The sequence below is a fragment of the Abramis brama genome (genome assembly GCF_963993115.1).
Source record: "Abramis brama genome assembly, chromosome: 23".
NCBI lineage: Eukaryota > Metazoa > Chordata > Actinopteri > Cypriniformes > Leuciscidae > Abramis > Abramis brama.
Window position 1 is genome coordinate 12,492,441 of NC_139985.1, and position 107,690 is coordinate 12,600,130.

A 107,690-nucleotide genomic window follows, 5' to 3' on the forward strand; every position below is an offset into this window, starting at 1 on the left:
TGCCTTCACTAATGCTGGTCACTGGGGCGTGAAGAGCAATCACATGAGCTACGTTGTGCTGAACCTTTGTGGTCTCACAGACTGGAATTCAAAGTTCAGTCAGAAAGACAAAACTCAACCTACGGCTGGCATTGGCTAAAAAAGATTCTGTGGGGAATGAGTTAATGTTTAAATCCTTCCAAAATAATTAACTTGAAACATTTCAAATTCATTTCATAATTAGGAAAAGACTGCGCTTTCGCTTTTTGCCCAGCTGCATGAGGAAGCAAAAGAAGAGGCAGGGGAAAACATGAGATAAAGTGTCGAGGGACAGTGGCAATTAATGATGATGGGATTGCTTGTGAAAGCCTCCCATGCTCCTCATCTCAGTGGGGTTAAGCAGGGCTGTAACTGTGACAACGACGGCTGTTGAGGGAATTGAGCATAAACTTGTACACTTTCCTTCTCTCTTCACCTTGTTTTCTGTCTTTTCCTGTCTCTCTTTCTCTCTCTTTAAACTTTAATGTCAAGCAATGTTTGACTCATTCCATTTGGCCTCTGGTTTCATCACATATATTATGAAAGGCATGTGATTCAGAGAGAAACAGAGCTGACTCAAAAAAGCTGCTTACGTGTCTGGGAGTGGGATGGAATTTGCAATGCGTCTCGCTCAATATAACCGTACAGCAGTGGCTCATGAAAGCATCTGAATATGATATAAACAGGACCAGTTTTGCGGGATTTATTGCATTTATTGCAAGTCTGTTATATTCTCAGTAAAACAAAGTAATCATATTGATATATAATATAACACTATACTGATTATACTTTCACAAGGTCTGCAGCTTTACAAAAACAATCATGAGGTTGTTCTGTATTGTATTGAGTATTAAACAAATACATGCACATTTCTAATGCCTTGTAAAATAATGAAGTAAGAAACTGTGGTTGACTCGTCCAAGAGTCTGACAAAGAGAATAACCCACGCCTGCAGTTTCTTAACAGTCATGTGCTTGCTCTTCTATATAATGGCAGAGAGAGAACACATTGTTTGACTTTTCAACTCCGTGTTGAGTTCATTTATCACTTTCTGCAAGAAACAGAAACAAGGAGATGCCTCTGGCTAAGAGTGCTTGTGATTTCAAGGAAAACCTTACCGCATACACCACACCAATTATCTTGATCTCAGAAAGCCTTTTGAAACAGCTCATCTTGATCACAGGGCTTTTGTAACATCTGGGTTTAAGGGAGTCCCTTTCTGTTTTAGAAAGTTGTGGAAATTCTATCATTGTCTCTTTTTTTCTTTTGCTATTGAAGCAAATGGAAATATAAAAAGCATATTTTCTTTATTCTTTCTCTCCCATTCACCACTATAGAGTGCAACAGTTGGGTTCCAAAAAAAAAAAAAAACCATTCATTTTCTCCATAGGGAAATGTTTAACAATAAACTTATGAACCACTAAAAAACAGGCGATCGTGCCAAAATAACAGTTAATAAATGGATTCCGGTCCTTGATTATGATTGGTTGAGTCACATTGGAGGCCATTGTAAATTACTCAACAAACATACACCCGTGACCGCATTACTTCAGTATTACTGTGTACCTTGGCAAACAATCCACGTCTGAAGAACTATTGCTTGGTGGAAGAAAAGTATTTTTTATCAATACCATTACATTTTTGTGTCTGAGTGTTTATTTTATGAAACCTTGCCAGGTAACTGTTTTATAAAAGCAAAGCCCTGAGAAGCTGTGGTTTACAGTGAATTTAGAACAGCTAAGGGGGTTTTAGGCCCTCTTCTTCACGTGGTGACTAACAATGTCACTTCGCTGTTTTAAATTCACTGTAAACCACAGCTTCTTGGAGCTTATTGCTTCATTTGAGCGAATTTACAGAATGATGTAATTGACGTCAGTCTCTGCACTCTCAAAATACTTAAATAATACATTGTTTATATCTATAGCTATCTATTGACTATATATACAAGACTTCTGCTTCTGAGAACACTGGAAAGTGAAAATGATCAATGGAAAAGAATGCAGGCCTTTTTATCAGAATACATGGGAATAAATGTAATTAGTCAGCATATTTTGTCATTTATTCAAATAAAATGGAAATCGATTGTATATTCAGAAAACATCTAAAAAGGGTACAGCTAACAGAAACCTACAGAAATAGGTCATAGCACAGAAAATGAATGACACTATTAAAATGACTCAGTGAGCACAGTTATGACTTTCCGCTGTTTTCGCCCCCTGTCTGATATACTAAATAAAGTCCAAAACCTCTCTGGAGAGTTTCGGTTATTTCACACACAAATCACTTCAGCATTAATGTGGAAGGGACTCGATTTTATGTTGAAAAAGTTTGAGAAAACTGCTGAGGCAAGCGATGTGTCGTCTGCTGGAAGATTAAGTAATCTTTCGGCTTAAATTTCCTCTAAATAGAGACTTTCTATGTAGCAGAATGGGAAGTTAATCAATTAGGTAATTTTGTGTCACAATTCTTATATGTGATACTACATAGCGAGCAAATTTGTCCCAGAGCACCTGTTAGCTTGGCCTTTGCATTCAATCAAACTGCCTGCCACACATTCAGCTGAAGCCTCAATTTACCAGTGTATTTTTATAGCAGGACCGTATTAGACAAGTCTAGGTTCCAAATAATTGGAATTCATTTATTCTAATTGCCCAGTTGCACAATGTTCAAGACATGGTTAATTTGATAAAAGTTAGATGCCAAGTGTGAAACATGCATATAGTGTCTTATAGCATGTGTTCAGTTTATTCTTGTTTATTGGTTTAGTGCAGTACTTCAGCTGCTTGAAACCACAATCTACCTCAGTGACTAAGCAAATTATAACACAACCTCAGTCTGTTTGCTAGTTCAGCAGGTTCACTCAAAACACCTTCTTAATCATAATACTTATAGGACTATATCAGTAATTCATTGCATGCAACTTTATATAAATCTATTACATTGTTTAGCAGTGTTAGCCTACTGGTTCTAGGCTGATAAAACAAAAGGCGCCATTATCACAATCCTGCCATCAGAAGATGAAGACTACATGAACTGACACTGAAATATAGTGTCCTTTAAGTTAGATGACATCTGCAAAGTGCAACTAACTAACTGTAAATGCTACTATCAGACTACTAGGAAACAGATAACAGACAGGCCGTTCTAAAATAAATGATGGTTGTTTCCCCCTCTCTCTCTCACACACACACACACCCACCACATGTTGAGCACCAGTTTCTACCCACTCACAAGATTACTGTGCAAATGGCACCAGCTCTTGGCACGCATAAATGGACTAAGCCACAGAGAGCAGATAAAAAAACAGTGCCATTTACAGTTAGTGCAGGCAACACATACAGAGAAAATGGTCGTCAATCATTATCAGCGTGAGTTGAATGTCTGATAAACAGCACAACAAATCAAACAAGTTTTAAACACGTCACCTCACAAACAAGAGGTATTTCTTTGAACTAAAAGATCTCATATCTGATGCAGAGATGCGCTATAAGAATTATTGTGGACTACCTACATGTGCATTTGTTGGAGGTTTTGACATTGTTTTAATTCTCTCCATGATGATGTTTTTAATCATGTTGCATATTTAACTGATCAACCGTGTAGCGTGTACATCATGCAATCCACTATTAGCCGGATGGTACGGCAGCAACTCTACTTCCAACAGTCTTACAGGCTGTGTACAACTATGTTTAGATCTGACACTTAAGAGTTTGATCTATCACTGTGTCAGCTAGCTTGGGTTACAAGCTAAAGAGCCATGATCATTCAAACTGCATGTACTCCCTCAAATTTATTTACTTATTTGGTTGAATTCAATTAAGTTTTTATTGTGATTATTGTAGGTAAAACTGTTTTTTTTAATCATCTACTCAATGTCATGCAACTCAAAAATACAAAGTTGCTTAAAACCATATTTTTAAGAATAAAAACCCTAGGCCACAAGTGAGCCAGGGTCCCTGTTTAAAACAAATTATGCCCATGATTACAAGCCAAGACTGTAACCTTAATGCTCAACAGCAAGTGCTCAAGAGAGAAGTGGGGTCTACACGAGAGAGAGAGAGAGAGACTCAAAGCCCAGTCCAGACGGAAGTATTCAATTTATTCAGGTCTCAGAACAGCTGTTGCCAAAATAGCTTAGTGATTAAGAGACCAAAGGCTTAAAAGGACAAAATCTTCCAGAGCAGCCAGACCTGGTGGTTACAGTCAACAGACGGCTGGACGGTAACACGCAATATAAACATTTGAGACTGAGGTCATTAGTAATGAACCTGTGAGCATTGTTCATTTCAGTCAGCACTCTCTTGATGTTTCACAAGATATTCAACATTAATCCAATTTCAGTCTAAGAGGACATGTCAGTTAAAATGTCTCATATACATACATGTGTGTATGTTTGTATCTTTGAATTCCATGTTTTGTAGGCCTACTGTCTGTTTAGTTTAATGTGTCTGTAATAATTTTTTCTTGTCACAATAAAACATTTCTTATCTTTTTAAGTTATACTGTTTGACATGCAAATTAGCTAATTATGCTAATTATGCTTACGTTAGGTCCTATTCAAGAATTATTCCAAAGAAAACCAGACGGGAAAGTATAACTATATTATTACACCACGATAATTAGACAAAACTGTTGATTAAAAAAGCAAGAAGAAAAAAAAGTTGCTATATTTCGGAAAGAAACTCTTTCATTCTTTGTTGGTCCATTAATGAGCCATTTAGAGGTCAATACAGTCAATACACACACAATACACATTTAAGCTTTGAAATCGGATAGGGCTTTTGGGCCCAACTACACAGAGAATGCTTAACTGCTGGAAATGAAAAGACTTGCCACTTTGCACTTGTGATCTAGAAAGATAGGGTGGAGATCTGTTTACAGAGGGCCACAGAGGAAACTTAAGCGGAATAAAGAGGATCCCTGAATACACACTGCAAAAAAACGTTAAAGAGTTTAAGAGAATCAAATGACTTAACCATTGGAGCTGACATTATAAATGCACTTTCGTTTTTTTTCTCCCACAAAGCCATTTAAAGCCACTTTAAGCCATTTGGGGGAAAAAAAGAAGGAAAAAAACAGAAGCACAAAGCCATTCGATGTGCCATTAAAAAGCTCTGAGTAACTTGTTTATGTGAGAGACCGCTCACGGCTGAGGAATTCAGACTTTCACAATCTTTCAAAAACACTGCGGATGATCCAGAGTGAGGCTTGAAAAAAGAAGTGACCTGCTGACTGCATTCTTTCTATCTCTCTTTAAAGCGCACATGATGGTTTCATTAAAATAATTTGCAAGAGTGTCACAATCTTCAAGACAGTGCCTTTTAGCATTAAAATATAGCTTAATAATCAGAAATGAACATCATGAAATATCAGATTTTTTGTTCCTCTTTGAGCTCAAGTTGCCCAATACTCTTCTAAGAAATTACGGCTCTGTGATGTATAATTGTTATGGTGATGGGAGAGTATTTTGATTTTGAAGAGAAGTTTAATGAGAATCGCCCCCTTCCCCTCACAAATCCACTCCCTTAGTCTGGATCTATTGTTAGTGATTACTTCAGGTGTGAGTTTCTTTATGTTTACCTTTCAGCATATGCTAATCTTGATTATAACATCCAGCCCAGGCTCATTGAAAAAAAACATGCCTCAAGATTTTTTTCCAAACTTCAAAAACGTTAATGCAATTCATTGCCGATTCCAAGTGAAATGACCACTGGTGGCAGTAATACACCAACAACTTTAACTTTCACGCAAATGAATTAATAAATACTTGCACAATATGTTATGAACTCAAAATGTGTTTACCATAGTGTAGGATTTGTAAACTAATACAGTTTGACGTTTGCGTTACATAACCATCTCCATTTGACTTTTCTGATGTAGTAAACTTGATCAGTAGCTCAGCATAGTAGGCTCACTATTGGCCGACGCTGGTCATGTGTGTGATGCGTGTGACGTACAACACAGACGCGCTGCGCTAAAACACTATGTGAACTAACTCGAGGCCCAGAGAGAAGGAAATGAATAGTGGAATAAAGTCGTTATTTTTGTTTGTTTTTGCGCACAAAAAGTATTCTCATCGCTTGATAAACTTAAGATTGAGCCACTGTAGTCACTTGGACTATATTAACGATCTCTTTAATAACTTTTCTGAGCCAGCAAGTTTCAATCCCTTAGAAGCCATGGAGGAGTGATCCAGCTCTCAGATTTAATCAAAAATATCTTATTTTGTGTTCCGAAGATGAACGAAGGTCTTACGGGGTTGGAACAACATGAGGATGAGTAATTACTGACAGAATTTTCATTTTTGGGTGAACTAATCCTTTAAGCAAGTTTTTTCAACTCAACTCAAGATTCAACACATTTTTTTCAAGTCCGTTTAATATAATTTAAGTTGAAATGACTTAAACATCCAAGTTGATTGTACTTAAAATTTTAAGTCAGCAACTTTTCTTTACAGTGAAGTTTATTGGCATATGTTTTTCAAAATGTCACATTTTAACTCAATGTGTTGCTTCTTTTTTCTTTGTTATTATTTGCGAAATTTATTAGCACTTTCTAAATGAAAATCGTTTGTACACAAATTTTTGTTCTACATTAACTTTTAAATGCACTCATTGGACATTTCATTATTAAACTGACGTGATGAATACAACAACCAAGGTGATAAAATGTTGCCAGATTGACGTTAATCTGTTTTGGGAAAAACTGTTGGATAAAACAGTTACAAAGTGAAGTTCAAGTCTCTTTAAAGTGTTTCTGTTATAGTATTGCTGTTAACATGATTAGCCAATTAGTTGAGGAAGTGGTGGAGCCCTGTCCTCTAGAGAGACATCTGTGAGTTTACAGCTTAACCCACTCGATGACACCGCTAATCCAATTAGACATTGATATACAGGTCTGTCCCTTTTCGTAAACTAGGCTAATTCAGCGACGTGTCTGCGATTGACTGTATTTGTGTCTACGTGTGTGAAAGACTGATGCAGGGCCAATTCGAATAAGTCAGCATGTCTCTTATCAAAATCATCTGCGACATAAAGAGAACAAATGTGTCCTTTTTGCCCAAAGGCTGTCATCAGCTGGTGGAAGCTGCAGGGAGGAAATTCATGACTTCCTGATCACTTTGGACCAGCGCTTCCATGGCGGTAAACCACCATTAGTGTCCATCAAGATGAGACAGAGCCTTTGTGAGGACATTGCTTGTTCCCATGGTGACAATATGTCTCAATCCAGAATGTGTGACATCTGTGTAGACACAGACAGGAAGGAGATTTCTTGGAAATAGAGTCATATTCATCCACACAATTCCCTCTCTGTCAACATGGAGAGAAACTGTGCTACGCTTTTAGCTTTTAGATGGTGATATATTAAAATGTTATAACTCAGCTGTGGCTGTTAAACCAGAGGATTTCATTCAAAGAAATCCCCTGAATATCTCTCTGACTATTTAGCTCATTTTGAACGATTGCATCGGGTGTCTTGAGGACAACAGAGGTGCAAGATTGACCGATAAAACGCACTGTGCAGCAGAAATGTTTCCATTTTAAGGAGTGGTTGGTCTCCCACTCAGGCCTCTGATGGTGGAACAGCCCAGGAAACCTCTTTCCACCCACACACACACACATGCATGAAACCTCTGACTCAACTTGAAACCATGAGCTCTGTGGAGGCATCCATGCTGACTGACTGGTGCACTCTGCCTCAGGTTACAGCGTTTGTCGCTGCAGTCTGCTTTCTGTAGGTCACCTGAGAAAGATAATCATGCAGTTTCCTAAATAACCAGTACTCCAGCAATAATACAGGCTGAAATCGAATAAAGGTTATGTCTAACACAAATTGCAGTTGCTGAACTTAATAGGTTGGGATTTTTTTGTATAATATTATTAGCTCACTGAACATGCCTTCCTTGAGGAAATTTGAATTGCTCACAGGTTTAAATTAGTTTAATTTAAGTTATATTTTTAATTTAAGTTGACACATGCATCCTAAAATAGACACAAATTAGACCAAAACAACAATATGGACAGTATGGATAGTCACTGTAAAAAAAATAAAAAATTTTGTTTGTTTAACTTAAAAAAGTAAGTTACCTGGTTGCCTTAAAACTTTGAAATTAAAAATTTGAGTTAATACAATGGAGATTGATTTAATAAATCGAAACTCGAAATATTGTTATCTGAACCACATTATCTAAGTTGATTTGACTAAAGATATAAAGTTTTGATAAATCATGATCATTATTAAGTTCATATTGAAATGTCTGACTTTTGGTATCTGCAAATCTGAGCACAGTTTGAGACATCTCTGAGACCTGAGGTAAAAGAAACATTTAGTCTTAATTTGTTCTCCATTTAATATTATTGATGTGTAGGAGAAACAATATATAGCCTATTTGCTGGGTTCCTATTTAGTATTTTGCTCTATATCTTACACCTGGCTGCATGTCACCCTGTCCCTGACAAACACTTGATGTGCAACACAAACATTGGTATTGAGTCATACACAGCAGGGGTGAGGCATTAATCTTCACAACAGTAAAAATGACAGACTTAACGTATAGCCTATAGCACGGTTTTCGCTGGCTTGGTTTAATGTATATTTACAAGATCTATCTATCACATTGTTTTGTACATTTTCCCTCGCCGTTGAATTTCAATCGTAGGATAGCCTATTGATGGCAGACTACAATGTGTACAAAAAATATTCGCTGCTTTTAGACACTGTTGAGATATTATGGTCAAATCTGAGGTGTTTACAGTGTAAAACTGACTAACCATTTCCATTAAATGCCACGCTTTACGTTTGAAATCCAGCCCTAGCAAACTTCAACAGTAGTGCCTACTATTGCGAAGCTCTGTACTAGATGTCGTCAGACCCGATGGGCGGAGCCAACATGTCGCAATCTTACTAAGAACAGCATCATCGAGTCAGGCTGGTGTAACACACCGAGCATATTAGACGTGCCCAGCCAAATTGAGACTTTACAGTCGGACGGTCAGGCTGAGGGGCCACGTCTGATTTGTGATCTCATTACTAAAGGGACCTTTACTTATGCAGCAACAAAATAGGAACTAAAGGACTAATTATTCAATTTCTACGCTGTCATCGACTCGGACGTGTTCTCTAGTTCAACTTTCTTCAGGCAATTCCTTGTTTGTCGTATCGCAAAACTTCCAGTAAAGTACGTTTAACTGCGGCTTATCAAGTTTTATTTGTCCGATACCCATCGTGAATTATCTTATACTTCATCCGACCAAAGGACTTTTAGTGAAAACTTACATCCAAGGAAATATTGTCCATTCAGGACGCGTTCATTCAGCGGGAATAAGGAACAAAGACATTCGTGCCAACAACTGAAGAGCTCTTGGTGTTGCCGCCAGACTCACAAGTATCAATTTGCTCAACTTCAAGGATAAAGAAGAAAGATTACGAATGAAAAGAGGCTAAATGCACGAATATCTGCAAAACACATTGAAACCGGAGACTCTTTACAAATCAACTACTGTATAAGGCACGCGCGTCCTTTTAAACCAACTCATATTTATTCTGTATTCACCGGAGACAACATTATCTCTCTTATGCCGAGACTTGACTACAGTTGACAGTTTCCCAGTGTTCATTTCATTATATTTTATGTTTTTCCCCGGTGGAAATGTTCTCTGACAAGTAGACACAACTAAGTGCGCCTAGTTTTCATTGTTCTGTTTTGGAGAGGAGCGGGTCCTTTGTCTAAAGCAGCGAGGTAAGTCAGACTTCAAGCGTCACCTTAACTTCTTGAAATCACTACTTCATACTTTCCAACCAAGGTCCCTTACGATTAATGTCAATTATTGATCTACTTTCCCATTTAAACGAGTATTGAGAAACATTTTGGTGGTTAAACTTTACATAGCGTTGCAGGTTGCGCATATTGTTGTTTGAACTCTGTCAGCTTGCACTTCGCATTCTATTCACTGAGCATTTTTGAGCATATTCTGTTAATAGTAATAATTTACAGGCTACTTTTCTTGACTGTGAGTTGTGGCGCAGTGGTTCACGCATATACTGAGAACTGCTTGATCAGGAGATTTGGGTTCGAATCCGACATTATCGGAATCGAGTTCTGAAACCTCGTACCCGCATATGATTAGCTACTCAATGTAGTCTTAAAATTTATGACGAGAAAATTCTACTAATAGGCTATTTATTTGAATAGAAAAGTTAGTTAAAAATAGTGAAGTGGAAGAAACTGGGATACGTCATTCTATGACGTACGCTTGAATGTGTAATAACTTAAACACTTTGAATGACTCACAGGCGCCAAACAGAATTTCGAAAGGAACTTGAGTCAGTATGATCAAGCAACACTGCTTATCACATAGCCATTCAATAGTTATAAATTACCTCCTTTCATTACACAACATTACTGAACCACCCATTCTTGTTTAGTTAGTTAGTGTGAGTTATTATCCCACAGCTACTGAGTGTTCAAGTGTGGTGCAATAATCAAATGTACTAATTTGATCCATTTTCATGTCACCTTTGTGCATTGTGCTCTCTGCATTCTTCATCCAATCAGCATTTATGGTATGTTAGGTTATACTGTCACAAGGTCATGAACTTACGTTCACTTGTTTTTGTCACAGATGAGTATAAACCTGTCAACACCTACACCTCCACTCCGACTGAAGCGAGTAGACTTTGAGGACTCTCACAACACTGACACCTTCAAATGCAAGCGCCGCAGACTCAGCCAGCCTCCTTCCCCGGGTCTCGCACCCTGTCTTCGCCCCCTGTCCCAGACCCTCGAGCAGCCGGGGTCCGAGAAGCACCACGTCTCGCGCATCGGACCCTACATCCTGTTGGAGGCCACAGAAGGAGCGCAGACATTTAGAGCTGTTCATCAGGTCACAGAACAGGAGTACACATGCAAAGTGAGCATAGATTCTTCATGATAGTGGATTTGAAATATTTTATATTAATATAAGTTCTGGAACTTTTATAAAATGAAGGATCGATAATCATTTTGTTTTGGTATGTTCCCTTCAGGTGTTTTCCATAAAGAAGTATCACGAGTTCATCGCGCCCTACACTCGTCTGCTTCCGCACAGCAACATCTGCAAGATTTCAGAGCTGGTGCTCGGGGAGAACAACATGTACATATTCTTCGAGCGTAACTATGGAGACATGCACTCGTACGTGCGCACCTGTAAGAGGCTGCAGGAGGATGAGGCAGTGCGCCTGTTCGGACAGATGGCAGCCGCGGTCACGCACTGTCACGAGAACGGCGTCATTTTAAGAGACCTTAAACTGCGCAAGTTTGTGTTCACCGATCCACAGAGGTCAGTAACTCAATTACATTTTTTAAATTGCTAGTTAGTCAAGTCATATCAGCTCTTGATAGTAGGGATGCATGATATTCGATGACAAAAAGCAAATATAATCTTTTTCCCCGGACATTATTCAATCTAAACTGGCCAATAATTAATCGTGGGTGCTCATTTTCACTATTTTTTTTTATTAGCCTACCTTTTGTTGTCATCTGACACCAACAAAGTACTCATAATTTAATAATATTATTTATTGTAATCTTTAGCAAATCTCAAAATGAATATCCGTTTTATATACTGTATATTATAATGATGTAATGCCTAAAGTAGTATGTAGTATTTCAAATGATTTTTATTTATTTTTTTGAAATTTATTTGAACATTATAGACCTTTATATTGGTCATTTATCAGTCATGGCATGAAAATAATCCACTTAATATCGGTGCATTCTAACTTGACAAAGTTGTTAAATTTTAAATATATACTATTCAGAAATAAACAGATGTTAATATTTTTTTTAAAATTTACTATTAAAAAAATAAAGTAAAATAATTATAAAATGTATAATATATTGTTACAATGTATAACTAAATTAAAATATAATATTTTAATATATATATATATTTATATCTGTACTAGTTCCAAACTGTGCATAGGTTTTACCTTATCTTGCTCATCTGTCAAATATTTTCTATTCATTAACGTAGGACCTGGTTATCAGGTGACTGATAGATGTTCTTTTGTTTCCTCAGAACAAAGCTTGTCTTGCAAAACCTGGAGGACTCCTGTCTTCTTAACGGGAACGATGATTCGCTGACGGACAAACATGGCTGCCCGGCCTACGTGGGCCCGGAGATCTTAAACTCGAGGCACTCGTACTCAGGGAAGGCTGCCGACGTATGGAGCCTTGGCGTTGTTCTCTACACCATGCTAGTAGGACGTTACCCTTTTCAGGACGTGGAACCCACAGCACTGTTCAGCAAAATTCGCAGGGGTGCGTTTACCATCCCGGAGACTCTTTCACCCAGGGCTAAGTCACTGGTCTACTGCATGCTGAGGAAATCTCCCTCAGAGAGGCTTGAGGCTGGAGATATACTTCTCCACCCGTGGCTCCACTGTAACAACAACGTATCCCTCAGCCAGTACTCCAGCACCAGACACTCGACGGATCAGGTGGTCCCCGATTTCGAACCGAATGAGACTGGAGACCATTAATGAGCATTCTTCATTCTGTTTACCCACAATCAGGGGGAGTGGACTCTATGAAGAGCGAGATTTTACCTCATAAGGTATGCAGAGCTCAAGGGCATCGGATGGAACAGATTCCATAAACTGTGGTTTACAGCAGTGAGAAACTGCTGAGGTGTTCGGGACAGGCCAGAGACTGACCTCGTAGTCTTTACAAACAGAAGTGACTGTTTCTTACCTCCTGAAAATATCCATTTGTGGTGATCTCTTCAAGAAAATTACACACCGAGTGCAAAGTGCTGCTGCTAAAAACTCTTTCCTAGCAGACGTTCGTTCACAGCACAGTAAATCACGAGGCTCGTGCACACAATTTTAACATCAGTATTGTCTAATCAGTGCATGGATTTCCCATTGTACAACCATGTTGTGTAAATTAAAGTACCTCTAACTTAATTCCTGGTATACTTGATGCACACTTCGTGCCTTTATGTACTGTTTACATATTTTTGCAGTGGAAAACACAGATTTGACTATTTAAAGTGCCTTTTTTTCCAGTAAAACAGCTGATGTTGTTAGATTTGGACTTTGAAGTACCAAAGATTCGAGTTTCCTCTGAGCGCATGTATCTGCAACGGGTTAGCACAAGTGCTCATGTTTCCTTTTCATGTGAAGAATTCAAAAGGGTTCTGTTTTCTGCGATTCTCTTTTGTAAATGTCTGTTAAACTATGTATTTGTGCTGTAGAGCAGGTTTGACCCTGAAGGGAAGTGGAGCACGTCATGCGCCACAGGAAACGTCCATATAATGGTTAAGAGGTGTGCCTGTCAAGCTAAACAAAGGCTTTACATATGTTATCGTTTGTGATGCCTGCATGCAATGCTTTGACCCTTTTTTTTTTTTCTCGTTAAAATACTTGTCATTTTGTAGATATCTTTTTGTTACTAGAAAAGAGAAGTGGACACTACATGTGTTGTTGTTTCAAGGGGTGACGAACCCACAAACAAGTATTTTGTTGTTGCCAGTACAAATAAAATGAAAAATGATACTGTATTGCTTTGCTGCTAGTTAATGATTCATTACTAGATGTGACTAGACTAGAACTGTACAGCAGTACTTTTGGAGCCCAGCAAGGTTTTTTTCAATAAAAGAATCAGTGCACATTAAGTCAGTAGATATTTATTTGACACAGCATTTTGGAAATAACGCAAATGCTCTTTAAAAGGAAATTTATACAAATGTTTTAAGCTGCCAAGAAGGACATGTTAATGCATTAATCTGCATCCAGTTGGGCTCATCCTGGTACTTTTGTAGGACTATACTCTAAAAACATTTGTAGAAATAATGTATGCAGTTAACAGCAAAAGTGATCTTGCATCTCTCTCTGTTCTTATACTGGCTCAACTCTGTAATATATCAAAGTGTTTGAAATTACAAACATAGATGGGTCACAGTCAAATCTAAAATGGAAAAGGAATTCAGAAATATTGTGACTTCACCACATATGGCCAGATATTCAAGAGGCCCTCCAACACAACAGTGGATAATACGAACTACAGAGCTCATCACGAGGAGGTATTATTCAAGCCACTGTAGATGAAACTGATCAAACAAATTCTTTCAACATCAAGCTGTTCGCTGTCAAACGGGATGCAATAACGTTCAGTGACACCCACTCTTATAGGTCATAATATCTACCGTAATATCTTTCCACAAAATCATTTTAGATCAACAAAATAAACAGCAAAGAATATGAAGAGAATTTTTGCCTCTATGGTCTAATGTATTGTCAGACAACGTAAAATCATTCACCACAAGCAGGTCTTCACGAAAGAAAGTGAAACTGCAATGTTCACTTCACATTATACACCTCACAAAAGTTGCGAAATCCAAATAAAAACTAGCAACAAAAAATAAAAAGCTTTATAAAAATTTTACTTTTAGCTTTTGGGCCGAAACTAAAAAGGGAAGTTGATCAGTAGGTCAACATTAATAAATCTACTGGGCAACGTTTGTGCTGTTAGGCAAAAAAAAGTTACAGGAAAATGTATTAAGTCATAAAAACAAACATGAATATTTAGTTCTATTATCATTTATAGAAAAAAAGTTATGAGTTATGAGCATGTGTAGGCCTAAAAAAATATGGAAACTGGATTTAAATATTTAAATGTGAACTATGACTTACAATCTCTTCATTTTATTTCACTTAATGCTCAAAATGCTAGCAGAGTAAAGATGATGAGATGTTGAAATATGCCACCTAGTGGAAATACTGTGACATGTATGGAGACATAAAAACCACTGGAAATATTGAACAGGGTTGGAAAAAGAGAGGGAGAATAAAACCTGCACAATTCAACAGACAAATAAACAAAAAAGACCTCTTTGGAGATAAAAAAAAACAAGACAGTAAAAATATCCCAACATACATCACACTGGTTCCCTCAAAGTCCGGTGTCAGAGTGAATGCAATGAAGTAAAGGAAAATGTTAAAGTGCGATAAACAGCACTTGAAAATCTCTGGATTACAACATCTCTCCATTCCTAAGAAATGACCAACAATATAAAATTGAACACATAAGAAACAGAAAAGAATAACAGGCATAAAAACTCAGGCAAGAGATTGTGGTCTTCAGAGGACAGGGATGAGGGCTTCACCAGGCACACAGTGCACCATACCTGAGGAAAAATCAATCAATCTATCACTAATGAAATGAAAGGCTGGTAATATCAGAGTAATACTGTCTTTAGATACACTGCAATGTTACTTTTGGCTTTTAACCATTCACTAGCAAACACACTGAAACCACGTGGTGTATTTGCAGTCATTTGGCAGTCAAATCATAATGAAGATAAAGCAAGAGTGTGGGTGTTCGTGATGCAGTACTTCCTGGAGAAGTGATAAACAAATAATAATGTTCCTCACCTCTCTTCATCCATGTTCCCCTCTTCCTCTTCCTCATAGCTGCCCTCATCCAATTCCAGATCCAATTCGGTGCCGATGCCAGAGTCTCGTGGAGCCATGAAAAGACTAAAGGACAAATACACAGAAGTCAAAGGTCATTGAAATGTTTTCAGGTTGGACCTGCTGAGCCTGAGATTCATAAGATATTTAATAAAATTAGAATAATAGCACAAAATGTATTGTGTGTATATATATATATATATATATATATACACACTATCATTTAAAAGGTATGTAAGATGTTTTTGAAATAAATCTCTTATGCTCGCTAAGGCTGCATTCATTCGATCAAAAATACAGTAAAAACTGTAATAATGAGAGAAATGATTACAAATTAAAATAACTGTTTTCTATTTTTAAAATGTAATTTATTCCAGTGATGGACAAGCAGAATTTTCCAGTGTTTAGCGTCACATGATCCTTCAGAAATCATTCTAAATATGCTGATTTGGTGCTCAAGAACTATTTCTTATTATCATCAATATTGAAAACAGTTATGCTGCTTATTTTTGTGGAAACCATGATACATTTTGTCAGGATTCTTTGATAAATAGAAAGTTTATTTGAAATTGATTTTTTGTAACATTATAAATGTCTTACTGTCACTTTAATGTGTCCTTGCTGAATAAAAGTATTAATTTATTCACAAAAAATAAAATAAAAAATCTGATACCTTTTTCATACATTAATGCTGAATTGCTTTATCTCTGACATAAAGACCCTCACCTGACAGAACGGCATGTGAAGAACACAATCCTCTTCAGTCTTTTGTTATAAAAGAAGTAGTTGAAGGACCACAGGTTGCCTTCTTCCCCATATGGGTCTGAATCCAGGTCAGGATTGTAACTGTCACAGAATCCAATCAGAACTTGAATGAACATGCATCACAACTGAATGATGTTATTATTCAAACAAACACCACTACATGGGTTTTGAAAGCAGTATATCTACCTGTATATGTCACATTCAGCAAGGCTGATCTCCTTGTCCAGCGCTTCCCATAACTGAGGCTGTAGGTGACTGTACGCCTCGCCCGCAGCAGCAGACAAACTGCTGTTCACTGCATTAAACACCTGCGCAAAAATTAACCATTTAATGAACCTTGTTTTCATCGTGTTGAACATGACTGATTTAAATTGATAAATCATGACTGATTTAAATTGATATGTATACACTGCCCGGCCAAAAAAAAAGTCACTGTTTGGATTTAAATCCTTAAATGGTTAGTTAAAAAATTAAAATTCTGTCAGTAATTACTCACACTCATGTTGTTCCAACCCTGTAAGACTTTCGTTCATCTTCAGAACACAAATTAAGATATTTTTGATGAAATCTGAGAGCTGGCTCACTCATAAGACAGCTAGGTAATCGATATCTGCCATCCCAGAAAAGTTAGTAAAGACATCGTTAAAATAGTCCAAGTGACTACAGTGGCTCAACCTTAGGTTTATCAAGCGATGACAATACTTTTTGTGCGCAAAAATAACTAAAATAAGACTTTATTCAACTATTCATTTTCTGACCTCTGAGTGAGTTCACGTAGTGTAACAGAGCAGCGCTTCTGGGTTGTACATCAGAATGCAGGCTCACTATTGGCCAGCATCACACACGACCAGCGTCGGCCAATAGTGAGCCTACGTTCTGACGTACAACACAGAAGCGCTGCTCTGTTACACTACGTGAACTCACTCAGAGGCCCACACAGAAGAAAACGAATAGTTGAATAAAGTCGTTATTTTTGTTTTGTTTTTAGTACAAAAAGTATTCTCGTCACTTGATAAACCTAAGGTTGAGCCACTGTAGTCAACTGGACTATTTTAACAATGTCTTTACTAACTTTTATGGGATGGCAGATATCGATTACATAGAAGCCTATGAAGGAGTGAGCCAGCTCTCCGATTTCATCAAAAATGAGGGTGAGTAATTACTGACAGAATTTTCATTTTTGGGTGAACTAACTCTTTAAGAGTCTATTGGCGCTTTTCCACTAAAGAGTACCAGCTCGCCTCAGCTTGGCTCGACTCGGCTCTGTTTGGTTTTCCACTGTGTAAAATTTGTACCTGTACCTGCTTCCAGGTACTTTTTTTCGTACCACCTCCGGCGAGGTTCTAAGCGAGCGGAGGCGATACTAAAATGTGACGTGAAAACACGGCAGACTGCTGATTGGTCAGAGAGAATCGTCACTATTCACTGCGTCATCATTGCACACGCTAGACGGAGTATCCTGAATAAAAAAACAGCAAAAACATCCAAAAACAGCATACACTCAATTTCCTCCATTGTCCTGTGTGTGTGGGTAGCAGGTGTGTCTTGCGCGTCTCGCGTAAAAGATTAAGTCACGGCAGTTTCCTGCGGCGTCGCCATGACGACCAGGTACTATTGTGGAGGTACTATCTGCAATGGAAAACGGAGCGAAAAGCGAGCCGAGGCGAGCTGGTACTGGTAATGGAAAAGCGCCATATGATTGGATCATATTTGCACTGATTATTATGTTTCTAGCATTTAATGTGTGTGGCAACAGTTCTTCTAACCCAAATTGATAGAATGTGTAGCTTTTAATTTCTTAAACAACCATGTAGGAAGACACATTATGGCCATATATCACGATGACAATGTCAAGATTCATCAGGCTCAAATTGTTAAAGAATGGATGGGAGGGAGCATGAAGAATCATTTTCACACATGAATTGGCCAGACCTTGAATTCATTGAAAGTCTTTGGGATGTGATGGAGTGGACTTTACAGAGTACCTGTCTCTTGAATTGACAATACAAGATCTTGACCAAAAATGTATGCACCTCTTGATGGAAATAAATAAATAAATTCCTAAAACAAATTTCTACAAGGTTGTTTAAGAAAGGAAAAGCAACACAGTCCATTAATTAGGCTTAGAAGAACTGTTGCCAAAAACATAACATGTTAGAAAAATAATAATGACCGCAATAATGATCCAGTTGTAGACTCTTAAGCATTTGCCTATTTAAATCCAAACAGCGAATTTTCTTGACTGGGGATATATGTTAATAATAATAGTAATACCTGCCACCCTACAAAGATAAGGCAGATGTATATGTGTGTGTGTGTGTGTGTGTGTGTGTGTATTATATATATATATATATATATATATATATATATATATATATACATATCTGCCTTATCTTTGTAGGGTGGCAGGTATTACTATTATTATTTGATCATGTCAAAATTACCCAATTAACACTGGGCTCCTTGCTGAAATCATGGCCTTTGGTGCGGCTGAAGTCATAGTCTGGCCGGAAGGATTCATTGAGTGTGGCGATCAAGTAAAAGAGAGTCTTTCTGCTGCACTTGTCCGAGAGAGGACCCTCCCCATCATCCAAACTCTGACTCAGTCTGAAAGCACAACATATTTCGATCAACACGCAATGACCTTCTGGAAGATATTTGTACAGTGTATAACTGAGAGGGTTGATGACTGTGAAATGCTTATCGATACATCTGGAAAAGACTTGGACTTACTTGTTGGGGCTGATTCCAGAGCTCTGCGGAGGAGACAGAGCCTCCAGCACGTGTGGCTGCCCCTCCTGACAAAACTGCTTAAACATCTGCTTGTCGTCACCAGCCATCTTACAGGAGTAGCTCTCAATACTGTAAACACATCACAACAGTGACAGACTTCAATCATAAAATAATGCAAAAACAGATAGGACACGTACGTCTGCCAGATGTCTGTTAAAGATCACTTCATCTGGAAAGCATCTGCTGTTTACTAACATCTGATAGACGTCTTTAAGATGTCAGTTCTACATACATTCTAAATCACAAACATCTTAAAGACATTTTCTATGCGTATATTTGTCAGGAAACGTCCTATAGATGTATTGCAGATGAGCAAACACTCTAAACAATACATCTTCTAGATAAACAAGCACATCAAATAGACGTTTCTCCGTGATGCACGTGTGCTATCAGGTAAGTTACCAGAACAGAGTGAATAACATGTTCTTTACTCAGTTCCTCTTTATGTGATCTGACAGTGTTCAGATAGGCAAATGTTTTTCGAAAGGATGTCACTTTTCTTAGTTTGAACTTATAAAAGCGAGTTTTCAGCACTTACCGTCCAATTATCTTACTGTCTCCCGTTTCAATAGTGAGCAGACTGTTCATGGCCTCAAAACTTGAGTTTTCCAGGAGCTTCATGGTTTATTCAACTATAATATATATATATTATAATATATATATGTATATAGACGGAACTGCAACAACTCTTTACTAACACTAGATGTCAGTCTCTTTCATAAACAACCATCGACCAGTTATTGTGCCGTTAAACCAAACCTAAACAATGATTAGCACGTTAGTTTGGAGAATATACGGCACAAACCGAAAATTATTAATAAGAAACAACTAGCCAATACTGGATTAAAACCGAATAACCTCAACTTCGATGTCCCCTACAGAAGCACCTTTAAAAATCTCTCAATTTCGAGAAAAAACAGCTCTCTATTAACGGTTACCTTCAAATGTAAAAAAACAAAACACACACAGACAAAATCAAGCCTCCCTTGCAGATTCTTACGATCTCGTAAATAATCTTCGCCTGTTGCTTAATGGACTTCTATGTCTAATAAATATCTCTTCCTTTTTACTGTGAAATTTCCAATACCTGCCATTAAACAAGCTAAAATTTAGAGGGAAATTATGCATCCCAGCTATTGAATCAGAACTTGAGGAGAATTCCAAGGCTTATAAAAGCCTTAATCCTCGGGTTATGGTTGTCTATTTGCGTGGAAGAATAACAACAGCAGAGGACGAGGGTTCGTGTTGCAGTTTTCGGTCGCAGTAATACGCAGTTACTTGTCTATTTCCTGTTTTTTTTTTTGTTTTTTTTTTGGTGGGGGGAGGGGGGTATGGGGTCAGGATGTCATAGTGATACAAGTGCTACATGTTTACCGCCACCTAATGGCTTGGAGTTTAATATCGTTTCCCCTTTTCTCAGAATCATACTGAGGAAATGCATACAGTGGGTCCACAAATATCGTTAAAAAAAAACCTGTGGAATGAGCTGAAATAGAGTCCACCAGCATGGACCTCAGAATCTGAAGGATCTGGAGACACTCAGTGTGGAGGAATGGCCTCAGATCTCTTGCCCTGTTTTTCAACCTTTTGCAGTATATGAGAAGATCAAGAGCTGTTATCTTGGCAAAGGGAGGCTGCACATGCACATTATTACATTAATTATTACACAATATTAAATGAAGGGGTGTCAATAATTGAGGAATAAATATTTCAGAAAAAAAGTTTATTTTAAAACTTTTTAAGACTTTAATCAAAGGTTAGGTTCTAGTGATTTTTTTCTAGGAGAGAAAGTACTAGTAGAAATTGTAAAACCAAATTTTCAGTCAGTTTTGCTCATATTTACCAAGGGTGCCAATATTTGTGGAGTCCACTGTAAGATACAGAGGCTTCCAATGATAAAACATCAGTAAGTGTATTATTATTATTATTATAAGTTTGACAGCTTTTTGACTTTATTTAGTTGACAATGGTTAAACTTTTTCATTTCTAAATTCTTATGCAAAGGATTGATGTCAGTAATGTAAAACAGCTTACAAAGGCATTTCCATTTTGTGAATGTAAAACCTACTAAAAAACTTTCATTTTTAGGATATATGCCAGTTTTCTTATATGTACAGACAGATATATAGGCTACAATAATGTATGTGGGGTTATATTGCATTATTTTAGAATGAATGGATTTAAAATATTGTTACAGCACAAATGTCTAAGAAAACATCCTGAGATTTAAATGCTGCTCAATAGAGAATTTGAGGGGTTTTTTTTTACTTCAAAACCAGGGGCCCGTTCTTTGTACGAGCTTTGTACGGTCTTTGCTTATTACATCCGAGATCAAATGACACATCCAAGATGATATCATCGTGCGAATCATGATCTGGCTAACTCGGTTCGAACATACTTGCCGGATATGATTAGTATCGCTGGATTGAGTTATCTGAGATAATTGCGCGTTCATGCTCTGGTTAAAAGGGGATATGTATCGATACATTGATCAGCAACGCTGCTATTGGCTGCTCATCGTGGCCAAAGAGCGCGCTCAGTTTTTCTCCTCAGCAGAGCATGAACTAATAGTCGAAGTTTATTCGGAATTTTAATGTTTAATCAAAACGCCAGGGAACACCTCAAAGTCTGCAAAAGCCAGGAGAGAGGGCTGGCAAAAAGTAGCAGACAGTTTAAATCCGTTAGAAGTGGCCATGTTAGATGTTTTTATCACTTATTAGCCTATATTTTTGTATTTTAATAATTGCATAATTACTTTGTTCATTGTAATGTCAGAGTCACCACACTAGAACATGGGAACAAACAAAAGTGAAGTACAAAAATATTCTACATAATGGTAGGCTAATTTTTAGTTATATTATAGTCTCTTTTATAAAAGACACTGTTAAATAAATGGTATTTGTTTATAAAAGCAACCAAGAGAAAGGCTGAGAAAAAAATAGAAAAGATCTTAGTAGCCTACACTGTAAAATAATTTTTGCTGCATTAAATTAAGGCCGTATAGTCATTTCAACTGTCAAATCTTGAGTAATGATGAATTGCTTTGACTTGTGAAAGTGAAAACTGATAAACTGTTAATGTAAAAATATTTTGCCATGAGTTATTGATCACATTTTCCCCCAGTGTAGTTCATTGTAATGACATTGTGTTTTCCTCTTTTGTGCACTTTTACATAATACACCAACACTTGTATCTGTTCCCAAGAAAGTGGTGGCTGAAATATGTGCAGTAAGTGGACATTTTCTAACTTTCCAAAGGAAAGAAAGTATAAGACTTTGTAATGTCCATTTGTTTCCAGTGAATAAACCCTCTCAGATAACTGTCATATGGAGGAACTAGCCTACCTGCAAATGCATAAATAACTTGACTTAATTTATACTTGTATGCTTTATGGCTGCAATATAAGTTGCATGATTCCACATCTACAGAAAGGCCTACAGAAGAGTCTGCACAGACAGAGGACACATAGGCCTACAGGTGGGCAGTGTATAGCCAACTTTTCCTTTTTATTTGTTGCATGAGGCATGTGTCTAATATCTCTTGTTGCAGGCACTTGACCCCTGGCTTTTCTTTACAAAGAACTATTGAAATAAAACTCAAGGAACTAAGCATATTTGTCTTTTATTAAACATTTAATGAAAAGTGTTTTTTTTTTTGTTGTTGTTTTTTTGGCAATGTTGTGTAATATGGCACATGCAACAATGCCACAGGCCCTGTCAGGTGTGCAACCCTCAGACTTTTCAGACACTGAAATCTTCCCTTTAGTTAGCCAAAGTTCATTTAATTGTGTGCCCTTGTCCTGGCTAGAGCTTCATTGTAACTGGTTTGGGTCAGGGAATGGGGTCATAAAACACCTGTCTGCAGGAACATGTCATAATCACCTATGAAAAAATGCAGTTCTGTTAGGATCAGCATAGTGTATGTAATAGCCTACAGTGAGCTTGATATTTAATTGTGGAACTTTCCTTACCACTTTCAAATAATGTGCATGAATGTGAATCTCTGAAAATTCTTAAGTCATGCTCCTTGCCATTTTGCTTTCACATTTGTGATATGGAAGATTTTAGTCAACTGCCTTTTTTTATTTGATATAATATTATTAATCTGGAATATTAAGAATCACAATAGTAACTGGGCTACACATTTACATTGTGAATCCCCTTTCTGTTCACATAATCATTGAGGCCTTGATGGCAGTCTATGGTAGCCTATAGTCTATGGTACCAATCACGTTAGTGAAGCCTGAGTGACACATAGCCTACTGTAATCGGCATGGTCATGATTGCATGATCTTCATAAAAAAATTATGATAGCCTTAAAAAAACTGCTTTACAGCATTGGGTCTTAATTAGTTGGAAATGCCACAAAAAAAACAAAACTTTTTTTTAAAACCTAAAAGCGCCAGGTAAACTCCGAATGACACGACACAGACACCACTTTCCATCAAGTTCGCGCATCTCCAATAGTGTAAAGGAAAGAGCCGCAAATAATCTTAGGGCAATGCAAACAGTTTGTGCTGTAGTTAAAGCCCGACTCCGACAAGTCGAAAATAAATGTGCGTTTCCAACAAATTAATAATGTAAACGACAATCTCACGATTCACGAGAAAAAACTTCCCGTATCAGCTCCGCTTATAAAGGCGCGATCTAATCCTGTTAACATGAAATAAGCCTGCTCCTGAGCAGGTTTAAGATTGCGCACCTGTTGCTATGACAGCAAGTCCAGGATGAGCTTTGAAGAACCAAACAATCCAAGATCATGCCAAATCGCCAACAATCAAATCCTGAGTTAGCGACGTACGAAGAACGGGCCCCTGATATTACCTTTCACAACAAATGCAGCATCCCAACCACTCAAACAATAGCACATTCCCAAAAAGTAAGTATTTAGAAAAATACTAAAGTAACCAATACATAACAATGCTTTGTAAATGCTGTTAAAAAACTAACACACTAATAAGGTTTTCATAGACATTTTATTTACAATGTTTTTGAAGAGGTGCAACTTAGGTGATACTGCAGTACAGATTACATGATGTTTTCATCCCAGCCCCTTACTACATGATGTTGGTAAACTAAGGTGAATAAAACTAAGAGAAGACATGGGTCAAGACATTTTCAAAGAAAAGAAAATATACAGGTCAAAAAAGATGAGCAAAGCTTAAGGATTTTCCCTGAGAACACAGCTTTGTCATGTTTACATGTTGCATTCAGAAGTCTGAGTAACTGCTCAAATGTTTTGATAATCTTTTTTACCAGGTGAAAAGGTGTAGATGGTTCCCAAGGGAATTCCATGTAGCATAACATTTATAATAGAATTTTTTCCACCCAAATGAAAAATGGGGGAACATTTCTGTGACCTCCAGCTCAGTCAAAACATTAAATAATAGGATCACAAAATGTTTTTCCTATAGCAGATCAAAGGTTAGTGAGATCACCAGTTAAAATAATGTCGATAATGACAGCCAAAGAACATTTCTTAACTCAGATTAATACATGCAACTCAAAATGAACACTGAGAAAGGTGTTGCCTTGCTGTGCCTCTCCAATACAAAAAAAATAAAATAAAAATTCTGGCATACACAGTACACAACTGAAACTTCCCGCCTCTGTAATGAATGATCACCAGTGCTATAACATGACCTCCAACACAATCATTATACCTGAGGCCGTCTTATGATGGCTTGCTCATACCTGCAACAACTACGTTTTTTTCTCCATTTTTGACAGCTTTAAGAAGTCAACTAAAGAAAAGAACTCTAAAGCACTATTGATGATGAAGAAATATTTACATTGACAAGAAAAATCTAAAAGGAACAATAAAACAAGATCTATCAGAGTTTGAAAATAAAAGATCTTATTTTAAAATAGTGTGGGTTGAATTATGTCTCAGTCCTTTTTTATTCATAGTGGCAGTGGCAAGTAAGTAAAGGGGTGACGTCGCTCATTTCTAGCTGTCAATCATCTCTGAGAGTTCCAAAAGAAGGTCATCCTCTCCCTTGCCCGAATCCAATTCCAAGTCATCCTCAAGCCGATCATCAGTGAATTCATCTAACAGGTCTTCAAAGTCATCCATCGATGAACTGGTAACAGCAGCTCGACCAGAAGTGGTGCTGGACCGCCGATTGCGCTGCACACTGGGTGTTCTGATCACAGGGCTACAAAGAAAAAAAAAAATAGTGTTAATTTGTATCGTTTCTGCACGACGATTTAATATAAATCAATTAAAAATGGTAGTCTTCCATCAGATGAAATAAGATCATTTCCCATACCTTTGGGGGACTGCAGCAGTTTCTGCTGATGTAGTACTGGCAGGCTCAAGGCAGCTCATAGGCACCATTTGAATATCCTCTGTGTTAGAGCAGGGCACCTGCTGAGTGTCGAACCGAACATCTGTCAGAGAGGTTGGTGAAGCCACCTGAAAGAGTACAAAAAAAACAAATGCTTAAACTACTCTTTTTTTTTTTAACCAGCAGTGACAAAAGAATTGCTTAAGTAAATAAACCTCACCTTAAGGCGCTTGTTGGGAATAAGCAGGGAGGGAGGTGATTGACAGGCGGCGTTGAGAGGTTTCACTTCAGCAACAGCAGAGTGAACTTTTGCAGCTTTCCTCCTCTGGGCCGGCTTCATTACTGATGGCTTCACGTTCACCTTGGGCTTCACTGAAACGCAGACAAATGCAGCAAAGTGAGTAGGCCATTTGGAAAAGGGAGTTACAGTTCCATTCCATTTCTAAATAAATACATACACACTTATTTTAGTTTATATTAGTACTATAGTAAACATTACTGGCTTCTCATATTTAAAACATTATCATCTCTATTATTTATCCTATTTTTGTAGGAGTAATATTGTACGTAAAAAAACTATCCAGCCAGTAAAGTACTTTAAAAATGGAAATCGAGTTATATGATCAAATAAAGAGATAATGAATCTAACTCCTACCCTTTTTCTCCACTGTTTGTATAGTTCCCTCAGCGAGCTGGACAGGAATGACCGGAGAACTGGAGGGCTTTGGTGTGTTTGACGATGGAGTACTATCTACAGACCGCCCGGGGGAGCTTTTCTGAGGTACTACAGCAGCAGGGAGCGGAGAGGTCTTGGGTTTGAGGGCGATCCTCTGCCTCACTGTGGTTTGAGGCTGGGCGGAGGATTCTGATGCTGGCGGAGAGGCAGCAGGTGATGCGTCTTTCTGGTTGGTGGAGGTGACTTGCTCCTCCTGTAGCTTGCGGAGTCTCTTCTCACGCATGATCTCCTCAAACGTCTTCACTTTAACAGGCACACTGGAGAGTTCGCCTTTTCCATTTGTCTGCGAGTTAAACAAAGGAAATTTATATATATATATATATATATATATATATATATATATATATATATATATATATATATATATATATATATATATAAAAAACAGGAAACAATATCCTCTTAGGCTTGTTGTCTTGGGTTGTTTTGGATTTGTCTTACCTCTGTAGCAGGTTCCAGTTTCTTATCAGATGTGTCTGGTTTTGTCTGACCAACAGTGGCAGCAGCAGCAGCTAAAAAAAATTACAATTAAAAAAAAAAAAAAATGTGAACACACTTCCTTGGCTGTTTTCCACACTTTTAAACCATTTCCTTGAAACAAACTACATGAATGTGTCTGACTTACTTGAAGCTTTATTAACACGCAGAATGCGCCTCTTCGGAGGTCCACTTGACTCTGCTTCACTAGAGGTTGGGGTCTTGTCATCTGCGTTCTCTTGAAGTTGTGCTTGCATCCTTGCAGCCTTCTCCCTGCGTATTTCCTCCAGTGTTTTAACTCGTACCTCCGCGGCTGCCACAGGGGTCTTGACTGCAGCTTCTGCAGAGCAAAGTCCTTCATTCCCCTCTGGACTTTTGGCAGTCGTGTTCGTTTCCTGGACTCTTTTCTCCTGCATTTTTTTCTTTTCGTGAAGGATCTCAGAGAAAGTCTTAACTGGGGGTCCACCAGCAGGTTTGACATTTTTCTTGGAAGGGTTCAGCGGCTCCTTCGGCACTTCTTTCACAACACGCACAACTTTACTTGAGTTGAGGCTTTTGGCTGCCTTCTCTTGCCGAATCTCCTCAAGGGTTTTTATACGGATGTCTCCGGATGGTTTTGGCTCGCTGTCGGTGCTGGGCAGGCCGGAGGTCAATCCAAGTCTTTCTCGCACTGGTTTCTGAGCTGAAAAGAGTTATTAACGTAAATTGTGAAGTAGTAGTAGTATTTGAGTTTATTTTTATATCAGCATCACTGGCTATTACATGGCAGATACAACATCATATAAGTATAATAATGAAAAAAAAGTACAAGTACAAAATGTGTACAATTCTATAAAATATTTGGTTACACTTTCTTTTAAGGTGTCATTGTTACAGTGCATTTATACATTTAAGTACTGAGCAATATTAATTAACTACATGTACTCACTATAGGGTTATGATTAGGGTTTGGTTTAGGGTTAGTTGCATGTAATTATGGATAATTTATAGTTATTACAATAGTAACTACATGTAACATATGTAACTGACACTGTAAAATAAAGTGTTACCAAAGATTCTTTAAATGTACTTGTGCTAAAAATTTTAAAATAAATTCTGGATCTATAAGTCCTTAAGTTTGTCCTGATAAAAAGCGCCGTCTCATAACATTAAAGATTGGGCAATCCAAAATAATGTGTTTTACAGACAAGTTGGTACTAAAGTATTGACATTTTTGTCCTTCACCCTTCAATAAATGCCAATGAGTCAGTCTAGTATGGCTTATCAGACACCTTGTAAATACAACTTAGTCGTGTCTTGATTTAAAAGGGTAGACATTTTCCCAATCACAGAATTTATTTCAAATAATTTGCTATTTTGACATTCTACCCATTCTGCTTGGCATTTCTCTAATATGGATTTGTTGATTAAGGGATTAATGTCCACGGGTGGGATTTACATAAATTGTAAAAGGGATACAAAATGCCTCTACAGCCACAGCTGGGACAATAAACTAGTCTCGTACCTTTCTGTGGTAGAACATCTGTGGAGGATTCAACAGTTGCACCGAGTCGTTCAGCAAGGCTTCGTTTCAAAGGTAGCTCTTCCTCCACAGGACCATCTTCAATTAAATGATAACATCTGTCAGTTTTTGGCATATGTAAAAAGGGACCACGGGTACATAAATGCATTACAATATCGAGGAAACAGTTTTCATAAACGTACCTCTTTTCAAAATTCTTTTCCCAAGTCTGTCTGAAATTTTTCTTTTTCCAGTTTCATTAACAAACGAATCTGCAACACAGATTTTAAAAGGGCTTAAATGTGAACAAATGGTTTGATGCTATGTAAACCAAAGTTCAAACACTTGGGCTGCTTACCATTCTTGGCATTGTTTACTTCCAGACGTGAAAGAGACTGAATGTTTTCCTTTTCAATAGCAGTTCCATTGTTTTGTGCAGAGCTCTGCATGGTGGACTGCCCTGCAAACAAACAAAAAGTGAAAATTAAGATCAGATGTCTGAACAACAGATCACTGGAAAGCAACAGATGTGAGGGTTTATTTACCAGCTTTCTTCAGATTGGCCATGAGTGCTTTCCTCAATCTGATCTCCTCCAGTGTCTGGATACCAAAGTTCAGCGAATCATCTGCACGACAGACCAATAATAAAATAAAGCGCTCAATACATAATAGAAAATATTAACAAAACATGGAAACCGTCTTCACCTTTATGTGTGATCAGTTTCCGGGGTGAGCCTCCGAGAGATTCATCTCCTTCCTCTGAGAATTGATCTGCAAACAATGAGCAATGTGTCAAGATCAGGGATGCCACATTCTGTTCTTGAAGGGCCACCTGCAGACCATAGCCCGATCCTAATTAAACACACCTGAACCAGCTAATCAAAGATTAATTAAGGGTTGGAACTAATGTGAGTGGGAAATATCAATTATGAGTTCTGAATAGGCTAATTTGAGATTCGCTCGCCTGAAATTTAGAAAAAAGCAGGCTAAAGTGAGGGGAGGAGTGAAAAAGTGCAGGCAAGATGGACAGATCTCTCTTCTCACAGTGAATCATACACCTACGAGATCAAAGGCGAATATCACGCGATTCACATTCATGCGGTGTTGCTATTAAAATTTATTGAAGTTCTGGTGCTTTTTTTAAGAAAAATAAATGACAAACAAGACACCCAAAGTACTTGTTATTATTCCCTTCGAAAGATGTGTTTATCAATAATTTTTGCTTTAGTACAAACATTTTTTAATATTTTTAGAAATAAGACAATCACATAACCCATAGAGATATCGCACCGTCAGAGTTTGGGAATATTCACACATAATTTATACACATAAAAACATGATAGTTTTAAAATAAAACATTTTAAAAGAGAACAATACATTAGAGATCGACCGATAATAACTGTTACCGATATTTTTCACAATATTTAAGCATTTTCCATAATCGGGTATATTGGATTCACCAATAAATGGCGCCATATTGTGGGCATTTTAAGAATTGCGTGCAAGGCCAGGATTAAAGCATTGCATCTGAGGGGAGATCAACAATGGTGTTCTAAGATAAAATACTGTACCTACTTTAAGTAAATAAACTTTAACACAACAGCCATTAATGCACAAATGAAATGTTACATAAATGCTTGATATGTAGTTTAAACTTGGCGCTAACAATAGAGACGAAGGATGTTTCTCAATATGCTTTCTTAAAGGAATAGTTTAAATAAAATTAAATTCTGTCATAATTTACTCACCCTCAAGTTGTTTAAAACTCGTATGAATTTCTTTCTTCTGCTGAACACAAAGGAAGATATTTTGAAGAATGTCGGTACCCAATTACATCAACTGTTTGGTTACGAATATTCTTAAAAATATCTTCTTTTGTGTTCAGCAGAAGAAAGAAATTTATACAGGTTTAAAACAACTTGAGGGTGAGTAAATGACGACAGAAATTTCATTTTTAAGTGAACTATTCCTTTAAGTGATCTTGTGTTCTCGCTCTACGTCGTCATCAACTGTCGAAGTTCAATTCCAGTATTCAAGAACGCAAGTACAGATGCATGAAAGTAACCGGATGTGTTCTTGACAGAGGATGCATCGAATGCAGACTTGAAAGAATCATTAGAAATCCCAAAAGACGATGCGGGTTGATGTACGGAAGCCTGTAAGCTTTAAACTTGTCGTTCTCATTTAAGAGATTCAAGCTGCAAGCTCACAAATACATGACGCCGCATAAACATTTGTCTGTTTGTTTTGCTTAATTTTAATAAAGTAATAACCTGAAGAAAGCCTGCAGTATTTTTATTGGCATATTAAAAAGAATCTTAACATTGACAAAGCATAGTTAACACATAGGCTACTCATTTTTCATAAATACTCATATCTATTTATGATTATTTATTTTTTTAAAAGACGTTAATGACAGTGAACTTTATTATTTTTTACCCTCTTTCAGAATCCTTTATTTATTGATGTAGATGTGCGTTTTGTTTTTGTATGCAAGGCGGGAGTGAAATTAAAGAAATTAGTATTGAAAAAAGTTTTAAAACAGTTGGTTCAGTTCAGTGCTGACAATGCGCCACGTTTACAAGTGGGGAAACTAGAAATTCCACATGATGCATGAGTGGTGTCACAGTGTGTCGATTATGAAACACCAAGGAAACACTGATCCATAATATCATATAATATAGGCCTATCTGCAATCTATCTAGAGATTGGTGAGAAGAATAGCCTGACTACATCAGACTTCGTACTTCCGCTCAATTTCATTTCGCTTCTGTACTCAGTCCGAGACAGCGTAATAGCTTTCCGTTTTCCTCCGGCCTGAAAACAGCCGGCCAATCAACGAACAGAGGGCGGGCTGAGAGCCGTGACGACGTAGACACTGATTGTACCGTGGATGCGTAGATTTACTTCACATAATCTGCAAAAGTCGTTCACAGCCATGTTCACTCCGGTATTTCGCTCGATGGTTTTGTTTTCGCATCATACATGTGTTTACAGTGGAAGTTAGATGCGGCTGAGCATGCGCATAACACACGCCATAACCAAATGTTATGTGATTGGCTTACGGGTAACCAATGATTTTAAACTTCAGACAAGCCCATAGGAACGTGTGCTTACCATCCTCATCATCATCATCCACGGGGTTGATGACCACAGGTGGATGGGTAGGGCTGGGGACATTCTCCTGGGTCTCAGTTCTAATGACCCCTCTAAGCTGTGGGTTAGTAGGGTTTGCAGTGGGCGCAGGGACTTGGTTGACTTGGTCCTCGTGTGGGTTCTCTTCTTTCTCCTTTGCTTGACCTGTAAAACAATGATAAAAAGCCCAATTTATTTATTCGAACTTTTGATTTTTTTATGAAAGATTATTAAAAAAACTGCAAAGACTGGCAAATACCTTTGTCGGGGGAAAAATAATTCCCATCAATGATGCGTGGCTTCTCATGATGAAAAGCACAGTGAGGTTTCTGGCAGCCAGCTGGCTGGTTCTCCCAATAGCATGCGATTACTTTGCGGTTTTTCTATAAAGGTAGTAACAGGGTGGATCATTTTTAAGGTCCCATTTAAGAAACAATGAAAGGATCTCAACATAAAGGGAGTATGGAGATGGTCACAAACCTTTATTTCCATATGGCGATACTTGCAGATGTTACGGAAGCACCTTTGCTCCTGCCACAGGCTGCAGACAGTCTCGCTACCCATGGCGGCCTCGCAGTGTCGAAAAGGACAGCTGTCACCCTACAAAGGCAAATTGAAGGACAACACATTACATTTTTATTAAATTAATATTTTAATATTTAACTTATATTATATATTACAATTAATTGTTAATTTAATATACAGTATACATTTTACATTTATTTATAGATCACTTTAAAAACATGCCAAGGAGCTGTACAAAGACATTAACACATTAAATACAATACACAAATTTAAAAAAATTAATGGATCAAAACATGGATGTACATTATCCCCCTTATTACACAGCTTCTTGCCACAAGTAAATAATTAGACACGAAATATTGATCTGAGTTGAAATATTTATTAGCTCTTTAAATGCAAAGCGTCCGCAGAGGGAGCAGTTGCTAGCGCAGCAAGTTCAAACTAGACGGACATTTAAGGGATACGGTACAGCCATACCACTTATTACACAGCATTTCGCCACATTAATTATGGGAAAAAGAGACATTTGAGATTAAACTCTTTTAAAATCGTACCTGTTTGTTATCCTATAAACCAACAGTGTACAAAACAATAGTCACATAATGGCAGCAGCTGCGATTGTAATGGCAGCAGCTGCGAAGAGAGAGCAAGGCCACGATACTGGATGGCATAATTAAATAACTGTACACAAAATATTGATTCAACTGAGATTCAATATTTTATTAGCTCACCAAAAGCAAAACTTCCACGAAGAAAAAACGTTCCTATCAAGCGTATATCGCTGCTGACTTCAGTAACCTGGTTGAGCCTGTTATCGTTTTTTGTTAGAGGAATAACATTACTGCTGAATGGCGCTATTCACTAATCAGAATCCAGTATTCCACAGAGCCGTGTAATAAGTTGTTATAATGACCTACATTATCAAAATTTGAACATGAGAAAAAAAAAATCTAACATTTCTGAGCAATTGCTAGCATAGTTTTCCAATTAAGTGTATGTTTACACAATAACGATGTACAAAAAAATGCTAACGTTTTTCCTTTACGACAACGTTGTCAAATCGATCCCGTTCACACGGATCCACGACAACGACTAAAAACGCTGCATTATGGATGCCAGACCAGTAGTTGGCGAAGTCACTTTGTAAACACTATGTGTTAATGGACTGAATACATGCATGCGCATGACGAAACCGTTTTCGCAAATTTGCATTCTCAAAAACTTGCACTTAGAAACCTGATTTCAAAAGCTTGCATTTTCAGGCCGCCAAACCGTCGTTGGCCTGCGAATGAATGGCCAAAACACATATAAAGTTTTCTTTTTTTTAAGTTGAAAACAGTGTCAGGTGAACAACCCCTAACAGTGACTCTACACTTCATTTTACCTTAGTACAGGTGGAATAGTAGAAGAAGTAGCAGTCATCTCCTCGCATGGTCATTCTGGCACAAGTTTGTACTCTTCCAGGTCAGGAGCTCTTCAATGATGCTGGGATCTCGTTCCGGATGTCTGCGACAGGGTCCACGTGAATCTCCCTATTTAGAGTGTTACAAGCCTATTCATGCTCCTGTTGATCCTTTCACATGTTTCACTTTCACATTCTGTCCTGAATGATGCAAAATGGTGGCCAATATTTAAATACCGATGAGAGAAAGCATTGCAAAAACTTTGTTCACCTGCAGTGGCTGAGACGTTCCCTGGTGATCTCAAGCGCTTCTTGAAGGGTCGCTCCGCACTGTGTTGATCCTGAAGGAATACTTGACTGATGAGTAAAGACTGAACAGGGGAAGAGGGGGCAACTTTTGCCTCTTAGAGACCTGTTCCCATCAGACTGCTGTGATAAAATTGGCAGATGGAGGAAAATGTCCGTTTCGTGGTTTTTTTTTTTTTCTCTCTCTCCAATATTGTTGTTAATTGAGTGGTGAGGGGGTTTGGGGGAATTTAAAAAAATCGTCAAGCTAGATGTTGTCAAAAAAGAAGAGCCGAGGGCAAAGATGGGACTGGATATCTTGGAAAGGAAAAAAAAGGTGGGATATCTTCTACGTCTCCTGAAGCCAGGTGGAAAATTTAAAGGGGGGGTAGACTGGAACTTTTTTTTTTCTCATTTAAAAAAATGCCCAATAGGGGAAAAACAAAAACCTATGGTGAGATAAAAAAAGATGAAAAAGCAGCAATCTTCAGGGAAGCCAATTCATTATCCAAATCCAGTTGTCCTCTGGAATGAAGGACAAGATCTTGCATAACCTACATTTCAAAAAGAAGACAAAAACACTCCCCATGTGCTGAATAATTGGTTATTTGAATAAGGACAGGGACACAATATATATTACATTGAAAATATTCTCATGGGAGACATGTTTTTGGATTCATAGAACATGTAATTGGACACAATAAACTGTGATAATGCATGTTACAAACAATTTTAAAAACGAAATTGTTTAAGTTACACATTTTGACTCTTGCCTTCGTTTTTCGACCACGTTAAACCACAATTGTCACGTTTTAAATTTGGTAATATACGAATTAATATTTCGCCGATTTTGCATCCGCACCTGTAAATTCAGAGTGCGTCTTACAAAATCAGCGTTTGTGAATATTACATATTTAAGCCACATTTTTTTCAGATAAATAATTAAACAAATATTATCAATATACTCGATCATAAGTTAAATTAAACGAAAGAACATCAGAAATTACACGTTCGTTACCATAAACACAGTTTTTAATCGTTCGATTACAATGTGGTAACGTTCACGTTTTGATTTAAATCCACAGTTCAAAAAATAGTTTTATCATTCGTCGTGTTAGGCCTTGGTGTCCTGTGTTTGCTATAACTCCTTTTACTAGGCTGTCAGATGAGAAACACCGATACAAACAACGTGTAAACAACAAGTAATTTGTATATTTTAACTTTACGTCCAAGAGCTGTGTAACGTTACGTGAAAATAACACAGTATTCTATTGGCTTTCGAATAGCATGTTGCTAACTTTAGGTAACATGTTGTTAAATTTAGAACAACTAACGTTACTACATTTAACTAAAGTAAATTAATCAATAAATAAAACGTTCAATCACAAATAAAGCGTTCACAATTACCAGTTTATACCGACTGGAATAAAGTATGATCGGTTTGGTGCATGTAGAGAGGTCGACGCTCCCGGACTGGAGTTATTCCTTTACGACTTCACAAGGGAACAAAATGGCGCCAGTCTGTACAGGCACGAAAGTGCTTGCGTCATTGTGACGGACATGCTCATTAAACGGACAGTTCACCCAAAAATGACACTGATATTATACTCAACCTCATGTTGTTCTAAACCCCTACGACTTTTAGTCCAATCGTTTTAAGCCAAAATGGGGGTCAACCTTGAACAAATTGCAACAGAATTGCAAATTGCAACTGTTTCTGGGGGACGAGTCTGAGGTAAGAACAGGAGACAATGGTAAGGAGGAGAATGCAGAAGACAAAAGGTAAGTAAAATAAAAAGTGAATCCCCAGAAACAGTCCCACAGACTCAGCCCCAAACCCCATCTCTGCAATAATAATTAATAAAGACTGGTTTCTAAGGTACTTCTTCCTGCCTCTATGTAGGCCTATGCTCATGGGTAGCCTAAATGGGTTCCATTCAGACCTTAACATTAAGTATTTTACTGTTATGTGTCAGCAAGATTCAACAAGACATTTTCACCTGGCTATACCCAATGTTTAGATCTGTTGTGGTATTTATGCAAATTTATGCATAATTAGATTATGCACCGTTTGTCTATGTTAACAAACAATTTAAAAAAACTTCTAATACATTTTTTGTTTGTCTTGATGTAAGTAATCCACTCAGTAATTTTCATGGTGATATAAAGGTTACAATTTCTACCCTATTCATGTAAGAAAAAGAATGAATAGCCGTATGAATAGGCTATATTTGGGTCTTTTTCGAAACTTTCCCTTAATGGGATTCTTCGTGGCTTTTTTTTTCTGTACTCAGGAAAATACCAAATGTGTCAGAAAGTTGTTAATCTTAATACAATACACAATACAGAGCAACTACACAACATGACCCTTAATTCTGCAAGATGTTCAGCTCAGATAACATTTGTTTATCACGTTATTCTAAGACATTCGAGCATTTGTGGTCTGTCTATTGGAAACTTGCAGACTTTTGCCCTCATCTAAACAGGAAGTACAAAAGTTAACCCTAAGTCTTTCTAAGGATTCCTAAGGATTTCTGGCTGCCCCACTTATTTTCACGTGACCTCAAATAAAGCATCAGGTCAGTTACTAGTTTTTATGCCAAAAATCATTAGGATATTAAATAAAGATCATGTTTCATGAAGATATTTTGTAAATTTCCTACCGTAAATATATAAAACATTTATTTTTGTGAGTGAATGCAGCACAATCGCGAACATAAATGGACAACTTTAAGGCCGATTTTCTCAATGTTTCAATTTTTTTGCACCCTCAGATTCCAGATGTTCAAATAGTTGTATCTCGGTCAAATATTGTTATATCCTAACAAACCATACATCAATGGAAAGCTTTCAGAAGATGTATAAAGCTCAGTTTCCAAAAATTGACCCATGTGACTGGTTTTGTGGTCCAGGGTCACAAATATGTAATTTTTCATTGGTGTAAAATTACCTCTGCCAATGATCAGAATAATTTCTTATCTTTATTTACATTGGACGGGTAAGTCCAAGGAGGCTTCCATGTCATTCCGCCATTTTGAAAAACTATAATTGCAGAGAGGGACAAAAAGCACTAGCCTACCTCAACAACTCTATGTATGTTCAGGCTACCCATGAACATACATAGAGGCAGGAAGAAGTACTTTAAACCAGCCTTTATTAATTATTATTGCAGAGATGGGGTTTGGGGCTGGGTCCGTGGGACTGTTTCTGGGGATTCACTTTTTATTTTACTTACCTTTTGTCTTCTGCATTCTCCTTACCATTGTCTCCTGTTCTTCCCTCAGACTCGTCACCCAGAAACAGTCCCACGGACCCAGCCCCAAGCCCCATCTCTTAAAAATTAATAAAGGCTGGTTTCTAAAGTAGGCTACTTCTTCCTGCCTTTATGTATTAATGCTTATGGGTAGCCTAAATGGGTTCCATTCAGACCTTAACATCAAGTATTTTACTGTTATGTGTCAGCAAGATTCAACAGCACATTTTCACCTGGCTATACCCAATGTTTAGATCTGTTGTGGTATTTATGCAAATTAGCACATACATAATTAGATTATGCACCGTTTGTCCATGTTAACAAACAATTTAAAAAAACTTGTAATACAATTTTTGTTTGTCTTGATGTAAGTAATCAACTCAGTAATTTTCATGGTGATATCTAAAGGTTAAATTTTTTACCCTATTCACGTAAGAAAAAGAATGAATAGGCGTATGAATAGGCTATATGACTGGACTACTAACTTACGTTAAGCCTTAGCCTACGTGAAAACTCTTTGGAGTCCTTCTCGAAAGTGCTCTGAAGCTTGAAAGACAAGTTAATCAGGTTGTAAAATCAAGTTTCTATCAATTGCAAGTCTTTGGTGAAAAGTCTTTTTCACTTTTTTAATAATTTTGTAAGAGTAATCTATGCTTTTATCACCTAGCCTATAGGCTTGACTATTGTAACTCTATGTAGCCTTCTTGTCTTCTTTAAATTGCCTTTAGATGGTCCAAAATTCACTGCGAGAGCTCGAGGGCTCGAAAGTGTGAGCATATTGCCCCTGTTTTACGGTCTTTACACTGGCTACCTGTGTGGTATAGAATTGATTTTAAAGTGTTCTATTGGTTTCTAAGTCTTTAAATGGTTTAGCACCCTGTTGATTAATCACCACCCAGTAAGAGCTCTTAGGTCTGTCAATCAGAGGCTTTTAGTTGTTCCTAAAACCAGACTAAAATCTAGTGGCGATTTGGCTTTTGCCATAGCCGCTCCTAAACTTTGGAACAGCTTGCCAGTTCAAATCAGAGCTGCACCCATAGATTTGTCCATCTGTGACTTTGTGACTGCCTGAATTTGGCGAAATTATTTACGACAGCGGTAATGGACAATTCCATTTCCATTTCCAATTCCAAAAAAGTTCATTATTGTTGCTTTAAACTCCCTTGCGGACCCCATTGAAAACGTTTTCAGGAGCCATAAAATAGCAATTGTGCGAGGAATAGCAGGAGACTTTTTAAAAAGTATATTTCTTTTGTGTCCAGCACAAGAAATGTGTACAGTTCGCATTTTGAAATGGAACTTCCACACTGCATCTGCATGGTGTCGATGTTATAGGAACACTCTGCATGAACCAGTGCCTGAAGCGCGTGTGAAAACACGGCAATCTTGATTGGCTACTGCAGTCAGGTTGGCTAGAATAGTCACTATACTGTGGGATTTTTATTTTTTGTTAAATTGAATAAAATAAAAAGAATAAAAGCAATATTTTGCATGGTTTATTTATAACTGACTCTAAACTGACACAGATCAGTCACAATATGGAATAGCCAAAAATACTCCAATACTATACAATACACAGACAATGTTGCTCACTTACTAATGTATAATTTTAATGACACCAACAATAAAATGTATAATAATTATGACAATAATAATAAGAAAAATAAAATAATTATATTCATATTTTCCAGTAAATACATGCAACAGTACATCTTTTGTTTCACATTACATGTGTAGAGGTAATTTGCTAAAACAGTTTTGTTTTAGATTTTTTTTTTACATCCAACAAAAATTAGTGAGCCACTTTTCTATGATAAAGGAGTTGCTTGACTATTGACTAAAATGCCTCACAGGTAAATTAGGCTCATTTTAAAGCAGACTTTTTAAGACACCATGAAATCAAGTTTGTTTTTGGTTTGTTTTTATGAAATATTGCAGTATTTATTATAAATGATTTATCTGTGCACAGTCATTATCTTTTAAAAATTCATGTGCCCTGTGCCCTCAATCCAAATAACTTCCCCTCTTGCAGCATCTCTTCTCTTCTTTGATGATACTGTGAAAGCGGGGCAACCTGTCACTCACATGAGATCACAGCAATAGCAAACCGCAACCATCCAACCATTCAATCAATTACAGATGGACAAAATCAATGTCGCCCTACATTTTTTTCTTGTTCGAGAAGCCATTTCACTCTGATATACATCACAATAGGGAAGAAACTACTATTGCAACTTCCGTTTCATGCCAACTTAAAAAAAAAAAAGTTAAGAAAATATTTAGTAACAATCACAACAATGCTCAACATGTATCCAGCAGGCTGTATCCTGCAATAAGCTAATAGAGATTTTAAAACTTGTGCTGAGTTGTCTTTCCATCCATGTTTTTACATTAAATCAGTAAGTTACTGCTAAGGCAATGCCACAGAGTTAGGAGACTTGCACTTCCTAATGTAATGAAAATGATAATCTGTGATGGTCGTGTTGCCCCAGAATGATTTAAAACGGCAGGGGTGCACCACGTGATATTTGTCATTCCTCCAGTACAGCTATAAAAGGAGTTAAGGGAATCCATTCTGTGATAAAGTCCATCTGATTTATTCGTACAGAACTGACTTCCCAGTGCTGTGAGAGAGCTGAGAGTTTTCACACATGTTGGCGGTGAAGAGCCCTTCCCAACTGTTGCAAAAGTGTTGTTGGGAGTGCTGGTGCTTGTAGCCATGGAAGCATACAATTCATCTTTTGCTCCTGTTGCAAATAAATACATATATTTCAGAATCTGATCATAAATAACCATAAAAAAAAAATATATATATTTATGAAAATCTCACCAAGTATTAACCATTTCTTCAGGTTGTTAACTAAAGGATAATTGCCTTGTCCACAGAAATTTCCAGAAAAGTCATCCAGGTCAAGAGCCCATACAAACGCACCTCCAAAGCTATGTTCCTGTAAGTATTTTATCTTAACAGTAGAAGGCAGTGCTGTTATTTGTCATGTAAAAATAATCTTTAAGTTTAGACATAACAGTATTACGTGACTTAATTGAAATTTACCTTAATGTCAAAGCTCCTCAGGTTGTCAAATCCCACCCAGTCACTGCCTTTAACAGAAAAAGGAACTTTCTGGTCTTCAATCCACTGTACTACGCCACCATTTAGGAAAAGACATATCTTGAAAAAAGAAAATATTCCTTAACTTGATATCACTGACAAGCATTTGCAAGCCGTTAGTTTCTGTCCAGAAATGATGTTTCCATTTACTTCAAAGTAAGACCACAGGCCCATCTCTTGTGTATAAGGTCCAGGAGAAGCAAAGTTATTGGCTGGAGCTCCAACTCCATTCTGAGAGGAGGTGAGGATGAAGGAACGTCCATATGTGGCAAAGCCCATCAACAACTTCTTGGCAGGAGCTCCCTGGAATCTCCAGTATTGCAGGGCAAAATCCTGCATGAAAGATGAAATTATGCAAACTACACAGTACCAAATTAAAGTTATTCACTGTCTTGAAACCCATGTGCTCAATGTCAATCACTGTGCTTACGGTGTTTGAGTCAATATTTTCCTCGTCATGGACAGCACTGTACAAAGGACTATGATGTCTCACAATGCCATCTTTCAACGTATGAAAATCAAATGTCTTGACACTAATAAAGTCCAAATACCTGTAAAAAAAAAATATTTCCACATTTTTAAACTGTTTTCAACTGCCATTTTTAAAATGATCATAAAAAAGGATTGACATGGAATGACATGTTGTTCTTACTTTGAGATCTCTTGAATTTTGTAGCTCCTTTCAATGACTTCTTTCTGTGCTGAAACAGTTGCTGTTAGAATCAGTCTCGCATCTTTGTGTGACTGGCTTTCAGCTAGAAATGCCTCTTGAAGTTCCTAAAGTTTCACAAAAGTTTTTTGGAAAGGGGTTTTATTTAGTCCTTTAGCAAGTTGTATTTTTTGGCTTGTTTTAAAGCATAAACCTCAATAAATTTGGTAAGATTTAAAAAAACCAATTGCCAATAAATTGCCCAATTATGGTTTGATTTCCATCCTTGTACACTATCGTTCAAAAGTTTTTTTTTTTTAAGATAATACTAATACTTTTATTTAGCAAGGATGTATTAAATTGATCAAAAGTGACAGTAAAGATCATTTATAATGTTACAAAAGATTTATATTTCAAATAAATTCTTTAAACTTTATATTCATCCAATAATTTTATTTCCAATAAAGTTATTTTAAATTGTAATAATATTTCACAATATTAGTTTTTACTGTATTTGATCAAATAAATGCAGCCTTGGTGAGCATAACAGACTTTTTTTTCTTCAAAATTCATTAAAAAAATTCTACAGACCCCAAATATTTGTACGGTAGCGTTAAATTTATGTACCACTAAAATTTCACACAGATAAGGTGTCTCTCTGACCTCTTATGATCCATTGGAAAACTCTTGCAACCCTATTTGAAAACATATTATTAGTTTTAACCTTGCACAGAAGAGTGAATTTCAACTTATCTTCCGGACGCGTCTCTGGAGTGCCCTTGTGTTCCCAGTCCAAATCCAGCCCATCAAAGTTATACTTCCTCAGAAATTCTATAGAAGACTTGATGAATGTCCGACGGTTTGTCCAGTTGGACAACATATTGGAGAATCTGGAGTGAACATGAAAATGTATGGCTGCTTATTTAACTGGTAATGTGGCTTACAAATATTTCAGATTAATTGCAAAATGGCTTTTTGAAGGAAAATGAAAAATGTTTTTGTTTTTAAAAAAAAGAACGTTTTTATAAGATATAAAAAAGGTATGTTACCAGTAGAGGGCAACTTTTACTCAGAAACACAGAAGGAACACTTACTGGCTTGAATCTTGGTCTCTGACAGACAGCAAGGTTTTCAACTTAGGATTTCTTTAGAAATGAAACAAACATTTTATGAGTCTTTGTCACGTAGCAGAACATTTGACAAATCAAATATAAATGAGACTAGAAACATGTAGCATAAGCTACAAACATACTTGTTCTTAAGTGCATTGAAGGTCGAATAAAGAGCCACATCATTCCACTCACTTGCAGCTAAGTTATTGGCATAGTTTATAATGGCAAATGCATAGATCAAATGAGTACACAAGTTCGGGTCCACATTCTCTGGAAGGTATCTAGCAGTTCCTGCTCTGTACTGAGACCAGTTTGTGAAGTAACACACCAGTCTTGAACAAGTTACTGAGAAAAAGAGTATAAAGATACAACCTATGTCAGCAGTGATTCTTTGGTGATGTAATTTCAATGAATAATGAATGAAAATCACCCTACCGAACTGAAAGAGCAAATTCAGGCCTGACAAAAATGGAATAAGATCATTAGTACATGCTTTTACATGAAATAAATATTTTAAGAAACATATTCAAGGACAAAAATACCTGTTAAATGCGTTATTCCCCTGTTCATTTTGTTGCTGCAACATGTCCCTTTAGTTTCGAGTGATGGGGAACTCCGCATGAAGTAAAGTGAGGGGTGGGGAGAAAGACGGGAAGGGCTACACACGTATAACATGACACTAAATGTCAGCTAAAAAAATTTCTGGCCTTTAAAAAAAAAAAACAGGATTTCTATCAGATTTGGCCAATCAAGATTTACTTGATTGTAGTAACAGACCAGTCAAGATTCATTTATTACACAGTTTTTTTCTTTGACAGACACAATACGCTTTAGTGTACCTCTCATGGTGGAATCATGGTGTGCATGTCCATTCCCTTGAGGATGTTCACAATAGATTGAAATGGAATGCAATTCAAAACGCTTGAGAATACAATGAAAACTTCAAGCTACTTTATTGACCTGAGATTGTGAGGAAAATGTGAATGCATAAATCTTATTTGAGCCTACATTTTATAGTACACTGTAAAAAAAAACCCTGTAGAAATTACAGTATTACTGGCAGCTGCTTGCCAGTAAATTACTGTAGATTTAAATTGATGTTATTACTGGCAACAGTTTGTTCAAAGTTAAATGAACATTAAACATTAACAAGTCTTTATCTTTACAGAATAAAACTATAAAATAACAGCCTCATGCAAAGCATTCTGGGAACCAAAATCTGAAGGAAAAAAAACAGAAAAAGGTTGATGAAGATTTCTGGTTCCCAGAATGTTTTGCATTAGGTTGTTATTTTATAGTTTTATTCTGTAAAGACAAAGACTTGTTAATGTTTAATGTTCATTTAACTTTGAACAAACTGTTGCCAGTAAATAACATCAATTTAAATCTACAGTAAGTTACTGGCAAATAGCTGCATAACTACAGCAAATTTTTTACAGTGTAGCCTAAATAAAAGTGTGCCAATAATTAAAGCTCTTCACATTCAAACACAAACCCCATAAATATGGTATATCTTATCTTGTCAGATACTTGTTACTGTACCTTATCTTAAAAAACAGATCCTAAGTGACCTATTTTCAATTTCACCTCAAGCTCTGTACCATTATTTCATTTACTGAAACTAGAAACTAGTGTAACTAAACTGCAGTATTGTTGCTTAAGTCACATAATGTGTCATCACAAACATGATATGTTTCAGGCCAGTGGAAATTTGCCATGTGGATATACAAAGATTTATCACATTATCCTCAACAGCCGTAGGATGAACTGACACATTGCTTCCGTAAGATCATATAAGAGCAATATGAGGCTAGATATCTATCAGCAACTTCTTGCTAATATTTATGATAGCACGTACTCAGTGGCGGGTGTAGACAAAGACAAGGGTCCAGACAGGGACAAGGGTCATACAGGTCCCAATGCTGTGATGAAATGAGCACAGCAATAAAATTAAGAACAAAATCACTTGAGCTAGCACGCCTTGACATCCCAGCAAGGAAATATGTTCTAAGAGCGTTTTGCGTTCATATTAAGTTATGAAATGCTATTTCTGAATGTTCTCCGGATGTTGAAAATGTCCAGTTATTTTGAAAAGTTTTAAAAACATTTTTTTCTTGGTTATGCGAACATTAAGAGAACATTCCAACTGATCATTTTGCAAATATTAAAGTTACTTTTGAATGTTCTCTGAAATGTTGGATGAAAACGATGTAATAACGTTGTTGTGCTAATGTTTAGAGAACATTATTAAAGACATAACTTTGAACAAATATTTTATTAACATTACTAGAAGAATGTTTGTTCATAACTTTGAGACATCCTTGCTATTCAAAGTTCTGAGAACGTTTCCTGTTAGCTGGGACAATATAAAAGTACTAATGCTAATATTAATAAAATAATAACTAATAAAATGTTGCTACCATATATGTTTTGATTGTTTGATATTGATTTAGTTTAGTCTTTATGTTCTGATTTCATCATACCTCCCTCTTTATTTTGACTTATATTTCATTCTGAAGCAGATATATTGACATATAAATATTTATTTCATTCATGGCAATTGTGCATTTTAATATAACAAGTACTGTCTTCTCAAACAGTGATTATCCAGCAATGGTCACACATGTTGTTGGTTCAAATTATACTTTCAGATTCAGATTTGTTCCATGCCTCCTGTTTTGTCCCAGGGTCCATAAATTTTAACAACCCTGTTAAGAAAAATGTATGCATGCAGCAAGTTATTTTTTTTGTATTATATTATTTACATGTTGTATTATTTATTAGTGTCATATCCACCATGATTTATAGGCCTATTACAGGCTACAGTACTCATGTAAAATGTTTGGTATTTTCATACAAACCTAATATTAAAGTCACCATCAAATCAAGATTGACCGTTCTTATTTTTTATATGAAATAATGCAGCATATATTATACATGATTTATCCTTGCACATCATCATTATTATTTTTTTGAATTCACATGCCCTTATAAACTTAAATCAAAATAACTTTCCCTCCCTCTTGCAGCAACATCTCTTCTGATGACTGTTTACTGGCGTGAGGGCGGGACATCCTGTCACTCACATGACATCACAGCAATAGCAAACCACAACCATCCAATCAATTCCCAATGGACAAAATCAAGCCCCGCCCTACTTTTTTCTTGTTTGAGAAGCAGTTTTTCACTTGGATATGCCATAATAGGGAAGAAAAGACTATCTCAACTTCCGTTTCATGTCAACTTTAAGGCCTGAAACATACTTTCCGCAAGCACGCGAACAGAGATGAGATGATGCCAATATGGAGGACTATTGACACAAATAAATAAATCATTACATTTTTGTCATTTATATTGAAATATAGCCTATTGACAAAGTTTTTCAGCAAGAATAAATAGCAGTTGACCTAGAAGAAAAAACTGACTGTAAATGGAGATATTTATTCAAATTTTCCACTGAGTTAGCTTCTCCTTGCTCCTGAGACTCAGTTTGCGCTCTGAGCTAACCCAGATTATTATTAAAGTGTTATATAAAATAAGGACACTGAAGAGGGAAGCTGGAAGAATCCGCTTGTTAAATCATGACATACTGAATACTGATTGCATTTCAAAGGCTCCACTCCAAGCCGTTTGTGAACACTATTAATTTATAGCACAAAGGTAAGCGTTTAAAAACCCGGACACCAATATTTTGCCAATGAAAAGATTTTGTATGTAAGGTTAGATCATGATTTTTCAGTAGTTCTTCCTGCACCGCACTTGTTATTGTTATCAGCCTTCATTTTTCATCAGGAATAAAAGACATTCTTTGTGCAACCAAATCCAGGTCTGTAAGATAAATGACACTGAATCCTGAATCGTGCGTTGATGCTGACAGTTTGACATGAGAAGAAAGCAACACAAAAGAGGAGAATTCTGACCTCATAGTTGCATCATGCAGTAGGGAATCAAAACAAGATAGAAGCCGGTAGACAAACGCTAATTGTGGTTATATTTAGATTTTAGAACCAGAGGAAAAGTAGAGTTCTTGGCAAAATATTATAGACATCAATAGTGTTCTTATATATGTCAGTCAATGGCATGAAAATACACAATACTATAATTTCTACAAATCTGGCTTCAGCTGAACATTCTACTAGATTCAAATGTGTTAAAATTAAATGGCTAAATCCATATTAAAATAGCAGACATATTAGCATTCATGCACATTTTACCACAGCAGTTCTAATTATTCATCTTATCTATGAAGCTTCACATAAATTGTGCTAAATAGGACAAAGGTTTTTTTTTTATTTCCACGTGTTATTCTCATTTAAGTCCATAGTTTACAGGAGATAGCCAACCATATCTTACACCATCCTAATAAAGCATCCCATATTAGGATGACATAGACAACACCCAACTCCTATAAAAACCTAAGGGTTTTGATGCCCGTCCTCACATTTTCCATTTTCTTGAGGTACCCAAGGTATGTAACCATCACGGAATTTCTTTATTGAGAATTCAACTTCAGGTTTATTTCTGCTATTAGTTTATTGTAATTAATTAAACTGATCTTGGTTTCTTATAGAAAATTGGCAATAAAATGGGGAAGCTTACACTTATAGCAGGTAAGAAATTATATACATACACTGCAAAGTGGAATTTAAAGTACAATTAATTATTTTATATTTGTCATTTACCTGATATTATTGCATATTCTATAGGTTTGGGCTTGGTGCTCTGCCATGTTGGTGAGTCATTGAGTGTTTATTAAATCACATTTTCATATTTATCTCTACATTTTAATGAAATATCTATATTTGATTGCAATGTTGAGAAGAGAGGTTATATCGCAAATGCATTTGAGTGTGTAAATGTCTAAGAGCTTCTTTGTGTATCCATAACCAGGCTTCTCCATGGAAATGGGCTGCTACTTCACCAACTGGTCCCAGTACAGACCTGGAATTGGAAAGTATACACCTGCAAATGTCGACCCTTTCCTTTGTACACACCTTTTCTATGCTTTCGCAATGATCAACCATGCCAACGAGCTTATCACATATGAGTGGAACGATGAGACTCTCTACAAAGCCTTCAATGAACTCAAGAACAGGTATGTATTAGTTGAAATATCACTTGTAACACTTTCAGATGCTGAAATTCTTGAATAATTTACAATGTTTTTTTGTGAGTTATTTTACAAAACAAATACCAAAAAAGTAAGAAATGAACACTGCAGAAACACTGAAAAAAAAAAAAAAAAAAAAAAAAAAAAAAAAAAAAAAATCTATATATATAATCCTAAAGTAGCCCATTATCCTCACAGAAATCCTACTCTTAAGACTCTCTTGGCTGTTGGTGGATGGAACTTTGGTTCATCACAGTAAGTATTCTGTTTTGTTTTGGGCTTTTTTTGTCATGTTATTATCACATTTGAGCAGCTGTTAAATAGTTAAACTGAAATGCATTTTAAAATTCATCTTAGGTTCTCCATCATGGTGTCCAATGCAGCAAACCGTCAGACGTTCATTCAGTCTTCTATCAAATTCCTGAGGACTTATGGGTTTGATGGTTTGGACTTGGACTGGGAATACCCTGGATCAAGAGGAAGTCCGCCTGAAGACAAACAAAGATTCACACTGCTGTGCAAGGTGTGTAATCCAGTATCTTTTTTTTAGCAAATTTTGCTTTTCATTTTCCTAACTTAAGCTCTTTTCATTTTTATTTATCTTTCTCTTTACAGGAACTTGTTGAGGCCTATGAGGCCGAGGGCAAAGCTACTGGCAGACCTCGACTGATGCTGTCTGCTGCTGTTCCAGCTGGTAAAGGCACAATTGATGCTGGATTTGAGATTGCTGAGGTTACCAAGTAAGTATGATGACACCCAATCATCCATCCAATTTCAAAACCGCTTGTCCTATGTAGGGTCACGGGCCATCGAATCAGCATTGCATGAGATGTTTTAGACCCCTCCTGATTTGTGTGATAATTTTTTTCCAGATACCTGGACTTCGTCAATGTGATGACTTACGACTTCCATGGAACCTGGGAAAGATTCACAGGACACAACAGCCCCCTGTACCAAGGCTCAAAGGATGAGGGAGACCTGGTCTACTTCAATACCGTAAGAACTGATTTACTGTGTCACAAAAAATGTGAAAACAAATAGGCGTAATGCATTTTTTTTCCTCCATTTTAACATGATAACTCTACTCCTCTTTCAGGATTACGCTATGCGCTATTGGAGGGACAACGGTACCCCTGTGGAGAAACTCAGAATGGGTTTCGCAACATACGGCCGCACATTCCGTCTGACATCTACAGATACTGAGGTTGGAGCCCCAGCTAGTGGACCTGCTTCAGCTGGATCCTACACTCGCGAGGCTGGATTCTGGTCTTACTATGAGGTGGGAGATTTGGAAAAGCCATTTTGGCCAAAATGGAAAACAAATGGAATATATTCATTCATATTCATAAGTGTCTTTTAAACAATCTCAACATCTAATACTGTCAATTAATATGCCAATGTCTTTATAGATCTGTGGCTTCCTAGAGGGAACACCAATCCAGTGGATTGAGGATCAGAAGGTGCCCTATGCCACAAAGAACAGCGAGTGGGTTGGATTTGACACCAAGGAGAGTTTCGAAACTAAGGTACTTTTGAGTTTTTACTGGAGTTGGATTTCGTTGTAACCGTTTGCCAGCAACTGACAAACAACTCACTTTTTTCCTCTTATTTTATAGGTCCGTTATCTAAAAGACAAGAAATTTGGTGGAGCCTTCGTGTGGGCGCTTGATCTGGATGACTTTGCTGGACAGTTCTGTAATCAGGGGAACCATCCTCTCATGGGCCATCTGCGCAATCTTCTGGATATCGGTAAATAAATAATTGGCAAGACTGGTTGTATTTGAAGAAAAGAAAACAATAAAAACTAATGCTTAATTAATATGCTTTTTCCAGAACTGCCTCCTATGCCTTCAACCACCACCCCCAAACCTGGACAAACAACCACAAAAACCACCACAACTACCACCACCACCACTCATGCTCCAGGACCAGGATTCTGTAACGGGAAGCCAGATGGACTTTATCCTCACCCTGAAGATTCCAACAAATATTATAACTGTGCTGGAGGCAATACTTACATAGATAACTGTGGCCCAGGCACCGTGTTTGATGACAGCTGTAAATGCTGTGTTTGGCCCAAGCATCGCTAATGTAGAACCTTCTGAAAAACATCTGCAAATTGTGAAACAGGATGCACACAAATGACAATAAACATCAACTGTTTTCATGTAATGGATGGATTACATCTTCATTCCATCTGGGTGTAGTTTGTAAGTTTAAGTACCTCTTTTTAAATGACACATTTCTAAATCTGGTTATTGTTCATTTTGTCCTTGCTTAGAACAAATGAATAAACTGACTTGTCATTTGAGGAGAACTCTATGGAAATTGCTTTTTTTTTTCTTTGTGACTGATGTAACACTGTTCCACAATCTCACTCATATAAAAAACAACACGCAAAATTAAACATTTATCAAAGCAAAACAGCAAATAAAAAATATAGACTACATAGGCCACTGGATGCATGGCAGGTAAAAAAAATCAATAAAACAAACAAACAAACAAACAAACAAACAAACAAACAATTCATCATCATTGATTCAGTCAGGATTTAGGGAGGTGTTGTTTGGATTCTTTTTCACCTATATCAGAGCAGGATCTTTATGAGTTTGTTCAACAGCTGAAGCGTTCCAGTTCACACAGATGTGGTTCCTATAAGACTGTTTGAGGAAGTTATTGAGACTTTAGGTCTAGTTCCATTGTCTATAGTGAAGAGCTCTCTTGTGTCTGGATGTGTTCCAGCATGTGACAGTTCAACCACTTCTGAAGAAGCCCTCATTAGATCCTGCAGTTGCTTATAACTATATACCAATATCAAAATGACCTTTTATTTCAAAATTAGTAGAAAAAGTTGTAGAAGAAACTCTTGGAGGTAATGATTGAAATCAATATTTGTGAGAAATTTCATTCAGGCTTCAGTAAAGAAACTACCCTTTTAAGAGTAACTAATGAATTACTGATGGTAGAGGATGCTAGATAGTGCTCTGTTTTAATATACCGTAGTTAGATTTGACTGCAGCTTTTGATACAGTTGGTCATTCAATCTTAAATTATACATTACATAGATGGGTGGGTGTTTCAGAGAGGGCATTGGACTGGTTTTATTCTTATTGGTTAAACAGAACATTTGTAGTGTCAGTTGGAGTTGATTTACCCTCCCATTCTAATGTGGTGTTCCGCAAGGCTCCCTGTTGGGACCAATTTTGTCTTTAATTAATATGTTACCTCTTGGATCCATAATCTGGAAACATCATATATATTTTCACTGCTTTGCAGATGATTTACAGTTATGTTTATCACTGCAATTCAATGATCTGACAAGCTTAGATGTCCTCCAAGAGTGCTTAGCATATATATGAAGAAAATTACAAGCCATTCAGTTTTATATATATATATTTCCAGTAGTGAGACTGAAGTTACCCTTATTGTTATCTATAAGTTAGCGTGCTTCAAAACAATGACAAAATTCACATTTAGAAGACCCAAAAATTAGGTTGATGTCAGAATCCAACATCAGGTTAATGTTAATCTCCAACGTTGGACAGATGTTGTATTGTGGTTGAAAATGAAAATCGGGTTGACGTCAGAAACCAACATCAGTCGGGTTCTGACATCAACCCGACTTTCATTTCCAACCAAAATCGGTTGTCAATCTGCCAAATGTTGACGTCAACCCGATGTCGGGTTCTGACATCATTCTGACGTTGGGTTCTGCCGTCAAACCGACTTTCAATTCCAACCAAAATCCAAGGTCTGGATGTTGACGTCAACCCGACTTTCATTTCCAACCAAAATGCAACGCCTGCAACCAAAATCATCCAATGACTGCTGTTACTACTTCTACTCAAGGACCTTGACAAAAATGTAGTGGAGTAAAAAGTATGATATTTGTCTTTCAAATGTAGTAAAGTTAAAGTAAAAAGTTTCCAGAAAAAATAATACTCAAGTAAATTATAGATACTCAAAAAGTGTACTTAAGTACAGTACTCAAGTAAATGTACTTTGTTGTCCACCTCTGGAAACAGTTAGATGTCTCAGAGATCTTCTAGTCATGTTGCTGTTCCAAGATCCAGAACAAAAGGTGACAGAACTTTTGCAGTGAAGGCTCCAATATTTTGGAATAGACTGCCAATGGATATAGATATGTGCAATCTGTGTCTGTCTTTAAGTCTCATTTAAAAACGTTTTGTGCAGACATGCTTTTATTACGTTGTGAAGTCTTTTTTTGTGTGTTTTGGATCCTTTGTTTTTTGTAGTATTTTGTATTTGTTGTATTATGTCTGCCAGATGTATTTTATAAATCTCTTCATGTATTTTTACCTTTTGTAAACCACAGTAAATAGCTTTAAAAGTGCTATATAAATAAAATGTATTATTATTATAAAACTGTCAAATATTGTTGAAATGATTACGATCAAAACTGTAATAATTCCCTAACATGTTCATTGTGTCTGCTTAACTTAATACATGGTTTACTAACCACATAACTTATATTATCTTAGCTGTATATTACTGTCATATGGACATTACTTTGACACCCTCATCTCTGACTGATAACAGAATAACTGATAACTGATAACTAATCCTGGCTGTAACACTGAAACATGCATTTTCTGTTAAGCTGCTTTGAAACAATATGTATTGCGAAAAGCGCTATTACAAATATACATGAATTCAATTGAATTAAACATTACAAAAATGGCAAAATAATAATTTAGCTCTGTGCTTTTGATGATTAATTTATTCTAATTAAATTACTTTGCTGTGGATTACAAGCATGAGTCAGTTCATTCATATTTTAGACTAAGTCTAATTAGCTAAGCACCTCAATTCATAACATCCATTTTCTGCTTTAGATTAAGCCTGATTAGATCATCACCTTATGATGGAAATATACTGGAAGGTGAAATGCTGCATTTCATTTCCATGTTCAGTGATGACATTTAAAGGGTTCAATATAAATTAACAACAGTTAGGGTAATATGATACCAGGGATTCAGGGAAGTGCAGAATGTATGGTCAATAAAAGCAGCAGATTATCAACGTACATTATCAAGAGTCTTGGATACCAGATAAATATCATGTATCCACATGAATAGGACAGGAACGGGAGATGTAAAAGGCAATAAATTTAATCTGACTAGAGAGCTTATTACTTTACACGTATAAGGCTCAGCTATAATCAGCCTATTTAGAAAACTAGGTTTATGACTTTTTTATGATATGAAGCACATCATTTTGGGTTTGTTGAATTTTAGTTTTTATTTTGTTCCTTTTCATGTTGCTTTTATTTTGAAGTTCTGTTTGTCTGTGTTGTAGAGTTGTTCAGTGAACTAGCAACTTTTTTTCATGTTTGAAGTATGGCTGATGGTAATGGACCTTTTTCACATTTCCGGGGTTTATCACACATATGTTTTTGAATTCCCATTTGCTCCAATAGCAAAAAAAAAAAAAAAAAAAAAAATCCAAATAGTGTTTCTAAGACTTTTCCAAATTAAGAAAAAATATTGAGCGATTGATACTGTGGTCAGAGAAGAGAAAGATGCCAAATTTGCTTTCACTCCCTCAGCCGTTGTTTTGATAGAAACACCCACACAGCAGTAGTTTTCTGAAATTTAATGGCAAAGTAATATAACACTTCCCTGGTAATCCAGAGTTCTCGCGAGAGCACAAGTTGAATTTGCTCAGCGAGTTACTCTGGCGTCGAGTAATGATGCTCATTAAATATGCCCTTGTATCCGAGCTGCACCAATCACATCGGGTTATCTGATATAGGCGGGCCAGAGGCGAGCTAAGCAGATGAAGACAGCGCTGTGATGTCGAAGTTATTAGTAAACATTGCAAGATGGCTATGGATGAACACCAGTTGTTTGAAACAGCTTTGGCCGCTACAATGAACGAGTTAGACTTGGCTTTTTATCTAAAACAGGAACAGAAGACGGTGCTCGAATCGTTCCTTTGCAAGAAGGACGTTTTTGCTGTTTTGCCGACCGTATAAGGCAAGAGTCTAATCTACCAGTTAGCTCCTCTGGTAGCTAAGCATATGGTGCTTGTTGTCATTGGTCGTAGTGTTATCCAATTGCGTGCAGTGAGATTTTCAAATGCATGCTTGGTGCTGCCCCTCAAGCTGGGCGATTTTCATTAGTCCATGCCAGACCATTAATCTTTTAGATTAATCTGGATAACACACACAAAAAACAAAAATATAAAAAAAACTTTCCTAGATTTACTATGTTAATAACTGTCTGTAAAAAGGGTCCATTGAAATAATATGTGAAAGTCTCTTTAAGTAATATTACCACAGACTTTCATTTGCTCAAGTCCAAAACAGCCTAACAAGGAAACCCAAGGATACTCCCTAGGAAACCCAAGGCACGAAACAGAAACAGAACAACTGTTCTTCTCCCCTGCTAAAGTTTGCTTCAATTTAGTATTTCAAGTAAAAAAAAAAAAAAAAAAACTTTGCTCAACCAATATTACATGTAACCAAGTTACATCCACCAGCTGGAGTGCCCTTTATTTCCACTTGAGGGCACTCCTCCTGTCGTCTTGGCTTTCCCATCATGAACTACACTTCCCATAACCCATTGCCTGGGCTCATTATTGTTTGATCACTTCCACCTGTGTTTCAATACCCTTGTTAACTCTGACATAAGCCATGTTTATTCAGTCACTCATTGCGAAGTCTTGTATTTTTCACATTGCATTTCTGAGGGCTCTCGCTTGTCTCCTTTGTTTTGGTTCTGACTAGTGATGGGAAAACAAGGCTTTCTGAAGCATTTGAGGCTTTCATCAAAGTGTGCCGAAAAACTGTTAATTACTTGAACCTTTTAACACAATGTGCAGACTTGTTTTCTGTACTATATCTAACAAATCACTGCAGAGCAGAAAAAGCATGTGACCAAACAAAGCTTTGGAAGTCTGTGACATACAAGAGTGGTATCAGTCTGGGATCAATACAGTTCTATCTAATCTGATCTAATCTCTTCTAAATTAATTTGTGCCAATGAGACCACAACACGTCACTCATGTCATGTGTAGCCTGGTCAATGGATTCACGTATTGATCAACTCAACTTGTGTGTCAGAGCAGTATGTGACATATTAAAACTTAAGAACATAGACAAACTAAATTGTCCGGCACATTCTTGTTTTGCCAAGTTGGATGCATTCCTGGGTCAACATATTGTGTTGATCCTGGAAAAACATGCCTGTCTAAAAAAATTCAATCCCAACCCTATCCCTGCCCCTAAACCTAACCTTATACCCATAACTTATTCCTAAAATCATAGGGAAATGATAGGAGAATAACACTGATGTAGAAGCACCGAACCCGGGTTGTAAGCCTAAACTTGACATAAACTGTAAACTTGTCCTTCAAATTTTTGGAATGTTGTTCCAGGATCAACAAGGATGTTGATCCAGGAACATGTTGCTCTTGGTGAAATCAGGTTCTGTGTTTACGCAGCATTTGAAACATAGGGCAAGTAGCTGGACCTGAGGGAATAGTAGACCCACTATTTATGCAGTATGACTCAAGTTCACTTCTCACTGTGGAATCAATGAATGAGCGATATCTTTTGTGGTTCCATTTTTAGTTTGTGATTTCACTTGTTTAATTAACTTCAAAGCATGAACATACTTCTGTGGCAGCTTCACATACTCTATAATCAAGCACACCAACTGCAAACATTACCAAAACTTTCCCAAAAATACCTGTCAGTATGTTATAAATAATTTATTACTATTTATAACAGAAAGGCAAACTTATAGCATGTTAAGTGTCATAAATAAACCAAGATTTGTAATTGTAATCATCTTATATGTGTCAGTGTAGAATTTCAAATGGAAAATGAATAATTAACTGACTTTTTCTTGCCCCAAATTGCAGATATTCTGTCTTGATTGTTGACAAAACGCATAAGTTTGTCCATTACATAATGAAAGTGATGATTAAACATCTGGCATGTCATGGAACACTGATTGAATAATGTGCTTTGTATTGATCCCGCATCATGTATTCTGTTTTGAATGCAAGACGATGTAATCAAATGTACCCAGAATCTCTTTTGATGGTTGCATGTTGTTTATTCATGAGGTTTATTTTTTTCCAGTTTAAAGTGCATTGTTACTCATGCTAGTCATATTAACAGATTTAGTTATTCAAAAAGAGGCAATAAAAACAAAACAAGCATTATAAAATACAGTCAAATGGAAAGATAAAGCACAAGAAATTATGCTCAGTCTACACTAATTTCCTTTATATGAAATAGCAGTCATGTTTAGTTTGGATTCATTCATGTGCTCAAGCAGTTTTGCAGTGTCCTGTTTCACTGTGCGTAGATGTTTTTTCACATTAGTGATCCCTTAGTGTTTAGGCCAGGCACAGCATTTACAGCTGTCATCAAACACGGTGCCTGGGCCACAGTTATCTGTGTAAGTATTGCCTCCAGCACAGTTATAATATTTGTTGGAATCTTCAGGGTGAGGATAGAGTCCATCTGGCTTCCCGTTACAGAATCCTGGTCCTGGAGCATGAGTGGTGGTGGTGGTTGTTGTGGTGGTTTTTGTGGTTGTTTTTCCAGGTTCAAGGGTGGTGGTTGGAGGCGGAGTAGGCATTTCTTAAAAAGATAAAATAAAGCTATGTTAGCATGAGCTATAGGGACATATCTTGCGTCACATATAGATCAAAGTTTGATTTTCTTATACATTTTAACCCTTCTGAAGGGATACTTCTAATACAACTTGGTAGGTGTCATTGCCCTCTTTGTCTGAGAATGCCAAGTTTGGTGGCGCCACCCCCTTCTGGCTAAAAGCTAAATGCTAATAATTTTCCAAAATTTTGGAAAATTCAAGGAATCAAAAAGATTCCTTGACTCACGTGATAACTAAAGAGTACAATTTTGTCAATTTTTACCAAGGTCAGTCGTAATACTTGTCTGCCATTTTGCATTTTACCACAGACTGCCTGAACAGCTTGGGGTGAACGTTTGTATTCAGAACGATTTGGCTATGGTAATAAAAGAATATCACCTCTTGACACGCAATGCTTATTAATGTCAGTTTCAACAGATTTTTCCTCCCCAATTTCATGTTTTGTAAGGACAAATTGTGAAAATTCCTACCAATATCCAGAAGATTGCGCAGATGGCCCATGAGAGGATGGTTCCCCTGATTACAGAACTGTCCAGCAAAGTCATCCAGATCAAGCGCCCACACGAAGGCTCCACCAAATTTCTTGTCTTTTAGATAACGGACCTATAAAATAAGAGGAAAAAAGTGAGTTGTTTGTCAGTTGCTGGCAAACGGTTACAACGAAATCCAACTCCAGTAAAAACTCAAAAGTACCTTAGTTTCGAAACTCTCCTTGGTGTCAAATCCAACCCACTCGCTGTTCTTTGTGGCATAGGGCACCTTCTGATCCTCAATCCACTGGATTGGTGTTCCCTCTATGAAGCCACAGATCTATAAAGACATTGACATATTAATTGACAGAATTAGATGTTGAGATTGTTCAAAAGACACTTGAATATGAATGAATATATCCATTTCCAAATCTCCCACCTCATAGTAAGACCAGAATCCAGCCTCGCGAGTGTAGGATCCAGCTGAAGCAGGTCCACTAGCTGGGGCTCCAACCTCAGTATCTGTAGATGTCAGACGGAATGTGCGGCCGTATGTTGCGAAACCCATTCTGAGTTTCTCCACAGGGGTACCGTTGTCCCTCCAATAGCGCATAGCGTAATCCTGAAAGAGGAGTAGAGTTATCATGTTAAAATGGAGGAAAAAAAATGCATTACGCCTATTTGTTTTCACATTTTTTGTGACACAGTAAATCAGTTCTTACGGTATTGAAGTAGACCAGGTCTCCCTCATCCTTTGAGCCTTGGTACAGGGGGCTGTTGTGTCCTGTGAATCTTTCCCAGGTTCCATGGAAGTCGTAAGTCATCACATTGACGAAGTCCAGGTATCTGGAAAAAAATTATCACACAAATCAGGAGGGGTCTAAAACATCTCATGCAATGCTGATTCGATGGCCCGTGACCCTACATAGGACAAGCGGTTTTGAAATTGGATGGATGATTGGGTGTCATCATACTTACTTGGTAACCTCAGCAATCTCAAATCCAGCATCAATTGTGCCTTTACCAGCTGGAACAGCAGCAGACAGCATCAGTCGAGGTCTGCCAGTAGCTTTGCCCTCGGCCTCATAGGCCTCAACAAGTTCCTGTAAAGAGAAAGATAAATAAAAATGAAAAGAGCTTAAGTTAGGAAAATGAAAAGCAAAATTTGCAAAAAAAAAGATACTGGATTACACACCTTGCACAGCAGTGTGAATCTTTGTTTGTCTTCAGGCGGACTTCCTCTTGATCCAGGGTATTCCCAGTCCAAGTCCAAACCATCAAACCCATAAGTCCTCAGGAATTTGATAGAAGACTGGATGAATTTCTGACGGTTTGCTGCATTGGACACCATGATGGAGAACCTAAGATGAATTTAAGGAATAATGTTTTTGCATTTTATTCGACCAATTTGACAAGATAAAGCAAAACTTCATCATTTTTACAGAATACTTACTGTGATGAACCAAAGTTCCATCCACCAACAGCCAAGAGAGTCTTAAGAGTAGGATTTCTGTGAGGATAATGGAGATATTTCAGAATTTAATAATATTTAGATCTTTTTATTTTTATTTTTTTTATGATGATTGTAAATGATTGTAAAATTTCAGCTTCTGAAAAGTGTTAAAAGTGATATTTCAACTAATACATACCTGTTCTTGAGTTCATTGAAGGCTTTGTAGAGAGTCTCATCGTTCCACTCATATGTGATAAGCTCGTTGGCATGGTTGATCATTGCGAAAGCATAGAAAAGGTGTGTACAAAGGAAAGGGTCGACATTTGCAGGTGTATACTTTCCAATTCCAGGTCTGTACTGGGACCAGTTGGTGAAGTAGCAGCCCATTTCCATGGAGAAGGCTGGTTATGGATACACAAAGAAGCTCATTTACGTTTACATTTACGTATATAAGTGATTAATAGTTCATTAAAATCGATTTAGAAGATCAATTTGATTACATAATGCAATAGATACTCAATGACTCACCAACATGGCAGAACACCAAGCCCAAACCTAGAATATGCAATGATATTGTGTAAATGACAAATATAAAATAACGAATAAAACTCATACAATGAATTTTGACATATTACCTGCTACAAGTGTAAGCTTCCCCATTTTTATGTCCGATTTTTCTGTAGGTAACAAAGAATAGTTTTAATAATTACATTTAAACTAATAGCAGAAATAAAGACATTAAGCTGTATGACATTCTGACATACCTGGAGTACCTCAAGCTAGAAAAATCTGAGGAAAAACTTCAGGACCCCTGGGTTTTTATAGCAATTGGCTGTTGTCTATAGGCCATATAGGATGATTTATCAGGATGGTCTAAGATATGGTATCGCTTGTAAACTATGGACTGAAATAAAATATGTAACTGAAATACCTTTGGCCTTTTCAGCACAATTTGTGTGAAGCTAAAATCATAGATAAGATGAAAAAATGGGACTGATGCAATAAAATTAATGCAACGAGTAGGTATGTCTGTTAAACTACTGTGGATTTAGCAGAAGATATTAACTTCTACATATTAAAGAAAATTCTGCTGAGTCATTATGCAAAATGTACAAGAGGAAATGTCAATGTATAATAAATTAAAAGGGAAATAACAATACATTTACATTTATAGAGACAATATATTTAGTAGATAATACATCAATTATTTCTATTATTATCCTAACAGATCACACTGTAAAAAAAAATTACATCCCCAAGTCAAAAATTTCAAGTGACCGATAACATCTAAATTTTTCAATTAGTCTGACGTATTATTTCTCATTGAGCCAATGTTAACAGACTATTGCAACAAGAATTTCACTTGGGCCAATTGAAAAATTTAGATGTTATCGGTCACTTGAAATTTTTGATTTGGGAGGGTTAGAAATTTTTTACAGTGCAAAACTGCTACTTTAGCAGTGATTTCAAATAGGTATAAATATTTGGTATCTAAATTAAAGGTTTCCGTGCGGTTTGCAAATCAAACTTTTATGGGGTCAGTATTAACAGAGGCTTATATAAGAAATTTATCTTTAAAATGATAATTTCTTATGTAAGACTGTGGTGCTATCAGAACCCCATAATAAACGGTTGTGGTGCTTTCAAGCTTATCGCTCCAAATTTGGTATAATAATTGGTATTCCCCTTTTGTTTTGGAAACCAAAACCAAACAACAGACATGAATTGTGCTTATCATTAAACTTTGGCAGTGTCAGATTTGTCCTAATTTTTGTGCATTAACGGTGTAGAATAATATAAAATTAAAAATATAAATATACCATATCAATACATAGTAAAAGGTTTATAATACGAGCTGCTGTGGAGATGTTGAAAGAGAAAATCAGTGTTGACTGCTTATATGATATATCTTATCACTGGTACATTGCCATGTGATGTACAGTAATCAGTGTGAAAAGATGAAAGAACATTTAGAAAAAACATTATGGAAGATCAAAAATATGGGACAAGAACAAATTATGACTGATTTCAAACTTTGAAATCTTATTCAGTTCAAAATGTAGGGTTAATAAGAATTTTTAAAAGAAATTAAGACTTTTATATTGCAAGGATGCATTAAATTGATCAAAAGTTAAAAACATTTTTAAACAATTTAAATCATTAGATAATCCAAAAAAAAATAATAATAATAATTATCAGTTTCCACAAAAACATTAAGGAGCATTTTCAATATTTCAATATTGTTGAAGGATCATGTGATAGAAGACTGGAGTAATGGCTGCTGAAACCTTTGCCATCACAAAAATAAATTACATTTTCAATTATATTACAATAGAAATTATTTCACAATATTACCGTTTGTGTATTTTTTAATAAATAAATTCTCTTTTGGTGAGCATAAGTGACTTTAAAAGACATATACTGACCTCAAACTTTTGAACAGCATAGTGTAAGTTTAAAATAAATATATGATTATGGTAACACTTTACAAAAGGTTTCATTTGTTAACACAAGTTAACTACATGAGTTAATATGAACATGAATTAACATGAATTAACATGAACTAAGAATGATCAATACTTCTACAGAATTTTTTTATGTTAATCTCAACATTTACTACTACATTTTTTAAGATTAAAAGTATCTGTTAACATTATTAATGCACTGTGAACTAACATGAACAGGAAAAATGTTTAATAACTAACATTAACAAAGGTTAATTAATGCAGTGCAAATATATGGCTCATTATTAGTTTACGTTAGTTAATGCATCACCCTTATTGTAAAGTATTACCATGATGATTAATCACACAATTATTTCACTAACATTGCAAATTAGCCTAAATGCATTGATAGCTTTAAATGCATGAATGAAATGAATAATCTTTATTAAACAATATATTTTGCCACTGAAATAATGATCAAAGACAACTTAACTGCATGAGCATTTCAGATAGTGTTATAAAGATATCTAATCTTGGGCCAAATCAAGTGTCATATATCTGCAGGTTTATTAGCTCAGCTGTCCTTATGCTTGTGTAACATTATCAGAACAGTCTTCATGACCTGGCAGGCATTTGTAATTGTATAACTATACTCTTCAAGTTACGTTGGTGAGCAGAATTATGTCAGAGGGCACTGTACATTACTGTACATTCAGGGGTGCAAACACATGTATGGTCAAAAAAGAGAGAGGTAATCGAAGCCCTCGTCCCACGGCAAATATCCAGATACTACATTGCCACCATTCCCAACCCACCCCTATAGGCACATAGAGTCAAATGAAATTTAGAAAAACTATCTTGCACTTCTTCTTCTTGCTTTACTGCTACTTCCTGAAAACAATTTCACCTGATGATTTGAATAGCTATTTTTGTAAAGAATTAATAATTCTAGGATGATTGGGGTAATTGTGTAGGGTAGGCCTAGTGCATCTGCATAGAAACTAATAAACAAAATACAAATATAAATACAATAAAACACAAATACACGAGAAATAAAGCAGTGCTTTATGTTTTTCAGGTAAATTAACTGTATTAAGTATTAATACAGTTTATCTTTTGACAAAACGTGATTTTTCTCTTTCTCTTTTGTTGTTTGATTAACTTTGGTCACACAAACAGCTGCAGGTATATTGGGTGCTGTCCCTTTAAGACGAATGCACGTATCTAATACCGGTAATGACACGCATCCGTTTTATTTTGACTGCGTTTACGGGGAAACTCGTTGAGACGGACACTGGCTTATTTTTTCGTGCACATGTCTGTTCAAACACAAATAGATAAGAAAGAAAAGGTGCACGTGCACGTGCTGTCTGCGACTGCGTGGCTCTGTGCGCCGACAGACCATCTACATTTGGATGTTAAACATAATATATATGTGGTTCGCAAATCTCTTTGCTAGTTTGTTTTGGTTCCGTGCGCCGGTTCCGCTTTTTGATTTCCGACAATGGCGAGCGAAAGAGAGAGAGTGTTGTTGCAGCTGGAGCTAATCGACGTTGAACAACAAATGCGCTTTTGCACCACCTACTGGTGAGGTTGACTAACAGCAGATGGAGAGTATGCTCGGCAATCTATTGCTTTTCCTGCAGTTCCTCGACGTCAATGTTGAATTTACTGTCGAATTTGAACCACTGAATTTGTGGAAGCGAATTTGCAAAGCGAAATAAAATGGACCGAAAATTGCCTGTTGAATATTATAGGTTGTATTTTAAAACAGTTTGAATATTTTGGAAGTGAAATATAAAAGGTGAATATGGATTATTGAATTTTTAATAATGAAAATGTGTTTGAAATGTTTTTAATTGAAATATTCACAGCTTAAATATACAACCATGTTGAATTTCAGCCCATAAAAATGCACGCCCTAAAAATACAATGCATTAAAATGCAAGCATGGTTAATGCAATGCCTATTTTTTTTCAAGTAGTGCAATTCAACAGGCTTTTTATTTCAAAAACATTTGACATTATTTTACTTCCATACAAGTCACCCAAACTGACGTGAAAAAAGCGGGAGGCGCCGAAAAGCGTGCTGTTTGCACCCCTGTACATTATATTCCTGTATACATTATGTATACTGTATGCAATGCAATACACAAATTGATAATGACCTATTCTCATCGATTATGATTATTAGTGGAGAAACTTAAATGGTCAAAAACTGGTTGAAGATGTGCTTGATGGATGGTGCACATAATATGAATTATGACACTTCTGTCCTTCCTGTCCTGTCTATAAAACTCCATATTTGTGAAACTTCACACTTTCATAAAGCTATTCATTCATAAGGTCTGTCACTATTTGACTTTCAGATGATCAGTTTAAGGAAGACTTAACAAGTCAGATTGCTATAAATATTTTATTGAAAGAAAGATGAAAGATGACGTTATTTTGCTGCACAAAAACAAGAGGAAACTGGACTGTATTGAACAGGACATTATGACTTGTTAAATTTGAGGAAAAATATGACTCCGTATGGCTATGCATTTTTTCCCCCCAAATCATGAGCATTGGATAGTTGGAAGAAGATGTACATCACAACAATAGGAACCTCCTGGACAGCTTTATTGAACAGGAAGAGCAGATCTGAACTTGAGCTCAAGGCCAATCACAACATTTACAGTTGTCAACAAAGACCAGACCGGGCTGGCATTTCTGCAGGTATGTGTTTCCACGGAAACAGTGGAAGTATGTGGTCTCGTCAGCAGGGTTGGGGTACAGGCCATCTGGTTTACCAACACAGAAAGAGGCGCTGGGGTCAGCGGTCGTGGTGGGACGTGGTGTAGTGGTGGGCTTGGGTGGGAAACCTTAGAAAAGACATTCAACATCACATTAAAACATATAACAGAAGACAGAATAAATGTAATGGTCTTTATAGTCTAAAGTTTTTACCTAGTGAGTTGCGCAAATGGTTGACAAGAGGGTAAGCTCCGTTGTAGCAGAAACGGCCAGAAAAATCGTCCAAATCCAAGGTCCACACTGAAGCTCCGGCCAAGTTTAAGGAGTTAAGGTACTGTACCTGTTAAAGCAAATATTAAGGAAAGTTTATCAGAAGTTTGGCAAACATTTCTCTGCCTTAAATTCTGGAAAACAGTAGTTGATTTACCTTAGCAGTAAAGCTTTCATGGTTGTCAAATCCGACCCAGGCCTTTCCTTGAACTGCATAGGGCACCATCTGCTCATCAATCCATTCAATAGTGACACTTGATTCCATGGGGCAAATCTGTGAACCAAACAACACTCATTCATTTTTCTCTTTCAAAGTTTACATAGATTAGGCCTATCACTGTGTGTTTTGAGTGGTAAATGACCAACTACCGAGAGCATAAAATATTTACAATTCAAGACACATTTAGAAACTAAACAGCAGTTACTTTTTCTATTTCTGCAACATCAGTGAAATTAGTTTAAAAAACAACAGCACAGTCGCTGAGTAACAAAGTTTTTGAACGAATTGGTTGAGAGAATGATTCAATGACTTACTCATAAATACAATCACTTGTTTTGTTCCAAAGTTAATGAGTGTTTTTAAACAAACTGAATGAATGATTCAATGACTCTTCTATAAAAACTATTTAGAATGGTCACTTGTCGCCACCTACTGGCATATCAATGCAACCTGCAGCAAGAGTCGCTAATTTAACCATTTGACTTTGATAGAATATATTATTTGTATGCAAAATAATATACAACATATTTAGTTCACAAATTGGTCATGATTTAAGTGCCACTTGATGTTTTCTGAAGTAAACCCAGTCGAGAACACTTGTTTTAAATCAAAGTTAAAAGTAGCGTGTTGAAACCTCATAATAGGACCAGAAGCCTTCTTCACGTGTGTAGGGTCCGGCATCAGCGGGGCCTTTGGCTGGGGCTCCGAGACCTGTTTGTGAGGTGGAAAGCAAGAATGTGCGTCCATATGTGGGGAAGCCAAGAAGCAGCCTGTCAGCGTGGGCTCCACTGCTGAGCCATGAAGCCACAGAGGAGTTCTAAGTAAGAGAGAAAGGGCTGTGCTAAGAGATCTCAGATTACATATGACGGATTGATGGATTTTGAATTTATGGGTTTTGAGCTTACGATATTGTGGTCAATGACGTTTGCACTGTCAATGGAGCTGCGGAAAAGGGGACTGTTGTGCCCTGTCAAGGAATCCCAGTGGCCATGGTAGTCATAAGACATGATGGTCAAAAAGTCCATCAAACTATAATGATAGAAAGAAGGAGAAAGTAAAAAAAAAACTTTCATGGATACACATTATTGTAGCTTGATGAAACTACCAAACATACCCTGAAATTTCAGCAACCTCATAAGCTTTATTAATAGTGGACTTGATGCCGGACACTTTGCATGAGAGCAACAGAGGAGTTTTCTTCGTGTCTATGGCCTCCTTTTCAATAGCGTCTCTCAGTTCCTGAGAATTTTCACACAACAGGAACATGGTCAGACTTAAAGTCATTTGCTTTATCAATGGAAATGAAAGTGCATCATATTGACATTCTAGTCTTCTGACCTTGAGGAGTGCAGTAAACCTCTGCTTGTCGTCTGGTGGGCTGCCATTGTGACCAGGGTACTGCCAGTCAATGTCAATACCGTCAAATTCATGGCGACGCAGGAACAACAATGCAGAACGGATGAAAGCCTCGCGGGTATCTGGTGTGGACACCACTCTAATGTATCTTAAGTGCAAAAAGAGACATGTTTAAGTATTTCTTGTTTAATGTTTTGGGTTGGCAGCTGGGGATTTATATACATTTTTATATTTTTACTTTATATTATAGTGTCATGTTATGTCACAGAAATATTGTGTCCCACTTACGGACTGACGCCATTGACCAATCCTCCAACAGACAGCAAGGTCTTCAATGCAGGATTTCTATTAGAAACAAATTCAAACAATATGAAATCGATCAGTTCAACTGTTCAATAGCAGTCTCAAAAATAGATCATGAATTCATTTGTGCAAATATGTTTTTTAATGCATTGTGTATATTGCTTACACTTTTTTCAGGTCATTCAGTGACTTGTACAGCACCTCATCATTCCATTCGACGGTCGTGATTTCATTTCTGTTGCTGATGCTTGCCAGAGCATAGACCACATGAGTGCAGAGGAACGGATCAATGTTGTCTGGCAAGAACTTCCCATTGCCAGGTCTGTACTGGGACCAGTTGGTCATGTAGCACACCAGCTTTGTAGAGGCCACTATCAGAAATGATGATATTATTAACAGCTCACAGCTTATTTTGTCATATTTTGTCTATACTCATCATCCAGGAATATTATTATAGATCCATATTATGGTTATAATTTTACTGGTTATATATTTTACAAAAATAAATTATTGAAGGTTCTTACCAATCTGCACTGTAAGCAAGATGCCCAGTCCTATGCAAAAGACAACACGATTACACATAAAAAATAAACTAACATACTTACAGTAAATACATATCTTTACTATGGAACATACCTGCTAAAAGAGTTAATTTGGCCATTTTGGTCTTGATCCAAACCAGTATTCTTCAGAAACAGAGCTGTAAAAATAATAAATGAAATTGCATTAGCAATTTCACCAGCATGCCAAGTTTTGCCATAGTCATGAAAAGTAGTGTGTGTGTATAAATATTATTTATAAAGAAAAGAATGAGACAAGCTGGTCTCTTTACCTGTGTCAGCTGCACTGAGAATGAGCAGTTTGGTGAAAATCTGTTCATGATCATGTATACTTATACATTATTAATAGTTCCAAAGTACAGGTGATAAGTGCTAACTTCACCACAATTGGGCAATAAAATTAATAATGAGTAATATAGCACGTTACGGTAAGGTGGTTTTATCTTTGAGGTTGTTATTGGCTAATAGACAGAATTAGTATCATAAAATGTAATCCCTCAATTACAGTCACATTACATAAACATGTGAATGTAAAGATGTGATCAATTTTGTTGAATAGGCAGAACATTATTATTAGAAAAAAAGCATGCTCATGTGTGCATGTTGGCTTACACAGAAATCTGTGCATGGTGATATAAGTTTTTATTCATATTTCATGGCATTGTGCTTTATGTATGATTAATATGACCCTGTTTCATAAACATGGTATAGTCTACCGTGTATGCATGTGTGCACTATCGCCAATCGCTAAAAACCGAACAAAGTTTCTTTAACAAATACAGTCAAAATGTTTTTTTATTGAAGAATATTTACAAGTGCTGCATTATTCACATTCAGTCCACAGTGGACAGGCTCAACCTTTACAACAACTGCGGTACATGGTAGTTCGAAGAGACAACATGGCATCACAACCTGAGTGACATTCAGAGTGAAACTACTAGCGTGTCATTCGACTCATGTAAGCGCACATACAGCCATTTCGGAAATTGTTCGTTGAGTTGTGAGTGACAAAGCCCTGATTCAACACAAGAGGGCAAACTACACAATGTGAAACAGCAATTATTTCAGAAATTAAGGAAATTATGAGAGAAAAGAAAGTCGTGGAATTGTGCATAGTGCACTCATAATGCAATTAAAAACCACTTGAAAGAGAAGTACAAAACTGATGCAAGGACAAGAGAACACTTTTGGATTCATAGTCCTAATATGACTTTTGAGTGATTCTACATTCAGAAAGTGTAACATTTACCCGACTGCTACTACGGTTTGGGACTAGAACCACTAAAGAGCTACTGATGAGGCTGCTATGTGTCACAGCTTTTGGCTAAAAGTGTTTTAAATTCCAGTGAGTGATCCATGAATTAATATACAGTTAAAATCCCATAAAGAAGGTGCTAGAGAAGCTGTAAAAAACGAATTAAGGAGCTCAAACTTTCAAGCAATCCTCAGACGCAGAAAATGGCAATATTTACAATAACGACTTGATGTGTGTTAAATAGAAAATTAAATAAATACATTAAATAGAAAATATATAATTACAAGAAATATCACCCTGTTGAACAGGCACTAATAAAAAGCAATGCAGGGGAGAGAAAATAAAGAAATGTATACAAAATTAAAACATAAAACATAAGATGCAACAACTTTAAAGAACTGTAGAATTACACGGAATGATTTTTAATACTGTTAGATTTGACCTGCGACACTGAAAGTGCATTTCAGTTTGTACTTTATTAGTTCATGCCACAGTATTGAAAGAATTTTTAGATTAGTCTTAAAAAAAATTATATTAACATGAAAAAAATCTATGATATGGCTTCATGTGTATCTCGCAGGCAGAGCTGGATTACGGACCAGGCAAGTGTCCTGGGACATCAGACTGTCAGGGGCCTCCAAACACTTTAAAAAGACCCGAGACCCACTATGACCCGAGACACTAGTACCCACAGAATCTAATGTTAGCCACGTGTTTTCTAATTCTTTAAGACAAATGGAACCTTGTCACTTAAAGTATGATCAGAATTCCACCATTAGTGGCAGCCTCCAAGAAGAAAACTACCGTATAATAAATTATGATATTATAGGATAATAATTAACTTGTTTGTCCATGAATGTTATCTTCAGTATTGATCAATGTCCAGCGTATCGCTCTTGTACCGTGTCAAGAAAGAAAGTAACAGCCCATGGACGTCATGTTTATGTAAGCCTTGAGAAAAAAGACAAAGCATAAAGGCAATAATAATAATGAGTGAGATAACAGAGCGATAACATTGGCAAAACAAGCCCACTTTAACAACCACACAAAAATCAGCTTCTGTTGTACCGCTGCATTCATGAAACCTTTCATCTAGAACACTGAGGGAAAGGCAGAAAGCTACAATCGTTCAACACAGATACAAAAGACTTAATAAAAATCGTGATCCGCTCTTGCTTCCGATTACATAGTCACAAAAAAATTAAAAGAACAAATAAAAAAGGTAAACACTCATTTGGATCATTTTGCAGTCCACATGCTGCCATGAAGTAGCAACAAAGTATTAAAAAAGGTTTTGTTCTATCCAGTATGGAATGTCACCAATACATCTATGTGTATTTACATCTACAAGGAAATCAACAAGTCAGAGCTGTTGTTGAATTTTAGAAACTACGACCAAATGCTGACATGACCACCAGTCAAGTTTGAGTTTCCATAAGGCAAGCGTCTAAAATGATAACACAATCAAAAAGTCTCCCACAACAACTCTCTTTGTATTCCACAATGACCTGTCATCCTTGTAAAAAAGCCTTTTTATACAAAAGAATCTTCCACCTCTCACATTTCCAAAACTTTGCACCACACGCAACCATTCTGACGTGAGGAAAACCTGCTCCATTCTCTGTGATATTAATAAGAAATGCCTTATCTTTGGCTAACATCACAGTCCTGACGAGCAAATGAGAACGAGTGCAGTGACCACAAGAACAGATGTGCAGAGCGGTCCTGAAGTGCCAGCGCTGTCCTGGACCATCATTCCAGTGCCTGTGGATCAAACACACTGACTTTCAGAAACATATTTAGTATTTAAACACTAGTTCTTGAGTTCCTTTACTAAAACCAGTACTCCTAACTACTCTTCATACCACATACCCGAGTCTCGAGACACTATGGTCTCATAGGCTGCTCCATCTCCTCCATCTCCCCAAGAGCGGATCTCCAAAACCACATAATCATTGTCCTTGGGTAACGGCAGATTGATGGAGGTCTTGCTTTTCTCCAGTATCTTCAAGACAGACTGCCCTTCATGCTTGTAAAGGACCTACACAAATAATATAGTATCAATCTGTACTCAAAAACCACTGTTTTTTGAGAATGAAATTCTTAAGTCAAGTCAAATTTATTTGTATAGCCCTTTACACTATAAACATTGTTTTAAAGCAGCTTAACAGAAAATCATGATGTTATTGTTTATAATATCTTAATATCTTCATGCCTTGAGCTTGGCAAAAATATAGTTTACATTTTGGGACGATACAAGCAATCAAGCAGTTTAGATTTGCTAAATAGTATATATCGCCTTACTCAAGTATAGTGTATGTATGCAGATAAAGTTGAATAGACTTATATGTCCAACGTTATATAAAGATCTTTATATATTTCACAATTGTAAAAAGCTATGAAACATACTGTAAGCATTTCCCATTTTTGTTTTACATATTGAATTGGCTCTCATTACTGTCTTTTATAGTTTAACACGAGACAATGAGTTTCAGATATCAAGTCATAACAAGAAATTCATCTGCAAATAAAGAGAAAAGTTATATTTACAGGTGATTTTCTGTTAGAAGTTACATTAATGAAGTATATCCTAATGTAGAGTTTCCCAAACAGTGAATATGCAAATGTCTTGTATGTTTTGGTTAATTTTAAGTTGAATTTTCCAAAATGTATGTACTTGGCAGATGCTTGTATCCAAAGTGACTTTTAAGGTATATATTTGATCAGTTTCTGGGAATCTGTATATGCTCTCTTGATAGCCATCTTGACAAAAGATGACCTCAATCCTATAGCAGATCAGATATGAGATATACACAACTGGTTTAAATGTTCATTCACCGTTAAAGGGCACATAGGGTTGGTGGTCTGGTTTTCCATAAAATAGGACACGTGTTCTCTTCTCACAATACATTAGGCCACCATTTATTAAATTCTTACCTCAGAGGTATGAAATTATACAATATCCCACCTTTGATTGAAATGACTGAATCTGATCAAATATTCTGAAGACATACAGACGCGGACAGATGACCTGATACAAACATGTACGCAACAAACAGATCGCTGTAGTGCCGGTGGCACCGTGTGTCACTTACTTTGTAACCCAGAACAGCAGACTCATTGTCCATGGATTTAACATGATCCCACCTCACAGTAACCCAAGAACCCGCAACCTTCCATGCGACTTTACCTGGAGGGCGGTTGGGGGCTAGAAATGAAGATACAAACAACAGTAAGTCCACTGGCTTTCACACCATTCTCGGTGACAAAGACATTGGCAAGAATTGCAAATGTAGGACTGGTGGTGGCATCTGAACTGTTATGGAAGTTATATATCAGTTAACTATATAACTATATCAGTTTTTCTCCAGCATAAAAATTAAGACAGTTTTGTATGGAAGCTTGTTTCCACCACAGAATAAAACATAAAAAAGGTAAGTACGACTTTTTATCTCACAATTCTGACTTTTTTTCTTGCAATTCTGACGTTTAATCTCAGAATTGCGAGATATAAAGTCGCAATTGCGAGAAAAAAAGTCAGAATTGCGTGATATATAGTCACAATTGCGTGTTATAAAGTCTTTTTTTCCTTAGAATTGGACTTTATAACTCGCATTTGCGAGTTTCTATCTCACGATTCTGAGAAAAGATGTCAGAATTGCGAGATATAAACTCGCAATTGCAAGTTTATTTCTCGCAATTCTGACTTTATATCTCACAATTCTGACTTTATAACATGCAGTTGTGTTTACATCTTGCAATTCTGAGTTTTATAACGCAATTATGAGTTTTTATCTCACAATTCTGACATTATAACATGCAATTGCGACTTTATATCATGTAATTCCGACTTTATATCTCGCAATTCACAGAAAATAAAGTCAGAATTGCGAGATGTAAACTCGCAATTATATTTGAAAATGTTTTATTCTGTAGCGGAAACAAGCTTCCAGGGTTTTGAGTCGACTGCAAAGATGGCAACTTACAGAATGAAAAGTTAAGAAAACTCAAAATATCACGACAACGTGATACTTTTACTTCTCTCAACTTTTCCACCATTAAGCTACTAGCTTATGCAAGTTGGACATGAATCAACCTTTGTTGTTCCTGGAACAACATTCTTATCAACCACTGCCCTCTGATTTAAAGGGTACCCAGTAGGCATTTTTTTCATGAGCGATTTAAAGTCATGGGTCAAGGTTGAATTACTGTTGAATTTAAAATTTAGCAAATCGAATCAATGTTGATATCACAACGTTGTTTCAATATCTTATTTTTTGTTCAGATCTTTAATTTCAGCGTTGACTTTAAGTATTTTGTTAACCTATTTACAACATTTAGTATTAAACATTCTTTTAATGTTGTTTCAACATACTATCAATGTTAAAACACCAACTGAGAGTCTTTCAAATCACATTTCGAAGCTGAAGTTCGGTCATATGCCAGCTAGGTAGCGTTTGGGTGGAGATTGTTAGGAAAAATGTTCCAGAAGTCTCCAGAAACATGTTCTACTCATGTACCTATGCTCCCCGAGCCTGAAAATGAGGTCTTACGAGGTTTCTTGGTGATGACAGTGGTTCTTGGGGAGGGTGGGCCAGTGCCTGCACTGTTGTAGGCCAGTACGGTGACGTGATAAAGAGTGTTAGGCCTCAAACCCGTGACTCGTGCCATGTTCTCCAGCCCTGCAGTTCTCACCCGGTCCGCAGCTGCCTCACGTTCATGTTGTCGCCAGTAACGAATCTGTAACCAGAGCAAGTTGCCAATCTTAATCGTGTGAAAAGCTTATTTATACTGAAAAAAAAACCAGAATGCAAAATCTGTCCTCAAAAATAACAAATAATGGATTCATCTTTTGCTCCTGAAAGATGCAAAACTATGAAGATTAATGTTATGTATTAGACGATTCAATTAAATATAAGCTGCAAAAATACCCTTTGATACCAGTGAATTTCAAAGCACGGTTTTATCTAAAAGGAGGCGTCTTATCTAAATAATGTTCTTAATGTTCCTTGATCTGATCGAGACGTGGTGTTCTTAAAAAGGAACTAATGAGATAGCAGCACCTCGAATAGTTGCTTGTTCAACGGGCAAAGCTCACATATCCTGACGTGCCACCTCAGGTGGCCAACAATGACACACAATGGTCACCAAAACATCCATCAACTCCGTCATGCTATATATGTTTATCTATCCACAAAAAGAAATGTTATAGATATTAAAAGAATGGGTCTGTACTGACCTCATAACCCCGAAGAACTCCATTAATGTTCAGATGTTGAATGGGGTCCCAGGACACTTGAATCTCAAAAGCTGTCAGAGCAGTGGCATTAATCCTTCGTGGGGACACAGTAGGTTCTAAGGAAGATCAGAAAACATAAAACAGTAAAGTGATAATATCATACATTTGTTCATCATTTAATCTTTTTAGACTGGTAACATTTTTTATGTCAATTAAACAGTCATAATTTATTTGTAGTTAAATTTTTCACCCTCTCTCTGACCCTTTGAATTATGTAAGAAGAATATTGCAGCACTAACACACGAGTTGCACGTTTTGATGTTGGTTACAATATCATTTTCACTCTCTGTTAATTCATTAACAATAATTCATTACACTGTGACACGTGCATAAAATAATCTGATAATCTTAAAATATCGAAAGAATATGCAGAGCAGTTTGGTGTATTTTCAATTTTTTACTGTTATTATCAATTCTTGGGTTGCTAACTTTCACTACCTCAGTATCTGAACACAAAACTGGCATGTGTAAATGTGAGTGATTGTGCGTCATCTGTATGACATTGCAGAACTTCTGGGCAAGAAATTCTTGCAACACTGTTTCAATGTTTTTGTGAGGAAATTTTGAGATCTGAAAGTTACATTATGCATTCATAGCACAAAAAACTCACATAGTGTAATAAATGATCTCAGATGACAGAGGAAAATGTTATCATTGTATGACCTTTTTAGACGTTTCTATGAGACGTTTCTCCATTGTCTCCATTGTCTGCCCTCTAGTGATTAAGCAATGTCTAAGCAATCAGAATATAATGAATATTGCACAAAACATAATCCTTTACAGTATTTCTCTCACCCTCTTCTGCAGTGTGTACTACAGCAATCTGGCTGAAGGGACCTTCTCCTTTCTTGTTGTAGGCCTTGATCCTGACCTCAAAAGGGCAGTAGGCTGACAGACTCTCATTGCTGTAAACATATCGAGATGACTCCACGTGTGGAACCCTCACCACCGTCCATGTTGGCATGCCTTGCTTTCTGAACGCCAGGATATAACCAAAGCCATCTCCATTCTGATACTCCCTGACCATGGGCTGTAATTCATACCAGAGGAAATCGTTTTTTTATGTAATAGAAGGTGAGGGTTGAGTACTAAAGACACATTGATTGAAGGTATAAATCAAATATTATATGCAGTTAGAGCAACAGAGGTCCGTGGCACTTACAGTCCATGTAATGATAAGTTCATTACGGTTTCCTCCACCTCCACCAAGTCCGCTGGGCGCCACAGTTGGTGCTGCAAGACAAAATAATAACCCACATATACAGAGGAAAGAATACCCTACAATCTACCAACCATATTTATATGTGAAACCTCACTAATATTTTATGTCATTTTGGTTCTAATTCAGTTAAATTGTTGTGTGACACCAACAAATTTGTAATGGTTCTGACCTGCTTGCTTGGTTCGGACAGGCTGGGAGGGCATGCTTGGTTCTCCACTTCCCAGGATGTTGCTAGCAATGACCTGGAACTCATAATCCATCCAAGGTCGAAGATCTATCACATGTGCAGATTCAGCATTTCCTTCTATGTTTGCAGGGTCTGGAGGAACCATTAGCACACAATGACAGACAAACATCATCAGGATTACATCATGCTATAATACAAATACATTTCTCAAACTGGCATTCTGGATGGCTTTTGTCAAATAGCCCCGGGGGTTGTTATTAATATAATGTTAATAAGTTGGAATGAATATAATGTTATTATTATAAAAACTTGGGTTACACTTTATTTTAAGATGTCATTGTTACAGTGTAATTATACATTTAAGTACTGAGTAATATTAATTAACTACATGTACTTACTATAGTGATAGGGTAGGATCAGGATTTGGTTGAGGGTTAGTTGCATTTAATTATGCACAATTTACTGTTATTATGGTAAGTACATGTAAGATATGTAACAAGGACACTGTAAAATAAAGTGATACAAAAACTTGCTTATGTGTAATTTAAATGTAAATAGCTTTAATATCTTGGGTTTCCTGTACAGTTTACAGCATTAGTTAAAATATTTTCTTTCTTTTTTTGTTTATGAGAAAATTTGCCATGTACTGTATCGATACATCCCCAATTAATCAATATTGAATCAAAATCGGAATTGAAGTGAATAACTTGTGAATCGAAATCTAATTGAATGGTGAAATTAGCCCTGCTAAAAACAAAATCAACATAATTTTGTATGAGATATTGTAATATTATAGTTTAATGAAATATTTATATCATAAATTAAAAAAATAAATATTATAATATATTATTAATATTCCAAAATATTCCAATATCTAAAATGTTCAAAGTTGATTGACAGACCGATTTGATTATATCATTTGCAATGCTTTATGCAAGTGAGGGACTGTGAACAGTTTGGGGTTATAAACAAAACAAACAAAAAATCTAAAAAGTTTGAGAAATCCTGCTCTAATAAACAAATGTATTCATAATTCACAACATATGTTTGATTAAAAGCATCCTTGTAAAAAATAATTATGCAAAAATGTTCATTCTAACATTATGCAGCTGTTGTGTTTGCACGACACCTAAAGGACTCGTAACCTCACCTGTCCTCATCCTCTTCCAGTCGTGAGTCTGTGAGGAGCGGCCCAGGATGATATACTTGCCAATGGGACTGTGGTTGTCATATCCACGGCTCCATCTCAACTCAACCGATGTGTCGTTGACACTAGTCACCACTAAACCTCCAGGAGGTCCTGGTGGGCCTATAAAGAGAGAAACATTCAGCTTTGCCAGAGAATCTACAACAGTTTTGTCATACATTCATGTTCACACACACACAGTAAAAACATTATCAAAGCAGTGTAGTTGGGGTTGCTTTAAAAATAATCAGCATCAAACAGGCTTATGGAAACCAAACCCCCAGGATATAGATCTGCTAAATGTATATTTCATAACTCTACGTTTCATCAATTCTCACAGGGCTGAGTACCGAGAGTTGTCTGGCCAAAAACGATCAAGCTGAGGTAAAACACAAGAATGAGTTTTAGTAAGGTCTCTGTCACTGCTCAGCCAGCTGGAAGCCCTCACCCCTTACGACTAGCTTGGCCGAGGACACCGCGCTGTCCACCACCGTCTGGGCCGTGCAGGTATACGTGCCGGCATGACTGAGCTGTCCGTTCACAATCACCAGGTCACCAATCGTCTCTTTCTGTATAGAGACAATGAAAAGAAAAGTCAACTTTATTTAAAAAAAGAGTATTAACCCACTTTCACTTCATAAAACCATTTATTATATTTTTTTCATTAAATGCCTAATTCGTTGAGGCTTCAGATTTGGATTTTAAAATGTATCATGTCTAAAAGGGATTTACTTTGAAGTGAATCCTATTAAAGTTAATCTCAGAGTGTGAGAGGAGCCTGCTGCTATTGGAATACAAATTCAGATGGTTTTACTATTCTTTCTCATTTTAAATATTAAGAACATAACTAGATTTTTACATTTTATGAAGAAGTGGTATTTGCTTGCATGCTAGAGTGCAACAGCTATTTGGTTACTAAAGTGCTCTAAGTTGTTTTTAGCATGTTGCTATGCCATTTCTATTGCACAGCAAAGTGTTAAGTCTCTATGATCTTCCCAAGATATAGCTTGGATTAAGTTTATGGGATTTGTTGTTATATTATCATCTGCCAGGCAAATAGTCTGATTGCTTAAAAAAGCAATAACACCCCTCTCAAGCTGCAGTCTGGATAAATCAGTACCATGCAGTACAAAATCAAAATAACTTACAGTTACTACAGTTTGAAAGTTTGGAGTCAGTTTGAACAAAATTGAAACTTTTAGTCAGCAGGGAAGCATCAAATTGACGAGAAGTGACAGACAGAAAAAGCATTTATAACGTTATAAGAGTTTTCTATTTCGAATAGGAAATATTTTAGTTTCTGTTCATAAAAAATTCTGAAAAAAAGTTTCCAGTTTTTAAACACCCTTTAAAGCCAATGCTCACCCCCTCCAAGCGCCGATAGTGTCCATTTGATTCCTCTAGGTCCAACAGAACTCCATTGAGGGACCAGGTGAAGGTGAGGTCCATAGTAGGGTCATGTGATGCATGGCATTGCAGAGAGACATTTTCACCCTGATTGATGTCAGCATTAGAGGGTGCTAGAGTGATTTTTGTGGCATCTGTTTGACAGAACAAGATGAAAAACATATTTATACACTGAAAGCATTTGAGTCCACAATAAAATGCTGATGAGTACTGAAAATTAGCATCTTAGAGGTTTACATGCAGATCAATTGCCGAAAATGCACTCAGGCTTGATATTGAGACATAAGAGAAGATATGTGCACAATGAATATGCAGACAGACAGATGATAAAAGTGTTTACTTGGAGCTAGGCTAAAAAGTCTAGGTGTGTCGAGAAAAGTACAGATTTTTCTTAACCGTTAATGACCTTTCCGAAATAACAAAACACTGTTTATGGGTTTTATGTGATATTACACATTTCCAAGAGTAATCTGTGCAAAACAGATAACCTGAGACCTTTAAAATAGGTAAACCAAAGAAATAAGGTATTGTTACCTCTGACAGACAGGTGTCCTGTGCTGTTGGCCTTGCCAAGGTAGTTTTCTGCAAAGCAGGTGTACTTCCCCTCATCGGCACGACTGATGTTGAATATCCACAGAAGCCCGTCTGGAGTGACTGTTATCCTGGACAGAGTTCATCATATGGTCTTTCTGACATCACTGTACCCAAAGCATCTTCAAACAAACTCACAAAGCAATTTTTTCTGTGTCAAAACCAAAATATATTAAGCTCGAAACATTTAAGAGGTCTTTGAAACACTTAATTATTACTGGATTACCTAGTACTATTGGTCAGTAGCTCTGTGCCACGGCTCCAGAAGAGAGTGGGTTTGGGAGCCGCCCGAGGTTTACACTCCAATTTAACCTGTCCACCACGGGCAGCAGGAACCAGCTTACGCACTGGATTTAACCTGAAGTCCGGAGCCTGGACTGAAATAGGGTGACAGGACGGGGCAGGAAGGGAGATGGGTAACCATTGAGAGGATTTAAACACAGATCATATTATAACTGGGGTTCAGGCATGACTGGGTGGGCAGAAGGGGATCTGAAGTGCATTAAGGTAGATAACAAGAGAAACATGTTAATGTTTATGAAATAATATTCTGATTTGTTTTCATTCAGTTGTGCTCACCTTGAACTCTGAGCTCAGCGTTTGAGTAAATGGTGCCATGTTTGTTTTCGCCCACACACTGATACATCCCGGAATCCTCCAGGGCGAGGTTACTGATCCTCAGTCGCCCATTATTCACTTCCACGCGGTCCTGCACACAGGTACGAGTACGATTGTGTAAGAGACATGATGCACATGCATATTAACGCCAGCAGAGGGCCACACAACATACCTCTTGTCAATTTACCAACGGCTAAAGAAAGATAATGAGCAGGTTATTCACTGTCACATCTCACTGCCTTCAAGACATGAAGAGTTTTCTAAAAAATGAGTTAACATATATCAGTCTGAGTCTTGACAGCAAGAGGTTCCGTTCAATTCTGATAACACACACACTGTTAGATGACGATCCGGCTAAAGTGTGTGTGTGTGTGTGTGTGTGTGTATGGCTGACCTGTGTGATGAGGGGCTGTCCGTTACGGAACCAGCGAATGGTGGGTCTTGGTTTGCCCGCAGCGGCACAGCTCCACTGCAGTTCTGAACTGATTTCCACCTCAGAGTCACTCATGACCTGAAGCCACTCAGGCTGGGCTGGAGAGCGAGAACACACACAAACCAGCAGATTAACACACATCAATCCACTTATTAGATAAAGTTTTCATTTAATTTATTTCATTATTTTAATATTATTTATATACTATTATATAATTTCTTAATATTTTGGGTTAGCTTTTACTTCATTTAATTTTAGTACAACCCCATTTTTTAGAAAACATTTAGTAAAATTCAAGATTCAGTGATTTGTTAATTCTATTGAACCTTTATTTAATTAACTAAAGTACAAAGAAAAGATTTATAGAGTTTTCACTGACCACCTTAATTGTATTTTGTAAATATAAACGCATTTTGATGGTTGCAACACACTCCAAAAAAGTTGGGACAGAGGCACAATAAAAGTGAAAAGATTAAAGAATGTCCAAGTTAAACTGTTTTTGCATGAGAAACTGTCATGCTACTGTGTTAAATACAGCCACATGGGCTCTGGAGTACTTTGAAAAACTGTTGTCACTTAACACAGTCTACCGCTGCATCAAGAATTGCAACTTGAATCTGTTATGCAAGAAGAAAGCTATACTGTACATCTGTTCTAGAGATGCTGCTAAATTCTCTGGGCCCGAGCTCATCTCAGATGGTCCAAAACACAGTGGAAATGTGTGCTGTGGTCAGATGAGTCCCCATTTCAGCTTGGTTTTGGGAAAAACGGGCATTGTCCGTTAGTCCCACTTAGTCCCAAAGACGAAATGGGCCATCCAGAGTTTCATCAACGACAGGTGCAAAAGCAAACATCTATCATGGTATGAGGGTGCATCAGTGCAAACAGCATGGGTGACTTGCATTTGTGTGGAGGTACCATTGACGTGGAGGCGTATATTGGGATTGTACAGAGACGTATACTGCCATCAAGATGACATCTTTCCTGGGAAGCAAGCCTGCAATCCAGATCTGTCTCTTATTGAAAATGTATGGCCCATAATGACAAGGAGAAACAGACAATGGCGATCACAGACTGTTGAACAGCTGTCTTGTATTAGGAGAGATTGGGAAAAAAACTTCAACAATCAGTGTCCTTAATTCCCAAGCTATTTAAAAGTGCAATCAAAAGGAAAGAAGATGACACATTGGTAAACATGCCTCTGTCCCAACTTTTTTGGAGTGTGTTGCCACCTTGGTCAGTAAAACACTGGAAATCTTTTCTTTGTACATTTGTCAATTAGATAAAGAGAATTAACAAATCACAGATTCTTGAAGTTATTGCATTTTACAAAATGTCCCAACTTTTCTGGAAATGGGGTTGTAATTTTGTCAAATTGATTTGCTAATTTTTATTTGTTTGTTTTTATATTTCAATTTAATATTCAATTTAAGTTTTAGTTTTATTAATTTATTTCTTTTTATAAATTAAACAATTCGTTTCAGTTAATTGCCAAGGCAACATTTCTAATTTTCTTTTTTTTTTTTCAGTTTAAAGTATTCCTCTATTATGCTTTTTCGGATATTACCTTTCATGTAGTTTGTAATATAGCTGTCTGTGAATGAAAAAGATCTGCAAAGTTTCAAAGATTCAAAGCGCATGATAATTCCAGTCCCACTTCCTGCACGAACCTACGTCGGTTTGAAACAAATTAGCATGGTCTATGGTTTTCATTGGCTGCCCGTAAACAACGTCTACTTTGACCCTCAAACACTATAGTTGTAGCTGAAGCCTGGTGGAGTTGGGTTTGTGTTGTTGACATATCAAAAATACACTGTTTTCTGTAAACCTATTGTAGGAGACCACCAAGGAAAATTAGGAACATTTAAAATTGCATAATTGGGGCACTTTAAGTTTTTCATCTAACAATTATATTTTATTTTATTTTATTTCAATGACATTTTTTTTAAATTGTTTTAATTAACAATAACAACACTGTTATACACAACGTTTTATGTCACATCAAACATCTACTAAAGTTAACGAGAGGAAAGGGTATTTATGTAAGTCTAGTTCTGACATCATGCCTACCTTGCACAGTAACGCGCCCCTGATGTGTCTCACGACCCTCTGAGTTGTAAACCTCACACTCATACATGCCCTCGTCATCAAAATTCAGTTCAGGAATAATTAGAATGGGTCTTTCCGCACTTGCTCCGACCTTAGGGGGCAAAATCCCATCCACCTTCCTCCAGCGGATTTTAGGAATGGGACTAAGGGAGGAAAGTAAAGAGCATAAAAGATGATGTTAGAGAAAAAAGTTACATCTTTATAGTTGACTGAGTTATGGATTATGTTGAACACAGCAGTGTGTGTTCAACACAGCAGTGATCTCCGAAGGGAAGTGGGAAGCTACAGGGGACTTACTTGCCATAGGCAAAGCATTCAAGCTGTGCAGTTTGTCCTGATAATGCATATGTCTCAGCAGGAAAACGCACTCGGATATTCGGGGCGGCTTTCCTTGGATTTGCTGTAGAACCAAGGAAAAAAAACAAGATAAGAGTTTTTTTTGATAACAGCAAGAAACAGCTTGTTTCTTGTTTCAGAGGGAAATACAGATCTTAGTTTGAACTAACCATCAGGGTAAACAGTGAGCTGGACAGCTTTGCTGAAGATGCTCTTGGTGCTGATGTCCATATTGATGGTGGTGAAGCAGAAATAGTTGCCTGTGTCATTGGCTCTAGCATTAGCAAGGTATAAGTTACCAGTCACCTGAGAAACAAACCATCTGCCCGCCTCTGGCTGGATGAAGTTGGGGAACTCATTGATGAACCAGCGGTAGGACAAAGCTTGGTGGAAGCAAATGGATGCAAGATGTAACATATTTGATGAAATAAATAGACTGACCAGGATAAATAGTACAGAGTGAAAGGTTTTGCTGACTGATAGTGTATGTGTGTACCTGGGTAATGAGCTGGTGGCTGGCAGGCAAGAAAGGTTCCCATACCCTCATGGACCGTCTGAGGGCTTCTGCTTTCAGGAGGGAAATCATGGAGATCTAAAAAACACACATTTATCAGTAGCGGTAGTGTGCAATTTCATCTAGTGCTGCTTTTATTCAGAAAGGTCTAATTTTCACACTTGGACAACAATAATGGTTAGAGTTGTACTCACAGCCAAATTTGAGGTTAGCCATACGGCTAACTATAGTGCCACAGCGGTTGATGGCAAGACACTGGTATGACCCACCATCTCGCCCATTCTGGGGATTATTGATCACAAGGTTTCCTGCGACCTGTGTGTAGTGCGAATCCTCAACAAATGCTATTTCAGTGCCGTTCACACGCCACCTGTGAGAAATCACATACAAGATCTAAATTCAATAGCCAGAAGACTGTCAAAAAGTGGAAAATCAATGATTTATTTAATTTTGGCAAACAAGTAGTACATTTTGGGGACAGCATACATAATGTTTTTTTTTTTGTTTGTTTTTTTTTATCAGAATTTGTGCATTTTTTAATCAGTTTTTTTTTTTTTTTTGGAAATATTTTAACCTCATAAAAATAGGGAGGTTTTTAAATACTTGAGAAGCAAACTTGTATATTGAGACATGTTTTCAGAGAACATATCAAGATCAGGCTTATTTTTCATAAAAACATTCCAATGTTATATTTTCCAAAAATATTTTCTACAATGTCTGTGTAAAAGGATAGGTCATACTAATGAAGTAAAGGCCTTGTTTTGTTCAATAAGGTGTAAGTGACAAAAATCTGATCTGAGTACCGGTAAATAGCAGCAGGGCTGGCGCGAGCCTGGCAGCTCAGGGTCACCTTGCCTTCTGGCATCCCCTCAGGGTAAATCAGACTATATGGCTGCTCCTCAAACACCGGCCCACTGTCGTGACCCGACACACACACATCCCCACCTACAAAAAAACGTGCACACAAACAGTCTTAGAGAAACATTTCAACAAACATTGTCACAAAAAAAAATGCTTTTTAGTCAAACAAAACAGGTTCTTTATATATCAAATTTGAGTCAAGACTGAAGTGTTAATGGCCTTTTAACATAATGATGTTTGAACCAACAACCTTCTGGTTCTATCCCCGGATGATTAACTATTAAAAGCACTCTAAACAAAAGTCAAGGGTATAGTAAAATATCCTTGAGAGTAATGTATATCAAGTAGTTTTGTCATGCTCAGGTCTTTTGTTCTGCCTTCTTTGTCAGCTAGTGTACTGTGCCAAACAGACAGATACAGGGGGGCTGTGCGTGCCGAACAACTCCAGTGTATTTGCACTCAGAGTGGGAATGTTCTCCACCCGGGGAAAGTCAGCAGGGGATTCAAGCTGTCAGATATAATTGCATGCACTCAGATATTTTGACAGAACAAGGGGAACAGGGGAGTTTGAAGACATACAGTAAAGTCTCCAGGTTGCCATGAACGCATCTGATGCATTATGAATTGGGTAAAGAATAAGCTTGGATTATTTGGGACCACATTTGTCTCAGTATGCAGATTTGGGTTTGGAATTTGGCTTTTTTTTTTACTCTTAAATAAATGGGTGTTTCTTATGGATTTGGGACTGTGTGTTTTCGAATAAACCAAATTTTTAAGAAAACTTTCTTAAGGATTTTAAGAGTAAAACATCATTCTTAAAACAAGACAAAAATACTTTTAATAGATTTGAATAGATTACGATTTTTTTCAGTGACTGTGTGTGCGCTTAGATTTATAAATTTGTAATTTAAAATTTTAATTTAAAAATTTAAAATTCATTGGAGATCTACATGTGTGTGTTCAAATGAGTGTGTGTATGCAGTTCTGGTGAGACCCTAGGGAAATAAGAGAGAGGCAGAGTAGGAGAGATGAGTTGAGAAGGGGAACCGGCTCCCCAGGAGGTTTTCTGCTCTGAGATAACAGTGAAATTCAGTGGAAATTCAGCAGTTGGCTGCTTCCAGTAATGGGAATAAACAGATCCAAACTGCCACTTAATTTTTTTTCCACTTTCTCTTAAGTCTCTCAACAGATCATCACAGTCTCTTTGTGTAGTTACTTCTGTGTAATAGACTAGAACACAGTAATTATTTGTTAGCCAATTCAATCTGAATGCCTGCGATAAAACATCTGTACATTGGATCTCAGCATAATTTATATGAGAATAAGTATGTTGGTGTATATTCTCAAATGATTTGTTCCTGTCCATGCCCATTACACAGTTTTGTTGTTTACACTGACAATTTCTATTTCAAATAAATTCAGTTTTTTTTTTTTAAACTTTCTATTCAAAGGATCATGAAAAAAAATCCACAAAAATATTAAGCAGCACAAATGTTTTCGACATTGATAATAAATGTTTCTTGAGCACCAAATCAGTGCATTAGAATGATTTCTGATGGATCATGTGACTGAAGTAATGACTGCTGAAAATTCAGCTTCGCCATCACAGGAATAAATTGCTATTTAAAATATATTAAAATAGAAAACAGTTATTTTAAGGGGTTAGTTCCTAATTTCGTTCCAAACCCGTAAGACTTTCGTTCAATGGAATACAAATAAAGATATTTTTTATAAAATCTGAGAGATATCTGTCCCTCCATTGACAGCTACGCAACTACCACTATGATGCTTAAAAAGTTCATAAAGAGATCGTAAAACAATATGAATTGAGCAGTTTAGTCCAAATTTTCTGAAGAGACATGATCGCATTGATTGAATGGTCACTTATGTTGGTCAGACGGCGGTTCCTGGCCACAATTTTCTGCAAAATGGACCACATTTTACGCCTGTGAGACTAGGACAACTTTGACTAGAGTGCCGTTTGCCAAGTTAATAGCATTATGGACAGAACCACATTTTTATCAATGTTTAATGGGGCCGGGATTACTTTAGCTGCCAAAAACACCTCTCAAGTAAATCAAATCCCTTCTGCCCACTGATCTAAGATAACACATTGAATAATTAATCTGAATTTGTGGCCCCCCACTGATGCACAACCCTAAAACCACACATCCCAGACACCATCAAAGTGACAACGTACATTTCAATGATGTTTTAACAAGAGATATGCTGGAGCAGAGGGAATACAGAAAAAAACAACGGGTGAAGTTTGGCTAATGGGGGAAGGGCTGAGCAAGACCCACTAAGTATATTTGCAAATGGGATCTTAAATGAGATGAGATGATGGGAGACAATGACATAAACATAGCCATTATGTTAAGACTGTCTTAAGTACTAGTATGACCATCTAGCAGTTAGTCAAGGGGTAATCAGTCTTACTTTTTAGCATCAAATTAGACCAATCTCTGTTTTTATGTAACTGACTTAAAAGTTATGAACAGTTTTAAAGAAAACAATTTGAAGGTTAACTTGTAAAACTAGTCTTAGCAGTTTATGCAACCGGCACTTGATCATACTTACCCAATGCGTAGCTCAGAACCAGAGAGCTGAGAGACAGCAGACACAACAGAATCCTCATCCTCTTACCGCAACCACACCCAGACGAGAGATGCTTTCAGCTCCTTGGGAAGAAAAAACAGAAAGCCACATGACTCTCCACAAAAAAAAAACCTTTGTTGAGATTAGAGATGAAACGGTACACACTGAAATGTGTGTACCAAGTGAAGTTGTCAACAAAAATCAACAAATAGCAGCACTATGCACTTTTTTTTTTACAATGATGGCAAGATTTGAAATGAACCAAAAATGTTGGTTGAGTGACTTACAACATAAAAGCCGGTTCAAATGTACAGCAGTGCATAGAAATTAGTCTGATCAAAAATGGCAAACATTATGCTTAATGCTTAACAGTATTTACAGTTTTTTCAAATCACAGTAATCCAATACGTTTTTAATGATAATTAAAATATGAAACTATAATACTAATCGTCTAAATTTTTAGCACAGTTTATCATTTCTCATCATCCCTAGTTGAGATAGAGGCTGGTATGAGATGAGTTTTGTTAGATAGGCTTCTAGTTAATAAAGCTTGCTGTTGATTTATTCTGTTTTTCTTTGTCCTTTTCAAACCTCACTGCTGAGGAGAATCATAACAGCTTGGTCCAACCAATGTGAGGACGCATGTTTTCAATTGGCTACAAATTGTGAGTTATTCTGACACTGTACTCTTCTGACACCCTGAAAACCTAATTCTACACTGTCATATTCACCGGTCCCTTGCCCTGATGTGTCACCTGCTGATGCACGGCTTGGAGCCGGGGCTAATAAAACAGGGGCATGTTACTCAAATTGTTTTACGGCTAAATTGACAAGAAAGCAACGGGCAGCAGCTGTTTTGCACCATTCACCATCCGGTCGTCACATCTGCTTCAAGTGTACAGGATTGTTTCCTCCACTGTGCAACATAACCCCCCAGCCCTGTAATTGGCAATTGCACATCTTTTCCCTGGCTCAAGTAATGGCAATCGCAGCAAGGGCTGCTGCTCTGTGGTTCCCGGTGAGTCTGCAGGCGAAGGTGAGAACCATGGAGCGTCAGCACAGATGTGCTGTTTGTGATGTGAACGTTCCTTTGGAAGCGTCCCAGCGGTCGTTTATAGGGGTTTAAAAGGGAGAGAAAGGGCCTTTCATCAGAGAAATTTCTTAATTACACCAAACAAGACTCTGATTGCCACCTGACTGCAATCCAAATGCTTGTTTTATCAGCACTACTTTGTTGTGTTGTCACAGTCTTTTCAACCGCACTCTACTTAGCATGGTATAATGTGCTGGCTGCCAGGATGTGGCTGACATGATTTTCCTCATGCCGCAGTAGATCTATGCATGAATTTGAGAGGGATGTTTGTCAAGGAATGCACAAATCACCAATGCTACACATTTACAGTGAGTTCTCTGTTATGTTTTGATTTACCGTATATGGCATCAAACACACATATAATTACATTTCTTTGCAGTCCGTCTACCCTTCTCTATCATCAGCGATAGCCTGGGACCAAAAACAGTGCAATAATTCCCCACTATCACAATGATAATATAATTCAACTATAATTAATAATTCCACTATAATTCAAACTTATTTTCACTATATTCTTTTAAATAAAATATGTATACTATATTTAAAATAAAATGTTACTTTATTTGTATTTATTAATTGTTTATTATTATTTTTGTTCTCAAATTGTTGTTTTAATATTGCAAAAGCAACACTTTAAACAACAAAATTATACTATAAAAAAATTAAATGTTTAGATCCTGTAAAAACATACTTATTTAAAATAATATAAGTAATGGGGGCACATTTGATTGCATTTTGAAACCAGTTAGATTTTTGTGTATTTCTCAGGTTCACACCTCCCTACAGTGAATCATGCCTCTTTTTCAAACACTGTTCAGTTAAAATCTCTTATTTTGCTGTGTTTGCTTCAAACCTCAGAGCTGAGGAGAATCATAACAGCTTGTCCAGCCAAAATGAGGGTACACGGCTGAGTGCTTTCTGTTGGCGACAAATTCCACACATAGAAACAGAGTGAGTCTGGCAATGTATATAGTAATATCATATTAACAAAGCGAATTGAAAAAAGTGTTTTTCTAAGTAACTAAGTAACAGGATTTCAATTAACTTGATTCATATCACATCTACTGAACGTTGCAATTAATTACTCTGCAGATTTGTGCTGGGAGATTGTAGTCTCGGGTAGCCAGACCTTCAGACTGACGGCAGAAGGTCTGGATTCAATTGCAGCTTTCATTGGCCAAGGATTGCCCAAGAGGATGTCTGACCAACCGACATGTAAAGCAACCAATCACACGTTTTGTTCAGCGTCATGTTTAGGGGTGTGAAAATGTAAAGTAGATGTCCCCGCAATAAAAGGCCGGCGTGCAATTCATTCAAGAATGTTGTGCAAGTTTACAGCAACAATGGCACAACAATAATGCTATGAACTTCCCATACCTTCAAAAATCCAGTGAATAGTTGATCCTTATCATCCTTATAAGTATTGGCCTCATGACAGCTTTGTTTCCAGATTGACCATTAAAGAACGTGACACACACATCTCCCGAAAATTCTGGAGAATTCAACCAATCAGATTATAACTTAGAAACTCTAAAAGTGTTTCCTATATTCTGTGCCATATGCATCAGACGTTTCAGTCAACGGTCCATGGGTGTGACGTCTGAGGCTGAGACTACCGTCGTTGCAGCTTGTATGCCAGTCTGTGACCTTTTTCCTCCCTTTATATCCTATTATATATTTGCTTTGTATATGTAAATTGGTTTGGACATTCTGCCCACGACAGCCCATCTGAAAAAGTCGTAGTGTTCCCTTTGGCCATTCCATCCCTGCCTACCATCATACATTCATCTCTGAGTCCTTCCTTTTTTCTATAAAAAGTCAAGTTTCTTGTAGGACTCAAGGACTGCCTAAGGCAATGACTCTTTTACTGTCACCATGACATCTGCTAATGGGACAAACCCCCACCCCCGCCCTCCAAAATGGATATTTCCCGGCAGGTGGCCTATTTAAGTCAGACGTCCATGTAGAAACTTAACAAGAAGAAAAAAAACATATCTAAAGAATTTATCAGTCTATATACCTTTATCCTCAAGTTCTGTTGGGCACCTGCTTAAAAACGAAGTGGTTCTGCATTCAAAAATATATATATATATCCTGGTCTACAAGCCAAATTCCTATATGTTTCAACTGATATAGCAAAAAATATCTAGAGGGTCTGAATATTCCTAAAGTAAATCAAATTGTTATTCACTGAACCAATCCAAGACTGATCTAAAATGTATGGCTTAGTGTCCCCAAGTCATGGCCTTGTCACCAAATAAATATTCAGTGTTTGCAATCTGAGTTTGCCGATAAAGTTAACTCTGGACAGCTGAATTATAATGATGATCCATGCAGAAAAAGCACATCTATATGCTTTGCAAAAAAACAGATGTCAAAGACACTTATTTGAAAACGACATTATTTTTTGGTTTACTGTGCATTCGCAGGAGCCTCCCTTACCAATTCTCTAACAAGAAAATAAATACTTATGTGTCTTATGAGTCACTCCAGTCCACAGCAAATCTAAACAGTTCTATGGATTCAACACCATGAGCATCTCTTTTATAAATATTCATGCCATGATTAGCTGTTTACTGTGATTGTTTGCTCAGAGCAGTGTAATCTGAGTGAGTGTCTGAACAGTGACACAAAGCTCGAACTTACTGTTTTCAGACTGAAAGTCTTGGGTACATTAAACCCAATCATTATAATGACTACGCCATTAAGCCTAGAATCTATGAACCGTGACAATAAAACAGAGCAGAGAGCATAATTGTGTAATTAATAGATACTACCAAGAGCTTACCAAAGCTTACTGTGGCCTTATTATGTTTCTATCCAGCCATGTACTGAAATGAAACACAAGGGCAGAAGGTTGTTTATTGGGTCATAATTGGGATACGGAGCACTTGCACATGAATACTAATATCTTGCATCAACCATGACATTTTCCATTGCACTTTTTCTTCTACTCTTTGCAGCCCTATAGACTTGCATGAAAGATAATTTTGTCATTAGCCCAAAAAACTTTTTTCCTTAATAACAAGTTTTATTTTAAACCAAGCACCTTTAATAAAGTCTTTAGTTTTTTTTATATGATAATTTTGCGACTCGGGGTCTACAAATCCTGCAAAGGCTCATTGACTCTGCTGACATGCTGCCTCTTAGGCTTGTGCCATGCATTATTTAAGTCTTGCCTTTCTCGATATTTCACCTTGCTGTCACTCACCGAAGCGGCAATAATCAAAAGCAATGTTAAATGAGGTTTAAAGGGCTGCTATACTAAAAAAGAAAGGAGCGAGGGCGTTTATAAAGCCAAGCACTGAATGATGCTAATTAATAAGTGAAAAATTTGACTGATATGAGTGTGGTACCTTTCATTCAGAAATTGAACATTGTGTGGCTGTCCATGGCCCAAATATTGAGCTGTCACCTGCATGCTGATATAATGTACCTCAGGACTACTGTACCTTACTGTCACAGTCACTCTAATTGGAGCCACCACAATAGACAGGAAAGCACCGACGCTAGGAAAAGTGCTGAGGTTGGGTACAGCATGGCTTTAGACAGCGTTGTGGCAGCCGGCGGTGATAAGAATCGTCAGCTTAAAATGCTGTTTTTGCCTTGGCTTGTGTGAACGTCTGAAACTAGATCTCTGTTCGAGCTGAAATGGCTCAGATTTCACAGATCTTAAGATCTGTGCTAAAATTGCTTAGTCTAAACAAGGATGTTTCATTTGCAAATATGATATTTTCCCAAGCAAAGCTTGATCTTCTGAATTGGAATTAAGCTGCACTGTGGCACCTCTCAATTTGTATTTCAACAAGTATTTCTAGTTTGTACTGCAGATTTGCAATGCTAAAAGACTTTAGAACACTTTCAAGACATGATTTATTCTTCAGTTTGGTCCCCTGGCCTAGACCCCTACAATGATTATATAGAAAAAATATAAATATTTTGAAACAATCATTGTAGTTTTAAAGGATATATTATCAGAATTGTGAAATACTCAGTTGACCAGAATTTCATTATGTTGTGCCCATCTATAATAAATGCATTAAAAGTTTTTTTTTTTTTTGATAAAGGCAGTCAGACTTTGATCGTATCATTTTAATTAAATTTCATTCTTCAAGATTTCAAATGGTCAAACGTGGCCCTAAATGAAGAATCACGTATAAAGATTAAATATGCATGATGCACAAAACAGTGGCAGCTTGTGCACCACCTGTTTCAATTGTCCTTATATGCATCCACACATTTAACGGCACCTCACTTCCTCCCCGTGCACTGCAGATGGTACGTAAGGTGGTGCCAGTCTGGGCCTTAAAGGCCACGGCAATATATCAAACTCACAAGAGAAAGTGTGTGAGGGCAAGAGACCTGAGAAGACAAACAGCCTCATGTGGACCCACTAGTCCTCCTGTAACTGAAATATAAACATGATAGTCTAATTGATAGATTTCCTTCCTGTTTTCAATTCCTGTTTCGTTGTTCTTATTCATGTGTACCCACTAGCCCTCCTTGTTTTTTTGTTTTTGTTTATTGGTTACGTTTTTCTCTTCTGCCCAGTTGTGTTGCCGTTGCCTATTGACCCCCAGAATTCTCTGGTCTTGGACCGCTCTCCTGGAACTGCTTGCCTGCTTGGACTGTCTTTCCGTTTTGATTGTCAGCCTGTTATAAACTGTGAGCTTGGACTCTCGCCTCACGACTGGATATTATATGCTGACGGACTGATCTGGTTTTCGACCCCAGCCAGTTTGACTTACCCTTTCCCTGTTGCCCAGAGTTGGTTCAGAGGCCAGCAGCTCGCACTGTATTTGTGTTGTAATAATACTCACAGTTAATCTTTAAAAACACTAATAATATGATAACACTGTTAAATGTTACCGTTAATAAATATTTAAATAAATATTTTCATACTGTACATTAATTCTGTGATGCCTAAATTCACTTGTAACATTTAAAATGACCGATTTTAGATTTGCATTCTTATTTTTCTATTTCATTTAAAAAAAGAGAGAATTTAAATTTAACATAGCCCTTTCGTCCGTTATCACACAAAAAATAAGTATCAGCTTATTCGTTATGAAAATAATTAAGCTTATTTGTATCAGACAGAATTTTAAAATACAGATCCTCCATATATATGCTCATTCTGTTATCTGTTCCCTGGTTGCCGTGGTTTTGTTATGTTTATTTTGTTAATAAACATTTTTTTTGCTACGGACTCAACAACCAGGTACAATCCAAACTCATCCGTGATGGTCCTCGAGGGTAACTGAGTTCCTGGATTATTCCCTCCGGGTAAGCGGCTCTGCCTTTACTCTGGGTGTCATGGAGGAGGCCTCCGTTTCAGAGCCCTCGGACAAGATGGCCGCCTCTACGCCTGTGTCTTCCGTCAAGATGGCCGCCTCTACGCCTGTGTCTTCCGTCAAGATGGCCGACTCTACGCCCGTGTCTTTGGACAAGATGGCCGACTCTACGCCTGTGTCTACGCCAGTGTCTTCGGACAAGATGGCCGCCTCTGCGCCTGACCAGCTCTGGCCCCCTGAACCGTCGGATCCTCCCTGGCCCCCTGAACCATCGGCGCCTGCTCCGCCCTAGATGCCTGCACTGCCTGCTCCGCCCTGGCCTGCCGCAGTTTTCAGGCCCTCTTCCTCTCCATGGACCTGGCCCTCCAACCCTCCCCTGGTCCACCTCCACTCCACCACCCTCCTGGACTTTTTTTTTTTGCGGAGTGTCTGGAATCCACTCCTTAAAGGGGGGGCTCTGTCATGATTCCTGTCTTGTGTTCCCCTTGTGTGGACTTTTATGTTATTTCCTGTTTTGTGCCATGTTTAGTCCTTTGTAGTTTTTCTTGTTGATCCAGAATATGCTTATTTGTTGCTCAAGTAACATTTATTGTTATTATCAATTTTTTAAATTGTTGTGCTACTTAACATTTTATGTGGTAACCATGATACACTTTTTTCAGGATTCTTTGAATAGAAATAACTGCATTTATTTGAAATAGAAATATTTTTAACATGATAAATGTCTTTACTGTCACTTTTGATCAATTTATTGAATCCTTGCTTAATAGGAGTATTAAATTATTAAAAAATATTACTGACCCCTAACTTTTGAATGGCATGTAATCTTGTAATACATATTCCAGCTATCTTTTGACTGAAACAAATGTTACTGGTCTCATAGTGAAGAAGAGACCAGGAAAGACTGCAGGGAGAACTCTCTCTATTATACATTTACTGTGATAAGACCTATTAAAACAGATGACGCTGGGGTGGTGGATGGCCGTACCGAGGGAGAGATGGCAATTACGATGCCCAGTGACTTCAATTGGAGCATGGCATGTTCTCACTGACAGATACAGCATCTGCAGCAGCAATGCCTGGATGAGAACAATGACCACTCTATATCCCAGAAGTGCTCATTGCAGGACACAAAACAGAAGCTTATCTGTACTTGAGCACTTCAACAGTAGAGATCAGAGAACTGAGAAATTCCCCAGTCCTCTTTATTTGCCACCTCCTCCATCACACACAGGCCCATCCATTCTCTCTATGGCCATATCTCAACGAGACCCCCATAACCCAACAGATGTGGAGGTCCTTGACCTTTATTACCCTCTGACAAAGACATCTGACCTTGTGGTCTTTGACCTTCCCAGTGAACTACCCCTCTCAATTTGATCAGACTTTTTTATTGCCACTTCCAGTGAACAGTTGAACTGCTAAAGGCACTCATGACCTGGATGTGTTCAGTTCAGGGTTAAGTAAGTACACACTCTCTCTTATGGATGAATGAGTCTTTTAAACATATGTGATGATTCCGTTTAGATTTACTTGGCTTCAGTTAAAACTTCTTTTTTGTAAGCACATGATCCTGACTGCCTGAGCTCGTGGCTTCAATACTCTTGCTCTCTATAGGATCATTTTTCAGCAGCTGGACAGAAATGTACTTCCAGCTCCCATACTAATCTAATTTCATCTCACATTAACACAAAGTTGCATAGCGCTGTGGATGCATCTCATTCTCACTTCATCCGTGATCCATGAAAGGATTACTGAGTCACTTTTGCTTTCTAGAAGTGTCTATTGGCTACCACTTATGAAATGTGAATATAGAATGAAGCATTTAATAATGATATTGTAAAATGATATTTAAAACAAAAGTGTATAATCATTTCAATTTTAAAATGCAGGGGTAATCATAAAACCTGTTTAAAAACAGCCATTTGTTGCCTTACTGAACTAATTTCGGCAGTTTAAAAATATTAATTCTGTTATATTAAATAAATAATTTTACTTGATTAAAACAGGTTTAATTAAATACCTTTTAAGGGTATTTGACGAAGCATTTCGTTTTCAGCAATGAGTCATTCAAACACTTCACAACATGAACAAATTAATCATGTGGACTAGCTACAAGTGTGCCAGTTGAAGAAATAGGTTTATTGATCGGAGCTGAATCACAGGTCCTAACCTTGACATTCCAGAAGCAAAGCAGCATGGAAAGCATTACTTTTTGAGGCACAGAATATCCCTTATTACCTTCAAATTCTTGGGAGTAAACAGCATGCAGTGTAGCAACAGATATGACTGAGGCATACAAAGTTCTGTCATGAAACTCATATGGCGCAGACTAACAGGTTCTTAACTCAAACGGCTTGCAATCATATTCTCTATAGGGCACAGCTGATTGGTTCCTGCTGTATCATAGCCAATGAGCTTGTGTGCTCAACCTTCAAATACTTGGTTAGCATTTGCCTTGCAGTGCGCTTTCAGAAACCCTCCACCTTCCCCAGTTCCACCTGTATAGATCTGCTATGGGTAATTTATATGCTATATTGTACAGCAGCAGCATGTCTTACTTGCTCACAGCAGCGTGTTGTGTATGTATTGGCAATAGCAATTTTTTACTAAATAACTGTTTTTGTTTTTTTTTTAAATAATTTTATTTGGCAAGGGTGCATAAAATTGATCAAAAGTGACATGAAAAACATTAATAATATTACAAAAGATTTCTATTTTAAATAAATGCTGTTCTCATCAAAGAATCCTGAAAAAAAGCATCACGGTTTCCACAAAAATATTAAGCAGCACAGCTGTTTTAAGCATTGATAATAATAAGAAATGTTTCTTGAGCACCAAATCAACATAGAATGATTTCTGAAAGATCATGTGACTAATGGACTAATGTAGAGTAATAACTGCTGAAAATTCATCTTTGCCATCACAGGAACAAATACATTTAAATTGAAAATATATTAAAATAAATTTTAAATTGTAATAATATTTCACAATATTACTGTACTATATTCTTAACCACATAATTGCAGCCTTGGGTAGCATCAAAGACTTTTGAACAGTAGTGAATGCATATATTACTTATCGAGGCTAGCTGTTCTGTTGCTACACATTTTGGAATATTTTGGGAATAAGAAAATCCCATTAATAATTGGATGTATTTTTTTAAGGCATGTTGGGTTATTTTTCATGTCACCAAAGAATAAAGTGCCCCACGTGGGCCACGCATGGGCCAAAATAATCTGGACACACCTCTGCCCGGCGGTATGAGTCCACTCGATCGCTCAACCTCATCTGCTTCTGAAAGCATCGGGAACTTGTGAATGTTTTATGAGGCTGGGTGGATATAGCACACGCCCTCATTCCAGTAGATTGTGAAGCTATATTTACATGAATTATTTTATAAAAAATTCTAGGTCATAAGTCTGCCAAAATCAGAGTCTGCCAGATTCAGCACCATCGTGTCCAAGATCTGCTTGAGTACTACTCTGTTTTTGTTCTTTCTCAGTCTCTCACTGTTTCGCATTTTTCAGTTCTAGGCGCACACCTGAGCACACTGATGGGGCTGCTGCGGGCCAGCATTAGCAGTCCATGGTGTACTTTTCCACAGTGCTTGACTGAGCTTTAATTTGCTGGCGCTGCCCGGTCTGTCACTATCAGGTTTAACCCCTGGCCATGACTGTCCCCAGCCTCCAAAACGCCTCTGAAATACTCTCTCTCACTACAAGCGTCACCAATAAACCTGAGTCATTGACCATTTATACTACCTTTATTGCTTTGCCCAAATTACCTTGCAGTTTTCAAAATGCAGCTGGACTAAAATCAAGATTCATCTACGATGTGAAAGACCGGTCAAGTTCAGTTTACGGTCAAGCGATTAGATCTAACTTGGATACAATACTTCTGGTGCTTCAGATAGCATGAAAGAGGCAGGCAGATTTTAAAGAGCTCAAAGCGCTAACTGAGAGCACAAGGAAAACTGAGCGAAGAACTAAACTCAAAGGGAAACCCACTGAAAAACATATGGCACAATGCATTGTGTAAAACATGCCTGAAATGATTCAGTCGGTTCTCAGAATAAGGACAGCTTTTCTGAAGTACTGCAGATTCAACTGATAAGAACAGAATAAAACCCTGATACATGAGCGAGAATTTCGTGCCATAAGGCTGAGTCACAGAACAAGTCGGTTAGTATTGGGGGATACTGACCTTGGTCTGCTTTTGTGTATGATCAGAATTTATGAACTGGAGCAGTTTGTTCAGACTCGGGTCTGCATTCTTTACAACATGTTGCTGAACTTAATTGCAAATGCCTTTATTGTTATCCTTTAATTTATTACTTCCTGAATAATATTTCAAGGCTACTGTACAAAAATATCTCTATACAGATCAAATTCTATTTAAACATGTAGCCTACTTTATTTTTGAAAGTAAATTTCTATAGGCTATGTATACCTGAAATTCTTGGCAATAAAAAACCTACTGAATATTGTAACAATTATAGTTCACAATCAATTATTGTTACAGGATTTTTAGCTAAATTAAACTATTATGAATCAAAACAATACAATTTTATTTAGGCTAATTTAAACCACATGTGACAACTTGCCCCGGTAATAATAACAATGTGACAACTTGTCAAGTTTTGCACAAGGTGTCTGAAACCAACATACAAAACCACTGCAAGGCAAACCACTCATTAGTGTAATTGGATGTTGTCACAGAAGGACGTTTTGAGGCAAATGTCCAGACATTTGCCTCAAAACGTCCTTCTGTGACAACTAACAGTTAGCCCCGGTCTCCCCTCCACATTGGTAAGTAGTCTTTAATTCAACACAGAACGTTTGAGTGTTACAATTGCACCAGGTCTCCCTAATAATGACACTTCTGGTATAACAGTCTTCCTCAAAGAATATTTTAGGTTGACTTTGGCCAGTAGTTTGCACAGGTGTTTAAGGTAAGACACATGCCTGTCTTTCAGCCGCTATAATTTCAATAAGGGTCGTCACTCCCGTGTAAACAAAACGCCGCCACTATCCGTTTACACCAGTCCGCCACATTATTCTCCAATAAACGTCTTTATTCCCTATTGGCGTCCAAATAACTGCAGTGTGACACAGAAATATAACCAAATGATAATAATTCCGCTAGACTGTATTGCGCAATCCCATTCAAATAGATAGCCTACTATAATGGGACGCTTAAATTTTCAGAGCAGACTATTTCACAACGCGTGTCATCCTAAAATGGTCCCACGAAAAACCAAACAGAAATTAACAGGAAATATAAATAAAAATGTTAAGTGAATAATTACGGTTTGGTTTTTAAACGTGCTTTCTTACCTTTGTAAAACAGCTTTGAATGAGGACGTGCTCGCGTCTCTCTTCCTCCTCCGGTGACGCTGCTGATGCCGCGCGCTGCGTAACGGCCACTGGCCTTTTCAATAGCTTAATGTTACGATTTTTTCTCTCTCTCTTTACCAAGCAACTGCAACCTCCGTCGCAATAAGGATGTCGTCGTCTGCACGACACGATCCCTCTTCCTCACTATGTCTCTATCTTCCTTTCATGATAGCCTAAATCATTCCCCTCCCACTCCCTCTCCCTCTCCTCTCCTCTCCTCCCCCCTCCCCTGCCTGCCACGCTATATTTGATTCAAATAAGGGAATACGATTAATGCAAAGCAGGTAAATAAACCTATTTTTTCTTTTAATACACAGTGAAGGTACACAAAGAAGGTAGAATGTTTTTCCTCAAAGGAGGTTAAGTGTACCCTTCCCCCACCCCTTCACACCTCTTTAATCAAACCCCAATGGCACAATACGCACAAGCTCAGATCTCAAGGAAACCATACTGTCCGTGTTCAGATTGTTATTTATTCCCCTTCCCCACTGATTCATAAAGATGCATACATAAAGTGTGAATAATTTTACACAACCCTGCTGCATACAAATAAATTGTTCTCTGAAAAAAGTGAACATTTATGCAACACAGAAAAGGCCTACTCATTTTACTCGAAAGGACTGAAAATAGGTTTGTTCCTTTCAACAGAAAAATCACAAATGAGGTTTCAATATCTCAATCAACCTGATCTCATGAGAAAACGTAACTATTTTATGAAGTGGTGATTTTGTATAGCCTATGATGTAGTTTGTATGGAATGGTATAGGCTAAAAATTGTAAGCAAGCAGGTCCACCCCTATAACCCCACTCCAAAACTCAGTAGAGTGAGATCATACGAAAATATAAGAATTCATACGAATTAGGAATATGGTCACATTAGCAAATTTTCACGAACAACAGAGTTCCATTGTCAATAACGTTGCGATGTATGAAGCAGTCACTTTCAAACCAAACTTGAACCCATTGCGAAATCTCTGTGCGGAAATCTTTCACCTTTATGCAAAACTCCCTATCATGTGGATTCTTGACTGGATTTTGCAGGCAAAATTTTGCAGAGCAATGGTTAATGTGACCTCTCTTTTCTTTCTTTCTTTCTTTCTTTCTTTCTTTCTTTCTTTCTTTCTTTCTTTCTTTCTTTCTTTCTTTCTTTCTTTTTTTGTTTTTTTTGTTTTTTTTGTTGTTTTTTTTTGTGTGTGGCAAAAACCAATTAGCCGATTTTGAACCAATTTGCCAAAACGCATAGTTACAAACAGCCAAAACAGTGATGTGTTGATCACAATTGTTTCAATGGAGAACTAATGGGCAGCAGCTTCTCAGATTAAAAAGTTAGAGATCTTTATACTAATGGAAAAACCTTCTATAGATTATTTAAATATTCTTCACACTAGAAAAAAAAAGAGAGCTTCTTTTAAGAACTGAAAGGCTCTTTGGGGAAACCAAAATAGTTTGTATGGCATTGCTGTGAAAAAAAACCCTTTATTTTTAAGAGTGAATAATAAGATCAAATTATACATTCATTTCTCGACCTACTGGAGAAACATCTGAAAAAAAGTGTCTGCTTTCATGAAACGTATCTTAGTTAAAGCTAATGAGCAATAAAAGAGCAACATCCAAGCAATAAAATTCTCCTTTGAGATTTTCTTCACCTTTTTATTGGTAATACTTGTAAACACAACAGATCTGTTAAAAAAAGAAACATTATAGGTTGGAAAAATGTATGGCCATGGCTCTGAGAGAAAATTTCTTTTGAAGAACTTTTGTTTTGGCTCAATATTCAAAACTTAAGTCTGAAAAGCCAAATATCATTCATTTAATTAAATGCCAAAGGATTTTTTCTTTAGAGAAGAACAAAGATATACAGCATATGTATATTACATTCATTTTCTTTCTTTCTTTCATAATTGGTTTGAAAAATTGGACACTGGAGTACAAATATACAGACATAATTTGATAAAAAAAAACTAGCTACAGGCAAAAGTTGCTCAATGGCCTAATCCAGTAATAAACTAATCTTGAAATTGAAGTTCAGATGCCCATGTGAAGATGAGAGAATTCAATGAGAGATGTTTTGGCACAGATGAAGACAAAGAGATTTGTTAATTGATTGCGTTGTCTCAGCATGAAGTCATGAAAGGAGAGATTAAATATCTGTCGTGCCGTGGCAAATGATGCTCGAGCATGACTGTTTTAAATGAATTTATTCTACAAGATTCCAGGAAGTTCCAGACTCCTCATTCTCCCCAGGCTCTCTTGTACACGGACAAGAGGATGCGATCATTTTTCAGTGCCCTTGTCCCCTGAGACCGACACTGGCCGTCTAAGCCGGACCTCGGCAGGCTGGTATAAGAACCTTGCCCCTGATTGACTGCATGCGCAGGTCCCTGCTGTCGTATTAATTTTCATTTTGACTGCTGGAGCCTCTACAAATCTCATCAATGCTGTCACGGACTGTGGCGGCGTGCATGTGATTCAGGCCCTGAGCCCGTGTGTGCGTTCGCCTGCCTGATGTGATACGTACTCTGATTCTCTTTGTTCAGGCCATGTAATGAATAGCTATTGATGTCAGAAGAAAACCTGTCACTGTTTGCTTGTTGCTGAAGAACAGAAAAGGCGGAGATCTGAATGGCCCTTTGCCAAACTGAAAACTTGAGTAAAACTATAGAGACTATAAATACTATATCTTGTCTTAAAAGTTACTATAAAAGTACTTTTGACCAATATGGTTAAACAATAAAATGGTTAGGTATTTTATTGAATCACAATTTTTTTTATTATTATTAAAATCACATGAATGGCCAAATGCAACTATAAAATTAATTTCATATTTTAATTTTTTTTTTGGACACTCCCAGCTAACAAAAATGTTCTAAGAATGTTTTTCTATATTCATTTATGAAAACTTTATTTCTGAATGTTCTCTGGGCATTCAAAAATAATGTTTCTTTGCTGATGTTTTGAGAACATTACTAAAGACCAGATAACTTTGAATGAATATTCTATTATGTGTTCATAACTTTGAGGGAACCTTGCTAGAATGTTCTGAGAATGTTCCCTATTAGCTGGGCTTTTGGTGCAAGTCACATTAAATGAACATTTGAGGCACATTTTCTTTGGCATGATGCTTCATCCATGCAGATAGTCGACTCGTATCCATGTGCAAAAAATAAATAAATGAATAAAAAAAGACTTACGAAGCATGTCGACTACATGAACTGAATATTATAGTGTTTCTGTCTGGTCATTCCAGGCTTACTGTATCGGCTGGCTCCGAACCCTCTGTAGGCAAGATGAGCTCCATCTGTTGCTCTCAGAAGGATCAATAGTTGTGATTTCTAATGATGTCTAAAAGCTCTAGGTAACTTGAGCATTCTGCCCAAAGCCCCACTGCTTGCCTTCAACTGCCACTGAAGATCAGCCCTCGTGCCCATGCAGAGGTCACCCAATCTCTCTTCTGGACTGATCAAATGCACAGTTCTGATTGTGTAGCGCTAATATGAGATTAGAGAGTAATTTCTAATGTGCAGTACATTGGCATGTCCACATCATGAATGTCTTAGCTAAAAAAAAAATATTTCAAATTAAATTTTATTTTATATCAGTATCATAATTAAGTGAATATGGGTATGAATTTTGAATGATTTTCTAAATTTTAAATAATTTACCTAAGTGTAAACTCCGTGTCAGGTGTAGGCCTGTGTTAAGGACTCTTATTTTGATATTCTGTTTCATTTCCTTTAGTTCCCTGGAGTGTTTAGTTTCATCTTCCTTGGTTACTTATTATGTCCTCGTTTGTATGCCCTTGGTTGCCTATTATTATCACCTGTGAATTGTTTTGTTTGCCAAGAACAATCCCATTTCAGTTCAGTTCTTTGGTCGGTTCTATGAATGGTGGTTTTGTGATAGGTGTGTCCGACTTCAAGCGGCGCTGCGCAGACTAATCAGTGTCTGACAACAAAGTTCCACAAGAGCAATTCTCAAGCACACAGAGCCATCTACTCTCTAATCGCTCTCGCGGTACAAAATTATTGACTGTCCACATTGTGTATCGCAACTCTTCAGAACCGTTTTGTGTGTCCATGCCGCTCTTTCGTTTTCTGTAATATCTGCAGTGGTTTCTATGGCAATGACGTTGTGTTGGTAGCTATACACCAAAAACAACAACAACAGCAACATGGAAAAGAAACTGACAATGACAGTGTCTTAAATGACAATGTGTAGCGGCTGTGCTGGACTGCTATGAGGCAGCGTCAGAACCGTAAGAGGCTGGTATGAGAAGCTTTATTCTGTGCTGTCGTCTCCGCAGGTTTCAAAACACTTTTTCTGTGCGTCTGGTACTTTGCAACATAACAACCTTATTTCTGCAGCGTCTGACATTTACGTTTTACGTGGCGTGAGAAAGTCACATAAACCACGTTAAATCTGATCAGAGCAGTCAGACTGAATCGGATTTCCAGAAAAGCAATTTGAATAGGATCTGAAACCACATATGAATGTAGCTTGAGGCGAATTTTAAAAAAATATTTTTTTTTTGCCATTCATAGGCTACTATAGCTAAATCTCAATGGATTTCAATCGAATATGCACAACAATCGGATTTGGACTGACAGTCTGAACATAGCCTTCGATTTCATACACTGATTGATCTGCGCAGCGCCGCTTCAAGTTGAACACACCTAATGTCCCCTGCGTTTCTCCTGAGTGTCACTCGAATGCTAAATAAAGACAGTTTGTTTGGCTACACCTACGCCTCTTTGTGCGTGCTGCAATGCAAATTTGCAATTCAGAGAAATATCCCAGGTGTTTCTTCATTGTTTTTCTTCCTTTCTATAATCCCTGTTAATTCTCTCAGCATTGTGCAAACAATCAAGTCAACAATGAATTCTGGCATATCCTTTTATTGAAAAACCTCCTTACATTACACAAACATGTTCATCTTTTGTGAGTTACAGAGTTCAAAATGCACTGCATAACTCTTGCCATAATGGCTCAAATTTATAGCCATGAAAATCTCACAGAGTAGAAATGTCAAGATCTACCTTTTCATGTCAATTCAAATGAATCAATAGATATTGAAACAAGAAAAAGATCACATTATGGGTAACATGGGGGAAGATGCCCTCCTTCAGAAAAATGTGGATTTAATTTTAAACTGTAAGATATAAATTTTGAATGTGCATGATGATGATGCATCAGCCAATGTGTTATTACAGGAAATTAATAGAAACATTTGATAATTTAGTTGTAATAACACAAAATATAATATATTAAAAGAGGGGTAAGATGGCCCCTATGGGGTAAGTTGTCTCTCTACCTGGATAAACATTCTTTTATATAATATATATTTTGTATAATATAAAATACTAAATCAACTATTCAATTAAAAAAGTTATTTAGACAAATTAGTTGAATAATAAAATAACCGATGACAGACAAAGTAGAATCCCAATAAAACAGATTTATCTGAAAGGTAAAATTATTATGTCTTATATTAGACTTATTACATATTTAATTGCCCATATTTTAATTAAAGAGATAAGTCATAATGGAAACACTGTGAAATCAAATTGAATGATACTAACCTATAAGTTTTAATTAAAGCAAATATGTCTGAAATGTACATTAATGGAAATATTAAATAATAAACCAATTAATCACAGACACAAAAGACTTTGATTACAGTATATAGATCACTATTTTCCAGAGACACATCAATTAACCTCAAAACTGTTTTGAATGACTGTCTCATAAATGTTAAAATTCAGATCAAATGACAAAATTGAAAATAGCGTATTCATTCATCAAAAGTGCAGAGATGAGATTTTGTGGTCATCTATGGTCATCTTTCCCCATAAGCATGTACAGTAATTCAGGACATACGCATAGACCTGCATGCATCTGTGAACTTACACATAATCCTGCATAGAAGAATCAACTTTTGAAAAAACGATAAACAGAAGAAAAAAAAGAAAGTGTTCCATCCTCTTTTATCCTGTCCAATTGATGGAGCCCTTTTCATTCTGTTTCCCTTTCCTCATCTCCAGGAAAAGGGACAATTAGCATTTAGATAGGAAGTACTTTCATATCGCCCAGACACTGCATGGCTGGCCCTTTCTGGAAAACTCTTCATACCCAGGAGACACAGAATCAGTGGCAGCAGCCTGAAGCAGCACTGCCACTCGTACCTGAAGGATGGCACCTGGACCCCGTCCTCTTGGGGCTGTCTGTCATTTCTCTTAAATGGGCTCCATGGCTCTCAGCTGTATACATATACGTGTGTGTGTGTGTGTTTGTGTGTATGACTTGAGCGCAGACAGACTTGATCAGAGGTCCTGCTGGGCTCTGCATGCCTGTCAGCCTGCAACAGCCTGTAAACACTTTCCCAGAGCAGCTAGACACATACACCAACAAAAATATGGTTCATTAGTCATATATTCATAGGAGAAAGGCTGAATATACAGTATATATACTGTATATACATCATGTGATATATATTATATGTAATATGTAATATTTTTATATTATTTGAAAATATAATGTGACTATTAATATATAGTCATTGGCTATAGGTAGCCTATAGGCCTACAACATGAAGATCGACTCCACTAAAGTCAAATGCAATGTGATTCACTGACTAATTCAGTTGTTCACACTTCACATTGATTTTGACGATTAAATAGGGTACGATAAGAATTAAGTTTAAATAACTCGGACTGATATCTTGAACAGAAGCATATATCATTGATTAATAACCTTTTTAGTTAACGTAGCCTAAATAGTAGGCCAGAAGGTTTATATAAAATCGTTATTAAATAGGCTAAGACGCAGGCTTTTTGCGCGGGAATATCTACTGCACGTGAAAGTGGCGAAGCTGTTTACGGAATTCTCCTCTCACAGTTTAACTCTGCTGTTGTTGAGATATTTAGCTTCAGAATAACACATATATATGTCTGACAAGAATCCACCAGTGATCACAAGTTGACTTTTATTATTATACATCTTGCTCTTGAATTGTGCCCAGCGCTCTACTTCTTGAACACAACATCTCACAGCACACATCGGAGGGGCAAGCGTGCCAACGAAGAGCTGTTTATCCCTGCCACCCGGGAACAACGGCGAAACGAAAAACATAAAGCTCAGAGCAGTTTCAGCATCTTTATCTTTAGAAAGTGTCAGGCCAGGCTGCCTGCAAATCCCTGGACTGGGAATTGAAGATGCGCGCTTTGGCAGTCGTAATGCCATCTGCCTGCGGGGCATCATGTGACGACTCGCCGGGGCGCCGCCACTCCGCCAGGGTAGAGCACGTGATGTGACGCGGAGTCAGCACACACCTGCGTGAAAACAGCTGGCTGCCTGCGGGACAAAAATAAAAAAAAAAGAGTCTTGGATTTGGGCTCCGCTTCAGAGTGCGTCAGCACTGGTACTCTGATTAATTTATATTTACCTAAGACTTTTTCTAGCAGACTGCTGTTAGCTCATTGATGGAGTGCAAGACGGAATTAAGAGTGGAATATATATATTTTTTATTTTTTTAAAAATCTTAATAATTTAATCAATTTAATTATTATAAGTAAGAAACCGAAGTTAGATTTAAAAATAAACTTGCTCATTCACTTATAATATGACATGGCTGTGATTTTTTTAAATAATATTTTGGGTAACACTTTATTTCGAGTCAACTTTAGTTAGACATTCTGCTAACTTGTCAAATACTAGTCATTAGATCATTAGTAGACTGTCTGCTTTAAGTACAACTTATTAACCCTAACCTAACATAGTTGCAAATTTTAAAAATTGAATAAACAGCCATGTCATATTAGAGTGGATTATTGCGGTAAATGAGAGAAGATTATAAATGCAATAAATAGCCTATCATATAAATGATTATAAATAACAATAATAAAATAATAGCCTATACATATTTAAAAAAACAAAACAAATTCATGAATATTTTCAAATCATTTATCTTGGATAAAGCGACTTTGAAACTCCAATAACCTAACCCAAGACACAATTGACTTTCTTCGTTTTAACACTGTAGTTCTAGGAAACACTATGGGCTATAATCAAAATCTTTTGTGAAATGTGTTCACTCTGAGCTCTAGATCATAGATTACAAAATTAGCCATGCAAACAGAATTAATCATTGTCATTTGAAGCAGCATGTGCAGATGGTTGCATATGTAATACGAGTCTGATTAATTCTTCAGTCCTGATCTGTGCGTATTGAAAATGTAATCAAATTCTGACATGAAAAGAAGGACAGTTCAGTGATGGCCACAGGAGGAGTGGACCCACAACAGATGAGCCACCCTGACCCTAAACAGACCACACCCCTCGGCTCTTATCACAGTGGAGGAATCCCATGGGAGACGACCCATTAAACCCCGTTATCTAGATAGAGAGAACATGAGAGAGCAGGACCATTGATCCGTCAGAGGAGGGGGGGTGGAGAGATGGCTATCATCTCTTGTCTGCTGGCTGATCTTCCTGGGGAGGCTGACATTTTTGGAGGTCCTCAGAAACCTGGAGGTGACACCTCTTTGTCATAAGACAGCTGCTTTGTGTTCATCTGACGTCGTTCTAGGCCCAAACCTCAGCGCATCGACCGTTTTCCAAATGAACATCGACCTTAACCGAACCAGCCGCTCTTTTCCTGATCTCAACCACTTTAGAGAAGACTTTTAATTGTAGACTGAGATGAAGTTCCTTTCAGCATGGTGCCATGCGAGAAGCTCTGCAGATGAAAGTGATGCGCAAGCTCTATGAACTGCGTATCCGGAGGAGAGACGTGGCTCAGATGCACAGATAAAAGAAACCCTGTGCTTGACGATTAGCGAGATTGACAGAACTGCAGAATGCACTTCGCTTATGCACACTACTTCAGTTCACTTGTCTTGACAGCTTTATGTTAGAAAGAGTAAAGCTGGAGAACGAGCTCGATTTTAAATGTATTATTGTAATTTGGTACATTACCGTTCAAATGTTTGGGGGCAGTAAGATTGATTTATTTTATTATTTTGGAAGAAATAAAAACTTATATTCACTGTAAGAAATGATTCTGTGGTCATGTAGATTTGAATTAATGTTTTTGGTTAAAATGTATTCAATATAATTGTGTTTTTGATTTTGAAGCAAATATTTAATTAAATTTCAAATAAAAATGTTTAGAATAAAATCTACCCATTGTAGTTAAATAAAACTTAAGCATTATATTTATCTAATCCCAAATTGAGAGAATATTGATTGAATTCAAATTAATGCAATCAGGCAAATTTTAATTGAAAAGCACTTCCTGTCAAAGTGCGCCTTTTTTTAAAAAAATGCAGCAGGCTACCTAGTAGCCACAAGACATTTGAAGAGAGTAGGCTATACAGACAGTGAATGTTCGTCTTCTTCCACATTGCTCATCTTGCAAAATTGAACTGGTTGACTAAGGTAAGAAAACTTCTTATGTTATCACTGGGCTAGTAAGAAGAACGCATGTAGTGGTATATTACAATATAGTTATCACAGAAAGAGACTTAAAATATGAACACAGCATTATACATTTTGGAAGAATTCTTATGTATCGGAGTCAAACTTTTATTTTGAAGGATTCCATAAAGAGAAAAATTTGGGGTTATCGCTGGAAGAGCATCTTATATTTCAGACGGCACTTGACACACTTCCTTTGGCTTTACTTCCCGTGTGTGGAGCTCGTCTTCCCGAGGCAGGTAACGTAACTTCTCTCTGTTGTTTCACTGTTTTGTTGCAACTTGCAAATGTGAAGGTAACTTAGCTAAATCCACGTGAAGTCAGTCTATTAACAGTGTTACGCTTTAGAGCCGCAATTTTATTTATTTTAATGCATAAATCTGTTAATTTTAGTGTGGTAATGTCCATCCATAGCGGCTAGCACTTTAGTTAGTTAACTTAGCTAACGTAACTTTAGCAGGAGGGGAGGATGCTTAACATGGCACAAACTTTCTCATTTTACAGCTAAAATTTTCTGAAAACATTTTAGTAACAGAATACTGTTTCATATCTGATTTGCAAAAAGTACATTTTGATGCAAATTTTATTTGTTATTTGGTGATTTGATTTCATTGAGTAATAGTAGTACGTTTTGAAAGTTTGTTTTAACCTATTTTCATTTTGGGCCTAAGGTTTTGGCCATTTGGCACGTTGTTGGGTGTGGAAGGTTACTAATGTGATTGCTTTATCTGTAAATTAAATTGATGATTTTTTTCAGAATTTCTTTGATCTGAATATTTTTTTTGTAATGCATCTTTATGGTCTTAAAATGTCTTTAAAAGGTCTTAAATTTGACTTATTGTAACCTGCATGAACCCTGTACAAAAACATCAAAATAGAGAAGAAAACAAAACAAAGAATAATTTGACACCAAGGCCTGCAAGAAAATAAAATCTAATACAATAGATTTATAAGCTATGAAAACTATAATGAATGTATTTTCTAGTAAAGTGATATGCTTGCAGTATATTTCTGACAGTTTTATACTAAGACAATAACAATTTCTTGTTGCAGGACACTGAGAACTTGGAGGAACTTGGGGTCATAATGGCCATTACTGTGACCCCAAAGCCTGGAGCTTCTACAAGCAACAGCCCAAAGAACATTGGGATCGTCATAGAGTCATCACAGGACTTGGATACAGGACTCTGTTCTCCTTGGCTTGACCTACGCGCTGAATCTCGATTAGAGACAGCTGAAGTACACCTTTGAGGTGTTCTTGGAACTGAATGATTCAAAGCTTTCGAACAAAGTCCAGTCCCTCAAGAGCAAACTTCAGGCTTGAAATGAGACTGTATTGCAGTGCAGACTTTTGTGCTACACAATGTCCATCTTCCACAGAGCTTGAGAACTGCACATTTGAAAGTGCTATGTTTGTAAGTTGGCACTGATTTGTCCCACGAATCTCGTGACATTTCAATTGTTGTAAGTTGAAAGTACAAATGAACTTTTATGCACTTTTATAATTTATGTTTTGGCACATGCCATTATGGAGTATTTTTCATTAAGATCTTTATTGCTTTTTTTTATTATTTTTTTATAGTTGAAGTCAGCATTCTGTCCTTTTCAAATGTCTGGTTTGAAATGCAAGATCCAACTTCTGGCTTGAAATGAGACTGTGGTTGTAGTGTACAATGATGTGCTACAGTGTGTTGAAAGCACAAAAGTGAATTGTTAATAAATTTGAGTATTTAAGTTCTGTACTTTCTGGCCCATATTATTCATAAGAAAGGAATATTTAGATTTAATTAATTGCATTGATTAAATTCAAATCAATGTGTAGATGATGATGATTACTCAATTATATGTAGAATTAAATTAATTTTTATTAGTACTTTTTACACATTAGGGAGTTTATCTTTTTAAAATCAACTCAATATTTTTGTTTAGGTTATAATTAATTTATATAATTAATCTATTCAAATCTACTCATATTAAATGGATAACTATTAAAGGTCTCATTTAATTAAAATTTACTCGATACCAAACCTTGTGAAATTTAATTAATAATATTGCTTGTAATCTGTTGCCTCATTTTTATTGAGTAGATATGGTGTATCTTTTCTTACAGTGTTCAGTGAGCATGAATTAAATTGATCAAAAGTGTAAAGACATTTATAATGTTACACTTCACATTTATAATTTCTACTTCAAATAAATGCTGTTCTTTTGAACTTTCTATTAATCAAAAAATGTATAACAGTTCCCACCTTTTTCAACATTGATGATAATAAGAAATTTCTTGAGCACCAAAATTCTGCTTTGTCATCACTGGAATAAATTATATTTTAAAATGCGCTGTGTGATTCGAAAAGGTTAAATGGTCCTGAAAAAATAATCACACTTGCATTGTTCGCTGTCAAAAATCACAGCATTGGAAATAAATAAGAGACCAATTTCATCTAGTGGTGCTTTCATCTTACTGAAAGCTCAATTTTTGAAATATCAACCTCAAATATATGCACAACTTGTTTAGATTTATGGCTTTGATTTTCTTACAGTTTTAGAGTAAAACGTATTTTGGAAAATAGGCCTATGTATTTCATACAATTTAAAAATAGTATTTTTTTGTGCATTTTTCATAATAATAGGCCTAAACTTTTTTTAGTTTCACTTTTGTAGCTTTTTTTAAACTGTCTTCTTTAAAGGGATACTCCACTTTTTTTGGAAATAGGCTCATTTTACAACTCCC

The 107,690-nt window shown here is 37.0% G+C and overlaps 7 protein-coding genes across 9 annotated transcripts; 2 read left to right on the forward strand and 5 right to left on the reverse strand.

The window, feature by feature from the left end:
• The first annotated feature begins 8,944 nt into the window (after nt 1-8,944).
• Nucleotides 8,945-13,562, forward strand: trib3 (tribbles pseudokinase 3). The gene is made up of 4 exons (XM_084101348.1): nt 8,945-9,757; nt 10,641-10,928; nt 11,044-11,336; nt 12,078-13,562. Exons 2-4 carry the CDS (start codon nt 10,641-10,643, stop codon nt 12,538-12,540), a joined length of 1,044 nt encoding a protein of 347 aa, XP_083957474.1. The 5' UTR covers nt 8,945-9,757; the 3' UTR covers nt 12,541-13,562.
• Nucleotides 13,563-13,672: 110 nt separating this feature from the next.
• On the reverse strand, nt 13,673-19,980 carry maf1a (MAF1 homolog, negative regulator of RNA polymerase III a). The gene is made up of 7 exons (XM_084101349.1): nt 19,571-19,980; nt 18,973-19,101; nt 18,684-18,846; nt 16,426-16,547; nt 16,201-16,320; nt 15,436-15,540; nt 13,673-15,188 (listed from the first exon to the last, which is right to left on the reverse strand). Exons 1-7 carry the CDS (start codon nt 19,651-19,653, stop codon nt 15,164-15,166), a joined length of 747 nt encoding a protein of 248 aa, XP_083957475.1. The 5' UTR covers nt 19,654-19,980; the 3' UTR covers nt 13,673-15,163.
• A 4,008-nt stretch (nt 19,981-23,988) lies between these two features.
• Nucleotides 23,989-34,907, reverse strand: zc3h11a (zinc finger CCCH-type containing 11A). Of its 3 annotated transcripts, none has more exons than XM_084101880.1 (17): nt 34,790-34,906; nt 33,369-33,831; nt 33,080-33,227; nt 31,651-31,770; nt 31,430-31,553; nt 31,153-31,335; nt 28,741-28,806; nt 28,581-28,661; nt 28,394-28,495; nt 28,239-28,307; nt 28,039-28,134; nt 26,683-27,216; nt 26,499-26,569; nt 25,977-26,340; nt 25,542-25,693; nt 25,304-25,449; nt 23,989-25,189 (listed from the first exon to the last, which is right to left on the reverse strand). In XM_084101880.1, exons 3-17 carry the CDS (start codon nt 33,131-33,133, stop codon nt 24,982-24,984), a joined length of 2,370 nt encoding a protein of 789 aa, XP_083958006.1. In that variant the 5' UTR covers nt 33,134-33,227; nt 33,369-33,831; nt 34,790-34,906; the 3' UTR covers nt 23,989-24,981. The 3 variants fall into 3 exon arrangements, with proteins under 3 accessions (XP_083958006.1, XP_083958007.1, XP_083958005.1); XM_084101881.1 differs by having other exon boundaries at nt 33,369-33,438; nt 34,790-34,900; XM_084101879.1 differs by having other exon boundaries at nt 33,369-34,907.
• Nucleotides 34,908-38,217: 3,310 nt separating this feature from the next.
• Nucleotides 38,218-42,354, reverse strand: ovgp1 (oviductal glycoprotein 1; the record flags this gene model as incomplete). Its single annotated transcript, XM_084101296.1, has 11 exons — nt 38,218-39,382; nt 39,466-39,598; nt 39,691-39,807; nt 39,898-40,080; nt 40,178-40,298; nt 40,400-40,524; nt 41,121-41,286; nt 41,491-41,541; nt 41,649-41,853; nt 41,944-41,967; nt 42,348-42,354. 11 exons carry the CDS (start codon nt 42,352-42,354, stop codon nt 39,027-39,029), a joined length of 1,488 nt encoding a protein of 495 aa, XP_083957422.1. The 3' UTR covers nt 38,218-39,026.
• Nucleotides 42,355-46,412: 4,058 nt separating this feature from the next.
• Nucleotides 46,413-48,973, forward strand: LOC311074089 (acidic mammalian chitinase-like; the record flags this gene model as incomplete). The annotated part of the gene is made up of 9 exons (XM_084100384.1): nt 46,413-46,603; nt 46,817-46,873; nt 46,976-47,141; nt 47,234-47,358; nt 47,491-47,614; nt 47,715-47,897; nt 48,028-48,144; nt 48,235-48,367; nt 48,452-48,973. The coding sequence occupies 9 exons, from the start codon at nt 46,413-46,415 to the stop codon at nt 48,706-48,708; spliced, it is 1,353 nt and encodes a 450-aa protein (XP_083956510.1). The 3' UTR covers nt 48,709-48,973.
• Nucleotides 48,974-54,984: 6,011 nt separating this feature from the next.
• LOC311074592 (acidic mammalian chitinase-like) lies at nt 54,985-65,640 on the reverse strand (the record flags this gene model as incomplete). Its single annotated transcript, XM_084101297.1, has 21 exons — nt 65,160-65,640; nt 65,048-65,077; nt 64,690-64,894; nt 64,509-64,565; nt 64,203-64,368; nt 63,979-64,103; nt 63,770-63,893; nt 63,499-63,681; nt 62,802-62,918; nt 62,588-62,714; nt 62,308-62,502; nt 57,724-57,750; nt 57,392-57,596; nt 57,196-57,252; nt 56,938-57,103; nt 56,721-56,845; nt 56,465-56,588; nt 56,182-56,364; nt 55,966-56,082; nt 55,743-55,875; nt 54,985-55,238 (listed from the first exon to the last, which is right to left on the reverse strand). Exons 1-21 carry the CDS (start codon nt 65,182-65,184, stop codon nt 54,985-54,987), a joined length of 2,745 nt encoding a protein of 914 aa, XP_083957423.1. The 5' UTR covers nt 65,185-65,640.
• A 220-nt stretch (nt 65,641-65,860) lies between these two features.
• Nucleotides 65,861-95,658, reverse strand: cntn2 (contactin 2). Its single transcript, XM_084100382.1, has 23 exons — nt 95,426-95,658; nt 83,682-83,782; nt 81,044-81,185; nt 80,435-80,610; nt 80,223-80,318; nt 79,897-80,109; nt 79,688-79,790; nt 79,352-79,533; nt 77,243-77,379; nt 76,810-76,939; nt 76,457-76,607; nt 76,174-76,301; nt 75,598-75,773; nt 74,681-74,801; nt 74,197-74,355; nt 73,029-73,178; nt 72,800-72,870; nt 72,433-72,667; nt 71,578-71,693; nt 70,892-71,078; nt 69,434-69,546; nt 68,211-68,379; nt 65,861-68,102 (listed from the first exon to the last, which is right to left on the reverse strand). Exons 2-23 carry the CDS (start codon nt 83,737-83,739, stop codon nt 67,999-68,001), a joined length of 3,117 nt encoding a protein of 1,038 aa, XP_083956508.1. The 5' UTR covers nt 83,740-83,782; nt 95,426-95,658; the 3' UTR covers nt 65,861-67,998.
• Nucleotides 95,659-107,690: the final 12,032 nt, after the last annotated feature.

Coding starts and splice junctions, on each gene's coding strand:
- trib3 (XM_084101348.1), top strand. CDS start 10,641: ATGAGTATAAACCTGTCAACACCTACACCTCCACTCCGACTGAAGCGA. Junction 10,929..11,043: donor AACAGGAGTACACATGCAAA/GTGAGCATAGAT, acceptor TGTTCCCTTCAG/GTGTTTTCCATAAAGAAGTA. Junction 11,337..12,077: donor GTGTTCACCGATCCACAGAG/GTCAGTAACTCA, acceptor TTGTTTCCTCAG/AACAAAGCTTGTCTTGCAAA.
- maf1a (XM_084101349.1), bottom strand. CDS start 19,653: ATGAAGCTCCTGGAAAACTCAAGTTTTGAGGCCATGAACAGTCTGCTC. Junction 15,541..16,200: donor TTCACATGCCGTTCTGTCAG/GTGAGGGTCTTT, acceptor TTTGTCCTTTAG/TCTTTTCATGGCTCCACGAG. Junction 15,189..15,435: donor GGGAACATGGATGAAGAGAG/GTGAGGAACATT, acceptor ATTTTTCCTCAG/GTATGGTGCACTGTGTGCCT.
- zc3h11a (XM_084101879.1), bottom strand. CDS start 33,133: ATGACCATGCGAGGAGATGACTGCTACTTCTTCTACTATTCCACCTGT. Junction 27,217..28,038: donor AGATGTTCTACCACAGAAAG/GTACGAGACTAG, acceptor AACTCTTTTCAG/CTCAGAAACCAGTGCGAGAA. Junction 26,341..26,498: donor AACTGGAACCTGCTACAGAG/GTAAGACAAATC, acceptor TTTAACTCGCAG/ACAAATGGAAAAGGCGAACT.
- cntn2 (XM_084100382.1), bottom strand. CDS start 83,739: ATGAGGATTCTGTTGTGTCTGCTGTCTCTCAGCTCTCTGGTTCTGAGC. Junction 80,611..81,043: donor AGCCCTGCTGCTATTTACCG/GTACTCAGATCA, acceptor GATTTCTCACAG/GTGGCGTGTGAACGGCACTG. Junction 71,694..72,432: donor AGTACACACTGCAGAAGAGG/GTGAGAGAAATA, acceptor GATCTTCCTTAG/AACCTACTGTGTCCCCACGA.